Source organism: Dipteris shenzhenensis, chromosome 18 (assembly GCF_047967505.1).
Source record: "Dipteris shenzhenensis isolate YYH24624 ecotype China chromosome 18, Dip_SZ_1.0, whole genome shotgun sequence".
Classification (NCBI taxonomy): Eukaryota; Viridiplantae; Streptophyta; class Polypodiopsida; order Gleicheniales; family Dipteridaceae; genus Dipteris; species Dipteris shenzhenensis.
This window is the reverse complement of record NC_141613.1, coordinates 7997433-8119328: the sequence shown is the minus strand read 5'-3', so window position 1 is coordinate 8119328 and position 121896 is coordinate 7997433. Positions and strand designations below refer to the sequence as shown.

At 43.9% G+C, this 121896-nt stretch overlaps 2 protein-coding genes and 1 pseudogene across 4 annotated transcripts; 2 read left to right on the top strand and 1 right to left on the bottom strand.

Annotated features, from left to right (window-relative positions):
- The first annotated feature begins 1661 nt into the window (after positions 1-1661).
- LOC147890758 (uncharacterized) lies at positions 1662-64977 on the top strand. 2 transcript variants are annotated; one of them, XM_087389360.1, is made up of 7 exons: positions 1662-2198; positions 2308-2450; positions 11238-11509; positions 23673-23827; positions 30910-31172; positions 31341-31403; positions 64101-64977. In XM_087389360.1, exons 1-7 carry the CDS (start codon positions 1892-1894, stop codon positions 64359-64361), a joined length of 1464 nt encoding a protein of 487 aa, XP_087245486.1. In that variant the 5' UTR covers positions 1662-1891; the 3' UTR covers positions 64362-64977. The 2 variants fall into 2 exon arrangements, with proteins under 2 accessions (XP_087245486.1, XP_087245488.1); XM_087389362.1 differs by lacking the exon at positions 31341-31403.
- A 30702-nt stretch (positions 64978-95679) lies between these two features.
- LOC147890757 (putative pentatricopeptide repeat-containing protein At3g01580) lies at positions 95680-99105 on the bottom strand (annotated as a pseudogene). The gene is made up of 3 exons (XR_015542652.1): positions 98864-99105; positions 98682-98748; positions 95680-98600 (listed from the first exon to the last, which is right to left on the bottom strand). The product of XR_015542652.1 is annotated as a putative pentatricopeptide repeat-containing protein At3g01580 (transcript).
- A 1107-nt stretch (positions 99106-100212) lies between these two features.
- Positions 100213-107200, top strand: LOC147890756 (uncharacterized). Its single transcript, XM_087389819.1, has 4 exons — positions 100213-100318; positions 100415-101406; positions 106698-106907; positions 107018-107200. The coding sequence occupies exons 1-4, from the start codon at positions 100222-100224 to the stop codon at positions 107198-107200; spliced, it is 1482 nt and encodes a 493-aa protein (XP_087245945.1). The 5' UTR covers positions 100213-100221.
- The last annotated feature ends 14696 nt before the right edge of the window (positions 107201-121896 follow it).

The window sequence follows — 121896 nt, the reverse complement described above, 5'->3', positions numbered from 1 at the left end:
CCTAAAATGCTTGAATATGACACCCCTTAGACGGAAATAGTTAGAGAGTTTATTGTCAAGGCCAGGAGCAAGGGGTGCCTAGGCAGACTTGCCCTACTTGACAGGCTCTTCTCCAAGCCCGTGGGTTATGATTTGATAACAAGGTTAGTGGAGGCCTGGAAAGCGTGCTTGAACACTTGCACATGGAAGGGCAGAGGCGGATTGCAGCGCCTTGGTAGCCTAACTAAAGGAATTTGGTGGAACACCTCCACAGGTCGGAGGGGGAACCTTTTGCTCTCCATGATCTGCCGAGGGCCTGGAGTCTCTTCAAGAAAGGTATCAGGGTCTAGACCAACATTTGGAACCTCGTGATAGCAGGATTAGGTCTCTTTGGATCAGGTTAAGGCTAAAGTTCGCTTAACAAAGATTTATTGCAAGTAGTATTAGACCGCATATGGGGAAGCATATTTACAACAAGCAGTCTAATACATCAAGCAGTATTAGACATCAAGCAGTATTAGACATCAAGCAGTCTAATACATCAAGCAGTATTAGACTGCATATCGGAGAGCTGGCCAACTAACTCGATTTTTTTCCTTAATTGGCACTCAAGTCAATTGTGTATGGGCAATGTTCCATGGGCAAATTATCTTCTAGAGTGGCATATCGTAGATTGGGGAAGGTGGATTCCCTTGTGCCTATGCTAAATCAATTGTGGGGGGGTAAGGCGACAACATAGTTGGTGGAGAGAGAGATTTAGGGGGGTGTGGAAGGCAGGTTAACATGCAAGGCCATCTTTCTTCTTTGGAAGTCCATAAACCAGTGGCTCCCCTTGAGGGGAAAACTACTATCCAGGCGGATTCCTGTTCCTCCTATGTGTCCTTTATGTGGCAAATCTAGGGAGCTAGTCAGACATCTCTTATGGAATTGTGAAGTGACCTGGGAGGTGTAGCACAAAGTGGAGGTGGCAGTCTATAGTGCAAGTCTCATGTCACAATTTTGTATAGGCTCCAATTGGAAACTTCCTCTTTTACAGGATGTTACTTCTTTGCCGTCTACTCATGCTGCCTATTGGCCTTTCGTTAAGGTTGCGATCATGCTATCTATGTGGGAAGCTACAAACTCCACGGTGTTTCGTCGATGACCTTTAGGGTTTCCACTATTCCGGGTTGTCCGAGGTTGTACCTTTGGGATTTCAACAGGGTCATAGCCTAGTGAGATTCCTTGGTGAGCTTGTGTCTTCAAGAGTTGAGCTCCTTGATGGGACAAATTTTGGTGCGTGCAACACAGACCGCGGGCAGTTAACCCTAATTTTTGACTTGTCTTTTGGTCTTTCTTTAAGGGCTTACCACCCTCTAATATATTTTACATGTTAAAAAAACAGAAAAATATAAATGGCTATATTGAAACTTTAGAATTTAATGGAATTTTGGGTGAAAAAGTAAGCAACTTATTATTTAAATGAAATGAAGCAACAAAATGAACAAACAAGTCAAGTACATCATGTGTTGCCTAGTGTTCACAAAAAACTTACAAATGATATACAATGAACTTGCAACATTTTTGTTTGAACTTGCAAAAAGTATTTTCTCAATTGCAAAATTTTAGGCAATTTAGTTATACTATAACTAAAAAACCTGCAAATTCGCGAAAAATTGAAAGCGATCTTGTTGAGAAAAAAGGTTCACTGAACACCTGGAGCACTAGCAATGTGCTCTAGTGCTCATGCTCGCTCAAAAGCCACACTCTAACAAGCTCTGTCTAAATAGGCCAGAATTGCCTGTGCTTGAATCATGCTACATTCCTATCTATGGTGTTGTGGGAAGCCAAACGATCTAAAAAATAGTTGATGTATCTTACAGAGGAGCTGAACAGTTAGCAAAGGGGAGAAAAGCATTCCTTTGAGAGCAAGATGCACCAGCGAGTTTTGCCTCCGCAAAAATCAGACCCGGAAGATCCTAGCTCACCCAAAGCAGATTCCATGACGAGAGGCTCCTTCATTGAGAAATCTTGGTTTAGTACACGGCAACGCATACTTCTGTGGTTCCTGTTTGTATCCTTAGCGATTATGCTGGCTCTTATTACTAGATCTTCGTTCAACTCTTGCCGGACCAGCGTGGGACTTCCTTCTGAAATCGGGGAGCTGAATGAACGAAATGGTTTGGAATTCATGAAGGGGAAGCGAGTGGTCTTGGTGTCTCACGAACTTTCGTTAACCGGTGAGCCTGGTTCCTTCTGCAAATAGCTTGGCATATATTTTACATAGGCGGACCCTTAACCTTGTATTTGCATTTACCGAGGTCTATTCTTTTGGTTTTGAGCTCGCAGGAGGACCATTGCTTCTCATGGAGCTGGCCGTGCTTCTTAAGAAAGCTGGGGCAGAAGTGAATTGGGTGACTAACCAGAAGGATACTGACAGGAATACTTTATCTCAAAGTCTCGAAGCTAAACTTGTTATGAATGGTATTCAGGTTTGGCCTTGCTGGGAAAGCCACTGAATTTTGGTTTCTTTTCATTGATTGAATGATCTTGTGCATCATCGTCCAAGACCAAACGCTACATATGACACCTCCAGCATTTGATTTAAAAAGCAACCCAAAAGACCTTTCCCTTGGTTGTGAAAGGGTAGTATGCAAAGTAGTGTTGTGAATGAAGAAGAGCACAAAGTGTGCACATAAAAACGAATGCATGCATCCTTACACCAAAAACAGCCGACAAAGAATAACCCTGCTGGTATTGCGATAATTCTTTCTATCTTCAATGGTGTGTTGCTCTATCAGTTGGATTTAGATTAGATGCTTGTTTGGGAGAGACTAAAATGAAATTGTTTAGACTTCACAAGTAGTTGTAGCTTGAATGAAGAGATTTGGACTACTTTTTGATTAGCCTTCTCCTTTAGTGCTAGCCTTTGTCATGGCTGAGTTTGCCCTTCACCTCCATAGTGCCGACAGAAACTCAGTACGAAGACTTTGTATAAATGGATGCTCAAGTATGTGTGGGTGTGTGGATTTGCATTTGTGAGAGCATACTTTTATACTATGGTCTATACCCACTGTTGGGCGCTGATGACGTCAGTGGGGATGTCATAGTAGCTATTCCCTGCTATGCGTGATGGAGTTTATGGTTTTCAATCTTATGAGTGACTATTGTCAGATTGAAACTGCACTATGTTGTGTTTTTAGAGGATAAGTTTGGGAATGTTCCTGGATTCATCTAGGTATATAAAGAATAACCATGTCCTCAAAGAATTACCTAAATGAAGCTCAAAGCATTTCCATTACCATTGCCTTAAGGGCATTTCTAACAAGCTAAAGAGACACTAGCCTTTCAACACCTTTCCCTTGACTTTGAAGGGGCTTCTGACCAAGTCGGGTTAACCCGACCAGATCTGGGCTGTGTCAATTGGTGGCTGGGTCAGGTCAGTCAGCTGGTCGGGTCAGTTTGTGCCTATAAATAGGGCCCCCCTTGCTACTCTTGTAGAATCCAATTGTGGAGGTTTTTTCAGCAAGTTTATGCAGAGTTTTCCTCAGATTTGGGAGAGATGAGACACTAAATAATTGATTGAGATTATCAGAGATGTGGGCAGACTAGAAAAGCCGTTTTGGGAGGTTGCACAGAGGCGGATGCAAATTGCTCTTGATGAGGTTCAACGTAAGTGGGAGAGGTTCTACGGCCAGGGTCAGCAGGCTGGTTTGGGGCCTGGTATAGGCCACAATATGGGTCAGTAACAGGCCAGTTAGGGGCCAGCTAGAGGCCAATGTGAGACCCTGACCGAGTTGGGTTAACCCGACCATATCTGGGCTGTGTCAATTGGTGGCTGGGTCAGGTCAGTCAGCTGGTTGGGTCAGTTTCTGCCTATAAATAGGGCCTCCCTTGCTACTCTTGTAGAATCCAATTGTGGAGGTTTTCTCAGCAAGTTTATGCAGAGTTTTCCTCAGATTTGGGAGAGATGAGACACTAAATAATTGATTGAGATTATCAGAGATGTGGGCAGACTAGAAAAGCCGTTTTGGGAGGTTGCACAGAGGCGGATGCAAATTGCTCTTGATGAGGTTCAACGTAAGTGGGAGAGGTTCTACGGCCACATGCAAGGGGAGATGTTGATTGGAGATTGTAGCCATGATTTTGTAAGTTGTCCCATCCAAAGCGAAATTGGGCACGACTATGGGCTCTCCTTGCCACATGACATCACCAAGAGGCTCGAAATGGGTGAGCTGCTTATACCACATAGACAGGCAGCCTAAATAAGGGGGCATTTAGTTCAGTTTTAAAACACCAGGGTTGGAGCTTTGGATCAGCCAAGCGGTACATCAAGTGGACTTATGAAGTAGGGCATGCTCTAGAGATCCAGGAGTATTGAAATTCTGTTAGCGTGGATGTGCAGCTGTCATCCTGGTTATTGGCATGTCAATTTGACACCCATCTCGTGATCTTTTTGGATGCCGCATCCCCCAAAGCAAAGTTGGGACATAAGCAAGGTCTTTCTTTGCCACATTGCATCCTCTAGGTGGCCCAAAAGTTGTTGAGTCCACTTATTCTATTAAACAGCTCTTTCTAGAGGGGAGGAGCAGTCTGGGTTTTTGCTAGTATATCCGCAGTGAGCTTCTAACAGCCTAGTCCCTGTTGTGGAAGACTTTTCAGGCTCTAGAAACACTCAGGATCACTTTTGATGACTTGTGCACACAAGTAAACTCTAAGGGAACTTACATAGAGAAAGAAAGAAAGAAGAAAGTCTATTAACGTCCATGGAAGACCAACAGGTCTATGGGACAGCAAAAAAACCTCTCTAGTACATTTGCTTAGGGAGGGCACGTGGCAGCTCCCAGAGAGAAAGGATAGAGAACTCACATACCTTGCACTACTCTAGTTCAACTCAGCAATCAACTCAAAAAACACACAGTAAACAGAACTGTATATGTATTGCAGCAGCAACAAAATAGTGAACCTGTAGACAAATGGGAAACACTGCTGTACCAGGAACTCTTGCTCTATGCACCTCAGGGAGAGGTCTCAGTCGGCAGAGCTATGCAGGAACACAAGAAAAAAGGCGCTGGAACAGGGCAAGAAGCCACAGGAAAGGCTAGAGTGGAGAACTATTTATAGGAGCTGGAAGAGTCCCTAAAATGGCAGACTGATCCTGTTTCAGCCCGCCGACCCAGTTATGGTTTGGCTCACCTGTCTAGCCAACCAAAACTCAGCCAGCCAGTCTGCTCCTGGTGGACCTGATCTCTGGCCTATAAAAGGCCCTACATCAGGGTCAGTTCCCTGCCAGCGGGGGCTGCTGTACTAGCCTTCAGCAGCCCTTGATGTGCCTAAACAAAGGACTCACAGCCCTTGAAACAACTCCAAAAAGGTTCGCTCTCCAGTCCTGGTGCCTCCCCCTAAATTAGGCATAACAACGTCATCCAAAAATTCTCAAGTAGGCCTAATATCCCCCGACGGGACTCACAGGCAGGTGCTGCCTTTTTCAACACACCCTCTCAGTGCTTGGCTGTGGGCCTCTCCCCACACGCTCAAGAAAACTACTCCAGCTGTTCCTGAGAAAGTGGCTTTGTAAGAAGATCGGCCACATTCCCCATTGACCAACAAACAAGCTCGACCACGCCATCCTTAATCAGCTTGCGGATGAAATGACAATCCACCTCAATATGCTTCGTGTGATCCCCGAACACTAGATTGTGTGCTATAGCACTGCAACTCTCGCTATCACACTGGATCAACAAGGGATCATCCTGTGTGTACCCCAAGTTTGCCAACTACTGTTTGAGCTAGACGGCCTTGCAAGGAGCTAACATTACTGACAGTACTCTGCTTTTGTCGAGAGCCACTGTCTGCTTCTTCTTGCTGACCAAGAAATGAGTTGTGATTCATAGGGCCTCACTGCACTTGAAACAACTCGAACAAGGTTCACTCTCCAGCCCCAAATCAGGGCATAACAACACCATCCCAATATTGGGGCAGTGGCCAGACTAACCTCTTGCTGTAGTCAACACTCCAGTGGCCGCTGGTGGAAGAATGTAAAGAAACGTAGCCCAGGAAACACATAGGAAACACATAGTACTAAAATCAAATCTCGCTCCTTTCCATCATGCACACACATGTAGATAGAGATATATACAGACACAGATCTTGAACAATGCACAGTAGAGTAGACAGCAAAACATGTATTGTAGACTCCTCCAAAGATGGACAAAACCTTAATCCCATGGAGCTTTAATGGGCTGCTCAGATGCCTGACAAGCAGGCCTTCTTGCTGCTCTGCAAAGCAGCCAATGGTGGGGCACCGTGCACCTTTCTTCTGACCTTCCTGCTGCTCTGAATGCAGCCATAAGCAAGGCACAGAATGACCTCAATTCCTGGCCTTCGTGCTGTTGGTACTGCAGCCAATTGTGAGGCTCCTGAATGATCTAGCAAGGTCCCCAATGGTCTCTTTTATAGGGCTGAATGCCCCTAGTCTGGCCGACCTGCTGCAAGGTACACCCGACCAGACCCACAGACACGGCCCCAGTTGGTGACTGCTAATCAGCATGCAGCTCTTGGCCTCATAGTTGCCATGTGGCAGGTGCCCACAGGCCTACTCCCTCTCTGCATAGACCCGACTGCTAATTTGCAGCCTGCATTTGTCCTACTGACCTGCGTGACCATGTGGTAGGCCCCTATTGGCCCATCTTCTGCTCCAGCCATCTGCTGCACATCCTGCAACAGTGTACTTGCTCCAGCCACATGTTCCTGCTGCTGCTGACCAGGTACAGGCCTCTGAATGGCCCCATACTGCCTGTCTTGCAGCATTAAAGTTCTGTATCGATTTGTTGTCCTCTTCACGACCTGTAGCAAGAGCTCTGCTTGCTGCCTACTTGGCAGGCTGCCTGCAAACTCCGATCTGCCCACATTGCAGTCTTTTAGATCTGCCCACGTGGCTTCTCTTAGTGGTATGCTTCCCCCATTTTCCTCCTCTCACAGGCGGGGAGGTGACCCCAATACTCCCAACACCTCTTCTCATTTACCCACACCCACTTGTGGATGCAGATGCTCCATGAACTCCCACAGCGAAGCTCTTAGGAACATGTTGGAGACCTCCTCAGTCTTTTATCTTCGAACCTGTAGCTCCAGTTTCTCCAGGTGCAGCTCCACTGAGGTAAGCCATCCCAAAACGTAGGTACAATTCAGGGAGCATCAACCATCCATGATACCACCATCTTTGATCATGAAGAGCCAGTGTACTCGAGCAATCATGGTACAAATATCAGGCACATCACAGTAAAGAAAGTAAAGCATGCACGTTGTATGATCCCATCAACCGAAAGGTCATTATCTCCAAGATGTAATCTTTGATGAGAAATCAAAATGGAAAATCTCAAATACACAGGAGATAGATGCATCGATTACACAGTCATCTACTGAAAAGGTTAATGAAGAAAAGCAAGAATTGCCAAAAGCACCCCGAGAAGAATCATAGCAACTCAGACGGTCTACTAGGGAAAGCAGATCATCAGCCGGAGTGACATATGCTCAGAAAGGCAAAGAAATTCAGGTTGAAACTACCAACTATGCTCTTATGACTACCATCATGGCTTCAGAAGAGCTAGTGTACTTCGAAGACGCAGTTGACAAGCCAGAATGGTAAACTGCTATGAATGAAGAAATGGATGCTTTGTACAAGAATAATACTTGGAAATTATGCGACCTTCCACAAGAAAAGAAGGCCATAGCAAACAAATTGGTATACAAAGTGAAGTACAATCCAAATGGAAGCATTGAAAGATACAAAGCCAGACTAGTTACAAAAGGATTTGCACAGCAATATGGTCAGGAATATGATGAGACTTATGATTTAGTAGCAAAGAGGGATTCCATATGGTTCTTGAAATCACCAGTGACACTCAACAGATGGAATGTGTTTCAGCTCGATGTCAAGAATGCTTTTCTCAATGGTTATCTAGATGCAAAAGTCTACATGCAACAACCAGCAGGTTATGTTGAACCAGGAAAAGAGAATCATGCTTGCCATCTCAAGAAAAGTCTCTATGGCTTAAAGCAAGTACCCAGAAGTTGGTACAGTAGAATCGACAAGTATCTTGCTGATTTAGGATACATGAAATCCAATGCAGATAATACTCTCTACTACAAAGTTCAAGGGAAAGACATTAGTATTGCACTTTTGTACGTAGATGATCTGATTGTGACTGGAAGCAAGGATAGCTTTATCAAGAAATTGAAACAAGACTTATCTGTAGAGTTCGACATGAAAGATCTTGGACTTATGTACTATTGTCTTGGAATTGAGTTTTGGAGAGATCCAGACAGCACCTTCATGAGTCAGTTGAAATATGTTGGCAGTCTCCTGAAGGAGTTTCATATGGCAGATTGCAAGATTGCGGCCACTCCCATGGAACATAGTTTGAAACTTACTAAAGATTCAGAAAAGCCTATAGTCAATGACATGTACTATTGGCAGCTCATCGGATCTCCTATATATCTAACTATTACACGGCTAGATATTTGTTATACAGTATGTACAAGTGCTAGATATTTGTTATGCAGTAAGTTTACTTATATAGTTTATGGCAAATCCAAAACAGTCTCACTGGAATGCAGTCAAAAGAGTTTTGAGACACATCAGGTACAAGACAGTTTGGAATAGAACACAGAGGAAGTCATCCAAGGTTGCATGGATACTGTGACAGTGACTATGTCAGAGATCATGAGACCAGGAGATCCACATGATCATTGACAATGCTTCGGCATCCTTTTCTTCCCACTCTTCTACCTTGTCTGGCTGATATTGTTCGCTTGATATAGGTCCTTCAGGATGTCCCATGCTTCCTTCGAAGTATCTGCTGAATGTGTGGAATCACTCCATCTGATGTCGTTGCGATGATCATTGACAACACCTCAGCATGCTTTTCTTCCCAGCCTTCTACCTCATTGGGATCAGCCTGTTATTTTTCTTGTTGCATCCTTTTGTCTTTGGGTTTTAGATTGTCTCCCATCGTTATCTTCTAGAACTTGCCATCAGGTGGCTAGGCAGGTTCACCTTTAGATAGGATAGTTATTGAGAGGTTTGTGCCATACGGGATCCACATGAGGCTTGGGTCAATCGTGAAGGCTGTTCCCGTGAGAACTCGTTAGGGCAGCAAACACACAGATCTAATGTCCAGAAATACTTGCAACCAAGCACTGTTTCCGAGCAGCAATTGCAGCCAGCTGCCTGGTAGGGCAGCCAATGGGTCCAGGTCGGCTTCAGTCTACAGCAGCCCATGTGACGTCTGGTAACCTGGGCTAGGCCAGCCAACCCAGGATGCCATTTGTAGTAGACTCAATCCAAAAATTTTCCGTCTACAGTGTCAGTCTACAGCAGCCCATGGGGACGTCTGGTAAACTGAGCTAGGTTAGCCAACCCAGGATGCCATTTGTAGTAGACTCAATCCAAATATTTTCTGCCCTTTAAACCAACTGTAGGTAGCCTATAGGGCCATCTTTAGGTGCCTGGATTGGGGAGGGGGTTTGAGGGGAGCCCAATAAGGGGTCTTTGAGCCCACTATTGCATACCCAGCAGGACCACTTCAACCACCAGCCAAGTGTAAACAAGCAGCCAGCAAGGAACATGAATGAGCAAAAGTTTGCAGCATGGCCACATGGGTAGCATCAGGAGAGGATTGAGAAGCAAAACTTATGTTACAACTTACAGGTGTCATCATAGGTTGGCTGTAGTCAAGCAAGTTGTAAGTAACCTATGGGGCTGCCACGGAGCCAGCCAGGGGCTCTGTAAAGCATATGCAGATTAGTTTGATGGGGCTATTTCGAGTTTGAGGCAGATAGTCATGGCTTGGTCATGTTGCCTAAGAGTATAATGTATCCTTGGGACAAGAGCCAAGGTAGGACAGGTTCGTAGGTTGAGAGTGGTCAGGAATAAAGTGTTGTGGTGATTTTACAAAGAGGCTCCAACCCTGGTGGAATAGTAGCTTGATCCATCCCCTAGGGTTAGGGTTAGGGTGCCTTAGGGTTAGCCTCCCTACAGAAAGGCACATATCTTGGTTTTTCATGTCATTTTGACATTGACCCTCTGCTCCTTGTGTGAGATTAGTTGTTGGGTCATTGTTGACAAATAAGGGTGTGGGGGAAAGCTAACGAACTTTCTACGCGGTGTGGAATTGTATGTAGAAGTCATTTTTTGTTCACAAGAGAGAAGCCGTCAAGGTCATCATAGCACCTTTACATAGCAGCTTTCTATTTTCCTGCTGAGGCATCTGACAGGCACGGTCAGGAAATGGATATTATTCTCATCGTCGTCCTCATCATCATTACTTGGTGTCATCCTTCCTATCGTACCATAGCTGGATTTGTTTGTGGGCATAGTAGATATTTTGCAATGGGGTCAAGAGAGAATTTATCGCCTCCATCTTGGTAATGCTCACATAATTAAATTTGTGGAGGACTACATCAGACTCCCTAGAGGACACTTAGACTGTGGGGACACTCGGAGGACACTCAGAGCATAGAGGTGGGCCTATCACTGCTTATTGGAGATGGCTGCTTGAGTTATGGACGACTTATGGCCTGACCATTCAGAATGGGATTGGGATGTGGCCATGATTATCAGGGTTCCTTGGTTGCCACATGGAGGCGGGTCAAGTGGAGTAGTTCATCTACTCCAGCTTTGATCCAATGCATACACTCTTTGTATAAATAAGGTATAGGTATGAAAATTTAAATATACTCTTTGTATCAATGAGGTATGGGTAGCCAGAGAAAAGAACAAGCAAGGAAAAGTGGTCCTTATGTCTGGTATCTGGTCTGCTGGTGTTTTAAAGCTAGGACAGAGATGAATCAAGATGTAGGTTGTGACATGATAATATGTGAGATGTTGTCAAAAAACTCTTCACTTACAGTATATCTGAGAGCTGGTGCACTTACAGACCTACAGCCTTTTCTAGAGAGATAACATTTACTGTTTGCTGGAAGCATCTTTTTCTGGAAGGGTTGTAGTTCTTTTTTTTTCTAGCCACTTTTCTGCGTTTTTAATATTGTGTCTGATTTAAAGCTTGAAGGTCGAAATTTTTTAGCTATGCTGCAGTCCAGGATCCCTGTCTTGTTTTCCTTCCTCCCACTTGCTGTTTATAGCCTGCTTTCATTTTTAAAGTTTTTTCAGTCAGGGGCTTCACCAAGCTAAGATTTTTATATTTCATGATTGTTACCATTGTTCAAATTTCCCGTTAGTTTTTTAATTCCTATCTCTTATGTTGTTAATTGCTTTACAGATCTGTCCAGCCAGGGGTCCACTTACAATTCAGGCAGCACACAAAGCAGACTTGATTATTTTGAATACGGCTGTGGCTGGCAAGTGGTTAGATTCTTCTTTCACGGAGGATATTTCAGAGGTCTTGCCAAAAACATTGTGGTGGATTCATGAAATGCGTGGACATTACTTCACCCTTGAATTGGTAAAACATCTGCCAAATGTTGGAGGTGCTATGATTGACTCCTTTGCCACAGCACAGTATTGGAAAATTCGGACTCAGGAGCGACTTAGGTATTCTATGGAGTGTTTTCACCCTAAGGGGTGTTATGCTGTCCTGAATTGAAATGTCGAAAACTAGATTCATTTATCTCAAATAAGATTTTTGCTGACTGGCTTTTTTCTAGGAATAGATTACCTAAAAAATAATTGGACTTTGGTCTCAGGTTATCACTGCTTCGAATATTCTGGTCATACTTTTACGTCTCTCTCTCTCTGTCTCACACACACACACACACACACACATTCTTTTGCGGTGAAATCCATTTGTCATTATATTACAAAGAACAGTCCCAAGAAAATGGACAGCCAGGTACACACACACACACACACACACACACACACAAAGAGGTACTACACCAATGTAATACATCCCCACCAGCATGACACCTTGTTTCTATGGTGAGGTGGGGTCAATGAAACAAGAGATCATCGGCAATGTAAATAACAAAGTGAATAAAGCTGACCTGTGTGTGGAAGTGAAAGAGCAGGAAGCTAGGACAAAGTACAATTGATTTTATGTGTGGGGGAGTTGGTGGATGGTTGGTGTGATGGGGAGGAGTTCACAAAAAATAGAATGAATCACCTTACATATGGTCTAGCTAGAACCCATCCATTAGGAGTAAAACTACAACAATTTGTAACTACAACAATCCGTTAGATATCAATGCTCCACTCTCGTGTAACTACGCAGGAACCAGCTAACTCTACTTGTAAGCCCCCCATATGAGGAGAAGGCATTTGAGTAGCTCAGTTATCCGGGAGGGAGGAGGCAGGAGTAGCAGGTAGGGGGGAGGGGAGGGAGGAGGCAGCGCGCGGGGGAGGAGGCAGCGCGCCTTCAGAGGGTCTTGCAGGCGGTCTCATTCGTGCTCCGCCCAGATGCAGAGAGGAGTTTGAGCGTCAGCCCCTTATGTGGCACCCAGAGATCCAAGATCAGGAGGAGCATATGCTTGGACAGTAGACGCACATTGGTTGGGCACAATAGGATAGTGGCCCGGCTGGGTCTTTTGGTGATGGAGCAGACTACCCATGGAGTCAGAGGCAAGGCTTGGCGCAATAGCGCATCTGCGAGGAGCAGGGCAGCGGATGAGAGATTGACCTAGCCATCCCCGAGTCCTGATAGGAGGGACTTCACGCTTGGAGGGACAGCACTAAGTTGGGGCAGTTTTCTCATACTGGTGTCTCTTTGAGGAGGATGATGCAGCGAGGCAACACCCACCCTGGCTTCTACCGTGTAGGACTGGGAGGCCTACTCCATCCACTCACGGAGAGGGACCTTGAGATGGATGGGAGTCTTGATGGGATTCACTGGCAGATGATCAGAGTGGTAGGACGTTTGGGGAAGGAGTGGCACATTGACCCTCCCAGTATTTCAGAGTAGGATGCCCCCAGATGGCGCCTCTGGATGTGGGAGGGCAGACCCTTGAGGGAGGTCCAGTGGGATTGGGGAGAGTGGTTCTGGCCCTCTAGGGATGGCCTTGCTGAGCAAATGGATGAGATGCCCTTCTTTTCCTATACCACATGGATTAGCAGGAGGCTTCAGATGGACTCTTCGAGGTGGACCCCCTCGAGGGAGCGGCATTGGGTGACCCAGAGAGTGCCCCGAGATGTCCGTTTCAGGTTTTGGACACGGTTATGGTTCAGTTTGCGGCCGAAGAAGATATCCTACTTCTTCTGGCTGGCCGCCCACGGAGGCTTGCCCATCGGACTGTGGTTGGAGTAGATGCGAGTGGAGGGGCAGTGCCATTGTTGCTCTAGTGGTTTCTTGGAGACGATTCCGCACTGCCTTTGGAGCTGTCACAGAGCAGCGAGGATCTGATGGAAGCCCTCAAGATCATGGCACGCGTTCCAGATTGATGAGGTCTCCCCAGCCTACCGGATACATGGTCGGAGCATACAAAGGATAGCGCTCCATGGGGCAGTCCCTCCTGATAGCCTAGCTCCCCTTTCTCCTTCGGAGAACAATGTTTGGGAGGTGGTAGCCAGTATCACCGCGTGGAACATCTGGGTGGCTCGTTGCAATCTCGTGATGGGTGAGCATCAGATTCCACCCTCGGCTACCATGGTCGCCATCTGGCAGGATATCATCTATACTCTACACTCCACCTGGGAGCGTGGGACTCCAGGCTCTAGAGCAACTATTGAGCAGCGTGCTCGTTTCTGCAAGGCTTGGCCTGCAGGAGTCTTCTACATCTTCACTACGCAAGGGATTCGCTGGTTGTTGTAGTCCCCCCACTTGGCTGTTAGCCCCAGTACCAGAGATTCCCTAGGCAGTGAACTGGGTCTCTGAAACAGGCCGGTTTTTCCTTTCAGCCTTTTCCTGGTTTTTTCCATACTCAGCACCTTCGGGGTTGCTGTTTTGTATGAAGTCTTTCAAGCATTAATAGAAGGTTCCTTTCTTTGGGAGGGGAAAAAAAAAGAGTAGCTACAACATCTTTGAGTATCAGACAGTCAAGGGACTGCACATGGCAGCTCCTGTTGAGTGCATAAGGCAGCTCCACAATTATTATAGGACACAACTTTCTAGTTCTCTCTTTAGGATGACCTTCATCACATCAGTTTAAGACTGAGACTCTTTATGCTTAGATTTGAGTTCCCGAACCAGTGCTTGTCCTTCCCTATAGACCACCCATTTGCTTGCTTTTATGGCTTCCTTCACTTTAGTAAGTTCAATGGCTCTTTGGTTGAGTTTGGTCAGAGTGAGCTCCTCAGATATCGACTTTCAGCTTCTTGGTTTGTCTGGAATCCTTGTCCTTGCTGCCTTGTCATTGAAAAAGAGTCATATGTGTTCCCTTTTGATTGTCATTCCATATAACATCTTGATCCCAATCAATTTGTCGTATTTTCTTCCTGTAGAGGGATCTTGCCTATGGCCATCCATACCACAGTAGGTGCAAGCTTGGTCTTACATTTACCTTTGCTACTCCGCTGCTGGTTTCCCAATGGTGTAAGGCTCTGCACCTAGAGTGAGGCCACGAACAACCAACTTGTCCAAGAGGGCTCTGCTCTGCATCTTCGGATCCATGATACCCAAGCCTTTTAGTGCCTGAGGCATGATCACCGTTTGCCAAGCTTCCGGGGCTCTAGTATTTCGCGTGCCGTCCGATCCTGCCCAAAGGAAGTTTTGAACCAACTATCAGAGCTGCCCAATGCATCCTTTGTGAAAGCACCAGCAGGAGGCGATATACCAGGCCGTGGCGAGGACCTGGTTTGCCGCGAAGGCACACCCTGCTAGGGAGAGGTTGGTTGAGCTCCAGTAGAGAAGCTTGCGCCGAACACTCTCTAGGACCGGGGTGATCTGCTGCTCTGTTGTAATATCAATACCAACCTGGCAACCAAGGTATCTGGCTGTCTGACCTCGCGGTATCCATCTGAAGCCAAAATCACTCTCCCACTCACGGATCTCCTGTGTCTCCTCCTGGCCCGTGAAGAAACCTATAGACTTTGTCCAGTTGATACGCGCACCCGAGGCCTCGCAGTAGATAGCCAAGGCTCCCCTGACTCTCTTCAAACTAGCTGTGGTGCCCTCAACATACAAGGCCGTGTCATCTGCAAACTCAGAGTCGAACAGTTTCTCCTCCTGTCGGATTGGGAGCCTCAACCCTGTGAGGCCTGCCACCTGTGATCTCAAGTAGTAGCCCAAGGCTTCCGCCACGAACAAGAAGAGGAAGGGAGCAAGTGGGCAGCTCTGGCGCGAGAGAGGAAAGGCCTCGCCTGTGTGTCCTCCGATAAGCACCTGGCTAGAGGTCCCCGCATAGAGTGCTGAAACTCCTTTGACCTATCTGTCTGAGAAACCCAATCTCTGCATAGTGCCCTCCAAGAAGGACCACTCCACCCTGTCATAGGCCTTCTCAAAATCCAACAGAAGGACGGCTAGCGGCTGTGACTCCTCCTTGGACCAATCCATTGCTCCCAAAAAGTGAAAATGTTGTCCAGGATGCTACGCTGTTGGACAAACCCCGTCTGTGTGTCGTGGATGATGTCCGTAAGATGGGGCCGTAACTGCAAGCTCAAGACGTTGGCGAGGATCTTGTAAGTGGTATCAAGTAGAGTGATCGGTGTCCATTGCCGGATGTCTGACCTATCTCCCCCTTTCGGGATCAAACAAATCCAACCCCTGCTCAAGCACTGAGGGAGGGAGCCCGTGTCAAAAAGCTCCTGGCATGTTAGCCGGAAAGGGGTGGAGATAATCTCCTAGAAGTTTCGGAAGAAGGCCGGAGTCAAGCCATCTTCACCAGGACACTTCAGGGTCGGGAGAGCCTTGAGGGCTTCCCAGAGCTCCTCATTCGTGAAAGGCTCCTCTAGCCTATTGCATAAATCCTGCGAGACCACTGTTGGAACGTGATCCCAAACTATGTCGTGCCATCTGCGAACTCTGAGTACGGTGGCTTCTCCTCCTATTGAATTGGGAGCCGAAACGTTGTGAATCTACTGCCTGAGACTGTAGAATGTAGCCTAGAGTCTCTACCACAAAGAGAAAGAGGAAGGGACGCGGGGGCAGTCTAAGAAACTGCAAATGCTTCCCTTGTGTGACCTGTGACAAGCATGTGACTTGCAATCCCTGCATACATGGCCCGGACCCCCCATTTGTTTGAAAAAACCCATCCTCTGCATGGTGCCCTTTAGAAAAGACCACCCCAGGCTATCATAAGCCTTCTCAAAATCTTAAAGAAGGATGGCAATAGGTTGAGGCTCCTCGAGACCAATTAACTGCCTCCCATAAGGTAAAGATCCTGTCCAGCCTGAACAAAATCTGTCTGCGTGTCATGGATGATGTCAGTGAGGTGGGGCAGCAACCACAAGCTCAAGACGTTGGCCAAGATCTTGTAAGCAGTGACCAATAGAGTTATGGGTGTCCACTGTCGTATGTTAGACCTATTCCCTGCCTTTGGGATCAAGCATATCCACGGGCGACTCAAGGATTAGGGTAGAAAGCGAGAGTGAAAAATCCATTGAAAAGCCATCCATAGGGGGTGTGAATAAGCTTCTAGAAGCACCTTAAGAAGGACTGTGTTAATCTATCCTCCCCAAGGCACGTTTGTGGGGGAAAGGCCTAGAGTACCTCCAAAAGATTCTCATCAATGAAAGGCACCTCCACCTGCCCGCTCATACTTGGAGAGACCACTGTTAGGATACGGGCCTAGACTTCCTCCTTGGCTAGGGGGGCTCTTCTTGAGATTGAAGTAGCCGTCGATAGAAGCCTGTGGTCATCTCTAAAATCTCCTACGAGTCTGAGTGCAATTGTCTGCCCAAATCCCACAATCGTTGAAGCTATTTCTTGTTGATCGGGGGCCAGTGGTCTTTCTCCCTGTTGAACCCCATCGTGCTCTAGAGGAGTGATAAGAGAACTCAGCTCGATGGATCTCCATGGCCTGAATGTTGAGCTGAGCAGTCTCGTATTGATCTAAGAGCACTCTCATAACGGTCTAAGAGCGGCTATGAGACCGAGTCCTACTCTTTGAGTCACTGTATGGAAGCTAAATCCTGTCTTAGTGCTCTCTCACGCTCCTGGAGAGTGGTGTTGATGAAGAGCGTGGGCCTAGAGCTCCTCATTGCTCTCTAGATCGTGTCTGCCCTTCGAGAAGTGCAACCACCCACGGGGGGGCTCTTTGGCTGCTGCCAGATCTTTGCCACAGCCAGCTACACCTCCTCCTTTTGAAGCAAGGCATTCGCGGATATAGACTCCCTTCTGTGGGAGTCTGCGACAGGGCTGCTCTAAGTGAAGCACGACGGGGGAGGAGTGATTTGACACTATCATCCCTTCCAAAATATCGGTGGCTCTCCCTTTGTGCATTGCCCAATCCGCTAGGTAGAATTTGTGAAGTTGCTTTAGCAAACCATCATGCCACCGCTGAGCCAAGGAGAAGCAAAGACTCCCAGCAGAAGTCCAAAGAACTCCGCCTCCCTCCTCTGGTCACGACCACTAATCACAAATGAACTGCTCCCACATGCTCCTCTCGACCACGGGCATTGTTAAGAAGGAAATTCTGTGCTGCTTGTCCTTGAACTCCAAATTACCTCCAACAATTCAAGAGTTGAAATTTGGGAGGCTCTTGGTAAGTTTACCTTCAGAAAGAGGGGCAATGCTATTTGCAAGTAGAGTCATACACATTCTTGATTCCGATCCTGGAGTCACCCAATCGTAAATCAATTCATACTACTCGTCGTGTAATAAGCTCACCCCTGATCGAACAAATCTAAGGCTAGTGCCTAGGATATTAAAATGCAGACCCCTCCCCTCCTGCCTACTATAGGGGATGGCACCTCTGGGTCTCTCCTTGGAAGGAGACGGCGGTGGCATCTGATATCTCTGCCCATCCCACCACATCCCTCTGCAGCTCTTGATGAAGTATTATTTGTTGTGGCTACTACCGCGCACGATCATGGAGTCTATGCATGTTCCAATTCACCATGGTCCAACTCATGCGAAGGGGGATGGAGAACAAGGCCCTCTTATGGGTCTGTACACAATCTTGGATTTTTACGATTTTGGTGGGGGTTTGGAAGGGGAGTGCGATGGCATGACATGCTCAATGCCTACCTTCAGGGCCCACTGCGTCAAGAAGGAGGCATTCGGGGCTGATCACAGCTATTGCAAGGCCCATGCCTCGTCTCTCCAGCGAGAAAGCGAACTAGAAGGTAGCTTTTTTGCCGTGGGATATCCATAACTGCCTCTCTTGGGGTCCCAACCACTCCATCGTGCTTGAACATTTGGTCACTCATCATAAGATCAAAGAGCACGGGGCTCTTCTACGGAAGCAAAGTTGAAACCCTAGAATGGACGAGAGGGGGTGCCCACTGCTTCAATAGAATTTACCTTTCAGGGCCGCAGGATCAAGACCATTATCTCCATGGCGAGGGGGTAATCATCTGAGATGTCCAGGTAATTTCAGGATCCAAACCTCTAAGTCTCTCTCAGGTCTATCCTGTATGAGACCTCGGACCTAGAAGTTGAGAGAAGGAATCAACTGTCTCTGCTGTTAGCTCCGAGGGAGCTGCATGGTGTGTTGGGAGAGGACAGGGTTAGAATTGAGAGGAAGGGAATGAAGCTGTGCCTTTGCTTGCAAGCTTAGGCATAAAGAAGTTCGAGTCTTTGGCGGGTTGTGCAGCAGGAGGATGTGTCAGCAGAACTGAGCAGAAATGTAGAGAGAGAACAAACCTCACACACACATACAAAATAGGAGAGGAAGAAAGAGATGAGAGAACTGCAAGTGATTTCAGGAAAAACTCCCGCTTGGTGGGGAAAACCTCTGCTCTATATATGGCTGAACTGCTCCACTGCTGAGATGAAATGAGAGGAAAGGAGGGGGGCCTATATATAGCCCCACCCCTTCCCCTAGTCGGCTGTAGTAGGCTGGCCGACCCCCTGCTCTAGGGGCGTGGTCTTGTCCCTAGGTGGGCCGACCTTGTCTGGGCTCTATAAGGGCTGTAGCCCCTGCCATCAGGTCCGACTGGACTGCTTTATGATGGGCTGCAAGGGGCCCACATGAGGGGGCAAACCTGCTGCAAACACCCCCGACCAACAGGCTCTAGGGGGCCGACCCCTGCCGTACATGAGGCCCCCCCCTCATGGGCTGCACACGGTCACAAAAGGGGCTGCTCCCTTGCCTGAAACAGGCCAACCCAAGGCAGACAGGTGGCAGACCAGCAGGTTGGCCCACCTATGCACATAATTGGGCCCATTGGGCTGGGGCTGCCGCATAAAAAGGGGTCCACGAAGGCCCTCTAGAAGACTTGCCTCTTTCATCACCATCTAGGCTCCCATGTGGGAACAAGAGGGTCAAGAAGGTCCTCCAGCCTCCAGGCGGGCAGATCTACACCCTACCCTACTCTACCCTCACTGGGGGGGGGTGGGCACAGCCACGACAAGGCCGTCTCTCTGTACCCTATCCTAATCTCTCTGGGTAGGCACACCCACAAAGCAAGGGCCCTCTCTCTAGTTGACATCAGGAGATGTTGACCTCCAACACCCCTCTCAGCTCTTGGATGGAACATGTGCGCCAAGGAGTGGGTGTACCTTTGGAACAATTGGAGGAATCCGTCGTGTGATATTCCATAGCTGAAGACCGCCATAGGTATTGTCGAAGAAGTCCCCTCTTGGCATGATTTGCCTCAGCACAATCACTGGAAGCCTGGTACTGTTGCTCCTAGGCCACAGAGGCTAGATACACTCCTTTGGTCCGGTATTGGTACAATAATCCAACTGGTTCAACTGGTACATCAATCCAACTAGTCCAATTAGAACATCTGGTCCAACTAGAACATCAATCCAATTGGTCTAACTGGAACAATAATCGAATTGATACTGTGCGCGGTGCAAGGTCTGCTTCCCTGCATGGGCACTTGTATCTCAAAGCTATGCAGCCTCTTGTGAAGTCCCCTTTCAAGTCCAAATTTGTACATTATCCTCAGATCGATGAACTTCAGTGCTCCAATAACAATGGACATATAATAGCTCACAACGATTTATCTACTGTGTCTGGATTCCGGCCTTGGCGATCAATTGACCCTTCCGGATCTGTAGCAGCTCATTCGACAATAGCTACAACAGAACACATGAAACCCCCTTTGCCACCTGAGTTAGCGGCAACAACTCCTCATGGTTGGAGGTCTTGCTTGAAAGCTTGCCTCGATCAACAATTCCTTAGCCACTACACGTCTGGCAGGTACCGCTGCCACTAACAGGCAAGCAATCCTCCACAGGATCTAGAAAGCTTGCTAGCAGCGCATCCTGTCGCATGCCACTAGAAGATTGGAATGAACGTCATAGTGGCGGTAGCACTGTCTTGTTGGTTACAGGTCCCCTCACTACTCCTTTGAGGATACCTCCGTCGATAATGACCTTTCTAGCCACATCGGATACATGCACGTGACTCCTTGAGTGCTTCCCGTTCCTCAACTATCAACTTCTTTGTCCTTACTGCTCAGTTGCCAATCACAGGTACGATTTACAAATCTCTCCTCTTGGTCAAGCACCATTGGGACCAGTTCCTCCGAGGTCAACGTGTTCATCCTTCCACTGGTTATCAAAGACGAATGGAATGCACCATACTGAGAGGATAGCTAGGATAGTGGAGTTATGGCCATGTCCTTGAAAGATATATGCTTCCCTGCTTGGAGGATTCTTGCTGAAGTTCCCATAACTTGTTGATATGCTCCCTCATCAATAAAGATTTCTTGGGATCCAACAATCTCATCTGGACTTCCAGGGAAACCCTCTTCATGGGAGAGGTTTGATTGTATAGGGACGCCAAGTGCTCCCACATACTCTTGGCCACCGCCATGTGCTTCACGCGATTAATCACTTGAGGAGCACAATTCAGAAAGATAAATGACCTTACCCTTGCATTGAGACGGTCCTAGAGCTGAGACAGGGTCTCGGCCTCCTTCTGCTCTAGGATCCCAAGGTTGGACGCAAGGGAGCCTAGCAACTCCCACCAAAATGAAGTCACCAGATCATATGATAGTTGACTGTAGCATAGATTCCATCATGACCCGCCAAACACCGTAATTGAGTCCATCCAATTGACGTTGATCGGGAACGTGCACAAAACTGTAATTTTTGCCTTGCTTTGTGCCATCTCAGTCAGGGTCGACATGTGGGAGTGAAGAGGGAATGAAACTGAGAAGAGAGGGTGGATGGGATAGGAGAAGAGGGGATGCATGACAAGAAGGGGAGAAGAGGGTTGGATATGGTGATGAAGAGGCTGTGAGCCTACAAGACCTTCACACCTCGCCGTCCCACCCTTGAGAAAACCTCCCTTTGAATCTGAAAGCACCCTTCAAAGTCTGTGTACCTTCCTTGACTCCCAAACAGTCCATACCTCACACAATTCTCCTCACGAACACCTCTGAACAATAGCCCTAAACCTCTTCTTTGTTTGCTGGCTCAACACTCCCTCCACACCTCAGGTCTCTAGCCAACCATGGCTTTGATACCATGTGAGAAGTGCAGCGGAACTGAAGAGAAATGGATAGAGAGAGCAAACCTCACACACACACAAAACAGGAGAGGGAACTGCAAGTGATCTCAGGAAAAACCCCCATCTGGTGGGGAAAACCTCTGCTCTATATATGGCTGAACTGCTTCACTGCTGGGATGAAATGAGAGGAAAGGAGGGGGGCCTATATATAGCCCCAGCCCCTCCCCCAGTCGGCTGTAGTAGGCTGGCCAACACCCTGCTCTAGCGGCCGACTCCTGTCCCTAGGTGGGCCGACCTGGTCTGCCCCATAAGGGGCTTCTCCAAGGCCCTATAAGGGCTGTAGCCCCTGCCATCAGGTCCAACTGGACTGCTCCCCCATCCTGCCCTATAGGATGGGCTGCAAGGGGCCATATGAGGGGCAAACCTCCTGCAAACACCCGCGACCAGCAGGCTCTAGGGGAGCCGACACCTGCCCTCATGAGGGGCCCCCTTAAGGGCTGCACACGGCCACAAAAGGGGCTGCTCCCCTGCCTGAAACAGGCTGACCCAAGGCAGATAGGTGGCCGACCAGCAGGTCGGAGCCCACCTATGCACATAACTGGGCCCATTGGGCTGGGACTGCTACATAACAAGGGGTCCACGCAGGCCCTCCAAGAGACTTGCGTCACTATCCAGGCTTCCATGTGGGAACAAGCGGGTCAAGAAGGTCCTCCAGGTGGGCAGATCTACACCGTTCCCTACTCTACCCTCACGGGGGGCGGGCACACCCACAAGCAAGGCCCTTTCTCTCTAGAGTGACATCAGGAATGTTGACCTCCAACAAAGGAAGCATGAGAGCTCTCTGCAACAATTGGGGGGGGGAGGGGGAGAAGGGGCGGGCGTAGGATGGGTGGTAAGGGGGGCCACCTGTTGCGCAAAGGAGCCAGTGGGAAGGGACAAGTGCGATGGTGGAGAGGAAGGGGGTGGGTGGGGGAGGAGCGGAAAGATCTGGGGGGGGGGGGCTAAGGGGGTTGGGTGTATGGGAGGGACGAGAGGGATAGGTAAGGCGGCCTCTCGTGTGTCTTGCCTTTATGAAGCGGCTTGAGTACTCTGGGCCTTTGCCTCTGGTGGCTTTGCTGGGAGGGCAAATAAGATCTCTCTGTTAGTAGTCCAGCGATGTCATGAGGGCACTCTAATTGCTTGCTTCCCTGAGTTGGGGGATTTGGTGCAAGGCCTTAGCTCGCTTATTGGTGCTAGTGGGCTCGCCGTCTGCGGTTCTCCGGGGTTCTCTTGCGTAGCTTCTTCTAAATCACCCTAGTCTAGGGCCCCGTAAAAGCCTCCACCAAAGGGATCCGAGACTCGTGCTGCTGCTTGGCTGGCTGCTGAGATCTGTCCTCATGCTGTTTTCCCTAGCGAGGCTGCGAGAGAGGGGGTGTCTGACCTGCCCCCCTAGGAGAGGCCCTTGCCAAGTGGCCCATCTACTTGCAACAAAGGCATTGACCTAGAAGGCCAAAAACCTCAACCCTTTGTCGAAGCTCCCCCCCGTCTAGTGTCTTGAGGAAGATCTCATCCGGTGGAGTCTCAAGGGACTCAACGATCACCCTAATGCGAGGGACCCCACCATCTGTCAAAGTGAAAGTGGCTGTGGTTGATGGGGACTCGAGCAGTGTGCCAAAACACCCAGTGATGGATGATTTGTGAGACTCTGCTCCTCCTGCAGGAGAAGGGAAACAAGCTGGTCGGAAGTATAAGTGTTGGGATTGCCCATGGCAACCAACATCAATTTAGTAGCAAACCCCAGGTAGGAATCAGGAAGTCCATTGAGTGTCGTGGACACTACCTGAGCATCTGAATCCACATTAATGAGCTGCTCTTGAAAATCCTTGATTTTTGTGATGTATGCATCCATGCTGTCCCCCTCTTCCATTTTAACATTCCCCAATTGCCTGCGTAAGAAAGCAATATGTTGCATGCATCACCATATCTTGGGATCTAGTGGACATGCTTGATGAAAATGCAGTTTTCTTCTCAGATATTGTGCACAATTCCAAGTGGGAAGTACTAGATAACAAGCAATGTGAATAGCAAGTATTGTGGAAGTATGCATAAGGTACAATCTCATGCGCTAATTAGATGCTTTTGAGTTGTGCTTGTCTTCATGGATTTGAGTAGATTGCTTGACTCTAGTTTTTGCAATAACTATTTTGCTAGTTCTTATGGCGTGTTTAGATGTAGAATTAATCTTTGCATCAACTGATTGTAATGTCTCTTATCAGAATATCTATGCCGCCCACATACGTTGTACACCTGGGCAATAGCAAAGAGCTAACTGAGGCATCCAAAGATATTTTAGTACGAAGAATATTGCGGGAACACGTGCGGGAATCTCTTGGTTTACGTCAAAATGATATTGTATTCGGTATCATTAACAGTAAGTACTCTTTTCTATGTTTCTCTTTCTATATTGTATTCGGTATCATTAACAGTAAGTACTCTTTTCTATGTTTCTCTTGCTGAGAGTTTTGTACTACCACTTTTATTGGATCTTTTGCTTTTGATCTCGTGGCATCTGGGTTGTTTGGTTATTTGGAATGCCATACCATCTCGATTTGTTTCTCATTTCTACTTATATTTTTGTATGAAATGCTTCGATAGAATCATGTGAAGCCAAATCAAATATGCTAAACGATCTACGCAGAAGAGATTTGTGGCTGGGCCTACTTTTTAATAGCCACCTTAGGAGAATTTGGTTGGAAAATGATTAGCTCAAAGCTTCATTGAGTTTTCAAGCAGTGCCTAAAACTCCGAAATCTTAAAAGTATCTAAAGGCTTTGTTCTTTCGCCCATGCCATGTGCATCACACTGCATGATTCTAGACACCAAGGACAGTGAACAATAATGCTTCACAATAGTATCCTTCTCTTTATAGAACTCAATAAATTTTGTTGATGTATATTCTCCCCCTTTATTTGAATGGAGGGCCTTAACATGCAGTTTGGTTTTCAACCATAGCAATGAAATCCTCAAAGTACTTAAGGGTCTGATACTCCTCCAGGAAGTACACCCATATCTTCCTGAAATAATCGTCTATGAATGTCAGGAAGTAAACTTACTAATTTGATATTCAGAGGACCACAAAGGCCAGAGGACCACAAATGTTAGAGGACCATCTGGCCTCCTACTAATTTGATATTCAGAGGACCACAAAGGTCACAATATATTAATTCAAGAATATCATTTTTTCTGGAACCTTTCTTTGGGAAATTTTCACAGCTGTGCTTTCCCACCTTTGCAAATCATCTTCTCTTATTGAAGGTGAGGCAAGCCTTTTACAAAACCTTTCTTATTCATGAGAACTAGGTTGTGCATGTTCATGTGGCCAAACCTTTCATGCCACATCATTTCTTTCCTGTTCAGTTGAGGATGTAGGCTTTATGGTGATTATAGATGATGTCGATTTATAAAGACCTTCTTCCTCAATTCCCTTGGCTGTGATTTTCAAATCACCAGCCTTGTCTCAAATGAGACATTTAGTTAATGGCACTAATAGATGGAAGGTTTTTCTTCAGACTTGAAACACAAAACATTATGTATGTTCCATACATTAAAACAGATAGAAGGTTTTTCTTCAGACTTGAAACATAAAACATTATGTATGTCCCATACATCTTTATTTGGTGTTTGTATTGGTATATTACCAATACCTTTATTTGATGTAGTTGGACTCTCCTTGTTCTACATGGTCATTATCACTTTTCTCTAGACTCTTCGGTCTTTTGGAGATCTTTTAATAAACTTTCTTAATTGGTTTTGAGGTAGCTAAGACTTTCTTAGAATCACTAGTTTGGCACAGAGCCACTTTTGCGGTGTCTTTACCACTAGGTTTAGACCCACGTTTAGCCACATCTGCCATTTTCGTTCAAATACTCAGAAGCAACGTGGCCAATCTCCTTGTAGTAAAAGCAAGTTCCTTTCTTCTTTGTGTCATTTCCATCGTGATGATCTTTATTATCATATTGACACTAAAAAGTAAAGGTCTGTATTGGTTAAGGGGTAAGTCTGGGTTTCTGATTTTGGCGTCTATTTTTAGCCATAAAGGTTGTATCGTCCCCATCACCTAACATCTTGCTCTGCCTTTCTTTTGGTTTCCTCAGTGATGAGGTAACCATGTGGCTGAGTTAAAGAAAGAGTATTCTCTTTGTACAAGAGTGTGGTGACAAAATTGCCCCACGAGTCTGGAAGACTGTTGAGAAGAAGATCGACTAGCTGTAGATCAAGCATCATCTTACTATGCATTGCTAGTTGATCTATTAGGTCTTTGAGCTCATCCACATTTTGACCCTCTGGCATTCTAAGCCTACTCAACTGCCTTTTATTGACTAAGGCTTTTTGCATACTAGCATCTTTGTAGGTAGTTTCTAATATCTTCTTTTTAGGTTTCTGACAATAGAGGAAATGTTATCCTTGATGCTCAGATTGAGGAGATTATGAGCCTGTTGGCTTTTCTCATCGTATTCCAGAGACTATATGAGTGCGGTGTGTGCTTGAATAGGACAGATCAATTAAATAAAGTAAAGGCACCTAAGCAAATGATCGATACCTTCTAATGAAAGCACAACTGAACTGGATACCAAATAGAAATAATGCTTTAAGCCGTTGCCTCTATTTGAAGGCAACTAGGAGTGATGATGATGGTCCCTCTCGAACCCAAAACCATTCCAAGAAGCTGGTGCTCTTCTCTCAATGTGATAGGAGCTCTTGGTTGTCATAAGCACTTTTCTCATTGTGAGAGCATGAGAGATGATTACACGAGGGTAGCTTGGTAAAATAGGGCCCATGTAATACAACTACACAATGCGTATTGCCCCTCTTTGTGAGGACATAGGATCAACCAAGCATTGAACCAAGGTAAACAAAGGCAAGAAGCTAGTTCTCTATGATAACACAGATACACACAATCACGGTGTATCTTTACAAGCCCTCAAAGTGAGGTGCTTGTGGACATCAATGAGTGACAAAAGTGCCTCAAAACAGTGAGACTCAAGAAAAAAATCTGATGGCGAGGCTTTAAATGCCTTATGACCACTGGAAACAATGGATTACTTTGAGTGAGGTTGATGGTACCCGCAGTTGTTTTTTGCTGAGAAAAGAGCCTGCAAGGGTCAAAATCAGAATTCCGAAATCTGTTGATGGGAAAAATGTATTTCCCCTCGATGAAAATGTTTCCATCGATCTTCTAGCTTGTTTTCTGATTTCTCTGCAGCTATGAATTCTCTTCTTGCAAAAGAAAATGAAAGGTGCTGTGAAGTACTCTTTTCTGCTCTTCGTTTACTGCAGATGCTTACATCATCATAGAGATATTCCACTACACACGATTGTTGATGATCACAGGAATGCAAATACCTTTGCAAGGCTGGCTGCTGCTGCTGTTAGACCTTCCTGCTTGGACACCCAGGCCTCAAAGGCCTTTAATTTTTGCTAGTATACAGAACGGCAACGAAGGCATAGAGACTTCTGATACTACAGATCGTTCATAATTGTTGATGGTGTTTCCACACTTCAGTTCCATTGGTTTTTGTTTGCTTGCAGGTGTCTTTGCAGGACCTTGCCGCTACATGATCCATGCATGATCCGTTAGCAGATGCAGATTTTGTTAGTGAAGCTCTGCCGTCACTTGATTTCTCCATTATTTCAAATCTCCATCACCACTACCTACATCAGCAGATCGTCCGCTGAAATCATCATTTAAGGGCTGTTTGCCCTTTTACACGTACAAAGCTTCTTTAGCGGCCTTTAAATTTATTTGATTCTCTTTTCTTGCTACTTCGGATCACAATTGTTGTCCACTATTTTGATGCATGTACACTGCAACCTGTAGATAAGATTATGCAAGTCTTCTTGTTACGCTCAAGTTGAGGCAACATGACCTCGGAAGGGTCAGTAGACATTTTCCTTTGTAAAGGATCAATGTTTGTATTATATTTATTTGGGCTTCATGTAAATGGTCAAAGGGGTTAATGTCAAGGTCCTTGATGAGGGTGACAAGGCACTGACTAGATGGGTCTAAGCCTATGGGTCTTAAATGCATTAAGTGGGAAATGTGCCCAGGGGCAAGTGAATAAATTGATATCCCAAGAGAGGGGTAGTAAATATGCATTTAAGAGGTACCCTAGAATGAAGACATGTGGCATTCTAGATCCATCTAGGGAATTGGGGCTTGGTGGAATATGCAAGCTTGTGGCTGTGTTGAGAGTTTGCTGTCACCGAGAATTGGTTGGGAGGAAAATTGAGTGCCTGCCCCGTGATTGATCGTTGACTAGGGAGAATTGAACATGTTGTAGGTTTAGTGATTTTTACATTGGGATCAGAGCCATACGGATGTTATGATAGGTTGTCGTGATAAAGAAAGCGAAGGGTCTTTGGTGTTTGCTTCACTGTAAAGTTGAGAAATATAAGCAGTCGTTAAGGAATCGATCGAGGACAGAGCATGTTATCAAGCTGCAAAGCTGTTGGATCTCGGATCGCTTTTCAGGATCTGCATACATATGGTCTCGTGAAGCGAGATTTCTTTTGGCCAAAAATGAAAAAACATATTCATGAATATGTGACACATTGTTTTTCGTGTCAAGTAAGTAAGACAGAGTGGGTGAAGCCACCCGGACTTTTACAACCTTTGGAAATACCACTAGGTAGGTGGGAGAGCATTTCCATGGACTTTATTGTAGGTCTGCCTACGACACATGGTGGATATGATTCTATCCTTGTGGTAGTTGATGGTCTTACCAAGATGGCTCACTTCATTCCAACTAGAGAGTCTGTTAGTGCCCCGCAAGTGGCAGATTTATTTATTAAACATATATTTCATTTGCATGGATTACCCAAATCCATAATGTCAGACAAGGATGTCAAATTTACTAGTCAATTTTGGACTGCAGTGTTTGAGACACTAAAGATTGAGTTGGGAATGAGTACTGGGGATCATCCGGAAATGGATGGTCAGACAGAAAGAATCAACCAAATTTTAGAGGATATGCTTAGAGCATATGTTTCATTGACGTAACATACGTGGGACAAATGGTTGCCGTTGTTAGAATTTGCCTACAATGATAGAAAACATTCCTCTACAGGGTTCAGTCCGTTTAAGCTGAACTATGGTTATAGACCAACAAATCCAACTACAGTTGGAGTACCTCAGAAAGTGCCTAGTGCCGTGAACTTTGTGGTTCAGATGCGGGAGATGCTAGCACTTGCGAGAGCTAACATCTGCCTAGAGCTAAGGCATATGCGGATGAAAACAGATCCGTTAGAGAATTTAAGGAAGGAGAAAAAGTTTTTCTCAGAGTTCCTTCGCACTCTAAGTCTTTGACTGCAGGAGAGTGTGCTAAGTTATCACCCCGATATTATGGGCCATGGTTAATTCTAAAAAGAATAGGCAAGGTGGCCTATAAATTAGAATTACCATAGGGTTGTAAGGTGCACCCAGTGTTTCATGTTCTCGTTTAAAGAAAATTTTGCATACAGGTGACTCACTAATCGAGGGTGTTGTTTTGTTTCAGGAGATAGAGGATAATGTAGGATGCAAACCAACAAGAATCTTGGACCGAGGAACAAAGCAAGTATGCAATCGGAAGATACCCATGGTGTTGGTTGCATGGCATGGCTTGCCTCTATCAGAAGCTACCTGGGAATTCATATACCAGTTACGGAGAGTATTCCCAGACTTTATCATTGAGGACGCTGATGCCTGAAGAGGGAAGGAAGGCTTCATGTAAATGGTCAAAGGGGTTAATGTCAAGGTCCTTGATGAGGGTGACAAGGCACTGACTAGATGGGTCTAAGGCTATGGGTCTTAAATGCATTAAGTGGGAAATGTGCCTAGGGGCAAGTGAATAAATTGATATCCCAAGAGAGGGGTAGTAAATATGCATTTAAGAGGTACCCTAGAATGAAGACATGTGGCATACTAGATCCATCTAGGGAATTGGGGCTTGGTGGAATATGCAAGCTGGAGCCTTCACGTAATGTGGCTATTTTGAGAGTTTGCTATCACTGAGAGTTGGCTGGGAGGAAAATTGAGTGCCTGCCCCGTGATTGATCGTTGACTAGGGAGAATTGAATAGGTTGTACGTTTAGTGATTTTTACATTTCTCGATGCAAATAATGTTAGAATATAAAGTCAAGTGTGAGGGTGTCCTACAGTTCTGTAGGTGTGAAGGTGTCCTAGAGTCCTGGAGTTAGGTGAGTTAGGTGTGTGAGGTGGAGGCTAGTGATCTCACCTGTGATGTTAGAAGATGAGGCTTCCCAGCCTATAAAATGGGCATTGTACTTCATGTTATCTATCAATCACATCAAGTTGTTATGTGCCCCATATCCATTTCCATCATTTGATTGCTCCTTGGTTCCTTCATGTGGTATCAGAGCCAGCCATGTTTCTTCCTGACTCTCCCTTGTTGAAGTGTGCTCACTCTCCTCTTTCTGCGTGCTATCTTCCTTGATGCTGCGCCATTCTACTCGCCATTTCCTCCTCATTCTTCTCACCACCTTCCTTCTCTTTTTGCCTGTCATCCCTTGTACTCTTCTGCCCTGATGAAGCTATAGCTGTCTAGTCTTGGTCACTAATCCAGCTGTGCACGCCATTGTCCATTGCTGTCTTTCATGGAGATAGCTTCGATCCTGTCCAAGAAAGCTTCAAGTTTGATGGGCGACACCTTTGCATGACCATCTCTGGAAAGATTTAAGCATTGACGTTTCTGCTCAAGGCTAGATATGGGAAGCTCAGACGGCATGCTTGATGTTGGGTCATCGCTATTGATCATCGGACGAGTGTGGACAGCAGAATAAAGATGGATTGCAATCGCAAAGCACATCTATCTCTGCTCTAGTAATCTGCATCGTCAATCAGAACAAGGCGCTCCTTATCATAGCAGATGCAGCAGCAATTGCTTTGTGGGCAGCGTACTCATTTTTTTGCACAATTTCCAGCACAAGTTCTACAGGTTATCAGCGTACTCCACCTCTAGATATCAGCGTACATTTCAGATACCATGCAGGAGAAAACATTCATACACGAAGTTGCGCATCTCTGTTGAAGGCGCCGCTGGGATTGAAGCTCCCCCTTGAAAGCATAAAATGTCACCCAGTTGAAGTTGATTACCTTCAGCTTCTCTCTTCTTGATTTTGCCCTCTTCTCCTCTGGAGTGCTGGGGAGTTATTGTGAATCACAGTCGTTTGCTTCATCATCATGACACAGGGTGCATATTTCTTTGTTTCTTTTATTAACTTTATAATCAGAGTGCAATCTGTTATGTGTTTCAAGGTATCCATTAATTGGGGTTCTGAAGAACTTTGCTGGATCATGTCTTTTTGCTTTAGTATCGTCGCAGAGGGTGAATACTGACTTTTGTTCTCATCAGTGGTTGTTTTATTTATTAAGCCCTTTTTTTTCCTTTTTATATTTTCAGTATGTATTTGTATATGGCTTCGTCACAGAGTTAATGCCTTAAAGAAATGTAGGTGTGTCACGAGGGAAGGGCCAGGATTTGTTTCTCAAATCCCTGTATGAAGCAACTCAAATGATCAAGGACATTTCCCAGCAGCCACAGGGAACTCTACATGCTGTAGTGGTGGGGTGTGACATGAGTGCTAATAAATATGAAGTAGAGCTAAGAGACTTTGTGAAGAAGCAGCAAATTGAGCATTTGGTGCATTTTGTCAACAAGACTATGAATGTGATACCGTATCTGGCAGCCATCGATGTACTAGTTCAGAACTCGCAGGTTAGTACTTCAGAAGCTTCCATGTTACCAGCAATTGCCAAATAAATCCTACCCGTATGGATGGTTAAAAAAAAAAAAAAAAAACTCAAGACTTTGCTGTTCCTCATTATCCTATAAGCATGGATGACTATAACTTAGCTAAAATTTCCCACATTGTTTGCAAGTCAGGCTCGGGGTGAGTGTTTTGGGAGAATTACAATAGAAGCCATGGCATTCCAACTGCCTGTATTGGTAAGCTTTATATTGTCGAAAATTTCTGATTATTAGACAAAAATTTACTGAAGTGAGCTTGTTGTGGTTTGTTTAGACTCCTTTGTGCTGAAAAGAATGAGTCAATTTCTTTCTTGGTCTGCAAAAGAATTAAAGCATCACACGTATCAGCAGAGATATTAACTCTTTCAATGCACTGGATTTCCAACCTTCCCCAATAATCTTAGATGCCCCACGCATCACAGTGGAGTAGTTTCGTGTATGTCCTAATTATTTTCCTTTCAAAGCTGAGAGGTGTGTTAGTCATTCAGCTTGAGAGCTCCACTCTTGCCGCACCCTATTGTAACCCGTCATCCTCTCCTTCTGCCTTCCTGCCGTTTCTTTCTCTGTTTCGACCTCTTCTCCGCTTGGGTACCTTTCTTGCTCGTGCCTTTCTCTGCCCGTACTTTTCTTTCTCCTTTGGGCTTCATCTCAGCCCTGCTTCTTTGGGGGCTTTCCTTTCCCCGCCTGGCCTCCCTTTGCTTTCACACCAGCACTCTTCCTTCTGCCAAGGCCCCTTCCACCTGGCCTTCTTTACTCCACTCAGCCATCCCAGGTTCCCCGGCTTTGCCCCATCTGCCCTGTGGTTTGCTTTGCAGCAGCTGTTTTGGGCTTTCCTCAGACCATTTTTGGGAAGGGTTCACCCCTCACCCCTCCTTCAGCTGGTGCTTGGTCTCATGTCACAATTCCACCTTCCTGTTTTGTCTCTTCAATTCTGCCTGGTTTGGGCCATCCTTTGGTTGGGTGGGAGGTCTTTTCACCCACCCACTCCTCTCTATTTTCCCTCTTTGAATTTGATCCCCATCCTGTTTTCGCTTTTTTGGGCTTTGTCTTGCCTTACAACAGCCAGGTGACTCTTGGGGTAGGCTTGTCTTTAGTCCTTCCTTCTCCCTCATTTGCCAACCCTCCTACATTCTTCTTGCTCTCCTGCAGGTAGAGGACAGACCGATCGTATTAAAGGATGGGAAGTGGTACAGGAGGGATAACTCTTATTTGGTCCGAGACAGGTGCCTGTTGACACACTTGCCTATGGTGGCGGGGTCTATAAGACTCAAAGGACCGAGACCTTGCACCATTTGGAACTATAATGGCACCTTGTCGTCAGAGCTAGGGAACGTCTCGAAGTCATACACAAGGCAAGGTATTATTGTCTTTTACATAGAGACACACTAGAACCTGGAGCGCCACTACTACCGGTCTACCGATATACGTGGGAGGCATACACAAGACAAGGTACTGTTTTTTACACATATTCCCCCTTGAGCCCAGAGGGCCACTACTACCGTTCTACGGATACCCGTGGGAGTTGGCCTATTTTTTACCAGACTAGAGAGACATGCAGGGTAGGTGGAGTAGCAGTTCTATACCGATCATTGTTGAAAATTGGAAATCCCACTAGAGGGTATCCCGCAGGAGCGGAAGACTGATAGATGAGCCCATGAATTACACGTGGAAGCGTTTCACCACGGAATCGAACTTCATTCATTGTGTGCACTTCACTATCATAGATGTGTGTGTGCAAGCCAAAATAGGCAATGCATCCAAGACAAATATAGAAGGAACACTTATATATTTCCATCCGTCCATAAACTGGACACAATACAAAAGGAGATGCAGAGTCCCACCCTCTGATCTTACCAAAATGGCCTCCTACTATCTGCCTGGCACCTCTAGATCTTTGAGCCCGCATGCTCCTGTGAAAGAAAGAAAGAAAGAAAGAAAGTTTATTAAAGTCTTCGGAAGACCGATGGGTCTATGAGACTGTGAAAAACCTGGTGCAATGAGCTGTGGTGGTGGAGCTACTAAACGAGCATCCACACCAATGCAAAATGCAAAAAATGCAGAATGGTAGGACTAAGTCCTAAGTACTGTTAGAATTATTATTATATTCTAGTTGTGACCAATGTAATGTAATAAGTAGGTTAGGGGTACTTTTCCCTCCTTTGAGGTTTTCCCCTCTAATTAGAGTTAGTTCACTAACTACGGTTAGTGAAGGATAAGGTTTTGTCACTTAGACAAAACCTTTCCCTCTTCTTGTATTACTTCACTTCATCTATGGCAAACCGACGTTGAGCTCTCTTGCTCTCTCACTCTCCTCTTTCTGACATTTGGTATCAGAGTAGCAAGACCTTGCTCCTAGCTTCCTGCCCAGCTCCCTGCTCCTTGCCCGCAATCTCTTCCTGCTCCAAGCACCTTGCTCGCAGCTCCCGTCTGTACAATTTGTACGGACTGATTTCGTACAGCCATATAGCAGCCCACGCTGCTGTCTGTATGCCCATACTAGCGACGAAGCTCCAGCCATACAACATGTTGTACATCAGCCCGTGAACAGGCCCGTACAACTTTTGTGGGATGTTTCGTACGTTCGTACCACGCCCAGCTGCCCTGCGCCGTACTGTAGTTCCTATGCAGTACTAGTAGTCTAGTTGTGTACCGTCCGTACTTGTAGGTGTACATGTGCGCACAAGCAGCCGTACAACGTCCGTACGTTGTTCGAGTTTGCTGTCCGTACATTTGCCATACAACCACACGTGTAGTCCATACCTGCCATCCGTACAGTACTTGCGCAGCCAGCCGTACAGTCCTGCGACAGCCAGCCGTACAGCCACTCAGCACCAGCCATACTTCTGTACAGCAGCATCTTGTACAATTATCCGCCGTACAATTGTACGAACTATTAGTCGTGTCGTTGCTGTCTGTACAGGATACATCTGTTTTCAGTGATTCCTACAATTCTGTTTTAGCAGATTTTGTTTCGGAGCAGATTTTTTTTGCAGACTATTTGCAAGCAACTGTGCATTTCAGTTTGGGCAGGCTGATTTGAGAAGAAAGTTGGGCATTTTGTTAAATTTGGGGCTTTTGTCAAACTGCCCCAAGTTGTGCTCAATTTCATTTTGAAGCTTGGGGCTTCTATCCATTTTTTGGCACACATTGCAAGCAAATTGCAAAGATTGTCCAAGAATTAGGGCCTTTTGCAGGAGATACTATTTAGGTGAAATTTGGCTCAATTGCAGCTCAGAATTTGGGGCTTTTAGTTTTGCATTGCAATTTCTTGCATCTTTGGGGCTTTCAGGTAATTTGCCCTCTTTTGGATGCAATTTCCTTGAAGAAATTGGGGCTTTTGGCATTCTGATGCAATTTGGCAGTGTACAAGCATTTTGGGACTGTTGCAGTTAATTTTGGACTCATTTTGAGTGACATTGCAGACATTGGCAAATTCTGCAGTTTTTTTTTTGGGGGAAGTTTTGGAGAGATTTGCAGGATAATTGAAGTGCATTCTGAGCCTTTGATAGGCTGTGACAGTATTTGTCACCGTGGGCATTTTTTTTTCTTTGCAGATTTTACTTGTGCATTTTATATCCCAGGAAGGGATTTCACTTGGTCAGTTTGCTGTATTTTTGAGATTATCTGGTGAAAATGGCTCAGAACAACTCAAATGAGGTGTTCGGGGTTCTCACACAGGAGGATAAGTTGGATGGCACCAACTAATCCTTGTGGAGTTTCATGGTTCGCAATATCTTGGTTGGCAGACATCTTTGGGATTATGTCAATGGAGATGAAGCAAGACCAGATACAGCGACTACACCTGTCACTTCTACAGCTGGAGGCAGGGGTAGAGGTACAAATGCAGCACAGGTGGTTGGAGCAGCCGCTTGAGCAGCTCCCACAGCAAAGCAGAAAAGATGGGACTGTGGAGATGCACAAGCTCTTTCAGTAATTTCTCTTTCTATCAAGAGGTTCATTATACCTCATATTCGGCCATGCAAGACATCTATGGCAGCTTGGGAGATACTAGAGAGTATGTTTGTAGCAAGAAATGATGCTAGGGTTTCCTTTCTGAAGCGAGAACTTTCCCATACACATATGGAGGAGGGAGATTCCTTGAATTCTCACCTCACAAAGCTTTAGGACCTCAGGGAACAATTGCTGAATATTGATGAAGTCATTCCGGATTCAGAGATGATCACCACTACTTTGAACTCTCTTCCTGAGTCCTATCTCGATTTCCACACCTCACTGAATTTGTCATTGAGGGGGGGCAGCAATCCTCTCTCCTCGAGTTGGTAGGACCTCTATTGCAGGAAGAACAAACTCGCAAAAATATGGCAACACGGGTTGGCAAGCATGCTATGCTCTCCAAATTCAAGCCCAAGGGTAAAGGGCAGCAAAAGCCACATGCCAATCAGCCCAAACATCAGCATAAAGCTGATTTTGGACAGCCTTCTTATAAGGCAAAGGGTGATACAAATAAGCAGAAAAAGAAGGGCATCTATCATTATTGCACGAAGTCAGGTCATTATGTTGGAGAGTGCAAGAAGCGCATAGCTAAAGAGAAGAAAAGGGATTCTGGTATGGCTGTGTCAGATGCATCAGTTCCACATTCTCATGATGGAGGAGATGTTGCAGCCAACTTGGTTGAAGAGCACCATGCCTTTCTGTCTTGCACTTCAAATTTTTTAATGGGTAGTTTTGATATTACAGCCACTAAAGATGATGACCCATATGCTTTCTTAACTTGCAGTTCCGATCCTTCAAAGGATGAATGCTCCTTTAGTGTTGATGAAACACTACATACTTGGTATTTTAACAGTGGTGCTTCAAAGCACATCACTTCCAAGAAGAGTTTGTTTGTAACTCTGCATTCGTCACATACCAAGAAGAAGGTAACTTGTGCGAATAATTCTTCTTATTCAGTGTGTGGAGTGGGAGACATTATTCTCACATCCACTGATGGCACATATTTCAGAATTTCAAATGTACTCTATGCGCCAGGGATAAAGAAGAATTTGCTTTCAGTGTCCTCACTCAATAGAGGAGGATTTCAGGTGGTTTTTGATGATGACAAGTGTGCAGTCAGAGCCACTATGCTTTGATGTTGTCTGGCACTTTGTATAAGAGTCTTTTTCAGCTTGATCTATATGAAAAACCCATCTTGCATTATCGGTTAGCACTCCCACTGCTACGATGGAGAATGCGGAGTTATGGCATGCTAGGTATGGGCACATGAACTATGGCAGTTTAATGACACTTCAGAGGCATGATATGGTTGATGCATTGCCTCCCTTGGAGTCGCCTCCTCCTCATGCATGTGAAGGCTGCATCTTGGCAAAATGCATAGACTTCCCTTCAAAAAGGATGGTGCAGTGAAAGCTACACGGAAATTATAGCTTATTCACAGTGATGTTTGCGGTCCCATGAGGACACCTGCTTTTGGGGGTTATCTCTATTTTGTTACATTCATAGATGACTTTACTAACTACACTTGGGTCTATGGTCTCAAGGCAAAATCAGAAGTGTTTATGCATTTCAAACACTTTGTGGCTATGGTTGAGAATGAGACAGGACTCAAGGTGCAGACACTTCGAACAGATCGAGGGGGGGAGTATATTTTTTTTTGCCGAAAAAACAGTGCTAATTATATTACTTCGAGAACAAGATACAAAAAGGTCAGCTTGTAGCTGACGGGCTGTGTTCACAAATCGGACACAGCCCTAAAAGGTAACAAAATAAATCACTCTCTCACGGCGGGATAAGGCGAGTGTGAATGAACAGCCATCGGGGTGGTGAGTAGCGCCACCGGAGGCCCTGCGAAGTCTGCTCGAAGAAGAGGCCCTGGGTGTCCCAAGCCCGGAGGAAGCGTCTCCGCTTCTCCCGACCGGAGCGAGAATCTCCCTGAATCTGGTCCCACTGGCCTCTGAGGGTATGAATAATCTCACTCCAAATATCAGTCATGATCTGGGTAGTCGATAAGGAGGTGCCACCGAGGATCTGTGCGCAACGCGAGGTCCAAATGTGCCACCCTGCGATGCTGCTAATAATCTCCCAGATTGGCTGCCTCTCCTGAACTCCTGTATCAGCCTCTGCTAGGTGCTGCGGGATACCCTCGAGCGGCCCCCACGTTCCCTGTGTGATAAGGAAAGTGGGGTCGTGCTGGCATGCCTCGAATAAGTGATGTAGACCAGGTGCGGTGCTGCACCAACAGAACGCGCCCCAAGTGATCACACCTAGCTCCGGTGCTGCGCGAGTGAGAATCCCGAAAGTCCACCTCCACACTGCCTGGGTGCGAGTGCAGCTCCACAGGTAGTGTTTTGGTGACTCCTCAACCTCATGGCAGATTTGACAGCGTCCGTCCTGGCCTATCTGTCGCAACCAGCTCCCCACCGGAAGACCTTTGTGGGCAAGAAGCCACAGGAAGTAGGAGATCTTCCGCGGCCGCCAGCTCTCCCACAAGGCCTTCCAGAAGGCCTGCAAAAAGAATCTGGAAATACCCTGTGCATACCAGCTGGGCCGCTGGGTGGGGGGGCGGCTCTGCATCCTCCCAAGAACTCGCCTGCCCAAAGTCGTGCTGTAGGCAAAGAAGGAGGTCGGCCCCTGTCCTGTCACAATCTCTGGCCAACTCCACTCTCCTGGGTCCCAATCAAGCTCTGACAAGGCCCGCCCCTCCCAGAGCTAGAGTCGCCAAAGCTGCATCTGATCCTGCTCAATGCTAGGATCGGTACGCCAGACCTTCCCCAAAAGGCCTACGACCCGAACCCTCTGCCATGGGAGTAGGGGGTCGATGAGCGCATCCTCTCTCCTGAGTCGTCCATCCCCCATAACCGCGAAGAAGGAAATAGAGGAGTCGTCCAAACGTCCTGCGACCACCAATGGGATGCCACGGGGGGTGAACTGTCCCAGCCAACGGTCGTCACCAGGCATGAGGATCTGAGGCTCAGGTGGAACCAACCAATCAGCTGGGATCGTGCCGTCGATCTCCGTGCGTCTCGCCTGGGCTCCACGTGCACCTCCAGCTGCGTCTGCGAGATCAGCCGTCTCCAAATGTCTGTACGTGTCCCTCCAAACTCGAAGGGACCGGGCTGGCCCCCTCATCCAGCCATCCCACCTGATATGTGATCTCTCCCCCAACTGAAGGCCCTCGGCATCTCTGACCTGATCATTCCAGATAAGCGGCTGGCGATCGATCTCCTCCTGACAGCGGGGAGGGGACTGAATGAGACTGAGGCGGAGCCGCCTCCAAACCATGAGGAGGCTACGAACGAGTGGGGAACGGGGCTGAGTGAGCGGGGCGGAAGTGAAGATCCACCTGAGGGACGGGAGCCACTCTCCGCCTCGGCGCGGGACACAAGAACCGACCCCCTGCTGAAGTAACATCTTCCACGTCTGCCCCCCCGGGGTCATGACTAACTTGCCTAACAAGGCCTGACTCTGAAGCTCTGGATCGATGACCCCCAGGCCTCCCTCATCCTGCGGAAGAATGACTGTTTGCCAAGCAACCTTGGCTCTGGTATCTCTGAGGCCATCCTCCCCGGACCAAAGGAAGTTCCGAACCAGCCTCCTAAGCTGTGCCACGCTGGATCTCGAGAAACACCAGCAGGAAGCCACATACCAAGCCGTGGCAAGGGGAGGACTTGGTTGACTACCAAGGCACGACCTGCAAGGGAAAGCTTAGCAGTGCTCCAGAAAGCCAGCTTCCGTCGGATGGAATCTAGCACTGGGAGAAACTGTTGAGCTGGCGTGATGTCCAGGCCGACCTGAAAACCCAGGTATCTAGCTGTCTGTCCCCGTGGGATCCACCTGAAACCCAAAAACCTCCCCCACTGAGAACGCGCCCCGGGGTCTGTGAGAAAACCAACTGATTTGTTCCAGTTGATTTTCGCACCAGCAGCCGAACAGAAGACCTCCAGGGCCATCCTCACCCTCTCCAGCATCAACTCATCGTCCTGGACATACAGGGCTGTGTCATCCGCGTACTCCGAGTCCAAGAGCTCCGTGTCCTCCCGGAGGGGAAGGCGAACACCCCTGATCCCTGTAGACCTCGCCCGAAGGTAGTAAGTCATAGCCTCGGCGAAGAAGAGAAACAGGTAAGGAGCAAGGGGGCAGCCCTGACGCACTGATCTCTCCAAGCTAAAACGCTCACCCATCCTGCCTCCAATGATGACTCTGCTAGTAGCTGTCCTGTACAAAGCTGAAATACCCTGAATCCAACCTGCTGGGAAACCTAGCCGCTCCTCCAGAGTCCCCTCCAGAAAGGACGAGTCCACTCGATCGTAGGCCTTCTCAAAGTCGAGAAGTAGGATGGCAAGGTGTGATCTGCTGTGCTGAGCCCACTCCGCCGCCTCTGAAAAGGTGAAGACATTATCCAGGATACTGCGATCCTGGACAAAGCCTGTCTGAGTGTCATGAATGAGGTCGGGAAGTAGAGGCCGAACTCTGGCGCTGATCATCTTGGCGAGGATTTTGTAGGCAGTGGTAAGGAGAGTGATCGGGCGCCACTGACGGATCTCCTGTCTATCTCCTCCCTTCGGGATGAGGCAAATCAGTCCCGAGGAGAGACTCTCTGGCATATAACCGCTGCTGAAAATCCTCTGAAGAGCTGCTAGGAGGGGCTGATGGTTGTCACAGTTGCTGCCGACCTTGTTGGTGGCTTTGCAGAGTGGGCACTTTCCCCAATAGTGCCCCTTGTCATCACAATGATTACAACTCCGATTTGCCTTTAAGGCCTTATGGTCCGCATCGGACTTCTTCTCAGAATACTTTTGCTCACCTTTATTGTTGTTGTTGCTCCATTCTGTTGCCTGCGGGACGGTCAAGACTTCTGATCCTCTAGCCTACGGAAGGTTGTCAACCCCTCCTCTTGGCCCAAGTCCATCGACGCCAGGGAAGGTCCCGAGGTCGGCCACATCCAAGTAGTCCCAGGGGCCAGATCTGTAAAAGTCACGGGGGAGCTCTCTCTCCTGAAGCTGAGGCCCGTCAGAGTCTGCCACTGAGGGGCTAGCGGACGGAGAAGCCTGCTCCGGTGGTGGTGTAGACTCAGGGTGTCCTGTCAGCGGAGGGGGAGGGGGAGGAGGCTGGGGAATAGGCAGCTCAGACTCCTCAGGGGCGGCTAGCGGAGGAGGAGGAGGGGGAGCGGGGACTGCCCTCGGCTGAGGAACCGTTGGTGCAGCTAGCTCTGCGGGAGAGCTGAAAGAGGCGGGGGGGGGAGGGATGGGGCTGCATCTGGAGCTGGGGCTGAGAAGGAGGGGGAGAAGACTGAGGAGGACGAGGAGGGGGCTGAAGCTGCGGGTCGGGAGATATGGGGTGCAGTTGGGGGATGGGCTGGGGCTGAACGGGAAGAGGCTGGGGAGAGGAAGAGAGGGGGACCTGAGGCTGTGGAGGGCGGGCTACCGTCGAAGAAGATGCTCTCCCATGTCCCTGGGGCGGCTGCCTGTCGGTTCTCTGAGGTGCAGCTGCAGGCTGGGTAACCTCTGCCTCCTTGCCTTTATCAGAAATCTTCTTGTTCTTTCCTCTTTTCCTTCTAACCTCAGTCCAGCCGCCAGCTATCTCTGGTCCGGGCTCCGGCTGCCTCTGCTCCTCCTGGCGTGGCTGCCCGGAGGGGGGGGGAGGGGGCGGAGAGGGGGGGGGCGGGGGAGGCCAAGAAGAGCTGGCGAAGCGTGGGCAAACAGCCACCAGGTGCCCAAAGCCGTGACACCTCAGACACTGTCCTGGCTGTCCGGTGACTACCATGCTCTGGGTGATGTTGGGCGGGGGTGGCGAGGGGGGGCGCGGTGGCAGCGGCGGGTGAGGGGAGGTGAGGGCGGAGGGTTAGGGGCGGGAGAGGGCGAGGCAAGGAGGGGCTAGGGGGAGGTAGAGGTACGGAGGGGGAGGGGAAGCTCGCAGGAGCTCCTGTCCAAGCTTCTTTTTGAGGGGGGGAGTATATGTCTCATGAATTTGAGACATTTTTGAAAGAAAAAGGCATCATGCATCAGCTTACAGTGAGGCTTACACCTCAACAGAATGGCAAAGCTGAGTGGAAGAATTGCACCACTACGGAAATGGACAGATGCATGCTGACAAGTAAGAAGTTGCCTCACAGCTTTTGGTTGGAAAGCCTCATGTGTGCCAACTATATTTTAAATCGGTCTCCTACAAAGGCTTTGAAGACAATCACTCCCTATGAGGCATGGCATGGGAGAAAGCCTTCAGTGGACCATTTCAGAGTTTTTGGTTGTGTTGCATATGCCCACGTGTTTGTGGAGTTTAGACACAAGTTGTCAGATAAGGCACTCAAATGCATTTTTGTGGGATATAGTTCACAAAGCAAAGGCTATCGTCTATACAATCTTGCTATACGCAAGATTTTTGTTAGTAGAGATGTTATATTCTTTGAAAATTCTGCACATATACATGCTGAATTTCAGATTCCAGCCTCTTCAAATGATGTGTTTGAGGGGATGCTTCCTATAGCATCTGGTTCCCTTGTCGAAACTCAGAATTTACAGCAACCTTTGCCAGATCCACATGTACAAATTCAGCCCCTAGCTGAATTAGTACAACCTCAGGGTGTGGATGAAGTTGTCGGGCAAGAAATTCAAGAGATACATGCAGCCAAAACAGTCTCGCATTGGTTGCTTCAGACTCTCAGGGAGAGTAAGCTTGAAGCTCCATTGCCTGGCAGGACTCGTAGTGCAGTAAGGCACATGGGGGGGGCTCTTTCAGTTGAATCAGCTTATGCAGGTACTCTTCTTGATGAGGAGGAGCCTGAGACATTTGAAGAAGCAAAGGATAATGTGCATTGGATGAATGCCATGCACGATGAATTGCAGTCCATTCATAAAAATCAGACTTGGGATGTCGTGGATTTGCCACCAGGTAAGAATGCCATAGGTACACGTTGGGTTTTCAAAGTCAAAAGAAAGCTAGGTGGGTCCATCGATCGGTACAAGGCAAGGCTGGTTGCAAAAGGATATGCTCAGAAAAAGGGCATAGATTATGAGGAGACTTTTGCTCCTACATCGAGAATGACCACCATCAGGTCAGTTATAGCAATGGCTGCAAATTTTGAATGGAATGTTCATCAGTTGGACATTAAAACAACTTTCCTTAATGGAGACTTGTTGGAAGAGGTTTATGTAAAACAACCTCCGGGCTTTGAAATTTCAGGAAATGCACATCAGGTATGCAAGCTGAATAAAGCTTTGTATGGGTTGAAACAAGCCCCACGTGCATGGTATGCCAAAATTGATGTCTTTCTAACCAGCAAGGGGCTGCACAAAAGTCCAATTGAGAGCACCCTCTACATCAAGAAGGATGGGGGGGATATTTTGGTCATCATTCTTTATGTAGATGACATGCTGCTCACCGGATCAAACGAGGAAGTAATTGCAGATTTCAAAGTCCAATTGAAAGCTACATTTGATATGTCAAACTTGGGCTTGTTACATTTCTTTTTGGGGATCCAGTTTATGCAAGAGAAATGTGGCATTGTTATGTCTCAGTCCAAGTATGTTCAAAAACTCTTGGACAGATTCAACATGCATGATTGCAAGCCTATGTCCACTCCCATGGAACCGGGGCTGAAGCTTACAATGCATGATGCAGGTGAATCAATTGATGTCACACTCTATAGCTAGGCTGTTGGATGCCTCATTTATCTCTGCAATACATGACCTGATATTCAATTTTCAGTTTCTTAGGTGAGCAGGTATATGCACAGCCCAAAGATTATGCATTGGTAGGCTCTAAAATGCATCTTCCGTTACTTGCAAGGTACACAGTCTTTTGGCTTGATGTTTCCCAGGGGGGGTGACTTGCAAATGCATGGTTACAGTGACTTAGATTGGGCTGGAGACTATGATACTAGGCAGTCCACCAGTGGGAATTGTTTCTTTCTAGGACATGCTTGCATTTCTTGGTTGAGCAAGAAACAATCTACAGTGGCTATCTCCTCATGTGAAGCTGAGTACAGGGCAGCTTTCACAGCGACAATTGAATGTATTTGGCTGCGTTGTTTGTTTGCTGATCTTCATCTTTCATTGGAGGGTCCATCTCGGATTCTCACTGATAGTCAGAGTGCTATAGCAGTGGCAAAGAATCCTGTGTTTCATGCTCGCACGAAGCACATTGAGGTTCACTATCACTATGTCAGAGAGAAGTTGCATGCAGGAGAGATCAGTATGATCTATGTGTCAACACATGACAATGTTGGAGACATTTTTACCAAAGCACTTCCACGTGAAAAGTTTGAGGCATTTCGCAGTCTTGAACTTATCTTCTTTTGGTGATTGATCATTTCCTTGTACATGACATTGGCACTGCAGGGGGTGTTAGAATTATTATTATATTCTAGCAGTGACTAATGTAATGTAATAAGTAGGTGAGGGGCACTTTTCCCTCCTTTGAGGTTTTTTCCTCTAACCTGCAGGGGGTTTCAGCTCTCTTGCTCTCTCACTCTCCTCTTTCTGACAAGTACAACATAGTCCTGTCGGTGGTCCGACTATATATCAATCTCATCATCATCATCATTATCATCATCAGGACATTAGGGTGGATGAGACAACGGAGGCATGAAATCGGCGATAGAGTGCTGTCGGCCACTTAAAGGTGCAGCCCTGGCACGTCTCTTGGTCATAGCTCTGTGTCTAACCAGGCCTACTGTGACCCCTGTCTGTCAGGCTCCGACTCTAAACAGGGAGGGGATGTCCCCAAGTGTGATCTGTGTGTCCACCCTCTGTCTGAGCTGTCGGGTCACAGGCTCCGGGTCTTGGTCATGTCGAGGCCGCATCTTGTGGGGGTCTGATTTGGCTCAAAAATATTCGTGATAGAGTTGTGAGAGGGATCAGCCAAGAAAAAAGTCTGCTCCTGTCTTTGTGCTCAAAGTATCCTCTCGCGGTGTCTGAGTATCTCATGAGTGAAACGTGCCAAACATCGCTGGTCTGGGTAGGAGAGGAATCGGGCCAAAATCCCATAGCTATCTTTGAAGAGGCAGTAGAAACGCCCTCGGATTTCGTAGTAAACAGGACACCTGAAGATGAAGTGCTCCTCTGTCTCAGCCTCTTGCATGTCACACAATGTGCATATGTGCCTTTCCCTGGGTAGGTGCTCTACTCTGCCGCTCTCGATACGAATTCTATGTGAAGAGACCCGGAATTGCCCAAGAGAGATTCGTGTATCTTTTGTGGGTTAATGAAATCCTCCGTTGTGATATGTAAGAAGTGATCTTTGTAGAAGCTAAGCTTCATTGGGAGTTCACTCAGTCCCAACTAGGTCCGAAATGTGTGTAGCTGTAATAGATCCTCAACGGATAACCTGGTTGACCTTCTGTGATAGGAGGGGAGAAAAGGGAGCATCATGCTGTACTGGAAGGGAGGTAGTCTATCCATGTGGAGTCCCAATCGCTCAAACCAGTGACTTTTCTTGCTACCTATAAAGCCCCCCTTGGGGGCACACTTACAGACTTTGGCTGGCCCTGCCTGGCCATGTGGCAGGTTGCCACTGGCCCAGGCAGGCCTGCCCATATTCCAGCCTGTTTTCCAGGCACATAGGCCCTCCAAAACACCCGCGATTCCTGTCCTTTCCTTCTGCTACAGATCCGCCTCTGTTCAGGTTCCTTCCAGCCTTTGGAGCTGCTTTAGAACATTTCATACATGCCTATGTGGCATTCCGTACAGATGCTGACATGATCATTGATGTCATCACAGCCTTGCTTGCTAATTTGCTTGTGCAATCCTGTCCTTCATGAGTGTGGACTGCCTCTAGACATTTCCGTGTTAGATCTTCCCTCCAAGGTGGCTTCCAACTGCGAGGTACATCCTCTCTCTCTTTGCTGCCCACATTGCAGCCCATGTGCTGCCCATGTGGCAGCCCCATGTCCGATCCTATCATTCTATGGTCCACCCTATTATTCTATGGTCCACCCTAAATACAAATACATGTTACACCATTGGCATATAATATATAATAATGTTTTCAATGTCTACTAATCACCGATTAGTGATTTCTCTTGTCATGACACTCCCTTCTGCTTGAATGGGTAGAAGTCCTCTTCTGGATCCTCTTTTGTCTCTTTCTCTTGCGTACGCTTCTCTTTTACTTCTGCATTTGCATCTCCTCTTCATAATTTGCTCTTGATGCTGAATGTTCAAAATGCAGAAGTACCACTGCAGTGCTTCTTAAATATGTCTTCATACTCAGAATTCTCTTCTGAATACCAAGCTGCTGAAATCTCTTTATAGTAACCTACTCAATAAGCTGAAACATATTCTCAACAAACCGGTCAATATTAAAACGATTCTCTCACCCAAATGTGTTATTGAACTAGATAGAGTTGGCTATAAATGATTTTGCGATGGAGAACTACTTAGTGTATAGAAACTATAGACCTTCAATCTCTTTTCCCAACTCTCTTATTCATCCTATCAAACGCTCTACACGGATTTTTCTCCGTCTATACTCCACAATGAATATGTCTACTCTCTATTTAGTTCACACATCCATACACCAGTGTTGGCTGAATGGATAGCATTTACTCTTGGTTCTATGTTCACCGTAGAGTCTTGGGATGAGGAGGTAGAATCCTTACCCTACTGCTTGGATGCTTTGCCTTTTCCTTTTACAGAATTGGTTTTGGCAATTATGGCTAATAGAGTAGGACATTTATGCCATGGATGCCCTGGCTTATGTTTCTTACATCTGAAACATTTACCCTCCTTAATTAACTTTTTCTTCTCATCATTAGTCATGGAAGGAAATAGTATCCAACTAGGATGTGATTGGCTGTTAACATTTTGTACAATAGCTTTCTCCTTTCCTTTGTTGAAGGATTTACGAGGATTCAATTTCCTCTCAGCAATCTCAGCCAATTTAGTGAGGTCTTTCAAGTTGGTTGGGTTGAGCATTTCAACCTCATACCTCACTTTCGGAGTTAGGGCTGCTAAATACTTCTTCCTTTTATCATCCTCACTCTTCTCAGGTAACTCTAAAGAGAGTTTCCAGAACCTAGCTGTAAATTCAGCGTTACTCTTGTTTTCGAATTGCCTCAACCTTTCCCAGCAGAAGGTCAATTCTTCTTCATGCCTCAGAGGCATGAAAGTGGCAATAAGCTGCTCTACAAATTTGGACCATTGAAGAATAGACTCTTTTCCTGTTTGTGATAAGGACCACCACATCAAAGCATCCTTTTGTAGATGTAGTGTGGCAAGAGCAAGCTTCTCGCAGTCGGTCTTATCTTGATGGGCAAAATATAGCTCAAAATGGCGAATTTAATTGAGGATTTTATCCGCCTCTCTTGCTCCATCATACTTTTGGGGGGGGGGGGGGGGGTCACCCCGTTCCCCGTCCAAAGACCGCAAAAATCAGAGAAAGTCCTTACCTCGGCGCTTCCAAGGTTCAGGAATCATGGCTTGCATGGCTGCAGCAAATGTTGAGCCCTATTCTGCACGGGGTCTTTGCAGAGGCCTGTTTCGCGGGCAGATTTTTCACCCGGGTCCCTCGCAGAGGCCTGTTTCGCACAAATCTGCGCACAGATTTGCAAGCTCTCGTACCCTTCTGCGTCCGTGGAGGCCTCTTGCTTCCCGCGTTCTTTCTTTCGCCTGCAGCTCCCCGCACGTGGCCTTCTTGCCACTCTCTTAGCCTACGCCTTGGGTGTAGCCTTCGCCCGCGCTTGCTGTCCCAGTTGTGGATTGTCACAGCTCTGATACCAAATGTGAAGAACCAACTTTCTCAAGAATGCAAATGTGTGCAATGCATGTAGAATTTGAATGCCGATTGGCCCTCCAATGGGGAAGAGCGCCCTCGTGAAAGTACTCGTTTCTATCCTACATGCAAGGTGTGTGAGAAATGGCGGATGAATGCAAGGTGAATGAAGAATGCTACGTGAGATTCACAATGAAAGGGTGATACCCTTTCGTTAATGTCCCTTGAGATCACTCAAGTTCCATCTTCCCATTTACACCTACCCTTAGCCTATGACCCATGCATTCTACCATTCGATGCACCTTAATGCACCCTTTTCTTCCTATTGCCCCTAGGACCTAGACACATGTGTGCACATTTTTATTAATAGAATAAGTATCACATGTCCAAATTCGATGCCGTCTGAAGCAGTGGCTCCAGCTCAACTAGTCCTATCTACTCAGATGATTCACCGCCATAACAAATTGGTCAGTGTCCATCATAAATACAAACACATGTTACGCCATTGGCGTATAATATATAATAATGTTTCAATGTCTACTAATCACCGATTAGTGATTCCTCTTGTCATGACATGCTGGAGGGACTCCTTCCTTTAGTTCGTTGGAGCAGATCAAGAGGGCACCACCTTTGGCTCTGATACCATGTTAGACTTGAGGCCTACTAAACAGGTTATGCTACGTAGTGGAACGAATTCAAGTTCTCACTTATCTCTCTCACAATGTAGGTGCACACACATGCTAAATCCTCTTACTGAAAAAGTTCAAGGAATTAGAGAGAGAGAGAGAGAGAGAGAGAGAGAGAGAGAGAGAGAGAGAGATGATATGATTGTATTAAAGTCCGCATGAGACCCTTCAAGATCAATGGGATTGGCAATCACTATCAACTAATAGTGATCCCTTACATCCAGTGAGAAAATATTACAAACTTGTCATGTAGCGAGTATTTGTTGGGCTAGCTTGTGTGGTAGTCCCAGTACCTTGCCAACAGATTTTTCAGATTATCTCTGCTGTCCCCGTAACCTTCTCTGATGTGTGCGTAGGCTCTCCATCTTAGGAGTACATGCTGCTCATTTTCTACCTCCCTTGTGGGGCAGATTTTGCAGGTTCTTTCCTCTCTTGGGATTTTGGGGGTTGCCCATCTACCCCTCTCAAACTCGAGATCATGTGAACTAGTTCTGATTTGAATGTTGACATGTCTTCCCTGAGGTATTTCTGCATTCCATAGCTGTCCATATGAGAGAGAGAGAGTGAGTTTTGGAGGCCTCACGAGCCTATTAGACAAAGTTCAAGCAAAATAGTCTCTCGTACAAGCCACCATGGGCTGGCTAGGCCCTTACTGAATGCTATACTAAGAAACTCATAAATTCTGAGAGAAAATAGGAGATCCAATCAGCTATGATTCTGGTGCCTCGGCAGTCCTTGTAAGATTTGGGGGGAGAGAGAGCAAAAGAGTGAGCTGAGAGCTGAAAGCTTGAAAGCTTAGTTGCAATAGAAGAGTATGAGAGTACAACTGAAAGAGTGAGAGATAAGGTTTTGTCCTAGTGACAAAATTTTAGTAGTCACTAACCATAGTTAGTGGACTAACTGCGGTTAGGGGGAAAAACCTCTTAAAGAGGGAAAAGTGCCCCTAACTAGCTTATTAAATTACGTTGGTCACTGCTGAATTATATCTATAATTCTAACACCCCCCTGCAGTGCCAATGTCATGTACAAGGATGATTAATCACCAAACGGATATAAGTTTAGGGCACTGCAAAATGCCTCAAACTTTTCACGTGGAAGTGCTTTGGTGAAAATATCTGCAACATTGTCATGTGTGGACACAAAGATCATACTGATCTCTCCTGCATGCAACTTCTCTCTGATGTAGTGATAGTGAACCTCAATGTGCTTCGTGCGAGCATGAAACACTGGATTCTTTGCCACAGCAATGGCACTTTGACTATCAGTGAGAATTGGAGAAGGACCCTCCAATGACAGATGAAGATCAGCAAATAGACGACGCAGCCAGACACATTCAAATGTTGCTGTGAAAGCTGCCCTGTACTCAGCTTCACATGATGAGGTAGCCTTTGTAGATTGTTTCTTGCTCAGCCAAGAAATGCAAGCTTTACCCAAAAAGAAATAATTGCCACTAGTGGACTGCCTAGTGTCATTATCACCAGCCCAATCTGAATCACTGTAGGCATGCCTCTGCAGGTCACCCCCCCTGGGAAATAAAAAGCCAAAAGACTTCGTGCCCTGCAAATAACGGAAGATGCGCTTAACTGCTTGCCAATGCATAGTTTTTGGGCTATGCATATACCTGCTCACTTGAGATACTGCAAATTGAATATCAGGTCTAGTGTTGCAGAGATAGATGAGGCATCCAACAGCCTGACTGTAAGATGTGGCATCAACTGATTCTCCTGCATCATGCATTGTGAGTTTCAGCCCCGGCTTCATGGGAGTGGCTATGGGCTTACAATCATGCATGTTAAATCTATCCAAGAGTTTCTGCACATACTTGGACTGAGACATAACAGTGCCACGTCTCTCTTGAGAGAACTGGATCCCCAAATAAAAGTGAAGCAGCCCCAAATCTGACATGTCAAAGTTGGTCTGCAAATCAGCTTTGAAATCTGCAATATTATCTTCATTGGACCCTGTGAGCAGTAAGTCATCGACATAAAGAATGATGACTAAAATTTCCCCCCCATCCTTCTTGATGTAGAGGGTGCTCTCAGTAGGACTATTATGTAGCCCCTTGTTGGTAAAAAAGGCATGAATCTTGGCATACCATGCACGAGGGGCATGTTTCAACCCGTACAAAGCTTTATTTAGCTTGCATACCTGAAGTGCATTTGCTGTAATTTCAAAGCCTGGAGGTTGTTTGACATAAACCTCTTCCAACAAGTCTCCGTTTAGGAAGGTTGTTTTAATGTCCAACTGATGAACATTCCACTCAAAATGTGCAGCCATTGCAATAACAGATTGCATGGTAGTCATCCGGGATGTAGGAGCAAAAGTCTCCTCATAATCTATGCCCTTTTTCTGAGCATAGCCTTTGGCAACCAGCCTTGCCTTGTATCTATCAATGGAGCCATCTGGCTTCCGTTTCACCTTGAAAACCCATCGTGTACCAATGGCATGTTTACCTGGTGGCAAGTCTACGACATCCCAAGTTTGATTTTTCTTAATGGACTACAACTCATCGTGCATGGCATTCATCCTATGCACATTGTCCTTTGCTTCTTCGAATGTTGCAGGCTCCTCCTCATCGAGAAGAGTACCTGCATATGCTGATTCCACTGAATTAGCACCTTCCATGTGCCTTACTGCATTGCGAGTCCTGCCAGGTAATGGAGCATCAATCTTACTCTCCCTGAGACTTTGTAACAGCCAGTTTGGGACTGTTTTTGCTGCATGTATGTCCGCAATTTCTTGTTGAACCACTTGTTCCAGTGCCTATGGAGGTGGCAAGACATTCTATGGCTGCACTGGAGCATCGAGAGGTGGCTGTAAATTCTGATTTGCATCAGAAATATCAGCAGGGGAACCCAAGGCAATGGGTAGCAACCCCTCAAAAACATCCTCTGAAGAAGAAGGCATATGAAATTCACCCTGAGTGTGAGCTGAATTTCCTGCAAATATCACATCTCTATTGACAATGATCTTGCATGTAGCAAGATTGTAGAGACGGTACCCCTTGCTTTCTGCACTGTACCCAATAAATATGCACTTAATTGCCTTATCTGACAACTTATGCCAAAATTCAACTGGCACATGAGCATATGCAAGGCATCCAAAGACACGGAAATGATCCCCTGAAGGCTTTCTCCCATTCCAGACTTCATAGGGAGTTTTTGTTTTCAAAGCCTTAGTGGGAGCCCGATTTAAGATGTAGTTGGCACACATTAGACCTTCAAGCCATAATTTGTGAGGCATGTGTTTGCTTTTCAGCATACATGTGTCCATCTCCATAAGAGTTCTATTTTTCCTCTTAGCTTTGCCATTTTGCTGAGGGGTCAGCCTCACTGTGAGCTGATGCACAATACCCTTGCCTTTAAGAAAAGCATCAAAATCTGCAGACAAGTATTCCCCACCTCTATCTGTGCGCAATGTCTGTATCTTGAGTCCAGTTTCATTTTCAACCATGGCTGAAAAGTGTTTAAACACCATGAACACTTCTGATTTGCGCTTCAGCTCAAAGACCCAAGTGAAATTGGAGTAATCATCAATGAAAGTAACAAAGTAGAGATGGCCACCCAATGATGGAGTCCTCATGGGACCACAGACATCACTGTGTATAAGCTGTAATTTCCGGACAGCTTTAACTAAACCATCCTTTTTGAAGGGGAATCTATGCATCTTGCCTAAAATGCACCCTTCACAGGCATGTGGAGGAGGTATCTCAAAAGGTGGCAATGCATCAACCATAGAGTGCTTCTGAAGTGTCATCAAGCTGTTGTAATGCATGTGGCCATATCTGGCATGCCATAACTCTGCATTCTGCATGGCAGCAGTAGGAGTAGAAACTGCAAGAGCATGGGCTACTCTTTTCTCAAAAAGATCAAGCTGAAAAAGCCCACGCAGCAGAGTACTAGATAATCTCAAGGCATAATCATTTTCCCTGTCTCGGACAGCACATTTGTCATCCTCAAAGATGACCTGGAATGCAGCCCTGTTAAGAGTGGACACTGAAAGGAGATTCTTGGTGATACCAGGCACATATAAGACATCTGAAAGTCTGAAAACTGAGCCATCAATGGCGGTAAGCTCAACTTCTCCTGTACCATGTACTGAATATGACGAGTTGTTGGCACAAGTGACTTTCTTACCAACGGGAGGTGGATGCAAGGAAGTGAAGAGACACTTCCTAGAAGTGATATGCTTGGAGGCACCGCTGTCAAAATACCAAGTATTCAGTGTTTCATTGACACTGAAAGCTGATGCATCCGTGGAAGGATCATAACTGCAAGTCAAAAAGGCATATGTATCATCATTACAAGTGGCTGTACTATCCCGAGCATCTGGAGCAGCCGGCCTAGAATCTGAAATGCAAGATAAAAAGGCATAATCCTGTCCAACAAAGTTGGCTGCAGCATCCCCACTGTCAGATGCATGAGGAGCTGAATCTGAAACAACACATTTGCCATCCTCAAAGATGACCTGAAATCCAGCCGTGTTAAGAGTGGACACTGAAAGGAGATTCTTGGTGATACCAGGCACATATTGTTGGAGATAAGTGCACACTAAGTGTACTATTTCTATATTTGTCTAAGTCTAAGTCTAAGTCTAGTCTTTATGCCTTGAGTGTGTGCCATGTGGCACTTCTACAATTATCCCATAAGCACTCTTGCTTTATGTCTTGTACTTTTGGCCATATATTCAATGGGTCACATCATTGTAATCCATCAGTCTAGCTTGTGTCTTGTCTACACTCTTCTCAAGGTATTTCTAGTCTTTTCAGTCTTGTCATTTCATTTTTAGTTTCTAGTTCTAGTTCTTGCTTCCATATTCCTACATGGTATCAGAGCTAGATTGATCCCTCTTCTCCCTCTTCTCTCTTCTCAAGTCTGTCCCTTCTCAGATACAGATCTTCCCCCCCCCCGCTCAGATCTGCCTCTTCTCTCCCCTGCTGCAGATCTGCCCCTCTTTCTGCCCCGCCATTGCGCTCCAGATCTGCGCGACTTTGCTACATGTTTTCCTGCTCCAAATTTCTGCGCCCGCTCCGAATCTCTGTGCCAGATCTGCGCAGCTCAGCCAGATCTGAGCGCCAGATCTGCTGCCACGTCAGATCTGTGCAGCACCTGCTGCCACCGACAGTTCTGCGCAGTCTAGCACCACCTCTGCTATCCGTACAGCGTCGCCCAACTTTCGTACGCCATCCGTACTCTTTCGTACGCCGCCGTACGTCGTTTGTACTCTGTCCGTATGCCGTTGTATGTCGTTCGCACTCCGTCGTCGTACTCTGCGCCGTCGTCCGTACTCTGCGCCGTACGTTCGTACGTTCGTACTCTGCGCCGTCGTCCGTACGTCCGTACAGTCCGTACGACTGTACCTGCACATACTGACTTCTCCAGCTCCATCTTCACAGAGATCTGCATCCTTCTACACCTCTACCTCTGCCCGGGTTTAAGGTACTACACTTTGCCTCTTTCAGTTTGATGAACAGTCTCTCCTTTTTTGCTGGTTCCTCCTGCTTCGATGGGCTGTCATATGCTATGGCCCTGACAAGGTGGTGAGAGAACTGGCTTCTGGGATCTCTTCCTCTCATTTATTTCTGCAATATTGTAAGGGAATAGACACTGCCCTTGCATCCTAGCAAGAGGTAAGACCTTCCCACATGGCATCCTCCTCTCATTCTCTCATATCTATCGACAAATTCAATGGGTCCAACTTTCATACTTGGCAGATCAAAATCAAGTGCCATCTTATGAAAGAAGGCCTTTGGGACATTGTTCACCGTGATGCTCCCGAAGGTCCATCTGAGCAAGTTGTTGCTGCCAAGAACGACAAAGCCTATGCTATCATATTGCTCGGCCTTTGAGATGATTACATTCATCACATCTCCGACATACAGTCTGCTCCTCAAGCATGGATTACTCTGGATACTCTTTTTGGAGCCCGATCTAAAAACTCTAAAATTGCACTTATGATCTCATTCTTTGATCTACATATGCAGGAAGGAGCTACTATAGCCTCTCATGTCAATTATCTTCGCAGTCTTATGGTTCAGCTTGCGTCAGTCAAGTCTCCCATCTCCGAAGATATTGCTATTGCTATTGCTGTGCTTCTCAAAAGCTTACCTGACTCCTATGATACTCTTGTCACTACCTTCAAGTATCATAATAATCCTTCTCTTGAGGGTATCATCAATGCTCTCCAAGAGGAAGAAAGAACTCAACAACGAAAGGTAACTGACACTGCATTTTTAGCAAAGAAAGGAAGTTCTAAGGTAAGAAAGCCTTGCACCCATTGTGGCAAAACTAATCATGTGGAGAAGGACTGTTTCAAGGCTCATCCATGCACCATTTGTGGCCGTGATAATCACCGGGAGAGGGACTGCTACTCCAAAACCTCTACATCAGCTCCTGCATCTACCTCAGCCCATGTTGCTGCAATATCTCCATCAGTTGATCCTGCTGTTCCTTCCTCACATGATGAGAAGTGGGCTTTCTGATTCCTTCTATGTCTTGTCTACCACCTTGACCACCGATGATGTAGGTCAAGGGGTTCTAGTGTCTTGGTCTTTCTATTTGTCTACAGTCAGTCTTCTGTCTATCTAGTCTTGTCTGTCTGTCTATTTGTCTATCAATCTGACTGTGCTTTAGATCCATCTTGTCCCTACCCTTGTGGACCCATATGAGGATATCACTTGAGGAGGGGTGTCTCAGGATCTTTTTGTCATGTCATGTCTTCTATCTTGTCTCTTAGTCTATCAGTCTTTATGTCTGTCTTCTAGTCTTGTCTTTATTACTCCTAGTGTCCACTTAAGGAGGGTGTTGGAGATAAGTGCACACTAAGTGTACTATTTCTATATTTGTCTAAGTCTAAGTCTAAGTCTAGTCTTTATGCCTTGAGTGTGTGCCATGTGGCACTTCTACAATTATCCCATAAGCACTCTTGCTTTATGTCTTGTACTTTGGCCCATATATTCAATGGGTCACATCATTGTAATCCATCAGTCTAGCTTGTGTCTTGTCTACACTCTTCTCAAGGTATTTCTAGTCTTTTCAGTCTTGTCATTTCATTTCTAGTTTCTAGTTCTAGTTCTTGAAGGAAATGGAATGAGTGAGAGCAAGAGAGATTGAGAGTGCAGAAAGCTTGGAAGCTGAAGACGTAGTTCCAATAGAATAGAGTGTAAAGAGTTTTTAACACAAAGTGAGAAAGATAAGGTTTTGTCCTAGTGACAAAACCTTAGTAGTCACTAACCATAGTTAGTGAACTAACTGCAGTTAGGGGGAAAAACCTCTTAGAGAGGGAAAAGTGCCCCTAACTAGCTTATTATATTACATTGGTCATTGTAACACCCCCCTGCAGTGCCAATGTCTTCTACAGATGCATCTGCTTTTAGTGTTAATGAAACACTGAACACATGGTATTTTGATAGCGGTGCATCTAAACACATCACTTCTAGGAAGTGTCTTTTTACTTCCTTGCATCCACCTCCTGTTGGTAAGAAAGTCACTTGTGCCAACAACTCCTCATATTCAGTACGTGGCACAGGAGAAGTTGAGCTCACTGCAATTGATGGCTCAACTTTCAGACTTTCTGATGTCTTATATGTGCCTGGCATAACCAAAAATCTCCTTTCAGTGTCCACTCTTAACAGAGGGGGATTTCAGGTCATCTTTGAGGATGACAAATGTGCTGTCCGAGACAGGGAAGCTAACTATGCCTTAATGTTATCTGGTACTCTGCTGCGTGGGCTTTTTCAGCTTGATATTTTTGAGAAAAGAGCAGCCCATGCTTTGGCAGTTTCTACCCCTACAGCTGCCATGCAAAATGCAGAATTATGGCATGCCAGATATGGCCACATGCATTACAATAGCTTAATGACACTTCAGAAATTTTCAATGGTTGATGCCTTACCACCTCTTGAGATACCTCCTCCACATGCCTGTGAAGGGTGCATTTTAGGTAAAATGCATAGATTTCCCTTCAAAAAGGATGGTTCAATTAAAGCTGTTCGCAAATTGCAGCTTATACACAGTGATGTCTGTGGTCCCATGAGGACTCCGTCATTGGGTGGTCATCTCTACTTTGTCACATTTATTGATGACTACTCCAATTTTACTTGGGTTTATGGGCTGAAAAAGAAATCTGAAGTGTTCACAGTGTTTAAACACTTTTCAGCGATGGTTGAAAATGAAACCGGACTCAAGATACAGACATTACGCACGGATAGAGGTGGGGAATACCTATCTGCAGAATTTGATGCTTTTCTCAAGCAAAAGGGTATTGTGCATCAGCTCACAGTCAGGCTGACCCCTCAGCAAAATGGCAAAGCTGAGAGGAAAAATAGAACCCTCATGGAGATGGACAGATGTATGCTGAAAAGCAAACACATGCCTCATAAATTCTGGTTAGAGGGTTTGATGTGTGCCAATTACATTTTAAACAGGGCTCCCACTAAGGCTTTAAAAACAAAAACTCCTTTTGAGGTCTGGAATGACAGGAAGCCTTCAGTGGATCACTTCCGAGTCTTTGGATGCCTTGCCTATGCACATGTGCCAGTTGAATTTAGGCACAAATTGTCAGATAAGGCCATCAAATGCATATTTGTTGGATACAGTGCAGAAAGCAAGGGGTATCGTCTCTACAATCCTGCTACACGCAAAATCATTGTAAGTAGAGATGTGATATTTTCTGAAAATTCAGCTCACACTCAGGCTGATTTTCAAATGCCTTCATCTTCAGAGGATGTCTTTCAAGGGTTGCTACCCATTGCTTTGGGTTCCCCTGCTGATTTTTCTGATCCAAATCAGAATTTACAGCAACCTTCAAATGCTTCAGTTCCGCCACAGGATGTCTTGCCTCCTCCACAGGCAGTGGAACAAGTGGTGCAGCAAGAAATTGCAGACATACATGCAGCAAAAACAGTCCCAAACTGGCTGTTACAGACTCTCAGGGAGAGTAAACTTGATGCTCCGTTACCTGGCAGGACTCGCAGTGCAGCAAGGCACATGGAAGGTGCTAATTCAGTGGAATCAGCATATGCAGGTACTCTCCTTGATGAGGAGGAGCCTGCCACATTTGAAGAAGCACAAGGTAATGTGCATTGGATGAATGCCATGCACGATGAGTTGCAGTCCATTGCAAAAAATCAGACTTGGGATGTTGTGGACTTGCCACAAGGTAAACATGCTATTGGCACACGATGGGTATTTAAAGTCAAACGGAAGCCAGATGGCTCCATCGACAGATGTAAGGCCAGGCTGGTTGCTAAGGGCTATGCTCAGAAAAAGGGCATAGATTATGAGGAGACATTTGCTCCTACATCCCGGATGACCACCATCCGATCAGTAATTGCAATGGCTGCCCATTTTGAGTGGAATGTTCATCAGTTGGACATAAAAACAGCCTTCTTAAATGGGGACTTGCTGGAAGAAGTGTATGTCAAACCACCTCCGGGCTTTGAAATTACAGCAAATGCACTTCAAGTATGCAAACTCAATAAAGCTTTATACGGGCTGAAACAGGCCCCTCGTGCATGGTATGCTAAGATACATGCCTTTTTGACCAGCAAGGGGCTGCACAATAGTCCTACTGAGAGCACCCTCTACATCAAGATGGATGGGGGGGAAATATTAGTCATCCTTCTTTATGTCGATGACTTACTGCTCACAGGGTCCAATGAAGAAAAAATTGCAGATTTCAAAGCTGATTTGCAGACCAACTTTGACATGTCAGATTTGGGGCTGCTTCACTTATATTTGGGGATCCAGTTCTCTCATGAGAGACGTGGCACTGTTATGTCTCAGTCCAAGTATGTTCAGAAACTCTTGGACAGATTTAACATGCAAGAGTGTAAGCCCATATCTACTCCTATGGAACCGGGGCTGAAACTCACAATGCATGCTGCAGGAGAATCAGTTGATGCCACACTTTACAGTCAAGCTGTTGGATGCCTCATATATCTCTGCAACACTAGACCTGATATTCAGTTTGCAGTATCTCAGGTGAGCAGGTACATGCACAGCCCAAAAACTATGCATTGGCAGGCAGTTAAGCGCATCTTCCGTTATTTGCAGGGCACCAAGTCTTTTGGCTTACTATTTCCCAGGGGGGGTGACTTGCAGATGCATGCCTACAGTGATTCAGATTGGGCTGAATGCAAGATAAAAAGGCATAGTCTTGACCAACAAAGTTGGCTGTAGCATCCCCACTATCAGATGCACAAGGGGCTGAATCTGAAACAGCCATTCCTGAGCTGTTTTTCTTTTCTTTTGCAATCCTTTTCCTGCATTCTGCTATGTGATGACCTGGCTTTTTGCAGTAGTGACAAAAACCCTTCTTTTTGGGCTTACTTGCATCCCTTTTAGCCTTTTGTGAAGGCTGTCCTGATCCACTGGAAGGCTGATTTGCTGCTGTTTTTGCCTGTCCCTTTGTTTTTGATTTAAATTTTGAGAGCATGGCTTGTTCACCTGCACGTGAAGCCAAATTTTTCCTGGTCTGCTCTTCCTGAAGCAGAAGTCCTATCAACTCATGAAAAGTGAGAGGATTTGCACCCCCCCTCAATGATAAATTCAGCGAAGTGTGAAAGCTGAGATAAGACTCAGGAAGAGAATTCAGAGTGGTTGTAATCATCTTTGAATCAGGAATAATTTCATCTATGTTTAACAACTGCTCTCTGAGATCCTGTAGCTTTGTGAGGTGGACTGACATGGAGTCACCCTCCTCCATATGTGTATTGCTCAACTCTCTTTTTAAGAAAGATACCCTGGCATCATTCCGTGCTGCATACATGCTTTCCAAAATATCCCACGCTGCCCTGGAGGTCTTACACGACCGGATATGCGGAATGATTGATCTTTTCACTGAAAGAGAGATGCATGACAAGGCTAAGGCATCCCGTGAATCCCATCTCTTTTGCTCTGGAGTATTGACTGTAGCTGCACCAACAACTTGTCCTGTAGCTGCACCCTGTGCACGACCTCTTCCACCTCCTTGCTGAGGAGGGGTAGCAGGTGCAATATCTGCTGGTCGGATTTCATCCCCATTGACATAATCCCATAAATTGCGAGAAATCAGAATATTACGTACCATGAAACTCCAGAGGGAGTAGTTGGTACCATCCAACTTGTCTTCCTGTGAAAGACCACCGAACTGGAACTCATTCTGATTTTGATGGGCCATATCTGAGAAAGAGATTGCAGCAGATACAAAGCTGAATTCCCTTACTGGGAATAAAATGCACAACTCCCAAAAACACAGCCAAGCACGGGCTGTATATGCAACTTAGATTTTTGTACTTGAGATGTCAGAAATCTGCCCAAGCATCAAACACTCTCCAAAATCTGCCAAAAGTGTTCCAAACACTCCAAGAAAGGCAGTATGTACTGAATACTCCAAAAAATGCTCTCCCAACACAAAAGCCCCAATTTGTGGCTAGAAATTGCAGCCAGAAAGGGGCAAAATTACTAAAAGCCCCAAATCTGCAATTTTTAAACAAAAGCCCCAAATTTCAGACTAGATTTGCAATTTTGCTCCAGATGTAGTTCCAAACTTGCACAATGATTGCAATGTCTGCAATATGCAAAATGCCCCAAATGTACTCGCAGAATACTGAGCCAAACAATGGCTGTCTGCAAAATTTGCCTGCCAAAGATCACCTGCTAGTTCTCTTGTACAAAACCAAGGAGGTACCTGCTGTACTGAAGCAGATTCAGTACGGATTTACTGTACTGAGAACAGTACGGAAATGTCGTACAGTTTGTACGGCACTGTACGGCTGGTACGTCGATAGGTACGCAGACTATACAGGAAAGATAACCTGTACGAAAAACAGGTACGAATACTGTACGGCGACGATGTATGGGAGCTGTACGGCACTTCACGGAACTGTACGGCGACGATGTACGGAGCTGTACGACGACTTTGTACGACTTTTGCAGCGCAAGTACGGCGCTGTACGGCGACTTGTACGGCAGTCTTCACGGGGCTGTACGTCGGCAATACGGACTTAGTACGGTGAATTCCGTACAGTCGTACGGACTGTACGGACGAGTTGGAGCAGGGAGAGAACGTTGAGGGAGCAGGGAGCCCGGGGCTCTTGAACCTTGCTCTGATACCAAATGAAGGAAATGGAATGAGTGAGAGCAAGAGAGATTGAGAGTGCAGGAAGCTTGGAAGCTGAAGACGTAGTTCCAATAGAATAGAGTGTAAAGAGTTTTTAACACAAAGTGAGAAAGATAAGGTTTTGTCCTAGTGACAAAACCTTAGTAGTCACTAACCATAGTTAGTGAACTAACTGCAGTTAGGGGGAAAAACCTCTTAGAGAGGGAAAAGTGCCCCTAACTAGCTTATTATATTACATTGGTCACTGCTGAATTATATCTATAATTCTAACAGTTCTTGCTTCCATATTCCTACATATATAAGACATCTGAAAGTCTGAAAACAGAGCCATCAATGGCGGTAAGCTCAACTTCTCCTGTACCACGTATTGAATATGACGAGTTGTTGGCACAAGTGACTTTCTTACCAACGGGAGGTGGATGCAAGGAAGTGAAGAGAGACTTCGTAGAAGTGATATGCTTGGAGGCACCGCTGTCAAAATACAAAGTATTCAGTGTTTCATTGACACTGAAAGCTGATGCATCCGTGGAAGGATCATAACTGCAAGTCAAAAAGGCATATGTATCATCATTACAAGTGGCTGTACTATCCCGAGCATCTGGAGCGGCCAGCTTAGAATATGAAATGCAAGATAAAAAGGCATAATCCTGTCCAACAAAGTTGGCTGTAGCATCCCCACTGTCAGATCCATGAGGAGCTGAATCTGAAACAGCCATACTAGAGCTATTTTTCTTCTCTTTTGCAAGCCTTTTCCTGCATTCTGCAATGTGATGACCTGGCTTTTTGCAGTAATGACAAAAACCCTTCTTCTTGGGCTGGCTTGCATCATTTTCAGCCTTTTGTGAAGGCTGTCCTAACCCACTGGAAGGCTGATTTACTGATGTCTTTGCCTGTCCCTTTGTTTTTGACTTGAACTTTGAGAGCATAGCTTGTTCACCTGCACATGAAGCCAAGTTTTGCCTGGTCTGCTCTTCCTGAAGCATAAGTCCTATCAATTCATGAAAAGTGAGAGGATTTGCACCCCCCCTCAATGATAAGTTCAGCGAGATATGAAAGCTGAGATAAGACTCAGGAAGAGAATTCAGAGTGGTGGTTTTGTGAGGTGTACTGACATGGTGTCACCCTCTTCCATATGTGTATCACTTAACTCTCTTTTCAAGAAAGATACCCTTGCTCATTCCGGGCTGTATACATGCTTTCTAAGATATCCCATGCTGCCTTTGAGGTCTTACACGACCGGATATGCTAAATGATAAATCTTTTAATTGAAAGAGAGATGCATGAGAAAGCTAAGGCATCCCGTGAATTAGATCCGGGATGTACGGCGAAGTACAGGTGGACGGCGAATTGTACGGAAGCATGACTGTACGAAAGCAAGTACGACGACGAGATTGCAGGTGTGCTGGTATGGGCGTCAGCGTAGGTACGTACGTGCTAGAGTAGCATGTCCGTACGGACTTGTACGGAATGTACGGCGCTGCACGGGATGACGAGCTGCAGCAGATAGAAGGTACGGCCAGCAAAGGGAGCTTGCGGGAGATAATTGATACAATGAGCATAACGGTGGCGGTCTCAAAACGGGCCAGCCAACCGTTTCAACAAAAAAGAGGTTATGAAGGACTCTGTGTCTAGTCCTGATACAAAAAATATGTGTCTACCTCCAGATGATACAAAAAAGAAGGGATGGGCATAAAAAATGGCGCAGAGGGGGGAGATACAATATACATGTGTAGGTGGTGATCGTCAGAGACCAATCATAGAGGGGCCGTCAAATGGGAGGTCGGAAAAAACCGTGCGATAGATGATTGGCCTCTAATGTCACGTGGCCTAGTCGAGCTCGGTCGTCGGGGGCGGCGGGTGGCCCTATGAATGAGGGCAACGGTAACCCCGGTGGGGCGGGCAGAGAGCAGAGACGAGATGTCATGGACCTGGATGTGTGAGTCTGTCCGCTAGTGTAGCTGTCATGGCTCTGGCTCTCGCTCACGTCCGCGTCGTCGGCTAGACTGAGAAGAGATATCCTGTGACTAGAAGAAGTCAGTGATAGGCCACTAGGTGTCCTCACGTTGTGTGCGCTGCTCGTGTCGCCGTGCTCGGAGAGAGGTATCTCGGTGGCGAGTCATCTCATGTAGGAAAGCGGCTAGGCATCACTGATCCGGGAACTGCAGCATGTGTGGGAGGGAGCCGAATCCGTCGCGGAAGAGGCAGTGGTACCGGCCTCGAATGGCATAATAGATAGGACATCTGAAAGCAAAGTGCTCCTCCGACTCGATCTCCTGCAAGTCGCAAAGTGGGCAAAGGCGGTCCTCTCGTGGGATACCCTCTGTGCATCCGCTCTCGATCCGTAATCGGTGTGACGAGACTCTAAACTGACCGAGGGAGATTCGGAGCGCATGTGGTAGATGAAGCTGTGTGTAACCCGGAGGTGTGATGAAGCCCTCCTGTGAGATCTGGAGGCAGTGTCAGCGGTAGAAGTTGAGCTTCACAGGAAGCTCGGAGTGAAGAAACCATGTCCGCCAGGTGTGGAGCTGGAGTAGATCCGCTCGAATGAGCCGGTTGACCTCCTGGTCAGTGGGGGAGAGGGGAGATGGTGGAGCGTCGAGGCTGTATTGAAAATGAGGCAACCGGTCTAAGTCGAGGCCCAGTCGGGTGAACCAATTGAAAAGATGACTATACCAGCATTGCTGGTCCCCATCAATGGATAAGGCCATAGAGGAGGATAGGGCTAGCCAAGGTAGGCGGAGGCAGCCGTGGGCGGAGGAGCTGAAATCCGTGACTCTGTGGAGATAGGTGATAGCCTGAAAAGCGGCATCAAGCTGTAGGGGTGAGGTGCCGAACTCTGCTAGAATGATCTGGTGTGGTACCGATGGTTTGCTGCGGATCATCCGAGCAAACATCAGTATTTGTAGGCGCTCGACTCGAGCCCACTCTGTGTCTAAAAGGTCGACTTCCCACCAAGGGCTACCGTACATGCCTGCTGGGCGGACCAAAGAATAAAAAAGGAGAGACTTGGTCCGCGGGTCCTGGAAGTGGGAGTGGTAGCACTGTCGCTCTAGCTTGGCAAGAGCGGCGTATCCCCGGCTGATCCTGGCCTGCGTGGCCGGGTGCATCGTGAAGATCGGGCCTGAGAAGACAACGCCCAAGTATGTGTAAGAGTCAACTATCTCAACAGAGTCGCCAGCGAAGAGGAACTGCTCTTGGTGCATAGTGGGTCTTGAAGTGTTGAAGATCATCACCTTGGTTTTCCCAAGGTTGACCTTCAAGTCATGTGTATCATAGAAGACCCGAAGTCCATCCAGGTGTCGCTGAAGACCAGTAGCAGAAGAGGATAGTAGTACTACATTGTCTGCATATAGGAGAATCTGGATGACAGCCTCCGCAAGAGAGCAGCCTGCATCTCCGAGTGTCCTGATGGTGGTCTCGAGCTCGTCGATGTAGAGGCCAAATAGAGTCGGTGACAAGGGACATCCTTGTTTGACTCCGATAGTGCTCGTGATCTCTGGGGTCCAGCTGGTGCCAATCCTGACCTGCCCCGTCACCCGCTCATAGAGAGCTACTACTGCCCAGATAATCACCGAGTCGTAGTTTAACTCCTGGAGACGTCTGATAAGTTGGGCGCGGGGAACGGTGTCGAATGCCTTGCGGAAATCCACAAAGCAACAATATACTCTCTGTCTCCTGTGTCTGGCCTCCTCAGTGATCCCTCTAAGTGTAAAAATGTGATCGTAAGTCGAGTGATCCGCCGCCCTGAAGCCGGCCTGTGCGCATGCCTTGAGCCCCTGTACCTCTGCGCGAGCACTGATGCATAGATCTTGGACATAACATGTCCAACCATGATGGTCCTGTAATTCCCTGGATCCATGGGATCTCCTGCTTTGTGGATGGGTGTGATAGTGTTCAGGGTCCAGGTGAGAGAGAGAGAGAGAGAGAGAGAGAGAGAGAGAGAGAGATGATATGATATGATTGTATTAAAGTCCACGTGAGACCCTTCAGGATCTATGGGACTGGTGATCACTATCAGCTTATAGTGATCCCTTACATCCATAGAGAGAAAGTATTACAAACTTGTCATGTATTGAGTACTTGTTGGGCTAGCTTGTGTGCTAGACCCAGTACTTTGTTGCGATGTTCCATTATTTCTTTCAAGTAGTGTCCTAGCTTGTTGGCTGGCTGCTCCAGCAGATTTTTTAGATCTCTGCTGCCCCCATAGCATTTTCTGTGGTGTGTGAGTGTGAGAGAAAGAGAGAGAGGGAGAGAGAGGGGGAGAGAGAATTTAATATTGAAAAGTAAACTTTATCACTGATTGTTGAGTGCTGAACGTACATCATGAGTGCTATCTTCAATGTGCAGATCATTAATCGATCACAGTCTGTGTCGCCTTAATCACCTACTTGCATGTATGTAGTATTGAAGAATTCCAGCTGTGTATTGTTATGGATGGCAGGGTACTGCTGCTGGTGGAACAATGGAGATTATTGTGAATGGTACAACAGGTCTGCTGCATCCAGTGGGCAAGGATGGTGTTCCCATTTTGGCTAAACACATGCTACATCTCACCTTTGATGACTTGAAAAGGTTTGAAATGGGGAAAAACGGCTATCAAAGGGTAAAAGAGCATTTCCTAGAGAGGCATATGGCCCACAGGATAAGTCAAGTTCTTCAACAGGTCTTGGACCAGGCAAAGCACCAACAAAGCAGTGCCTAGAGAATCTGCCCCTATTTGAAATGGCTTCCTTTTGGGAGTGGACACCTCAATGTGTGAACAAGGCCCACTTGCAATAATGTCATGCTTAAATCATGCAAAATGATGCCAATGATACATCTGACCGCATGTAAGACTCTGTAATGAGGGTGCTACAGCTGCTCGAGTTTGTGTAAGTTTGTCAGATGCTCGCATCAGGCAAGTGATGGTTCATCCCCCCTGGCCATTGTTTTTCCTGTTGGCTTAGTGTTGCTAACCATGATAGTCTGCTTGGAAGGCAGAAGACCTCTTATCTTATGTACGAGGCCCGAAGTCTTCATATAGTTTGTGTAAAACTACTCTCATTCAGGGATCCTTGAACCACTGGAAGCCCCACCAAAGTCTTGCAATTTAGTCAGATCCTGTACATTTCACAGGTTTCTATGTTGTGGGCATTGGCTTGGCAATAGTTTGTTGCATCTACCCTTCTGGTTAATGCTTGAGTATGAGCACAATTGTGAACAGCTGCAATGCCTTATGCCCTGAGATTTCTTCTATGTATTTATAAAGTTGGTTTAAGAAAAGTGGAAGTGGCAGCAGACGTGGTCTGCATACTGAAGCATTGCAGAAAGTACTTCAACAGGCCTCAGAGAAATGTGTGTCAAGAAAAGCAACACATTTTTTTTTGTTATGAGATGGAATGTCTCACACAAACAGGTATAGGGTTAATTTTTTCCCAAACAGAAAAACTCTTGAAACATCTTCTGAGTTAGCTTTTTTCTTTGCCACACAAGACAGTTGGCATGCCCTGTCACTTTCCACCTAGTCTTGCCATGTGGAGCTCCCACTAGACAGACGCTGGATAGCAATACTTTCTAGTTCTAGGATGCCACAGAAAAATGCAAGCTTGACATTAGGCTTTATCAAGTTATTTTCAAGGATTAGCATAAGATGGATTGACCATGTTTCCCCAGCATGGCTTCCAAATGTCCGCATGATCCATTCTCAATAGTGTGCACCTTATATGCCCTTTAACCCACATCTTCCCTTGTTTGTGTCCTCCCCACTCTTTCCTTTATGATCCCCGCTCGCCTCCGCTCGCCTCTTTGGCTTTCCTCTCATCTTCAGTTTTCTAACCCGCCTTGTTTTCTTTTTCTATGTTCTCTCTTGCTCTCCTTGCCTTGTTTTCTTTTTCTATGCTCTCTCTTGATCTTCCCTTTTCATGCTTCTTCGCATCTTCTTACTTAACCTCTTGTGGTTTACGTATCTCTTGCTCTTTCTTTTTCATGCCCCTTCACATTTATTTCTGTTTTCTTCTTACTTGCCGTCTTTGGAGTCTACATATCACCTCTAGTTCCCTTCTTTGACATGAGTAGGTGATCGAAAAGCAGCTGCTTTTATGGGCAAGGTCCATGCCTACCGGGTACTCGCAGCTGCCTTAATCAGGCATATTTTCATCCATGATCCCATCAGCCACATTGCTATAGCAAGGCACTTGTGTTAGTGGCCCAGCACCTTCTTCGATCACATTCTTCAACAAATTATATTGTTTTAGGAAGTGGTTATTTGCCTCTTGGAGTTTACTTTTTGGATCCTTTTTAGTCTTACCATGAAATGTCCCACTTTAACTCTCTCAATACAAGAAAAACAAGTTAGTCAAGGTTTGCATCTTGAAATATCAAAGCGTTCCTAGAAAGCCACATACTTCACAAGATAGTAGCTTGTATATTAGTTTGCAATAGGTGGCCAAAAGGATCACCGAGTAGGATATGTGGCAATTCAAGAGAGCAGACAATTAATTCACCGCTTATTGCCACGGTCTAGAATTCTTGCAATTAGAAAAGAGTGGGTTCATACCTTTAAATGCCCACTTGCATCTTTTACGCCACCCAAGAGCAATATATCAATGTTCTCGACCCTTTTGTTTGTGCTGTTGATTTTTTGTAGAATAAGCTATAATAAGACAATGATTTTTTACAAATCATAATATGGTTGCGGCATCTTTGTCTCTTATTGAGAGTGCAATACAACCTTGCCAACTCAACTTTTGTGCTATAAGTAAGAATATTGAAGCCCATCATAATATGGTTGCGGCATCTTTGTCTCTTATTGAGAGTGCAATGCAACCTTGCCAACTCCCTCAACTTTTGTGTTATAAGTAAGAACATTGAAGCCCTTGCCCATATGAAATCTTTAAGAAAGGTATGGTGTCTTAACTCCATCCTACATAAGATCCTTTATGGCTACTTATCCATCCTTCGTTGCGCAAAACTTTTTCTATTCAGTTAAGATGAAGATGTTGAACTCTTCACAAATTTCTCGTTTACTATCTTGTTGATCCCATGAGTCACTCTAGGTAGACAATTCCGAATCTCGATAGGTCATTGACCTTAAGAGTTGAGCACATGCCATCAATCCATACAGTAGAGAATATGGTAGTGTCTTGATCAATTCCCATGTGCTTGATGAAAATCCTTCGAACTTGTACAAACTCTTCTCTCCTCCTAGTAGGAAATGCACAGACGCAATTTGAAAGATCGTCTTTCAATCATTGTGGGAAGCCTCTCCATAGTTTGAAACCTTTAAATTTGAGCTTGGAGTAGGCCTTGTTTGGGTTATGTAAAGTGTGAACAATCCATTCCCAATCACTTTCATCAAGATCTCTTTGGGAAGATCCTCGTCAAATTTAGGTGAAACATAGGCACCCCACTTAATCAAGGGATATTTTGAATGTCATCAAATCCTCTTTTATAAATCTTGTGCATAATGGAATAAATTCATTAAGGTCATTCTTATACAGCTTTTGGCATTGGAGAAATGACATGATTAGGTTCATGGTCATGGGGTTTAAGTTATCTTTGTGCCTTGCCAAAAGTTGATATTCAGTCGACCTTATCAAGGACACTTGGGAAAGCCTCTCCATAGTTTGAAACCTTTAAATTTGAGCTTGGAGTATTTATGTACATCTAGGCCTTGTTTGGGTTACGTAAAGTGTGAACAATCCATTCCCAATCACTTTCATTAAGATCTCTTTGGGAAGATCCTCGTCAAATTCAAGTTTCAAATTTACGCAATTTGAAACATCGTCTTTCAAACATTGTGGGAAGCCTCTCCATAGTTTGAAACCTTTAAATTTGAGCTTGGAGTAGTTATGTACATCTAGGCCTTGTTTGGGTTACGTAAAGTGTGAACAATCCATTCCCAATCACTTTCATCAAGATCTCTTTGGGAAGATCCTCGTCAAATTTAGGTGAAACATAGGCACCCCACTTAATCAAGGGATATTTGGAATGTCATCAAATCCTCTTTTAGAAATCTTGTGCATAATGGAATAAATTCATTAAGGTCATTCTTATACAGCTTTTGGCATTGGATAAACAACATGATTAGGTTCATGATCATGGGGTTTAAGTTATCTTTGTGTCTTGCCAAAAGTTGATATTCAGTCAACCTTATCAAGGACACTTGGGGATTTCAGGTGAATAAAATATATTACCTTCTATTCCTTATAATCCTTAGATAATGATCAAAGATTTTGCAAGTTGTGCTTTGCATTTGATTCTTGTCTTTTTGTGATTTGCCTTGAATCCAAATACATCGCAAAAATTTATAAACATTGTCGAGTGTTCTATAGCACAACCTTGTCATTCTCAAGATCAATGTTGGTGTAATCCATGACTAATGGGCATATTGGCTTATTTTCATCTAGGGTGGTCTACGTAATCATGTCCATTCATCCAAATCGTTAGAAAGGACTCACCAATATAATTAATTAGGGCCTATTGGAGTTAAATCCAAATTCGATCATGATAAAACTCTCGAAAGAGAATCATTTAATGCCATCATATGTTTACAACATGTTCTAGACATTTACAAAGAGAAAATTTGAAATGGGGAGTGAATAGTTATTTTAGAAACCCTTTTAGTTCTTGCCTCATCCATCCCTTGCCAATGCTTGAGTGAAAATTTTGTAGGGGATTGAGCATGGTAAGTGGTTTTTGATTCCTCAAGTTATGTTTGTCACCTCCTTAGATATTAACTTTTTGGATCCCGTATTTAGGTTGATAAACAAGTTCTTAGAAGTGTTCAAAATGATTGGAGCATAAATTGGTGATGGCTTCTATGGATAGAGGGGTTCAAGAAGAAAGGGATGCTTTTTTGAGGCTCAAAATAGTTAAGGAGATGGTCAAATATATGGGGAGGGCCGTTTAGGGTTAAATCTAGCTATCAAGTGGTATGGGGTTGTTAGACACATCTTGTTGAGTCGAACATTTTTTATGGGAGTGCAATTTAGGAAGAGGAAGAGGAAGAGAGGTTGGACAATTTATTGGCTATGTGAGGCATATCTTTGCAATTGGTCCATGTCTGCATCATTCCCAATCTTGGACCTCTTATCTGGTGCACCGTTCCAATGTGGCTAAATAAACCCTACCATTCGAGATCATTAGGCAATGTGAAAAGGTCCTATCCATCTGCTCTCAAACTTTGGCTTGTGCTTCAAAAACGTATTTGGGTATAACAAAAAAAGGTCCTTTCCATCCACTCACAAATTTTGGCTTGTGCTTCAAAAATTTGTTGGGGTATAACAATGCCAAACTCCCTAAGTTAAGCTCTCAATGTTGTAGATTTTGATCATCCAAAGCCCTTTGTCTTACTTGTCACATGTCTTGAGCAAAGACAACTTCTTTTTAGTATTCCCTAATATGTTGTAAATTCCATAATCTCACAATACCATGTACTTCAAAGTCATCATCCATCTTTACACACACTCGAGTGGCTTGCATATGAAATTCGTACGTCATGCTCCAAATTCATCATCCATCTTGGCTTGACAAAGGGCATGTGGTTATACTAGGGACTTAAAATCTTCAAAATAGAGTTGTTGAGCATCTATCCAACAAAGACCTCTCTTCATGCAGAACATTTGTGAGTGCTACAGGAACATCAACATATACATGGATGAACATTTTGTAGTAACACATGTCCCAATAAAGACTTACTTCCCTAGAAGTGGGGGGAATGGAAAGGTTGATGATCAAGTCCTCTTTAGCTGGATCTGTAGCCATGTCATCTTATAAAAACAATGTGCCTAGAAGAACCCCCTTGAGTGCCAAGACAAAACACTTATTGAAATTCAAAACCTTGCCCCCTATCAAAGTCCTATCTCAACTTTAGTATTTGATCTAGTTGCATATAGGATTGAGATGTAAAGCACCCTTACAACTAAAGATAGACAAACTATCTAAGAGAACTGGTTTTCTTGAAAAGTAATATAACAATGGAAGGTTGTTGGGATTTTACATAATCTAAAAGACATCATCCGATATGCATAAGTGCCAGTGCCCCATTGCATTACAAAACTGGTCTTGGATTGATTTGCTTCCTTGGCCAAGAAGTTGTGGGAAAGAGCTAATATTTGGCTCTGTTTGTCGAGGAGACTAGCGTCTCAAGCAACAAGTAGACATATGCAAGTATTTGTGAAGAACAAACCACCACAAACTGTCACGAACATCACTCAAGGGCTAGAAGAGTAGAATACCTATTTCATTAATTTTGGACTCGTGCACTGTCCAAATTCATTTTGTGAGATAATTTTGGATAAAACATTTAAAAAAAAGAGGCTCTTATAAAACAAAACATTGAGTCAAAAAGGAAGATTTTAAAAAATCAAATTAGAAAAAATGACGTGAGATGTTATTAAAACTAGAGTACATTAAAAATAGAGGACATCACATTGTTAAAAAAGACAAAAAGTAAGATTTTAAAAAATCAAATTAGAAAAAATGGCGTGACATGTTATTAAAACTAGAGTACATTTCAAAAAGAGCACATCACATTTGTACAAGAAGTAGATCATATAACTCAAAGCCATATGGTGTCAAAAAACACCTTAATACAGTCTCTCTTATCTTCTTAATCACCCAAAGTCTAGAAGATCTCATCATTGGTTTCTCTTATCTTCTCAACAACCCAATCTTTCACTGCCTCCACAGCTGTATCCTCAACATAATTACATGCAAAGAAGAAATTTAAGCAATCACAAATTGTTTCTTTATAATTTCTCTGAGAGGCTCTTATTGTTCTCTCAGCATCCGCATCAAATCGCCCATGACGAGAGCTGCGATAACAAAGGTTACTTAAGAAGTCTAAGAGATCTTGTCGTGCTTTTATCATACGTCTTAAAAGTCTTTCACTCTCTGCTATCTTGAGAGTCTCCTCCCTCTCTGCGTGCCTTCGTGCACCAAATTCCTCTCTCTCCATGTGTGTCAAAGGAGAACCTTGTCGAATTCTGGCCTCTCTCTGTGCTCCTTGGTCAGCAATCCTGGTCAGCAATCCATTCTTTGAGACTGTTAATTCCGAACTCCACGTCTTCGACAATGCCAAGCACATCCATGGGTGGGGAGATGATAAAGAAAGGGAGATGGACTATGATGGAAATGAGGAGAGAGTTAGAATGAATGAATGGAAAGAAAAGTATATATAAGAAAAACTAGCTCACTCCTCCTACGCATAAATTTGAATTTTCAAAAAAGAGAGGGAAATTTGAATTCATTATAAATTTGAATTCAAATTTGTGTTCAACATTCTTCTCATACTTTCTTCTCGTACGTTCCTTTTGAATTCAAATTTGTGTTCAACATTCTTCTTGATACTTTCTTCTCATAAGTCCTTTTCATTCTTCTCGTAAGTCAAATCTTATTTGTTGCTCTTGCTCGTGACAGTAAATCAAATCCTCCTCTCCCCTCTCTCTCCTTCTGCTCCCTCCTCTCCTCTCCCTCTCTCTCTCTCTCTCTCCTTCCGCTCCCCTCCCTCCCTCCCTCCCTCGACCCCCCGCCCTCCCCTCCTCCCCTCCCCTCCCTTCCCCTCCCCTCCCCTCCCCTCCCTCCGCCGCCAAAACCCCCTCCCTCCCTCGACCCCCCGCCCTCCCCTCCTCCCCTTCCCTCACCTCCCCTCCCTCTGCCGCCAAAACCCCTCCCCCCCCTCCCCTCCCCTCCCGTTCCCCCCCTCCCGTTCCCCCTCTGCCCCCCCCCTTCCCCCTCCCCCTCTCCCCTTCCTCCTCTGCTCTCCTCGTCCCACCCCCTTACCCCTCCATTCCCCCTTCCCCAGGCTGGCGGCCGCGGCCACCAGCCCCCCCCCCTTCCCCCCCCCTACCCCCTTTCCCCCCCTTTCCCCCCTTTCCCCCCCTTCCCACCCCCTTCCCCCTCTGCTCTCCTCGTCCCACCCCCTTCCCCCCTTCCCCAGGGCTGGCGGCCGCGGCCGCCAGCCCCCCCCTATCCCCTTTCCCCCCGCCCCCGTCCCACCCCCTTTTCCCCCCTACCCCCTTTCCCCCTGCCCCCGTCCCACGCCCTTCCCCCTCCACCCCCCCTTCCCCCCTTCCCCAGGGTTGGCGGCCGCGGCTGCCAGCCCCCCCTCCCCCCTTCCTCCCCCGCCATCCCACCCCCTTCCTCCCCCCTTCCCCCCTTCCCCCGACGCCAGCCCCCCTTCCCCCCCCTCCCTGCCGCCAGCCCCCCCCCCCCCCGACGCCAGCCCCCCCTCCCCCTTTCCCCCCCGCCCCCCTTCCCCCCTCCAGGGGAGACTGTCCCAGTCCCCCCCTTCCCCCCCCGTCCCCCTTCCCTCCTCCTTTCCCCCCTCTACTCTGCCCCCACCTCTCCCTCCCTTCGTCCTCCCTTCCCTCCAGCCCCTCCATCCTCTTCTTCTCCTCCCCACAACCTTTCTCTCTCTAGTTCCTCTCTCTTCAAAATTTAAAAAAAATCTAGATAAAGAATTAATCATTAAAATTTGCAAGTACCTGGAAAAAGTTTGTAAGTTTGCTCTTCCTTGCTTTCTTGCTCTTCCTTCCTTGCTCTCTTGATCGTCCTTGCTTTCTTGCTTCAATGAATGAAATGAGGGGAGAATGAATGAAGAAGGAAGACTATATATAAGAAAAATTAGGTTTTCCTCCTCCTCTCCTATTGGCTTTCCATTCCTCCCCTCTCTCCTATTGGCTTTTCATTTATCCCCTCTCCCATTGGCTCCCATTACTCCCCCTCTCCCATTGGACCCCCATCCCTCATCCCAATCTTCCATTAGCCCTCCCCCCATCCATCCATTTTTTCTTCCTCCCCATTGCCACCACTCCCATCCCACATTTCCACCACGTCCCATACTCCTCCCATTTCCCAAAATCCCATATTTCCCCATCTCACCCTCCTCTTTTTCATCCCCTATTAACTCCCTCACTCATTTCACTCCCTTATTATCCTACTCCCCTATTACCTTCCCCTCTCCCATTCCATTCTTCCCTCCCCACTCTCACTTCCACTTCCCATTACTCACTTGCCATTTGAAAACTATTAATATATTATTATGCTATTTTTTATACTTATTATCATACATCCCTATTACTTCCCTCTCCCATTCCACTCCTCCCTCCTCACTCCCACTTCCACTTCCCATTACTCACTTGCTATACACATTTGCAAACTATTAATATATTATTATATGATTTTTTATACTATTTACAAACTTACATGTGGGCAAAATCACAGGTGTCAAAGTGATCCTATTGTGGTCATACAACAAAATCACAGGTGTCAAAGCGATCCTATTGCTTTTATTCAAGGGAGTATTTATCCTCATCAACAAGCTTATTTACTCAAGGTATGAAGTGCATAATTTGTGCACTAGGTTTTTACTTTGTTGTATCAAATTGTTTGCCACACACACACACATATACACATACCGAGAATTTTCTAATATTATCGCATCTACATTTCTCCGATGGGCACAAAACTTTGTACACGCCTCAACCTAGGTCTTATTGACTTGCATACAAAGTGGTGCACCCATCCCATAAGTACTTGTTCGGATAACACACCTCCAAACGTATTTTATGACGATTGTGCATAACACTAGGAACAAAATGGTGTATCATGTGAGATCGACTATGCAAAGCATATCCAATGGACACAAGACTTTGCACGTTCCTCAACCTAGGCAGTATTGACTTGTGTGCAAAGTGGCATCCCCATCCGATAAGTACTTGTTTGAAAAATACACCTACGATCGTGTTTTTTGACCGTTGTACATGACACCAAGGCCAAAAACGGTATTTAATACTCAATCTACCATGTAAAGCATATCCGATGGGCACAATACTTTGCACGTGCCTCAAAAGCGATGATATGGTATTCCATGCAAAGTGGAACGTCCATTCAATAAGTACTTTTTAGAATATCACACCTAGGACCATGTTTTTTATTGGTTGTTGTCCATGACCCTAGGGCAAAAACGCTGATTTATGCTTAATCAACAATGCAACGCATATGCGATCATCACACTACTTTGCACACATCTCAACCTAGGTATTATTGACTTACATGCAAAGTGGCGTGCCCATCCCATAAGTACTTAGTCGAATAACACATCTAGGACCGCGTTTTTTGACGATTGTGCATGACACTAAGGCCAAAATAGTGTTTAATGCTTGTTCGACAATGCAAAGCATATCCGATGGGCACAATACTTTGCACACACCTTCAACTAAGTAGAATTGACTTACATGCAAAGTGGCACGCCCATCCCATAAGTGCTTGATCAGATAACATACCTAGCAGCGTGTTTTTTTACGGATGTGCATGACACTAGAGCAAAAATAGTATTTAATGCTCGATCGACCATGCAAAGGATATCCGATGGGCACAACACTTTTCGTACACCTCAACCTAGGTGGTATTGAAATGTTCTCAAAGAGGCACACCCATTCGATAAGTACTTTTGGTCAGATAACACACCTAAGGGCGCGTTTTCTCGCGGATGTCCATATCACTAGGGAAAAAATGGTGTACGATGCGTGATCGACCATGCAAAGCATATCCGATGGTGACAATACTTTGTACGCACCTCAATGTAGTTGAAACGGACTTGCGTGCAAAGTGGAGCCCCCATCCGATAAGTACTTGTTTAATTAACACACTTAGGACCGTGTTTTTTCATGGTTGTGCATGACACTAAGGCAAAAACGGTGTTTTATGCTTGATCGACAATGCAAAGCATATCCGATAGGCACAATAATTTGCACACACCTTCAACTAGGTGAAATTGACTTACATACAAAGTGGCACTCCCATCCCATAAATGCTTGATCGGATAACATACCTAGCAGCGTGTTTTTTTACGGATGTGCATGACACTAGAGACATTTTACAAATGAGATCATTTGCAAATAAGACTGTAGCAGAAGGTGAAGTATTGGGATTTGAACAAGTGGAGCAATGGTCATTCGCACAGATGAGGATTCTAAAAGTCACTGATGATGGTATGGTTGATAACATAACATCCTTATGTGATCCCTACTATGAGGTAGGCAAGAATATGAGATGGAGCATGCAATTTTTAAACATGAGAAAGAGGCACGTGGTTTTCAATGATAAAGACAAGGTATACTACAATATCAAAGGACCTAAAAAGCATGCCCATGTGCTAGGCTCTATCACTTCAAATGTGGATGATTTCAATATACTCAATTATAGAAGTGACATCTTATCTGGAGCGGATGAGTTCATTGGTTCCGAGAAACAAAATGATTTTAGAAGCGAAGCCTTATCTGGGGTGGATGAATTCTTGCACAGTGAGAAGGGCAAAGGTTTCAATAGCGATGTCTTGTTAAATGTGGATGAGTTCATGCATATCAACAAACCTGGTGTTAATCAAGCTTGTGGATTTGTGAAAGCCATGCAAGATGTCCCAATGAGTGATGTTCTCTCAGGAGTGGAAGAGTTTCAAGGTTCTCAATACTCTCGTAGAATATTGAATTCATTGAATGGTCCTAAGAGTATGTTAAAAACAAGGATGAGATCAATAGAGGATTATTCAATATTTAACTTTGATTGTGATATGGACAAGGATGCAACGACCAATCATGGATGCTTGGTTACAAACAAATGTGAGGAGAAGAAGTGCATAAATACAGATAACAACGTGCACGAGGAATGAAAACGGTCATACATATGCATGAAGAGAAAGCGAATCCAGGTAGATCCACAAAAGCAACCAAAGAGGAAGAGAGTAATGAAGGAGGAGAACATGTTAAATGCATTGGGATATCTATGTTGCAAGCGAAGATGTATGCGCTTCATTGATCTTGCAGACATAAGGGAATGTAGAGGACACGTGTGGCAAAGAAGAGGAAGCGAAAGAAATGAATACCTTCTCACAAGTCTCTCTTGCTTTCTTCAGAATGGCAATAAAAGGCTAAGTTCAAGACAAAAGGTAAAACCTCTCGTAAATGGAAAAAGGATTTGCAATAAGGCATATCCCAATATTACTAGATTATCCCATGGTAAATATTGGGATTTAGTCACCAAGGCAAAGGGCGGCAACAAATTTAGCATTCACGGTAATAGAGGAAGGTCCAAATCAAGAATCTCAACTGTCAGGGCAGCAACAATTTTGCAAGACTTCATACATGAAAATGCTTTACCTCAACCCCATATATCTACCAAACTCCCTAACGGTGACGCGATCATTGAAATGCACCTTCTAATGGGCTTGACAAAGCTCGAAGTATTTGACTCTATTGCAGAAAAGCAAAGGCAAAGCGGGGATGCCGTAGCTTCTTCTCATACTTTGTATACTCTTTGGAAGAAGAACTTTGGATATGTTAAAATCCCAAGGAGGCAAAAAATGTCAAAGTGCAATGTCTGTGATGATTTAAAGCGAGCGATTGAGAGTGCAACATGTCCAAATCAAAGGGAATTATACAAAAAAAACCAAAAATCTCATCATGATCTTATTTGACATTCCAGACAAAAATATGCATTTTGGAAGGAACAAGCTATTTCGCATCCCGATGACTACATGTGCCTTATTGTAGATGGCATGGATCAGAATACAACAACATTGCCTCGTTTTGTTGCCACTCCACCTAAATTTCAAGGAAAGCACTTTCTAAAGACACATCTATGTAGAGTGTTAGTGCATGGAATTAAGTTCTTTGCAGATATATGGATTGATTCCTTGTATCTACATGATAGCAATTAAGTTGTAACATCTATTATGAAGGCAATTCGTAATGTACATGCAGAAAAAGGTCGCCTACCACCGACTTTGAGAATACAAGCGATAACTGCTGGCGAGAAAATAAGAATGTACTCATGTTTGCATACTGCTCCATGCTAGTTGCTCATCGAATCTTCAATGAGGTCGAATGTGGATTTTTGTATGTTGGGCATACACATGAGGATATCGATCAGGTTTTTAGCACAGTCTCAAGGGAGCTTAAATGCAAGGATGTGGAGACAATAGATGACTTGGTAAGAAGATGTGGCAGGCAAGTTGGTGGTCGTAAGGAAAGTACAGTATGTGAGAGGCTTGAAAGAATGTATGATTGGAAGAGCTTCATTCTACCTTTCATACAAACGGGTGGTGATGCATTGACAGGTCATACCAATCCACACTACTTTCGTTTTTTTTTAAAAGATGAAAAACCCGTAATGCAATGGCAACAATATTCTCATGATACAAAATGGGAACCTGAAGAACCTTACAGTCTCTTAACTTCAATTCCCAGCAAGGAAAGGTATCCAACATGGGCTCCTATACAAGAATTCAATGAGAGGTCTAACTGTGAAATAGAAGGATTAAAAGCATTTATTACATACAAAGAGGAAATGCTCCGGAGATATCTTGATTCGAAGCCTACTTGGAGAGAACACACTACCACTGTAATTAACAAGACATGAAATTTAATAAAGAAACTTGAGAGAATGCGAGGCTCAAAGGATGTCAAGGAAGAATGCAATATGTTTTGGCCAAATGTTCATAACGATTTGTGCCCAGCTCCAGTCTTTGAAATGAATTTGTATCATTACTCCCACGTCCATATTGTGGACCAAAGAAGAGAGAGTTTATGCCACAAGTAGATATAGAGGTTGATTGTTTTGTTGTGGTTCGGCCATCGGATGATGAATATGGGAATGTGAAGTTTTGGGTTGCAAAAGTAGTTGATGTGCAAAGAGATGACCAAGGGAGGCTACAACATTTACAGCGGTATGGTATGAGCCAAAGGGCAGGAAGGAGAATATGGATAACAACACATTGTATACTAATTGTATAATGAAGGAGTGGGTCCCAAATGATGAAGCGGTCTCTCAAGTTTCGACAGAGACAATCATAGTGTCTTGGCATTCAAGGACAAAGAAATCAAAGAAGCACATGGGATATGAGGTAGAAGGAAAAATCAAAATACCACAGCAAACTATTTTGCATATACACGAATTTTTAAGGATGCTCGCCATGGAGGAAGTAGAAGGAGACAACGCAAATGAAGAATGTCCATGATTAAAGCTTTGTATTGAAGTCCATTGAAGGATTTTATTTGGGTACTAGGCAAGAAGCCAATCCAAGGCAATTAGAGTCATCACCTCCTATGTCAAATGAGAGTCAAAATATGCACTGGATGTCACCCAAGGGTCAAGGCTTGCCAAGACAATAGGGAGTTAATGCAGATGGCACCTGGCAAGGGACTATCACATTGAGCAATAAGACAATGGGGAGTCAATGCACCCAAGGGGCAAGGCTTGGCAAGATAACTTGTGGGAGTTAATGCAGATGGCACCTGTATTTTGCACTGGATGTCACCCAAGGGTCAAGGCTTGACAAGACAATAGGGAGTTAATGCAGATGGCACCTGGCAAGGGACTATCGCATTGAGCAATAAGACAATGGGGAGTCAATGCACCCAAGGGGCAAGGCTTGGCAAGACAAGTGGGAGTCAAATTATGTAGATGGCACCCGGCAAGCTGTCATGACATTGAGCAATAAGATAATGGGGAGTCAAATTATGCAGATGGCACGAATTGAGGCTCTTTAAGAGCAACAATTTAAATTGTAAACATATGTTCAATCTATATCATTTTGGATATAAAGACTCTAGCTCAGAGCAACGTCTCTCAATGTAATCATATAATAATAGCTATAATTGCTATAATACCTCTTTGGTTCAATAAAAAACTTGGGTCTTTTGGCATCATGTCTTTTCTCTATTTATTAAAAGTTTTAAAAATTTTGTGCATATTGTGAGTGACAATGTTATTTTCATGAAATATTTAAGTCTCCTTTCATGGATTTATAAATTTATCACGTCAAGGAAAAACGTCAAGGAAGAATATTAAAAATAATTAAATTAACAAATAACTTAGATATAGCTAGAATTTCTAATATAGGATTATTTCAAATTCTTGCATGTTGGTGCAAAAGTATAGATTGAAAAAACAATATTTTTATATGAATATGATAGTGCCACAAAGTGAACTTTTGATTTGGGAAGAATATTTTTAGAAAGTAAAATTTTGATTTGGGAAGGATATTTTCACAAAGTAAAGTTTTCATTTGGGAAGGATTTTTGGGCTTTGTCCAAAAACAACACAAAAAGTCCAAAATTAATGAAATAGGTGTTGTAGTTTTTAATTTCCAACGCTAGCAAAAAATAACAACCCCAAGCATCAACCTTTGGTCAATACCTTAAGAAATTTTTTATTCTTAAAAAGTAGGCACTCAAAGAAAAATCAGGCCATCTAATACTAGACACCAATGTGTAGAGCTTGAAATTCTAAACTTTCCTACTTTTTACAAAAAAGCAATTCGAGATAACCTTGAAAAGTTATGGGCACGGGAAGGTTCTAGGGTTAAACCCCAACCATAAACCCCTCCCACCTCCAGTTCTATAAAAACCCTCTCCACCCACTCCCTCATTCTTCTTCCACCACATCTAGCCTCCATCCTCTTCCAAATTTCGAGCCCTATGCAAGACCCCTCCTCCTTTGTCGATTGCCACCCTACTCCCATCCTCATTGTTGAGTTACTTCGAGCCCTTCTTGCAGAGTGATAACCTACCCATCTACGCGCCATCCATTTGCCCTCAATAATACCGTTACATGGACAAAGAATTGGGAGAGCATTGTAGGTGATCATCTCCTTCTTGCTTTGAATTTCTGTCAAGTTTTTCGTCCCTCAAGTTTCCCCCACACCACCCCCCCCTCCACCATAGTTTAAATTCAAAACCATTGTAGAGATTTCATGAAGTGGTGATCCTTCAACATGGTTAAAATTTAATGGTACATTTATAGCCATTCCATGATCCAATAGTAATTAGAAGCTTTAATCAATAATCAAAAGTGCCTAACTTAAAAAAAGTTTTTCCACATAAAAGGGACCTACAAGACACCAACCAAAAGGACAAGAAAAGTAATCTAGTTGGGTTGCATGAAAATCCATCTCTTATTCTTCCAAGTAAGGATAAAGACGATAAAGACCTTGAAGTATCTAAATCTAAATAGTCTACAAGGTTGCAGTTATTAACCAACTGTTCCCAGTTAGACTTCTCACCAAGGGACATAACTTGACTTGTGACCTGTCTTCATCCTTTACTAGTTTGTGACCTGTCTCCATCCTTAAATATCATGTTCTAGTCTCTCTCGAGAATGTCGTCTTTATGCTCTACTTGATCTAAGACATATTCCCATAACTTCACATTGCTTAAGAATACTTGAACCTTAAATAGAGGCCATAGTAAAATCGCTAGACCCTCTTGAAAATCCAAGCAAAATAGCCTTGCCTTGAGCACCCTTCTATGAGCTATTAGCTATTGACTTGCCAATCATTGGACACCAAAATGGCAACCCTCTCGCTCCTTGGTTAGAAATAAGTTTTTAAAGCAAGGAGTAGTACCCAACAAAACCCTCAAACTCTAACTTAGTCCACTGTGAATTTGAACCCGCCACCTTTGTTTCTTGCAATGGAATTAAGTTGGATATTCCCTTATCTAGTATTTGCACACAAAAATGCGTTTTAGTAGTATTATTTTCCCCTCTTACATTTCACAATTGATGCTATAACTTCTTGGTAAATACAACATTGATTTTAGGATGAGAGATGGTCATTAAAACAAAAATATAGAGAAAGAGAAATTTAGCATGCTCCAAGAAGAAAAAGTTTATTTGCCACATCAAGGTTTTAGGCTACATCTTTAATCCTATTTTGTTTAGGCAATTAACTTAACATAGGAACACACTCCACTGAATTGTTAATATTGGAATCTTTAAAACTAATTTGGTAGCAAAACAGGATGTACAAGTGTCCTTTTGATGTTTTAACGAAAAATTCACAACTTAATCTAATATAGTTTTTGAGGATTCCCTCCCTTGAGCTCAAGGTAGACTCGTAAAAATATATTTAAAAAAATAAGGAACATAAAAAAGATCACACACGATTACAACGTGCCCAAAAAGTATAGTAACACATATTTTCACCCAAGTGGGATTCAAATCAGGTTTCATAGTAAATCTTAGTTTTATAGTTTTAAAGTATCCATAAGTGTTGTACGTATAAGAGTTTTTGTTGCTATCTATAATTTAGATGTTTAAAGGTTCCTATGATATCTATTAACCCTTTCCTCAACCCAAAAACCACTAGAAAGACTTGCATTGGAAAGCATGCATTGCAACCTTTCTTGAATGGTACGGTTCATCTTTTCTACAACTAGATTTTGCTCTAGAGTATGAGGGGATATGAGCTCCCTCTTAATCCCATGTGTATCACAGAAATGCTAAAAGTCATGAGAGAGATACTCTCCACCATTGTCAGTCCGTAGGCATTTAAGCATTCTACCTGATTGATTCTCAACCAAGGCCAGCCATTTTTGAAATACCTGGAACACATCACTCTTCCGAGCTATAGCATAAGCCCACAATTTCCTAGTTGCATCATCAATGAATGTCACATAGTATTCAGCCCCGCCTAATGACCGTGTAGGCATGGGACCACATACATCTGAATGCACCAAATCAAGCTTTTCAAACTCTCTCTTTCCCCTTCTTTTATGAGCCAATTTAGTTTGCTTCCCATAGAGACAGTGCTCACAAAATTCAAAATTAGAGAAACTCAAATGCGGTACATAACCCAAACAGCATAAGAGTTTCATTCCATTCTGGCTCATGTGCCCCAACCTGCAATGCCACAAAAAAGTGCTTGGCTGCTCGGTTATTGCATCAACATGATCAAATACCCCTAATACATGTAAGGGATACAAAGTCCCACACTTGGCACCCCTGACCAAAAGCATAGAGCCCTTCTGAATTTTCCAACTCTGAAAGCCAAAAGTGGTGTGAAAACCAGCATCATCTAGTTGACCCACTGAAATAAGACTCTTGGTCAACTTAGGCACATGTCTCACATGTTTCAAAATAAATGCAGACCCATTTGCAAAAGAAAGCTTTATGTCACCTACTCCCACTATGTCACATGCATAGTCATTTCCAAGATGCACACAACCTGTCTTTCCATTGTCATAAGTGGAGAACCATTCCCTTTGGGGAGTAACATGGAATGAAGCACCAGAATCCAAAATCCAATCCTGGGAATATGCATCATTTGAAGTGGTAAGCAACTCTACAGATAAACTAAACATGAAGAGAACATCATTGTCACTATCATGTGTGACTGCATTGATCTCCTTGATCTTCATTTTTTTTTTGTCCTCCCTTGGACTCTCTTCCTTTTGATTTGCACCCCAAGTTGCATTCTTTTTCTTATCCTTTTGCTCCTTTTTAGCTTGTAGCAATCCTTTTTCATATGGCCCTTCTTGCCAGAGTGGTAACACTCAATGTTTCGTGCCTTGGATTTGCTACGAGACTTCCCTCTTTCTTGGGACTTCCCCCTGAACTGTGATATGCCCCTTTGCACATTTAAGGCTGCATCCTGCTTGTTGCCATCCATAGACTTCCGTCTAATCTCCTCAGCCAACAAGCTACCCACAACATCATCAAATTTCAGTACTCCACCAGGTGCAGAGTTACTGACAGCTGTACGGAAGGTATCCCATGAGGATGGTAATGAACATAACAGAAATATTGCCTTAGTCTCCACATCAAAATTCATCTTCTGAGCCTGAAGCTGGCTGAAAATAATATTGAATTCATTCAAGTGAGAAGCAATGGAGACCCCTTCCTTCATCTGCAGCTCAAACAACCTCTTCATGAGGTAAACTTTATTAGAGGCAGTTTCCTTTTCATAAGTGGCACACAGTTTCTTCCACAAATCTTCCGTAGTCTGCTCATTTACTACTGTGAAGTAAACTAACTCTGCAAGATGAAGTCTTATAGTAGATTTTGCTAATGCATCCAACTCATTCCAATCATCCTCAGACATATATGTAGGCTTAGCTTCAATCCCTGCCAAGGGTTTTATCTACTTCTTTTGAATAAGCACATCCCTTATTTGTTCTTTCCACAAAGAAAAGTTTGTCCCATCAAACTTTTTAATGCTAGAAAACTCCTTTTCAGACATGGAAGAGGATGCCATGATGCAAATGAAGCAAAAATCCCAAATGCTAGTACCTACAAGAGAGAATCACACCAAATACCAGGTGCACCCAAATGTGTATGCCATAATAGAGTGAAATATCACCAAAACTCATGTCTCAGAGCATCTGATTCATGTGCATATACTATGCATCCATATGAACAAATCTGGCCCAAAAGAAAATGCCAACTGTAATAGCAATCCAAAATGCCAATAAGTGCCAAATGACTCAAGCATAAACACCATCCACTGGCATATGCATTAATAATATCTCATCCAAGAGAGCATAGCACTATCCATCACCTGCAATGTGTCAAAGCTGTCCCTCAGCATAAAATAGCATCCATGTGCAAAGCATCCATAAAAATAGCATCCCACAAGGCAATTTGGGCCTATCAGCACATCTAATAAGGACTGCAATGCATCCAAATGGCCTATAAATCATCCACTGCAACCCAATGCACACCACGAATGAGCGCACACTGCTCAAACTGCAACTAGAGTGATCTGCATAAGGTATGCTCAAGAAATCATAGTCCCACGGTAATGATCACTACTAAAAATAGAACTTGACATGCCTCAAAACATGGGCGCCATTGCATAATCGGACTCAGAAAGAAAATGTGCAAATATCTCTCTTCTGCCGGAACTCCAAAATCCCAATCGATGAGTGAGAAATGGGGGTCAACACTTATCCACTGCTATGTGGCATAAATCTAAGGTTTCAAAACCTTAGAATGAAAAATGCATAAGAGAGAAATGAAATTGAATACACAGAGATCTATAACTCTAAAAATCCTCCACCGAATCGCGTAAGAACTGACAGGTAGGGGTTTTTGGGCATCGGAAACGCAATGGGACAGATGGTTTTGGAAACCGTGGTCTCAATCACTGTGTCCAACACACGGATTGAAAAACGTTTTTGGAAATAGAGCTATTTGTAAACTCCACTGGAGTATGAATGATGAGCAACATAGAAGTTTTAGGACCTCCTGAGTCCACCGGAATTGACAGATCTGTAAATGGTTGCTCCAAACTTGAGTTCCAACACCCGAGCAAAAAAAACGTAGAAACTGACACAGTGAGTCAGAAATTCAATGAAATGATCCCAGATTCAAGAATGAAGGTGTTTCCAAGCTCCTGAAGTGAAGTGGACACCAAAAGCAAGCACTAATTGCCTCTACAAGTCAATATGGAGTCTCTATCATTGAACGGAATAGGGAAAAGCTCAAAAAACGACTTTTTCTTTGAAAACACTTAACAGGCTCTCAAAACCACTTTGCAAAACCAAAGTGATTTTTCGAAAGGTTCCTCCAAGGTCTCTGCACACTTGGATGTAAGTAAAGTCACCCACAAAGCTTCCCACAGAGCTTCTCCTTCCTTCCATAGAGCTGCTGAGCTTCTAGGCATTCACGCATGCTCAGCTAGATCACCCGGGCTCTGATACCAATTGAGAGTGCTCTCAATGGAAGCAAGAACGGAAGAGGGAGAGAGAGAGAAACAGAGAGCCACACAAGTTTTGGTGGGTGCAGAACACCCCAATCTTCTTTTTCATTGATTTATATATGTGTTTGAGTATTGTACATAACCAGGGTAAAGGCATAGTGACCTTTAACCCCCATAGCAAGTACTCCCAATTCAGTGACAAATGTTGTTTTGTCCTTATCTTCAGGTGCCATTCTTATCTGGTTGTAGCCACTAAAACCATCAAGAAAACTATAGATTTCATGACTTGCTACAGCATCTAGCAAAGAGTCACAAAATGGTAGAGGGAAAGCGTCAGTAATGGTGGTAGCATTCAGCTTTCTATAGTGCACACATATTCTGAGTTTTCCATTCTTTTTGGGCACAACGATAATAGGTGAAAGCCATGTAACATGGGTGAGAGGATATATAAAACCAACTCTCAAAAACTTCTCAATTTCCTCTTTGACTTGTTTTGCATAGTTGGGATTCATTCTTTATCTTCCTTTTTATATTATGTCAATAAGTCCTTTCATGCCACTTTTAAAGGTTGAGGAAGACCTGTACTTACCAAAATTGTCTTGGGGTTGTTAGGGTCTCCAAGGTTCATCTCTTCCAAGCCACCCTGTTAGAGTCTGGCACTCTTTTTCATATGCTCCTCAAATTGAGTTTCAACTTCTAGGATGGCCTGTGCAACTGATTTCTAATTGTCTTCTTATAGGGTGTCATCTGGGTCGGCATGATTGTCACTTGTCATATTGTGGTTGATAGAATCTACCTCCGACTATTTTCCAACCGTGTTCTATTTTGCAATGGTTGGTTGTAGGTTGGGCTATTGTATTTATTGATTTGAGCATGTATATTGATCAATGATTTTAAAATACATCAATTTCAAATATGGGGAAGATAGTAGGATTTGTCCTAAGGAAAATACCCTCCTCATCTTCCTCAACTTCAGCTATCATGTTGATGACCTTTACTTGTAGTGGTTGAACTTGTTTTGGGAAGCTTCTCTTTGCAGAGAGATTGATTTTAAACTTCTTTTTTCCTTTCCTAATAGTTATTCTCTCTGATCCCCAGTCTTGTTTTACTTTGCAACTCTCAGCCATGGCCTACCCCCAATAACATGGAATAGGCACAATCTCTTTCCTCCATTTTGAGTACTACAAATGTGACTGTAAAGTATAGTCCCATAATGCTAGTTTCATGTCCTCTTAGTATTCCAAGAGGTTGTATTCTTATTTGGTCAACCATTCTGACCTGAAATGGTGCTGCTGGTGCAAGTTCATTGTTTGCAACAAAATTTCTTAAATAGATCCTTAGAGAGGATGTTCACTCCTGATCCTCCATCTACCAATACTTTTGGTATCCTTTGCCTTTTATAATCCACATCTATGAGTGGCTTGATAATCCACATATTCAATGGTGGATGTGTAAATGTCAGGTGTTGCCTCGTCATCTTCACTCTGTGGATGATTTTTTGTTTGAGGAATATCCTTAAAATGCAAATTTTGACATAATTGGTTCTTGAATGTTGGAACAAGACTCAAAAGTTGATCCAATGTTATCTGAACTTTGGAATCCAAAAGCTCTTTAAAGAAGAGTGTGGGGTCTTCATGTTCATATTTGGCCTTTTCCTGCATCTAACTTCTGTTCTTCAATGTGGCGTTTACAATTGGAATGGCTTGCTCCTCTTTGATTTCCTATCACCTCTACTTTTTTGCTCTCCTCAGTCTGAGCTGATTCCATCCAGCAAATCACTTTTTTCTTTGGGAATATATCTCAGGTTGGAAGAAGGTTGTCCTGTTGTGTTTGTATCTAGAACCCTGTTAGGTTATTGGATGTTGCTTTTCTGAAATTTACTATCTTTATGTTGATGTCGAACATTTTCCATCGAGATACTATCAAATTGTGTTTAGAGTTGTCTGAGGTTGAGCTTAGCCTTACCCTTGTTTTGGAGCTGTGATGATCTTGCTTCTCTTGCTGCATTTCTCTCAAGTACTTGTTGTAGAGCTTTATTTTGGACTTGTGCTTGATTAGGCCAGTTCATTGGCTTTGCCATCATTCTTGGTGCATCTCCAGGGCCGAGCATGGGCTTTGTACCTTTGGATCTTGTCACTACTAGTGCTTGTATGTTATCTAGATTTGTTGATTGTAATCCTCATTTACAGGATCCAAGTACACCATATGAACACCTAGTGGTGGTTACTACTGGCTAATTTTGGTTACCTCTTGCATTATAATTGATTATTGGGATTCCTCTTTCTCCTCTATGTTTGCACCAAAGCTCACATTGAGGACCTTGTCTGTGGCCTTCCATGCCACAGTATGTGCATGCTTGATCTTGGTTTTGTCCTTATTGATTTTCCCAATTCTACTGATTGAGTCTTCTTGGTGGTGCATTATTGAATCTTTGTTGTCCTTGCCTACCTACTGCAATCTGATTAGCTGCCACGGGTGGGGCTTGATTGTTTGAATTTTGTCCATGAGGAGGGACTCTCCGCCTACTTCCCACAAAATGCACAAGCAACTTTAGGCGGGGGTGGGGGTGTTTTTAAAGTTTCCAATTGCTCCTTAATCATTTGCTCTAACTTAGAGGGCTTGTTTTCTTCTTGCTTGTTGATTTCTCTTTGTTCTTGCTCTGTCTTTTCTTTTTCTTTGAGTTCTCTTCCTCTTCACTCTCATCATCTGATGTATCATCTTCTGTATCATCACTTTCCTCGTCTTCTGCATCAGTGTCTGTCTCTATTTCAGAATTTGTGTCAAAGTCGGAATGCCTTTTCCTCTTTGTTTTTTAGACCTTGACTTTGTGCCTAGTCTTCTTTTTGCTCTTTGTGCTACATCAATCATGTTGTTAAAATCATTTACTCCTCCAAGCTGATCTCTGCCAACTACTGTTGTTCGTAATTCTTTATTTAGTCCCTTATAAAAATAATCTCCCAATTGCTCATCAATGGGTTGTTGATTGTTTGTCAACCTTCTATTCAGATTTCTGAACATTTGGGCATAGTCTTCAACTAAGAGATGTTTTTGCTTCATATTCGGAAGCTTCTTGAGTATGTCTTCTGGAATTTTTTTCTTTATGAAAATGGCTTAAAAATGAAGTTTTCAAATCATCATAAGATGCAAAATGAGTACACCATATTGCGTAAGCCAAATCATTGCCTTACCATTAAAAGTTGCTGCAAACTGCTCTTTCTTGGTGAGGTCTAGAAGTTCTCCAAATTCGCTTGCAGCTCACCTTGTTTCAAATTGTCCTACATGGCTGTCTGGATCTTGTCCTTTCTTGCCAGTGAATTTGGTTTACTTTACCAAAGGATTCCTCATTCTTGGCTGGCATTGTTGTCTTTGAGTTGGAGCTTCTACTTTTTCTTTGGAGGTGGAGGTAATGGATTGAAGTTCAGTTTTCTTTGAGCTTAAACAAATAGGCATGCTACAAGATTTGTTGCAATACTCCTTTTGAGTAATTCTTAAGTAGGTGATTGCACCATCAATTTGCTAAGTTTGATTTGAACCTCACTTATTTCTGTGCCATGCATAGAATTATCAGAAGAGATTGTTCCACTCGGTGTGTAATCTGGATCGTGGAAAATGTCACCTTGATCATCTATTTGTATGCCCGCTTCCAGGCTAGCACAGTTTCTTGTAAAATAGTCATAGCCAATTCAGAAATAGTAAAAATAAGGTTAGAGTTGATACTTATGCCTCATGATAAGGCATAAAGATGACTCGCACCCCATCTAAATTCAAAGGGCTTAACCAGGTACAAACATCTTCTATAGCCTTTTAAAAAGAGCTAAGAATAGAAGAAAGGAGAGCATCGAGCATGTAGACACGATGCTACACTACACTAGGAAGCTGAGAAATAACTACACTGCACCAAGAAATAAACAAACGTTAGCTCATAGAATTGATTTGCATTCTACACTAGGAAATTGATATATGAGCAGGAGGTAGCAGAGTTGCCAAGCAAGTGGCTGAGGTGGCAAGGAAGACGGGTGGTTGTATTCGTACGAATACCAAAAATGGCAATGGCTGCATGTTTATATTAGGTTTATTCATACGAATAAAATAGCAAAAAACAGTTGAAATGTTTTAAATCGTAAAAAACACGTATTTGAGCATTTTTTTAATTAAAAAAATACGCCCAAATTAATGTAACTTAGGAGGCGAGGCTTGGAGCCTTAGCACATATGTATAGGGAAAGGCAGCAGATGAAGGAGATTGACCTCACCATCCCTAAGTCTTGGTGGGAGGGACTCCGCACATGGATGGACAGCAGTTATTTGGGCTAGTTTTCTCCAACTGGGTTTTTCTTGAGGATAATGATCTAGCAAGGCAATAATCAGCCCAGTTTCTCCATGTAGGGCTCCTGGAAGCTTGCTTTAGGCACTCATTGAGAGAGACCTAGAGATGGACGGGAGTTGTAACAAATGATCAGAGTTGTGGCCTGGTTGGGAAAGGAGTGACAACCTAACAGGTGACAAACCCTAGGGGAATAAATTCTATCCAACGATCTACCGACCTAACGGATGACAAACCATACGGGAACTTCTATGGAAATACATCCACAAACTCCATTTTAATTTATGCAAGTGCTCTCGTTTTCCCATGCATCTAACTTAGATTCATTAACACTATTTACTTTAGATGATACCTATGGAAGTCTGCCTATTGGGATGACTAGGGAGGGTGGGGGAGTACGTGGATCCCATGGATAAGTAGTTTTGTACAGATCGTCTCTCATAGGGATGATCACCATAGAGAGATGTGACCCACACGCTAGATTCATATGGATCCAAATCAAAACCACATCTTTTGCAAGGATTTTTGTTGCAGTTTGCTACTTTCCTCTAGAGACATTGCATTTTGCCAAGGAGTTTTAGGAGGATGGAGAGACCTTTCCATATAGTGTCTTATACTAGGATATCATGGATTTTCCAAGTCACAGGGGGGTCCTCCTTCTTGGAGACTCAATGCCAGGACAACCACACCAAGTACTAATCATGCAAAGTTGCGAGTTATGAATTGATATATTTGAATCTTAGTATAGAGTCATGTCCGATTTCAATAATGTGTCAAAAGCTTTGAATGATCTGATTTCACAATATCAAAATTCCGAAAGTATTCTTTTGCTAAAACAAAGTTTCAAACATATCCCATGCTTCTTTTATGTATGGATTCAGTTGTCTAAGCATAACATCTTGTAAATTTTTCTTTATCAATTAATAGGCATATTTGTTCTTTTTATCCGATTCAAGTTGTGCTTGCAACAATAGTTTGTGTCAGTGGATGACTACTAGTTGGTCTAGGAAATGAACCATCTACATGTTCCTTTGTAATATAAGAATTATTTCTATTCTATATCTCTAAGTGCCATAATTTTGATTATCAAGGTTTGTTGAAGCTATACGATTGATATTTCTTATCGTAGACATGATTCTCTATGGAGCTCTTTCAAAATGACCAAGCATTTGTTTAATGTAGACTAGAACAAAAGAACAATAAGCAAAGAATAGTCTTGAAATACCTTTAGGTTGTTGGAGATTGAAATCGACCACACATTTGATTTGTGATCACTTGACTTGAACTCTCTTGAAGCCCTCTTGAAGCTGAGTAATCTTATACAAAATGCAAATCAACCATGCGTGCAATTTGCTTGAATATGTGCTAGAACTGATAAGCTAGATACTCAAAGAAAAGGACTTTGGTCTATAAAATTGCCTTTGAGTTATATTTTTGCAAAATAATTGAAACTTGTCAAAAAACTTGATACAAGTGTTTTTTTTTTGTGTACTGTGTTGTAAGCACTTTGAAAAGACCCTTGAAAAACTCAAATTATCTCTCTCTAAAGTTTGTAGAATTTTTTTGAAAATTTCAAATTGACCCTTAATTTGATTTAAGAAGAGGCCAAAGAAATGCATTGTATGCCATCAAATCTTCTATACTGAGTAAAAATGAACAACCATTTAATTTGAACTTCTTGTTTTTTAAGACTCTTAGGCATAACCACAATTTTATTGAAGACTTGAAAATGACTGTACGTTTGATTTAAGATTGAGTTCTCCTTTAAAGACTTATTGTCCTTGAGGATTTTGTCTTAACTTGGAGAGATATCAAACATGCGTTTGATTTATATGTCCAAGACAAGATCTTGGTGTAGAAGATGTGTCTTTGAGAAGGAATAGGAGGCTTAGACAAATTGACCATGTGTTGATTTAGGAGGATCTTGGATTGAGGTGCTTACTCTCAAATTGTCCACACATTCGATTTGATGATGATGTACCAAATTTGTCTTCAGAACTAACAAAGGTGGATGGCGACCAAATTGACCACACATTCAATTTGATAGGATACTTGAGGAAATCAGCTATGCATTTGATTTGAAGAGACTTCAAAGAAAAAACTAATCTCTGAACCTTGAGAGAAAAATATTCCTTTGATACCATATCTTCCACGTGGCAATCGCTTATTCATTTTCTCCAAAACCTTTTTCTTTTCGATCCTTATACTCAAGTTGCCAAACTTTAGACGTAAAGCTCTATAGACTCACAGGGATTGCATAAATGATTGAAAAGGGAAACTTTAAAAAGACTAATTAAAGGCAAAGATTTCTTATTATAGTCCCTTTCAAGATGCATAGACTCCACAAATCTATAGAAATCTCTCTTGGGTTGTTGTAGCTGAGTAAAAGAAGTATTTTTTCTCTCACTTATGAATTTTTGTAGTCCCTTTCAAGATGCATAGACTCTACAAATCTATAGAAATCTCTCTTGAGTTGTTGTAGCTGAGTAAAAGAAGTATTTATCCTCTCATTATTCCTCATGAATAGTTGGTGCTGCTAGAAAAGCTCAGAAGACGAATTTCCTCTAATCAAAGTCTCACTATTGGAAATAGCTTCACTCATTTTAAAGGAGGCTCTCATGGAAGTTCTCAAACTAAGTTGCATTAATTCGTGTGATTTTTTTACTTTGAAAAAATTAATTTTTACATTTAGATATTGTTTTTATCTCAATATAGCACATCAATCTATTGAGAGTTGTGTGATACACTGCACCTACACAAATGCTTAGTCTGGAACTCATCTCTCTTTTGAGAGTTGTGGGATGCAATATAAGTTTAGGGTTTAGCGTTATTTGCATAAAGGCTTAGATTGACACATAGAGATGCAGGATGCTATTTGATCTTACTGTGTAGAGATATTTGCACAAACTTTTAGAGTAGCACTTGACTCTCTTGATAGCTGCTATGTTGTAGTATTATTTTACTGTTTGTTTCTTGTGTTTGTATAGATGGTTAATTGCTAGCACTAAATCCAATTGAAATTGTGTTATATGCTTACATATTACATGGCTCATGCCAGTGAGAAGAAAAAGATTGAACATCCTGATCTTAGTAAACCTCAGAAGAAGGTCCTCAAGAGCAAGAGTGTTGAATTGTTAATGACTATCTAATCAAGACATCATGGAGACCACTTTTAACAATGGTGAAAGTGACGTGCGAATTCTTGCAACCTCCATGACAGAGCGTGGAGTAAGGGCCTTGTGTGAAAATTTTCCAGATGTCTGCAATAAAGAATCTAGAGATCAATACATGCATCACTTTGTCTTAGATAGTTGATGATGACTCGGTCAAATAGCTTGAGACATCAATAGTTGCAACAAGAAGTGAGAGGGTCCTACCATAATTGCATGAGTTGAATACATTAAAAATGCATGGTGTGCCTTCAAAGCATGGATGTTTTTATATCAAAGCTATACTTATATATTAATATAAAATCTAGGTGAAAGTTTATCGAGCTCATTTTTTAAGGTTCACAATAACTATAGGATGTAGTATACTTTTATATATTTTCTTTTGAAATTTGAAGTAAAAAACATAAATCCTGGCAAAACATTAATTTTTTTGCATAAAAGTTTCAAATCTTGGCGAATCTTTCAAATGTCTATTTTTATTAGGGCATACAAACTTTCGACACCAATAGAAAAGTTTAGCGTATTAACAAAACTAGCTTGAAAAAATCATCCATGCTTCAAACGCAAAGGGGATTCGTCTTCCTCCATTCCACCTGTTCACCCACAACCCCATCCACCACAAGCACCGCTACATATACCACAAGCCATCCTTCCACGTCGTTCTTTCCATCCTCTACATCTAGCAGTCCTCCTCCCTTTCATTCCACATGCTCCCCCACATCCTCAACCACATCCACAATGACCGTACCTTGCAGATCGACCATCATAGACTCTGGCACATCCTCTCCCACCATACATTCCTCCCAGTTTTGTACCTTCAAGTACCACCTACCACCTACCTTGATTATTTTTCCTCTCCCACACAAAGAGTAGCCCTGTGATTGGTACATGTTTAAAATTAATGTTTAAGTTAATCCTAAAACCACCGTGCTAGTTACTATTATGCTTATCCAGTAAATCGTAGACTTATTGTGGTCAAATAGTACTAAAAGAGTGCTAAATATTGGTTAGACATGTTTAAAATTAATGTTTAAGACCATCCCGATGGTTGGAACGTGTTTAAAATTAATGTTGAAGTTAGTCCTAAAACCACAGCCTTGGTTGTAGTGATGCTTATCTAGTAACTCATAGACTTATTGTGGTCACATACTGCTTATAGAATTATTGTGGTCAGAGTGCTAAATACTACACCTATAGAGTTGCTATTGAATCTCTGTCATAACCTGCTGAATCTCCTCATCTTGCAAGAGGTCCTTTGGAATGTGGACCCCCTTTTGGGAAAGACCGCGACGGGGCTACTCTAGGTAGTGTAGTGCTGAAGAGTGGTTTGACATCGTGGTGCCTGCTCACCCTGGTCATAGAACTCTGGGGCCAACACCTGTGAGACCAAGATGTAGGCCCCTCCACTCTGTCCTACGGTAGGGGACCACACCTTAGGGCCTCTCCCCGAAAGGTGGTGTCACTGTCTAATGTCTGATGCTAAGAACATGTGCTCCTGTATAAAAAGGAAGTCCACTACTCGTCCTACCGCTATCCTTTGCAACTCCTGCCGAAGGATCGGGTATGCGGCTAACTACGTAGAGCCTGTGCACGTTGGTCCAGCTCATGTAGACACGGAAGCTGCTCCTCTGTGGGTTCCTACAGCTGCTCCTCTGTGGGTGCCTCTTGAACTTCTCTCTCTCTCTCTCTCCCTACGTCTAGTACGTTGCCTGCGCCGCTTTCGAGCTAGTTTGCTAGGTTTCTTTTTCTTTTTTACGTGGGTCCACTCTCCCTCTTAAGGTGTCACCCAGGGGGTCTGAGACTCATGTTGCTCCTGTTCGAGGGGGTGCTAGGCCCTGGCCTGTTGACTCTGCCTGCCCCATGGGGGTGGGGGGGAGCCCGGCCTTGGCCACGAGGGCAATCGCTGGCTAAATGATCCATTTGCCTGCAACGGATATTGGCCTGATAACTGAGAATCTCCACCTTTGACGAAGTGTACCTCCCTCAAGGGTCTGGAGGAGGATCAACTCTTTGATGGACTCTGGACTCTCAACCACCAGTTTCATCTTGGGGACCCCGTCGTCTGCTACCACTGATGCTACCAAATCTGGCAGGGACTCCAGCACCGTGCCGAGCGCTCTACCAATGGAGGGGAGGATGGCTCTGTATTCCTTTAGGAGTCCAGAGAAGTGGAGCATCACCAAGAATCGGGGAATATGGTGTGTCGTGTTCATGTCCACCATTGTAAAGCCATGGTACCAAGGGAAGAAGTACACCAAATGCGAGCCAAGGAGGATGGGGCTCTGCTCCACAAGTGTCAAGGTCGTAGCAGGGGTGGATGAGGAAGACGCCTCTTCCATAGATGGTGACCTCTTGAATGTAATCGCTCTCTAGTGCCAAGCTCGCCTGGATCCACTCTCTCACCTATCTCCTTGTGAGTGTGAGGCCCACAATTCTTCCCACGACTGTCTTGTCCTGGAGAGACTCGACTGCATGCTGCACCTGTTGCTTGTAGGCTGGAGAAAGAATGAGGTTAATGGCTGTCGGATTCAAGGGTGCTGCCATAGAGCCCCTCTGGCCAGACCAAGGGTCACTCTTCTTCTCCGAAACAAAGCACAAAACTCACCGTGCTGCTGCAGGCAAGGGAGGAAAAAGAGAAAAAGACAAACCAGCCCAAAGGGCTCCAAGCAACTCAAAAAAGAGAAAAAAGGGGGCTCGATTGCAGCTGCCTTAAGGGCTCACGAGGTCCGGAACCGCGGCCGAATGTCAGGCTAGGAGCAGCTCGGCCTGCTTCCCAAGAAACACTGCCTGGAAGAGGTGAGTTTTCACTGTACAAGGGCTCCAAGTGTTAGAAATGACCCAACAGAGGGTACTCAAAGCCGAAGACTCATAGTAATGCCTAGGAGCTTACATAGTGTGATGTGGGGTGTGGAATCACAAACTTCTTAACTCATGTGCATAGATGTGCAAGCCAGTAAATAGACAATGCTCAGAGACAAATATAGAAGCAACACTTTATATTTCCGTCCGTCCAGAAACTAGGACAGGATACAATACCAAAAGGTTCTTCTACTACAAGCCTGACACTTCTAGATCTCTGAGCCCGCGTGCTCCACCTCGAGCATATGTAGACTCTCTGTCTAGATCCCTTCCACCTTGCTGTCCAGAAACCAGCCTAGGTGGGCAGCACCTTGAGCTCAGTCTGCAGCCCTATGTCAGCCTCCTTCTCCTCCTGTGTGTAGGTCCAAGGGTAGGCTAGGAGCTGCTGCTGTCTGCTCCCCAACTGCTGCTGCAAGTGATGTTGAATGAGGGCTGGAGGCCCTCCTTTTATAGGCCCCAAGGGGGCTGGCAAAAAGCCGACCAGTCTGTGGCTGGTCCAGCCCTATAAGGGCTCACAACCCGGGGCCTTTTGGGCCCACTCTTCTAGGGCCTTGGCCCTCCAATCAAGGCAAGGGCCCAGCCTATATAAAGGCAGGTCCCTGCCTCATGGCAGCCTCTTTTGCTGCTCCAATAGGCCTCATCCAGCCCCGTGCTGCTCCGTACAGTTGTGCGCCATCTGTCCCAGGTCTGCACACCCTCCATACTGCTCCTTCAGTTGCACCACCTGTCCCGGGTCTTCTCTAGATGTGCTGCCCACATGACAGCCATGATGCTGTCCATGTGGCAGCCCCGTTCTCTCTTTTTCTATGGGGTACTGCCCTAGGTCTCCCTCCCCCATGCTCTCCTCATATGGGGGCTTACAAATGGGGAGGTGACCATTCCAACACCCCACAGGCAGCACCAAAGGCTTCCCACGGAGCTAGGGGAACTTGCGGCCTATGCACAGCACCACCAGCAAAGGGAGGAGGGCCGGAAGGGTGAAGAAGAGTGGGAGGGGAAGAGAAAGGTGAGAAGGGACAGAGTTAGAGAAGGGGCAGAAGAAAGGGAAGATTGCTTTCTGAAAAAGGCAGATTTAGAATTCACTCCACCTTGCTTTTAGCAATCTTATAACACAAACCATGATCCGACTTCACATACCTTCACTTAATACAGCTCACCTGTGTTCTATCATTTCAGCAGGAATATTCAAATAAGAGACATACTGGCTATTTCTAGATGCACTACTCACACCAACAGTCCACAAGTACATTTCCTTCAAAAGTTTGAATCTCTGACGATAAAAGTTCGCTGCTCTATCTTTGACATCAGTGCAGTGTCTGCATGAAAATCATTACAAACCTAGAGATTCTTGACCAAAAGTATTCAAAGCCTACAAACCCACAGATTCTTGACAGCACGTATGGGTATCCCCTAGGATGTAATGATTAGAGCGCACAGGATAGCCAGCTTTTTATTGTGCCCACGTAACCCATTTTGCTTTGCATTAACAGATATGTCAAATGATATACTAAGCAAATCAGGGGCATACCCTTCATTGTTTGGAGGGAAAGACCTTCAAGCTTTGCATGCACATTTTGCTTTGGGAATGTTTTATATCTGCCCCCAAAAAAAAACAAAAGCACAATCTCACTCTGTCCTTGCTTCTTTCATGCTCATTTTTCCACTCCCATTGCCTCAATCTTCTTCTCTTCCTCCTGCATGTGAACATCTGCATAAATGTTAGACATCAAGACATAAGCTGCAGCATCCTTTCCATCCAATTGCAATGCATGATCAAAGGCCAGTCTTCCGAGCTCCACATTACCCCACTTTTGACAAGCACCCAACACCGTGTGCCATACCACAAGATTAGCATGGAGAGGCATCTTCTTCACCATCGCCACTGCCTCCTCTATTTGGCCTGCACGGCCAAGGAGATCAACCATGCCACCAAGATGCTCAATACTTGGGATGATCTCATAGTGTTTGCTCATGGCCTCAAAGTACTTCTGGCCCTTATCCACTTGACCCGTGTGACTGCATACAGCAAGAACAATAGAGAATGTGACCTTGCCTGGCTTTATCCCTTCTCCTTTCATTCTGTCGAGCATATGGAAAACAATCTCACTTTCTCCAAGATGGGCATATCCTGTGATCAGTGCATTCCACGAGACCTCCTCTCGAACTGGCAGCTTGTTGAACACTTCCTGTGATTTTGCAAGCGAGCCACATTTGGCATACATATCCACCAACGTGCTACTAATAAAATTCTCTCTTTCCAACCCCTTTCTGGCAATCTTGGCATGTATTTCTTGGCCTTTGTCTATGGCTCCAATGCTGCCACAAGCATTCAAGCTGCGAACAAATATGATAGCATCGGGAGAGAAACCCTCTAGTTGCATCCCATCAAAACAATTCAGCGCTTCCTCACCAAGCCCATGCTCGGCATATCCAGCAATTAGTGCAGTCCAAGAGACTACATCTCGGACTGGCAGTTTGTCAAATACTTCCCGTGCTTTTTCAAGCAAGCCACATTTTGCATATATATCCACCAAGTTGCTGCCAATAAAAAGATCCCTTTCCAGCCCCTTTCTGGCAATCTCAGCATGTAGTTCTTGACCCTTGTCCATGGCTCCTATGCTGCCAACAGCTTTCAAGCTACAAACTAATGTGATGGCATTTGGAGAGAGACCCTCTGCTTGCATCTGTTCAAAACAGTCCAGTGCTTCCTCACCAAGCCTATGCTCAGCATATCCTGTAATGAGTGCATTCCAGGAGACTATGTCTGGAACTGGCAGCTTGTTGAATGCTTCCCGTGCTTTTGCAAGAGAGCCACATTTGGAATACATGTCCACCAAGGTACTGCCAACACCAAGTTCTCTTTCCAGCCCCTTTCTGGCAATCTCAGCGTGTATTTGTTGGCCCTTCTCTATGGCTCCTATGCAGCCACAAGCTTTCAAGCTGCAAACAAATGTGACAGCATTTGGAGAGTGACCCTCCACTTGCATCTGTTTGAAGTAGTTCAGTGCTTGCTGACCAAGCCCATGCTCAGCATATCCTGAGATTAATGCAGTCCACGAGACTACATCTCGAGCTGGCAGCTTGTTGAACATTTCCTGCGCTTTTGCAAGTGAGCCACATTTGACATACATATCCACTAAGGTGCTGCCAACAAAAAGATCTCTTTCCAGGCCCTTCCTGATAATCTCGGTGTGTATGTTTTGGCCCTTGTCTATGGCTCTCATGCTGCCACAAGCTTTCAAACTGCAAACATATGTGAAACCATCTGGAGAGAAACCCTCCAGTTGCATCTGTTCAAAGCAGTTCAGCGCTTCCTCATGAAGCCCATGCTCAGCATATCCTGCAATTAGGGCAGTCCATGAGACTACATCGCGAACGGGGAGCTTCCCAAATGCTTCCTGTGCTTCTGCAAGCGTGCCACATTTGGCATACATATCCACCAAGGTGTTGCCAACAAAAAGATCTCTTTCCAGCCCCTTTCTTGCAATCTCTGCATGTAGTTCCTGGCCTTTTTGTGCACCTTTCAGCCTAGCACAAGCCTTGAGCAAGGCCACGAAGGTGTATGGGCTAGGATGCACAGAATCCTCTTGCATATTCTGGTAGAGATTGAGGGCACACTCTGGTTTCCCACATTCGGTAAAACCCATGATGAGGGACGTCCAAGAATACACGTTACGATCAACCAACTTGTTAAAAAGCTGCTCAGCTTCGTACATGCTTCCAACTTGCACCAACATTGGGACAAGATAGTTCCCAAGAGATCTATGATCATCCAACCCACGTTTGCACATATAGGTATACAAACGCTTGGTATACGCTAGATTCTTCTTTGTTCTGCACTTATGCAAGATGCATGTCAGGTTCTGAACCGAAGGCAGCTGAGGCATCCGTTCCATATACGTGAGTGCCTCCTCTAAGCTAAGCGTTTCCCAGCCACTCTCCTCTCGCAGTTCTTGCGCCCTAGACACAATAACCTGTACGCCAGACCCTAAGCCAGCCTTCCCGCAGTCCTTCATCAGGCCATGGTCTTGGGCTGGACTGGCCTTTTCCGCGAGCATGTTGTTGACTGTATGTGGATTGTGGAAGACGTCCATCCATAACTCCTTGGTAATCTTATTCTTGAAATCTGGAGACCCATAATTTTTCTGATGTTAAAATTCACAACAAACTCGTCAGATCGTGCAGTTGGGACTCGTCGCATACTCACTTTTCTCTTCGAGTCGTCCCACCATCGGGAGGGATCCGTGAAATAATCCTCTCGGTCTGGCGGCTACCTGCGACGAATTAAAAGAGGGATTTCCACCGGCTAAAAAATACAATGACGGCAGTACATGAAGTCCTCGAAGATAATCGATCAACTCCTGATGAGAAAGAGTTACAAGCTCCAACCAGTGGGAGTGTGACCGTCGTTCCATAGGGCTGCTGCATAGTTTCGTTGCGGTTGCGAGAGACGCCTGACAGGGCCGTTGGCGTTCTATTATTCTATTCTTCCGCTAAGTGGGAGGTCTAGCAAGGTATCGAGGTGTTAGCGTACATGCCTAGTCTTTTTTCCCTCGAAGGAAAAAACATTACATATAACAAGACCCCAAACGGAAGTTCCTAAAATATGACAAGTGTACACAAGAAACACTCTGAGAACACTCAGATCTGAGATTGAGGACAGCAGTAGAACAGCCAAAGTTATAACTCAAAACATAGACCAAAATCTAACAACATCAAGCTCCCTCAGAGATCCTCTTACCATTGTGCTGCCTTGGATGCTCTATTATGAGCTCTATTCTTGCTCTTATCTCTGCCTTGCACAGTATGCATTCCCACACACAACAATATCATCCACCCCTCCTTGCAGCACTGCCCCACAAAATAGTTGGTATGACGATGAGTGTCGTATGATGCACAGACAATTACAGCAGGAGGTTGCTACAAACACTCGGACACACAAGCAAGCCAAGGCCATCTTCTCACACCTAATACGGAAGAAGAAACAGGCCTACTTAGCTAGATTGGAGGTAGAGATCTACCAATTATTCTTGGAACAGAACAGCAAGAAGGCATGGAGGATGTTTCAGGAGAGAGAGCCTGGTACACCGATTGTAGCACCAGAAGCTTGGGCCGACTATGCACAATCATTATATGATATACGAGGACAGCCACCGATTCTGTACCCACAGGATACGAGGCCTACATATTGCTCTTTCTTCAAATTGCATATGGTCAATGATGCCATTGACAGATTGGGACATGGAAAGGCTTTGGATCATGATGGATTAGCGGGAGAGCACTTCATGTACGCACGGGACATTGTGGCAGTGCTTCTTGTGCATGTGTTTAATAGAGCAGTTTGTGAAGGATTCCCCCCTAGTTGGACAGAGCATACCATTGTACCGCTCTTTAATAGTGGAGATCCGATGATGCCCAACAATTTTAGGACTATCATGATTGGCCACTGCCTGGCCAAGATATATGGATCCATCTTGGAAAAGGAGTTGAGCAGATGGGCAGCAATGCATGGACACAGAACAGTAGGACAGGCAGGTTTCAGGTGAGGTTATACCACTTTGGATCACATCCTCTCTCTCCGGGCACTCATAGAGGAAGGCAAACATCATCATAAAAGGATATATTGTTGCTTTGTAGACTTCCGCAAAGCCTTTGACACAATCCCATGGACCAGGCTGATGCAAAGACTACAGGATATTGGAGTACCACACGAGATGTAGTGGGGGATATATGCCTTGTATGAGACAATGATGGGCCAAGTTAGAGCACCTAGAGGGCTGTCAGATGCAGTTATGAGTACTATTGGCGTGAAGCAGGGGTGCCCTCTCTCTCCCACACTATTTGGCATATACATTGATGAGCTCTCAGAGTATATCAACAGGATAGGAGGACCCGGAGCCAGCCTAGCAGGAGTGTTGATACCCATACTGCTCTATGCACATGATGTAGTTTTGATTGCAGATTCTCCGGAAGGATTACAAAGACATTTAGATGCGCTACAGGCTTTTTGTGAGGACAGGGATCTAACAGTAAAACTTGGGAAAACGAAGGTGATGGTATTTAATACAACACAGGCTTGGGTGACGCGCTCAGCACAACAGTTCACTTTCAAAGGTGAGACAATAGAGCAAGTACAATCTTATGTGTACCTCGGGGTGATCTTTTCTGGTCCACAATTTTCACTGAGAGCCGCGATTGATGCCAGATTGGATAGAGGCTATGCAGCTTTGGGGGCACTAGAGAGACAGTGTGCACATGTACAGTTCCAAGAGCCACGCACAAAATTATGGTTGTTTGAGACATTGGTGGTGCCCACACTATTTTATGGTGCAGCTATATGGGGCCCCAGTGTAGGGGGTGCAACTGAGTGGAGGAGATTGGAAAGGCCATTAGTGACATTGATTGCCCGCATGATTCGGAGCAAGTCATCTGTACCACATCCGATAATACGAGCTGAATTAGCAGCTGCTCCACTAGTGACTGAGGCTCTGTTCCAGGCAGTAACTTGCATACATAGATTGTGGGATCTACCTAGCTCCAGATATGCACGGTTGGCTATGATATCATCCAGGCAGCTAGCAGAGGAGGGTCGAACATGGTGCTGGTATGCTCAGCTACAGAGATGGTTTGTAGAGCATGAGTTGACAATGGATGCACTCCCACCCTTTCAATACAGTTTGGATTGTCCCAAGTTAGACCTGTCTCGCCATGACCGAAACAAGATCATTAGAGCTGATATTGTCAAATTGGAGACTGAGAGAACCTGGACTAGACCACATGAGCCCTTAGGGAAGAAGATGGCACACTACCAGAGCCATTTTCTTCATTTATCTCCAGATGAACTTATAGCCAGGCTAGCATACATGGACACACACCTATCTCACGGGCTACATAGTATTATTGGCCAGGAGGAGGAGACAGAGGAGCATTACGTATGTTGTCCTGGGCCGACTTTACTGCCCTATGTAAGGGCTGTTGCTGGACTCTTTTGGGCTGCTGCCTGGCCCCAAGGGCAGCCCCCATTGGGCCCTACCCTTGGGCACATCTATGGTGGCCCACACCTTAGCCTACACCTCTGCCCCTTCTGTCCTGCTGGTTCTGCCCTCTGCCGGGCTCTCTCCAGCCACGTGTGCAGCACCGTACTGATCCGTACTGCTGCTGAGGTCAGCCGCCATGTGTCGACATCATGCAGCCACTCCTCGCCTCCTGTGCGCCTCTGTTAGGGGCCTGTTCCAGCCCGTACACACAGGCCTTGAAGCGCCTCTGACAGGCTGCTGTGCCGCCCACATGGCAGCTCATGTGCTGCCCATGTGGCAGCCCCTTTTGGCTGTCCTTTCCCTGTGAGGTGCTGCCCATGTGGCAGCCCCCTCCTCCACCTTTTCTTTTGGGCACATGCCCTAGGTCTCCCTCCCATGCTGTCCTCATATGGGGGCATACAGATGGGGAGGTGACCTTTCTAACACGGAGGCTTTTTTATCGTCTAGCTAGGGCCCAGTCTCATGAGAGTCCTCTCCCTACTAACCAACACCTTCCTTGACTCCTTGTCATGCAGCCCAGCAAGATTTGGACTCTTCACCATATCCGACTTCTAGAATCCAATTTATTCTATGTCAGAACCAAATGTCCTCATATACCTGATGCCAAGCTTCTTACCTGATATGCCTGCAGTGGTGCCTTCCCCACAATTTCCTGTTTCAAATAGCTTCAGTGGGAATGAGTAGGGAGGGCAAATGACCCTAGGTCTCCCTCCCCCATGCTGTCCTCATATGGGGGCATACAGATGGGGAGGTGACCTTCTAACACGGAGGCTTTTTTATCATCTAGCTAGGGCCCAGTCTCATGAGAGTCCTCTCCCTACTAACCAACACCTTCCTTGACTCCTTGTCATGCAGCCCAGCAAGATTTGGACTCTTCACCATATCCGACTTCTAGAATCCAATTTATTCTATGTCAGAACCAAATGTCCTCATATACCTGATGCCAAGCTTCTTACCTGATATGCCTGCAGTGGTGCCTTCCCCACAATTTCCTGTTTCAAATAGCTTCAGTGGGAATGAGTAGGGAGGGCAAATGACCCTTTTCTATATGCTTGCAAAGGGAAAGAATAGACCAACCACCAGGGGGAGGTGGGCTGACCGAGAACAGCCTGATCAGGCAGATCTGGCCAATGACCAGACTGCCAACCAGATCTGGGTAGATGTGGCCCTCATAAGGGCCCCCCCCAAACCAAAATATATATAAATAAATAAATAAACGAGCCTATATTAGGCATCTTTCTGGGGCAAAAGCCAGATGCTGCTTGCAGCCTCTAGAAGCTCCAAAACAGCCCTCGAACAGGCTGTCTATACCTCAAGATCTCCTCTTTCCTACTGCCCCCCTGTCGTCATCATCAGGGAGCTCTGACTTCTAACACACTTCACATAGCTTTTTGCAAATTTGAAACCCCTTTAAACCCTTATCCCTTTGCAAAGTAAGGGGAAATAGTGCCTTATAGATCTAAATCACTGTCACAAGAAACGTTTCTAGGTTTTGACAGACGTGGTAGAAAATGCATTTTTTCATAGAAATGTTTCGCCTAGAAACGTGGTAGAAAATGCATTTTTTCATAAATTATATATATTGTATAAATATTTACCTCCATACTCTCTCTCTCTCTCTCTCTCTCTCTCTCTCTCTCAAATACACAAATCCTCAAGAGACACCTCCGAAGATGGAGGAAGGAACATAATTGCCACAGATTTTCAGCAGCAAATATCTTGGCTCTAGCAACAATGAACATAGTGAAATAAATTGACATTATGAAGTGCAAAATTTTGTCGTACTAGCGCCCAAACTAAACATGCCTTACACTAAAAACACTCTTATAATTGTTTTACCTGCTTTCAGCAGGTTCCATGTTGGGAATCAAGTAGGTAATTACAACAATGGGAATCAACAGATTCGTCACAGCATTGGTTTTTATGAAAGTTTTGGAGGGTCACTTTGCAGCAGCTATGAAGTGGTCATGTTAGTGTTTTTTCAAGGCTTAGGTGGTCGCCTGAGATGCTTTCCTTGTGCAACTTGCAGCTCAAATTGCAAGGTATGAGTTCCAGAGTCGAGGCAAAACAGCGCTGTCGAGAGGTACTCGACTCCTGCATGAGTATTTTTGTTCAATGCTGTGAAAGCTCCACCTGTTTTAATAATCTTTTTCTTTTTTTTTAATTACAGAGACCTGTTTTAATAATCACAGCAATGCAGTAAGAATGTACAATACATTACTAAATTTTTTTTTAAAAAAAGTTGGGCGTGTTTAACTCATGTCAGTAAGTTTAGTTCTCATATGCTAATATTGCCATCATTCATTCTATATCGTTATTATGTATTCTGTATTCTATTTGGTCACACTTCTGGGTTCTGCATTCATACAAATTGCAGACTTTCATATTAAACTGCAGATTCCGAATTCACACTTCTGTTGAGCAACAGATTCATCATCTTGCAAAGGCAAATTACCGTACCAAAATTCATGATCTAATTCAATTTCATGCTACTTTGAATACACCTTCCAAGCGGTAACATTTCAAGTAAGAGGAACTCGCCCCTTTCAATGCAATAGCGTCACCGGAACTTCCCACAAGTAGAGCCCCTTGAAAAAATGCAAGGAGTTTGCATTTCTGACAATAATAATTCGCTGCTCTACCTTTGATATCAGTCAGTGACAGCATGACACTTTTATAAAGCCGAATTCTTGACAACTCCTACGGGTGTTTTTGTCCACACTCAATCGACTGCTTGTAACTGTGCCCAGGCCCCCACATAGCTATTCTTGCTTTGCATCAACAGATATATCTGTTCACACCCAAAGGAAATCTGGGGTACTCATCAGAATGACACACGCCGCTACAATGAGCTCATTCTACATAAACAATTCAGTGAAAGACAAATCAAGAAAATTAAAGTGACTTCGAATGTAGAAAACATAATCGAGTTACAAGAATGGCTGAAAGGTTCTGATTTTCACTCAATACAAGAAATCGCAATCGGAGCACGAATTATGATTATTGAGAATATAGATCTCTCTATTGGAGCTACAAATGGTCCGATTACAACAGTTGTTGCATTGGATAATGACAACCAAACGAACAATTTAACAAAAATCCATGCAAAGATTTTATCGCACTTAGATGATCTAAACACAAACGAAAGGTTGTGAACTCAATATGGTATCACAAGACAACCTTTCTCGTAACACTTACATATGCAATCACTAGACACAAGTCTCAAGGATGCATGCTCAGTGAACCTTTTGTGATACAAAACTCATTTGCACCTGGACTAACATACGTAATTCTCTCTTGAGTTACAACTCGCCGACACCTACAAATTCTTAATCGAATATCACCTTTGGATTTCATTTACATGCCATCTGAATTTTGATTGTGTAAGTCTAATTGTATTATGCAAGGAAAAAATTGAATTCTAACGATTGTGCAAATTCCAAGATTTCATTCTCTAATATTTGAGAGTTTGTGCAGATTCACTCGGATTTTCCCGATTGTACATCATACGATAAAGAATGGCAACTGTAGATGAGGTATAATTCATATCATCATTAAAAAATTACTGGTCTCATTCACTGACATGTTAGTTCAATATCACATTGATTGCTACATATAATTCTTTTCCTTCATTGTACCTTACATTCTTGGTTTGTAGATTTTCAATCAATTCAAAAACAAAGCTCAATTGGCACAACAAGATCACGATAAATCAGCAAAAAGAAGTTACTTCTTGTATACAGCTCGGATGCGACCCGCGACTCGCAAACATGGCTGAAAAGAAGCCACAAGAATACATTTATGGATGGAGCACACTACAAGAGCTTAGGAATTTCATGGACGACAATCAAAAGGACGTAGAGGAATGGAAAGAAGAACATGGGGACAAAGACATGAGAGCTGATGGTAAATATCGTCATGTTTGGCTTTACAAATTCAAATTTCCTTTCCTGTTCCAAAACTTAATACAAGAATGATGCAGGACTAACAAAGTACCTTATTTGAAAGATCACAAATAAGGACGATCTCATTACTCCAATGATGTTGAGAACAGAAGCACAAGCTGTGATAGATCAACATTCAGAAGGGATTTCAACTTACTGCCTTGAAGCTCGATATTTTGGCCACAATGTTAGCTTGGACGAGCTCCTAAAAACGAATCGACAGACTGGAAATATGATACTAGCAGAGTTCAACAACATGTACCAAAGTGACTCCACCAAAGACCACCGATGTAACACCACCGCCTATAGGTACATTGTTCATTATAAATCTTACGAAACATGCTATCTTCATTTTCATGTAATCATGAAATAACTAATAGTTCTTGAATGTCCTATTACACATAGGAAAGCGCGACGAAGACAAGAAGAAGGCACAGAGGGCCCTTATTATTAATTATACTGTATATAATGCATTCCTACCACAAAACGATATATTGGACAAACTAGTAACCTTCATAAACGGCTTGCAAAACACAGAACTTTCAACACAACTGACTCGACACGTGGCTACAACAATCTTCGTGGAAATCCATCATCTACTCATAAATAAGGACATAGTCTGGAGTACTTGCATGGAAGTCCATTTTTTTGATACATGGACAAGACTTCTACTGTTAAGTCATACTTTTACAGGAGTCCTGAATTTTGTATTCATTAAAGCAGGAACTCTTCTTTGTTTATATTCTTGAAACTTTTCCAAATTTTGATGAGATTATAATATTGGCACAACATTATTACTATTAAAAGTCCACTTTAATGTGGATAAAGTATTTTTGCTATTATTGCTTGCCTCCGGGAATATCAAAGCAAGAACGCTTCTTCTTCGTATTCGTGATACTTTCACGATTTCTGAAGCTGTTATAATATACTATTGAAAGTCCAGTTCACTGTTGATCATGTATTCCAACTCCTATTGTCCACTTCGAAATTTCAACATTAATACTTCTCAGTTCTCAAAACTGCTACGCAACAGCGTCAAACATCCACTCGCCATTTACTTCCTCTACGTAATAGCTGCCTGCCCGAATCTAGTTAGCTCTCTGTTCTCTACCATGCTAATCTCCTCCCAAGATGGAGGTCACAAAAGTGGGTAGCATCTGTGACAAGAGAGGGGATGCGGGGAATCCTGATGTTGAGAGTCTTCCTCTTTTGCTAGAGTTCCTGAAACGTCTGTCTTTGCAGGCTCTCGTTTCACTGCTCCAGGGCTTTGATCCTCTCAGCTGCCAGGCCCAAGTCAGTTCTCAGCGCTCCTTGATTTTTCCTCGAGGTGATGCTGATTCTGCAGACATATACATGAGGGAGGCATGGAAACATTTGTGTTCAATTACAGCTATGTATTTCGCCACGGATTACAGACCTTGGCCATACAAATATAGTTGTATTGTTGTCAATGTATTTGGCTACCTCAGTTTCATTGATGAACAAATGTCCTAAGTAGTATTGAATCTCTTCTATGTTGGGCTATCGTATTCTAATAATATTTAGAAAATCAATATATGCAGGATCTTCGAGATGACGCATGGATGTTTGTAGAAATGAGTATTGAGCAATTGTCCAAAAGCCCGAGTTACAGATGTGGCACTTTAGACGGTACTGGTTGTCTTGAATTTTGCACCTGCACACAGGTGGGAGCCATGTCTCCGAATAAGAACTTTTTTTTGGCGAATGGTTGTAGCAGTGTTTGATTACAAGGCGCACACAATTGTTTGACAACCATGTTTAGCATTTGGCAAGTCATCATCAAGGTTTCATCTAATGATGATGTCTGCAGATTTTAGGTCTTGATAGCATTCGTTGGTTACTGAAAGCGATGCACGAAACATGTCATGCTTCTTTGGAAGAGCAAATTGATGATGGACTGTAGTTGCTAAGTGGTTAAGTCTTAGTACCGCTACACCTGTTGTGGCTGTAAGAACGTCTGATTTTCCTTGTTCTATATACTTGTGAGTGATGTACTTGATCATGAAGGTCTTTAGAAATCCTGGTGTACCACAAATCACATGAAGGCTTCCTGGTAGTTTAGTTATTTTATCATCGTAAACATATTGTTGCTCAGATGATAGAGTCCCTTTTTCAAATTCCTTAGACTCGTCTATCATTCGAAGGATTGAGATTCGAGATGTGTTGTTGATGTTGTCTCCTTCGTAAAGATCTGTTGATGTTATACCATTTCCATTCAATGCACATAATGGACTCTTTTGTAAAATCATATTTGTTAGTTGGTGGCGATTCTCGTCAATATTCGACGATTGATTCAATGTCACCTTCTGTTTGTATGAGTTATCGTATATGGCATTCCAAGAAGTATGACTTTGATCGATTCGTCTGAGAAATGCGCTCATTTTCATTTCTGAAATGTATGTGCTTCAGTAGTAGATTATAGAAAAATCCATCAAAATGATGAACGGGATGGTAATCTGTGAATCGTACAATGCATGTGGAGTGATATAGATAGTTACCAAAAGAATCCTTAATGATTACATTTAAATTGTTCTTGCACTTGCCTTTTTGAATCTCATATTTCTTCCAAAATTCATAGAATGTGAGGTTTTCCATGATGTTTGGTCGACCACAATACGTAGATCAAAATTCATAAAATGTGAGGTTTTCCATGATGTTTGGTTGACCACAATACGTATCTACTGGATTCATTGTTGTAACACATTACTCTCAAAGAAATCGTTGGCACAACGATGGTGGAGATGAGTCTATGAAGTGTACAACCTCACTTCTTTGTATAGTGGGAGTTTGCAAGCATGATAGTGCTGCCTCTGTTAGTGATGTTGGCTTTGATAAAATACATGCAGCTATCATTTTCAACTTCAAAGGATCTACATTTTCAAGTTCGAGGATCTTTGCATTCTCGATGTTCAAGTTCATATGTCCCATCTGCTCTAGTTTCATAGCATAGAAAATCCTTCTACAACTAGTTGGAAGTGATAAGAAATGGCCAATTGAGGTACCCCCAAAAACAACTCATTTTCCTTTTGGATACTGGCAACGAGCTCATTTGGAATCTCGGCTATCCTTGTAATGTCTGCAATAACAAGTCTACTGCCCCCTTCTTCCAAATCATGGAATCTTTGTCCTCCCAACTAGTGCCTTTCACTTCTCCCCTGTGTACGCTAAGCTCAAGCTTTGCGAGACAATGGAAGGAGCATGCAGCAATGACTCACAAGTTTCTTACACCTTCAAGCTCCAATACGGGGATGGTTCGGCAGACCAAGGCTACTTCTCGATTGACAATTTTGATTTAAGGGAGGAGGCTAGACCCTTCGTTTTTGGTTGCGTTGTGAAAGTGGAAGTTTTCTCTACTCGTAGCTTAGGGATCTTAGGACTTAACTCGGGTCCGTTTTCCTTCCCATCTCAGCTGCTCAATGGGAGCTATGCCAAGAAGTTCGCATACTATCTTCTCGATCATGTGACAAACCTTAATTCTTCCGGGATCATACAGTTCAGAGATTATAAACTTCCCATAGAATTGGATACACTCCCCTCATTCCTCCATTCAGTCCCTTGGGAGACCTCTACTATTACATGGGACTTTGTGAAATCAGCATTGGGCATCAACTTTTAGAAATTCCTATGTCCGCTTTGCAGCCTAATCATTTTGGAGAGGGTGGGACTCTTATGGATTCTGGCTCGGCGATCACACATCTGGTCTAGTCAACTTATAGACCTCTTGCTAAAGCTCCGATCAATGCCACTGCGAAGCTGAATCCCTTCTCTTTGGATGGCACGGATGTGTGCTACAGGGTCCCTTATAGATGCAAGTCATCTACCAAAGGTGCCTAGCATCACATTCCATTTTCTGGAAGGGGTCGACACTACTAGTATCTTATACCCAACTAAGGCTCAAGGAGATGTGAACGTGATGGTTTGCACAACTTTTGTCAGCTCGCTGAATTACAACATCATAGGAAACTATCAACATCAAAATTATTGGATTGGAGCTGTAATGCTAATGATGCCGGCTATCTCTGAGCTCTACAGGCTAAATCACTAGATCTAGTTAACTAAGCCACAAAGTTATAGCTCTCATGTGCAACAATTTTCCATCCTAAAAGAGCATACCAATGGGAAGGTTCTCATCTCATTGTTGAAGATTCGATTCAGCACCCTGAAAGACTAGACCAGGGAATGGGCGAAACAACGCGCTCCACAAACACTCATGCTAATTTCATTCTATTTGTAAACATACTGTTACTCAACTATGTCCCATGCACGAAGGCATAAAGTGTAGATTCGAGTAATGTTTCCAACAAGCTTCGAGGGATGTATCATCATCCAAGCCTTGCAAGCTACATAGAAAACATTACTGATGATCGAACGAGTCAAGCGGTGCATATCTACAACAAAACTCTATATTGTTTGACCACATGCATCCAGAATATGCAAAGAATTGAATATTGAAAGCTCATTGAATATTATGGAGTGTGCTAATAGATATACAGAGGTGGGCGTAAGATGCCAGAAAGAGCAAATCGATTGAATGAAAGAGCAAAATCCACGATGTTGAATAAAAGCCAGTGCACCATGTGTTCTTAGTCACGTTAGATTTTGGGAAGAGAACGATTACAGACTTTCTGCTATATGGTTCCAAAGTTATCACAAACTAGTATCTTTACCTTCACGAGCAATCTTGTTGGAGAAACCTCCAATCTACACATGATCGACACAACAGAAATACTTCCTTGGCTTGCTACAACAAAAGAAAGAATGAGCGTGAATAGGATATCACCACATGCAATCCCCCCATGCAAAAAGAAAATCATCCTTTTAGGATCATGGCTTGAATTAGAATGATATGTTAAAAGCAAACCATCCTTTTAGGAGCACGGTGACCAAGATCATGGCTTGAATTAGAATCACACATGGCTCATAGCTTGAATTAGGTTGCCACGTGGCTCAACGAGGGCTTGGATTTTGAATTGATCCCTCTATGCTGCTTGCCTATTTACCTTTTTTATTTGGCCAGTACTTGAGCGTTTTATGAAACTCTAAAATCCTACGAAGCCATGTGGCACATTTGAAGCTGTTAGATCAACCGACCTATTATTAGCTACTTACAATAGCCCATATAGTTAGCAGATGGCCCATATACTTAGCAGCTAGCCAAGCATTCTAGTTAACTGCAAGTCACAAGGCAGGGCCCTCACTCAGTCATGAGAGTCATACTGCTACTTCATGAGGTCAAGATGTATACCCAGAAGAACTTGTGTTTTACAAAAATAGCTTGGGCACTCCATTAAGAATGTTGCTTATCAGATGCTTATCACCCCACAAAAGTTGGCCGAAGCTTATCGGAGTTACAGGCACATGATCGAATAGAGTTGTAGGCTCATCATAATGTGGGTTAATTGTCTGGACTCTGTACTCCAATAAAGTAGAAATACCCCTTCGGTTATTCTTCCATTATGCAATTTGAAGCCATGTCAACTTAAAGCAACTGGATGGATGCCTAAATCGAATCATGTGGCCATGATAAGACTATGGATTTGGGTTCAGATGACCAGACCCCAATGCCATAAATGTGACATGATTGGTATTGGATGATTCTCAGCATCCTAGGTTGCATACCTGACAAATGTACACTCTCATGCATGGAAGAATGCTTGGGCGAGCTAGTGCTTGGATGGGGGATGGTGCCAAGTGAACCTGCCTACCGTCGAACATCTCTTCTCTCCTCACAAATTCCAACAAGTCAAACGACGTATCTTTTGCATCCTTGGTTGTAGCTCGGGTTGAACCTACCCTATCTCTGCCCATGCCCTACCCATGGTGCATTGAATCCATCTGGGCCATGGGTTGCACGCAGGTAGGCAATGTGGCCTGTCCATGATCATTGGGCATGCCAAGTCTGTAAACATCCTTAGATAAGCTTTGAATTTCTTAGGTCATGCACTCCATCATTGGTGCATCTACTTTTTGTGGATAAAATTCACATAGTATTGTGCACATATCAAGGTAACCATGGACTATACTCCCATTTTAATAGTTGTATCCTCATATACCAATGGAATTTCTTGTTCCAACTTTGCATGTCAACATCAACTCGATGATGAAGATATACCCTCATGCGAACAAGCTCGGTGATGAAGACATAAGCTCATGAGAGCAAAATTGTCACAAAGGTGAAGCAACGATAGCTCAGTTGGTGTGGATGATGGCCCTCTTGGGCAACTGCGTGCGTGTTCAAATCCTCGCATGGATGACCTAGCCAAGTCTTGCTTCTTCAGCTACACCCCCTTGCCCTTCCTTGTGTGTTTGTGTGTGTGTGTGTGTGGTGTGTTTGCATTTATTCCTTTTTATCTATTTTTAAAATTGTCACAAAGAATTATTTGACAAAGTCACCAAGCATGCTTGCTCCCACCTCTTCTCCTCTCTCTCCAACATCTCCACCATTGCAAAAGCTCCAAGCATCCTTCCTCCTTCCCATCCTTCAAGAGCAAGGGACCCATCATCTATTCTAGCACTATTTGTGGCCTCAAGGATCTCAGGGAGAGACAGTGTCAAGAATACGTCACCGATGCCATGAAGTTGGTCTCGCTAGAGGACACAAGAGACTATTGTGAAAAGTCACCCTTCTCAACAAATTTGGTCAAGGTGTTGTTCATGCTCAATTGCCAGCTATAAGCCAAGGATATTGAATGTCCTTTGACCATTGATCACTGGGGATAGTGGATTGTGTGTGAATTTAATAACAATGCACTCAAGAAGGTAGAGCAATGACTGAACCAACTGAGGAAAATCGAAAGAAGAGAGCTTCCTATTTCAAGTAACGCCCTCATATTCTTGTCACTAGATTTCTTGATATCGGTAATGCCCCCACAGCATTGCTTTGATAATACGCTATGAGTTGGCTTGTTATCAGATCTATTGTTTGCCCAGACTAGGCTTGTTGCATCCTCTTGATCAACTCTACACTCATGCTTTAGATAATGGACTTAGGTCTAAATCAAAGTAATACTACACGGATGCCACTAAAAAGTATTTCATGTGTTGTAACTCATGTTTTCGAAGTAGTATAAGGCCTCTGTGTTATTAATTTCCTTTTTTTTCTTAATTTGCCAACTAATAGTGGATTTTTTAAGATTGGAATTTCTTTATTATTTACCTAGCACCTTGCATTTAAATTTTTTTTCCATATGATGAACTTTCCTTGTAATTTTCTCTCTGTATTATGATAAACCATGCTCGATTCTAATTTATGCATGTTGAGTTAGATTTTTTGGAAGATCTACAAGCCATTAGCTTTCCCACATGTATACATCAACTTATGGTTTTCATGGACACAGTTAGGTTGAAGTCAAACATGCGTATATAGTCCATTTCATTTCTTTTTACCTCACAAAGTCCATATGCTCAATTTTGTAGATGTTTCATGGTACTAATTCCTCCATCCACTGCAATATTCCCTTTGCAAATTTATTACTAGCCATGATCATTTTTTCTTAATTGGTTTTCCCCATTACCATCAGTATTCTTCCCTTGCTAGAACCATTAGACAATCATCCTCATAATGACTTCCATCCAATGGAGTCCAAGAGGAATAGATATACATTGTTTTTTAATTTGAAGCACCATGAGATGAGATGAAAGAGTGACATGATCATTAGTTCTCCCATCAACCAGAGATGGAACAAGGCATCTCAAATACTACATATAGGAATAAGGCATTTTAATCTTGCATAAGAATAAGTACGATGGAGACAATGTAAGACAAGCAACACTAGTATTACCACCATGATGATGATTCATTAGTCATTCACTATCAATGGAAAGAAAGTATACACGAGTGAAAAAAATATCGTGAAGTATTATAACTCTCAAGAAACATGACCAAGTCCCATAAATGAATGTGATGACTTGTTTAATGCAGGGAACTACTAAGAAGGCAAATGATTGCCCAATTTTTAGATTTTTGACCAAGAGAATGCAAGTCAAGCACTTGAAAAGAAATTACCAAGGGGATTCCAAATGTGCCTATAAGGATCATAGATCCTTAAGGGTAGGGCCACATTTGTGTTTGTTAGTGATTTGTGGGGGTAGAGAGAGAGAGAGAGAGAGAGAGAGAGAGAGTTTGGGATCATAAGTACATGACCTTATGTGTAGATTGTCAATTGTATATATTACTAGATGTCCATGGTCCTAAATGTCATGTAGTATTTTAATTAGTCTTTTGTGGTCTTGAACATTAGTGTAGTCTGTCAACGTCAATGTTCAAATGTGATACTTTTAAAAGAGTGAGAGGAAAGAGGTGAAATGCCCAAAATTTTGACCACATGTTTGTAGATAGCAACACATATACATAGGGTAATATAGGTTGTTTGATTAGTGGTTCATGACACCATATACACTTGATCAATTGTGAGTTTGAGGTAAAATCCAAGCCTGTTTCTTTCTCAACCATAGATTTAAAAGCTTTGAAATGCCCAAATACTTCACTTTTCTTTTTCATAAAGTACACCCAAACTTTTTTGCTGTAGTTATCAATAAAAGTGACAAAATAATGATAGCCTCCAATAGATGCAGCTTTAGTAGTCCACATATCATAGTGGATTAATTCCAATGGCCTCTTACTGTCTTGAACATGTCTAGGAAATGGTTTCCTTGCCTGTTTTCCAAATTGACAGACTTCACATAACTTATGCATTTCTACAACCTTGAACTTAGGCAATCCTGCAACAATATTTTGGGCTTGCATTAATTTAAGTCACTGTACATTAACATGACCAATGCTTTATGCCGGATATCAATATCTGCAACTACACCGGTCCCATGTGCAAACATTGCTGCACTCAATTCAGGCATGTTCGCATCCAACGTAAACATCCTGCCCTTCTTCTTCCCTTTTTCTATCAAGCGACCTTTATTTTTCATATCCTCAACAAAGCATCCATGAGGATTAAATCTGACTGCAAGCCTTGCTCAACCATTTGACTAACAGAAACCATGTTCTTAGTGATATTCGGGGCATGAAATACATCAGATAGGTATTTCTTTTTCCCATCGTGCATAGACAAATGAATTTTACCAATCTACACAATAGGATGTGCAGTATCATCACCAGTCTCCACAAATCCTAGTCTTTCCATTTTCCTTACATCCTGCATCCATTCTGCATGACTTGTCATGTGGTTTGATGCACCTGAGTCAACATACCACACATCATTGCTTTCTTCTACACTTGTCACAGAATTGGTCATGCACTGCACCATAAACAAATGCTCATTTCTGTCATCACCTTGTCTACTAGAGGATGCATAATTGGCTTGCTACAATTTTCCATTCATGATGTCATTCTGCTTTTTGTAGTAGTCTTTAGCCATGTGACCCATTTTACCACAGTAGTAGCATTCAACATTGCTATTTGCATTTTGTCCTCTCTGCCATCTACCATGACCTCTTTGGCCCCCCCTGCCTCTAAGGTTACCACATCCTCCTCCATAGGACTGGTTTTCTTGAATTTGCTGGATATTTTGATTTCTGTCATGGCCTCCAGATCGGCTTGCTCTACCTCTGCCTCTACCTCTTCCAGCATTTGAGTAGAAGACAGCTTCTTTTGAAGTTCCTCCTGCAGAAGATGCACCACCATTTCTCTACTCTTTAGAAATTAGAAGAGCAATCAACTCCCCAAAATCAAGAGAATTCTTATGGATGGCAATGGATGCCCAGAACTGTGCATAATCCTTTCCTAGACCATTCAAGGTCATAGAAACTAAATCATCATCTTCCATTGGTGAACCAATGGAAGCAAGTGCATCTGCAATCTTCTTCACCTTCATGTGGTAGTCATTGATGCTCATATTTTCTCTCTGCACATTATGCAACTCCTGCTTGAGCTGCATTTTCCTAGCTTGTGTATTTGTGCTATACATTTTTGTTAAAGCATCCCATGCCTCTTTCACCGTGCTTGCATCCTGCATATGCACAATCATAGAATCTGAAATACTGATAAATAGCCAGTACATAACTTTCCTGGCTCTCTCATGCCAGCCTTTAAATGCCTGCAACTCCTGTTGATTGGGAACATTAGGAATAACTGGTTCTTGTTTAGCTCGAGTAATGAACTCCCAATAGCCTTTTCCCTTAAGAAAATTCATCATTCTAAACTTCCTTGCTGGGAAGTTTTTCTTGTCAAGCTTTTTAGTGACGAATGCTACAAAAATATTCTGTCACTGCAAAAAACACTTCTTCTGCCTCACAAGGGCAAATCTGCAAAACTGACAAAAGTGGTATTTGACCACACAGCCACTTCCTAGTGACGATTTTGCATCAACAGGCAATAAGAATATTTCTCTCACTCCCAATATCTCTGTGTATAGGCATACGATGCAATTTTTATGGCAACTTTTGACCGACCCGTAGAACAGTGGTCGCACAGCAAAAACAAGGCACTTTCTGAGTGCATGCGGAAAACTTCCACCACCAAAATGGGCCCCGAAATGACCTCAAATCAAAAAAATAATGTCACCAAGGGCTTTGCTTGCTCCCGCAACATATACTACCCTCTCACCACACTGCGAAGGGCATCTCAATCTGAGACAATGCACTCTTGCACTTTTCAGCTATGCTAGATACAAAGATTTGCTCTCGAATTGGAAAAAGGAAAGCAACACTGATCCTCTTACCAAGACACCATGAACTTGGTTTGCTTTCTTGAGCTCCTTATCACTGTATGTATCTATATATATATATATATATATATATATATATATATACATACATACATATGTATATATTGATGCATATATTGATGCATATCTTGATGTATATATTTATGCATACAGTTTTGATTGATGGAGAAATCAGGCATGAAAACCATCTAAATTGGCTCTTGCCGTTCGATTTGATATAGGACATGATCCCATTGGGATTTGTAAGTCCAAAGATACGGGGTCCTACTTTTAGGACCTGAATTCTTGAAATAGGTAGCTTGTCAATGTGCTACCTATTTCATGCATTTAGGCTTTAAAAGTAGGACCTCATTTGGTCCTACATGGGGTCCTACTTTTGAGGCCTAAATGTATGAAATAGGCAGCGCATTGACGCGCTGCCTATTTTAGGCATTCAAGCCCTAAAAGTAAGACCCCGTATCTTTGGAATTACAAATCCAAATGGGGTCATGTCATACATCAAATCAAATGGCAAGAGCCAATTTAGATGTTTTCATGCCTATTTTATCGATTTAATAAAACTATATGCATCAAATAATGTTGTTTATCAATTTTTGGCATACACCCCCAAAATCAAGACCCCCATTGGAAAGAAAGGTAAGGAACACAAGTGCTTGTTCTTATGTTTAGGAAACATTAAAAAAGAGGCCTAGTAGCCCAAAAATGGTAGCACATCAATGCACTATCATTTTTGGGTTGCCAGGTCTCTTTTTTGTTGTCTCACAAGCATACATATGGAGGTTATTATACAATATAACTAAGAAGTAGTATTGAAGTAGTTCTACAATTTGGATGCATTAAGAGCATTCATATAGCAAGGAAGAATATAATAATTGAATACGTTTTTTTTTCAATACATATTGCTAGTGAGACTACCAAAAAGAGGCTCTACCCCTCATGATGTCTTTAGATATAGAATATGAGATTGCTTGATGCTTGGATTGCAGCTGGAAACATTGCGTGGGCAACAAAGCCACTATATGCCTCAAGTGTTGGAAATTGATATATGGCTCAAGTGCTAGAATGTGCAAATCATGGCCGAAATCAAGACCCCTTAGAGATTCCATGAGGGCTATCCTTTTACTACTACACATGTCACCTTTAGTCGAGGGCAGAACCATTCGTCGTCATAGGCAGCAGGTTCATGGGACCCCATCCCATGATCCAAGGCATTATTCAAAGACAAAGTATTTCTGACCATTCCCAGATTGAGTTTGCCAATTCCTAATCTGATTGATTTCATTTACTGGACTTGCAATGCTTGCAAAGCCCTTGCTTAAGCTTGAATGAGCCTCTTGATTTTGGGGGTATAATGGTCAAAAATGGCTTAACACGCCCAAAATCAAGAGGCTCATTCAAGCTTATGCAAGGGCTTTGCAGGTCTTGTTTTTGGGTGGCAAAAGCACAAAAAATGACAGCGCATTAAGGTGTTGCCATTCTTATGCTTCCCCCTCCAAAAACAAGACCCCCAAGCTATTCATTGGAGACACCAAAATGAGGAGAAGGATGACGTGAGGAGTAGAGGAGCTGGCCAATGAGGCGAGGGACAGCCTTGGAATTGCCAGCAACAACCATGATGCAAGGAGGTGAGAAGGCAAAGAAGCAAGGAGGTGAGGAGGTGAGGAAGCAAGGAGGCGAGGAGGCAAGAGGCAGTCTTGAAGGGCAACAAGAGGGTGGAGGTGGCCGAAAGAGTAAGCAGGAAAGGGAGGGATGGAGATTGCTTGTAGGAAATGCTTGGATTAATGCTACAAATGGCATTTTTTTGTGTGTGTTTTGCAGTATGAAATGTTTATGGCATTTTTCTTTTAAAAAATACAAAATTGTTGTGATTAATTGCGCTACAAACAACTCAAGCCGTAAAGCACCATCGATTAGTACAACAATTTATACATCACAAATGGATGCATACACTCATATACATCACCGATGGATGCATACACTTATACTCACATCAATTTCCAATATTGTATTAGATGGACCCTTAGCATATATGTGTGCATAGAAGACCATTTCCTACATTGATCCCTGATTTCATAGTTAAATTATTCCCTTTCTCACATTCTAACATGTGAAGATTTAATGTACATGCATTATGGGCACATTAGATTGCAGTTTATGACTAAATTTTTTTATGAATGCATGATACTTGTATATGGTTAAGGAAGGTATATTATCATTTTTGAATGACAACATTACTCTATGCTCCATTTTATCCTATATTAGAAACTATGATCACTAGATATTACATAAATGTATTGCTCCATTATATCCTATACTAAAAACTATTTTGACCCAAATACATAATGCCAATTGAGGTTAGTACTAATGACAAGTGATGAAAACAATCTAATGGTATGAATGAGATCTTGTAAATTTTGGATATATAATATGGGTACTATGTTGATTGAGCTATTTTTCTAAGGGAATATTTTCAACTTAATTACTAAATACATACTTACAATGGTGACCTGATTCCCATCTATATGTATAATCAAGTTTTACTTTGTGTTAAAAAAAAAGCTTTTGCATAAGGTTAAAATTTGAATAGTATTTATATTTGTTTAAGACTACCCATTGAGCTGGCTCCTATCCTTATATTGAACATGATAATGTTCATAAAGATTTTATGAATACAAATAGATAGCATTGGCTCTCTTTTTAGTGGTTGGGAATGAACCCTAAAAGTACCCTAAAATGACTATGTATTCCCTTAATTGTAGCATGGAAGTGATCATGGTAGAGTGGCATAATCCCTATTTTGCTTTTTTCATAGGTTCTTTTGCTACTCATGGTTGGTGGATACACCACGGCATAGATCCGAATAGATATTTGGTTTTTTGCTTCAACTTGCTTGACTAGACTTTCCTTGATGATTGTTTGATTGTGCATGATGAGTAGTCACTGGCTTAACTAATGCATTAAGTGCAATGTTTTCCTTAAAGTTTTTCATACTACAAGATACGAGTTTGCTTATACGGTTGGAAATAAAAGCTTGTTAACGCCTGGTGCATATTTTCCGTTAGATGCAGTAGGATACTAGTTACCGAGTGTCTTTGCCAATTATTTCACTTGAATCATGCTCCTCTTATGCTTGAGTTTGTGGTCACGTATTGAGTTTAACATAATAGTCTACAGGATACTGGATGAGCACTCAACATAGTGGTTAGATGCATTCATTTCTAGTTTCGATAGAACTATCATTCAGACATTGGTCATAATAGAAATATGGAGGGCTAAAATCCTTTTTTGGCTCCCTAAGTTTTTTAAAGCATGGTATTGTCCAGATTACATAGGTATTTTCATTAAGCAAAATTAATCTTTATGATGAACATGTGTTTTTTTTCTTTTGACATAGTTCTGTTTCCATGTTTTTGGATCGAATGTATGGATGATCTTCTGCAAGCATAAAAGACATGATATGTATATGTAGCAGATGATCATGTTTACATATTTTCAGTCATATATTCTACATTGTGATCTATCATTATCTTGCTGTGTGGATGTTCAATCTGAGTAGTGTTTGCTTTTTTTATCGCAAATTTTATGTATTGTTGTGTCTCTACCTCTCCACAACGACTCAAATTGATAGCATGGGGATGAAAGAGAAGTTAATTGTGAGTTTCAGACATGCCTTCATTGTTGGAATATGTTTAATTTGCTTATGATCACATCAATTGTTCCAATGATATTTGAGAGGAATAAGATGCTGGATGAGGTTCTCGCTCGCTTGAAACCTATTTAATCTTGCTCGCTTATTTGGGGCTGCTCACTTTTCTTCGCTCGCTTTTTGGTAATCCTCCTTGTGTGGCCACCTACATCAGCATATGCATGCTTGAATGGCATGTTGAGGCCTGTGAAGATAGTGGGAGAGAAGGAAGGAGTCTCGCTTGCAGCTTTCTCACATACACAATGGGGAAATACATGCAAAGGTGGAGGCTGAAAATAACTTTCCTCTTTAGTTGTCAAAGCCAAAAGAACTCTTGTACAAAGAAATACAAGAACCCTATATATGGGTCTCAACCAAACTCAGCTAACTAAGGTGGCATACTAACTGAGCCACAAACTAGAGTACATAATGATAGCTGTCATTCAGCTATTATTCATGGGCAGTGTACCGACTGCATCTGCAGCTAACAAGTCGGTGACATAAATGCACAACGGTCACCCTGGCATATCACGAGTGGAGCTCGATATCTCAACACTCCCCCTCAAGCTCAATCCCAATTCCTGCACACCAAGAAGGTCTCTGAACTTGCACAACTTCTCTGTGCCCAATGCCTTCGTGAATATGTCAGCTACTTTATCCTTTGTGCTGACATAAACTAGATCAATAAGACCTAGTAAAACCTTCTCTTGCACATAGTGATAATGCACCTCAATGTGCTTTGTTCTAGCATGATAGACTGGGTTATTTGCCAAGTGTATACTGCTCATGTTGTCACAATAAATGACAACTAGCCCACTGATGCATATCGTAGAGTAGCTTATGCAACCAAGCTACCTCACATGCAGCCATTGTTGCACCCCTGTACTTAGCCTCTATGCTCGATAAGGCAACTGTAGGCTATTTCTTACTGCTCCAAGTGACTACAACACTCCCAAAAGAGAACACATATCCATTGGTAGATCGTCTATCTGAAATACTACCAGCCCAATCAGCATCAGTGTATCCATGCAAGTGTATCTGAACCCCAGCCTCATAAAATAGTCCATACTGCAATGTGGACTTCACATACCTGAGTATGCATCTAGCCGCATCCAAATGCGGTTTCCTTGGAGCCTACATAAATTGACTTACCAATCCAACAGCTCAAATCTGGCCTGGTAATAGTCATATAAATCAAACTTCCTACGCAAGCCTGTCATCCCACTCAATGCCCAAGAAATAAAGCAGCTCTTCCAAATCCTTCATCTCAAACTTTTGCTTCAATAGCATTTTCACATGAAGGATATCTTCATCACTATCACCTGTGATGATCAAATCATCAACATAAATGACAAGCAGCAAAATACCCTTTTCTATTTTTCTCACATAAAGTGAGAAATCTGCCTTGGAAATCTGAAAGCCAATAGTGACAAGATACTATCATGTCTTGTCAGACCATGCTCTAGGTGCATGCTTCAAGCCATACAAGGCTTTCTTCAACCTGCAAAGAAACTCAGGATGAACAACATGAACATAACCTAGTGGCTGCTCCATAAAGACCTCTTCTTGCAAATCACCATGCAAGAAGGCATTCTTTACATCCATCTGATGTAAAGACCATCCCTTTGATGTAGCCATAGCAATGACTGCTCTTAGGTTGCCATCCTTACAACCGGACTGAATGTTTCTTCATAATTAGTGCCATATGGTGAAATATGTGAACTACTGCTAGAGGACACTAAAGTCCACTAATATTTTGTGATTGCTACTGTAAATTCTATGCAGCATTACCATTTTATGCATCTATATCATCGATCACATTTACTGGTTTATACCAGCTGCTCATCTCATCAAAAACAACATCTCTACTCACTGTAAACCGTAAGTAGAAGGGTTATAGCATCTATAACCTTTCTGCTACAGAGAATAACCAATAAAGATGCACTTCTCAGCTTTTGGATCCAACTTGGACCTCAACTCATCTGGCACATGAACATAGGCAATGCAACCAAAAATTTTCAAATGACAAATATCTAGTTTCCTACCAGTGTACATC

Excerpts from the sequence above, each read along its gene's own strand:
- LOC147890756 (XM_087389819.1), top strand. The coding sequence starts at position 100,222 with ATGATGGGCCAAGTTAGAGCACCTAGAGGGCTGTCAGATGCAGTTATG. Across the intron at positions 100,319-100,414 it reads TCTCTCTCCCACACTATTTG|ATGATGTAGTTTTGATTGCA; the intron begins GCATATACATTG and ends TGCTCTATGCAC. Across the intron at positions 101,407-106,697 it reads AGGAGACAGAGGAGCATTAC|GCTCTCGTTTCACTGCTCCA; the intron begins GTATGTTGTCCT and ends CTGTCTTTGCAG.
- LOC147890758 (XM_087389360.1), top strand. The coding sequence starts at position 1,892 with ATGCACCAGCGAGTTTTGCCTCCGCAAAAATCAGACCCGGAAGATCCT. Across the intron at positions 2,199-2,307 it reads TCACGAACTTTCGTTAACCG|GAGGACCATTGCTTCTCATG; the intron begins GTGAGCCTGGTT and ends TTGAGCTCGCAG. Across the intron at positions 23,828-30,909 it reads TGTATTCGGTATCATTAACA|GTGTGTCACGAGGGAAGGGC; the intron begins GTAAGTACTCTT and ends AAAGAAATGTAG.